The sequence below is a fragment of the Eretmochelys imbricata genome, chromosome 9 (genome assembly GCF_965152235.1).
Source record: "Eretmochelys imbricata isolate rEreImb1 chromosome 9, rEreImb1.hap1, whole genome shotgun sequence".
NCBI classification, from domain to species: domain Eukaryota; kingdom Metazoa; phylum Chordata; order Testudines; family Cheloniidae; genus Eretmochelys; species Eretmochelys imbricata.
This window is the reverse complement of record NC_135580.1, coordinates 5,327,835-5,470,039: the sequence shown is the minus strand read 5'-3', so window position 1 is coordinate 5,470,039 and position 142,205 is coordinate 5,327,835. Positions and strand designations below refer to the sequence as shown.

The 142,205-nt window shown below is 50.4% G+C and overlaps 4 protein-coding genes across 6 annotated transcripts; 3 read left to right on the top strand and 1 right to left on the bottom strand.

Moving 5' to 3' along the window:
- The first annotated feature begins 14,615 nt into the window (after positions 1 to 14,615).
- LOC144269728 (receptor-transporting protein 3-like) lies at positions 14,616 to 18,319 on the top strand. Its single transcript, XM_077825506.1, is given in 2 exon segments — positions 14,616 to 14,761; positions 17,767 to 18,319. Coding segments are annotated over 2 exon segments (699 nt in total).
- Positions 18,320 to 20,611: 2,292 nt separating this feature from the next.
- On the top strand, positions 20,612 to 23,314 carry LOC144270382 (receptor-transporting protein 3-like). The gene is given in 3 exon segments (XM_077826843.1): positions 20,612 to 20,757; positions 22,814 to 22,932; positions 22,935 to 23,314. Coding segments are annotated over 3 exon segments (645 nt in total).
- Positions 23,315 to 26,250: 2,936 nt separating this feature from the next.
- Positions 26,251 to 37,217, top strand: LOC144270516 (receptor-transporting protein 1-like). Of its 2 annotated transcripts, XR_013347169.1 has the most exons (3): positions 26,251 to 26,507; positions 30,187 to 31,883; positions 36,756 to 37,217. XR_013347169.1 is itself a non-coding variant. In XM_077827014.1 (2 exons), exons 1-2 carry the CDS (start codon positions 26,347 to 26,349, stop codon positions 30,728 to 30,730), a joined length of 705 nt encoding a protein of 234 aa, XP_077683140.1. In that variant the 5' UTR covers positions 26,251 to 26,346; the 3' UTR covers positions 30,731 to 32,644. The 2 variants fall into 2 exon arrangements, 1 of the variants encoding a protein (XP_077683140.1); XM_077827014.1 differs by lacking the exon at positions 36,756 to 37,217 and having other exon boundaries at positions 30,187 to 32,644.
- A 3,241-nt stretch (positions 37,218 to 40,458) lies between these two features.
- Positions 40,459 to 106,758, bottom strand: MASP1 (MBL associated serine protease 1). Of its 2 annotated transcripts, XM_077826291.1 has the most exons (15): positions 106,537 to 106,719; positions 89,898 to 90,075; positions 87,867 to 87,998; positions 86,819 to 87,015; positions 85,978 to 86,125; positions 84,250 to 84,368; positions 83,123 to 83,201; positions 68,750 to 68,887; positions 65,571 to 65,645; positions 51,081 to 51,215; positions 46,921 to 47,034; positions 46,221 to 46,406; positions 44,956 to 45,023; positions 42,304 to 42,403; positions 40,459 to 40,649 (listed from the first exon to the last, which is right to left on the bottom strand). In XM_077826291.1, the coding sequence occupies exons 1-15, from the start codon at positions 106,693 to 106,695 to the stop codon at positions 40,459 to 40,461; spliced, it is 2,019 nt and encodes a 672-aa protein (XP_077682417.1). In that variant the 5' UTR covers positions 106,696 to 106,719. The 2 variants fall into 2 exon arrangements, with proteins under 2 accessions (XP_077682417.1, XP_077682416.1); XM_077826290.1 differs by lacking the exons at positions 40,459 to 40,649; positions 42,304 to 42,403; positions 44,956 to 45,023; ... (1 more) ...; positions 46,921 to 47,034; positions 51,081 to 51,215 and adding an exon at positions 57,327 to 58,222 and having other exon boundaries at positions 106,537 to 106,758.
- Between the last annotated feature and the right edge of the window lie 35,447 nt (positions 106,759 to 142,205).

The following is a 142,205-nucleotide window of genomic DNA, read 5'->3' as shown; positions in this document are numbered from 1 at the left end:
CCCACTGCCGGTCTGCGGTCCCAGCTGCCGGCCCCACTCAGCCCACTGCCGGTCTGGGGTTCTGGCTGCCGGCCCCTTGCCAGCCAGGGTCCCAGCCACTGGCCCCGCTCAGCCCACGACCAAGCTGGGGTTCTGGCTGCCAGCCCCTTGCCAGCCAGGGTCCCGGCCGCTGGCCCCACTCAGCCCACGGCCGATCTGGGGTTCTGGCTGCTGGCCCCTTGCCAGCCCGGGTCCTGGCCTCAGGCCCCACTCAGCCTGCTGCCAGTTTAGGTGAACGGAACCCCGGGCTGGCAACGGGCTGAGTGGGCCGGCGGCGCAAGATCAACATTTTAATTTAATTTTAAATGAAGCTTCTTAAACATTTTGAAAACCTTGTTTACTTTACATACGACAATAGTTTAGTTATATAATATATAGACTTATACAGAGAGACCTTCTAAAAAATGTTAAAATGTATTACAGGCACGCAAAACCTTAAATTAAAGTGAATAAATGAAGACTTGGCACACCACTTCTGAAAGGTTGCCGACCCCTGTCCTAACCAGTTTCTCTCTCTCAAATTTCCCTCTGTCAGAAAGTCTTCTCCATCTTTCCCCCACTTGAGATCTTTGGCTGCCTTTCACTGAGCAAGCTTCAGGGCTATATTCAGTCTGCATTTCCTCCCTGTTGACTAGTTTTGCTTTCTCTAGTTTTGCTTTGAATTTGCTCTGGCATCTCGTTGTTCTGTGGCTTCCTTCCTTCCTTCCTAAGTACTGAGGAATCAGCCCTGCACGTGGCTGGATTGAACTGGCTCAGCAGTATCCTGTCCTGGAAATACACCAGCTTCCAGGGGTTGGAAAGGAAGCACGTCTCAGTGGGGTGTCCCCCAGGGAGGGAGCATCTCATTGGGGTGCTGCCGTTGAGGGAACAGCCAGATCCCTACTTTCCTAGAGGAGTCGCCGATGTTTGTCTTTGTGGGTATCGCTTTTAGGGTTTCCATACCAGCAATACACAGCTTTCTGTCCCCCCTTTACATCAGTTCCCCCTTTCCCCCCACTTCTGTTTTCCTTCTAAAACCTTAAGGATCCCTCGGCTGACATTTCATCTCTGCAGTTCAGTGAGTGTCTGGGCCTAATTCCCATCCCCTACCTCCTTTAGAGTTCAAATCCCACACAGTTTGGGGGAAGTGGATGGCTTACAGGGTTGGCAGAACCTTCCTCCATGGTCACAAATATGAATTTAGCCTAGCTTGGGGGTGAGCTGGTAGCTGTTCACTGCCCTATGTTACATGAGGCCGGCGTTCCTGTTCTGGCGTCTACATCCCAGTACCTTACCAAAGAGGACTGAAGATCTAGCTACTTAATGGGCCCCCTCTGGGCTCTTCACAGTCACTAACATACTCACCCTCCCGATGCCCCTGGGAGGCAGGGGGCGGGAACCAAGGCACAGAGAGACTAAGGGACTTGCCCAAGGTCACACAGGCATCAGTGGCAGAGCAGGGAATTGAGCCCAGGCCTCCTGCACCCCAGCCCAGTGCCATCACCACTCGACCAGCCTTCCTCTCAAGTACAGCTACGATTAGGGCAGCATGCAGAGTACAGACACTGCCCGCCCAGCCAGCGTGGGTGGAAATAGCAGTGTAGACGGGGAGGCACTGCATAAGTGGATAGAGTGCCCTACCTGCCTGAACGCCAGGGTATGTACCCTACCTAGCTCTCTACACGCCCAAGCCGTGCTTCTCATGTCTACGCTGCTATTTTTAGCAGCGTATTGTCCGGTGGTTGCCTCCCCTCTGCCGGAGCCTTTCCCCGCTACCGGAGCCTTTCACTGTGTCATGTAGCTACACGAATATGGCCTGCTCTCTACATCCCCACCATAAGTGTAGACATCGCTTCAAATGGAGACATAGCGGGGGGATCCTTGAAAACTGGATGTGAGGGGTAGCCAGGGGCAGAGGGTGTATGCAGGGAGCCTGCAGTTCATACCGCAGCCCCCGAGAGGATGGGCGGTGTGATCTGTTTGTCTGGGACAGGGAACAGAGAATGACTGGGTGCTGCAGGGCAGGAGGCGGGTCACTGAGAGAGAGAGGGAGCCGAAGGTGACCCGGAGAGGGGAAGATTGTTGGAGGCCGTGGGCTGCTCTACCCCGCAGCCAAGGGGAGGACAGATAAGAGAGAAGGAAGAGATGGTGGGGTGAGCTGAAGAAGAGAGGCCCAGCTCCACCCAGTCAGCTAGGAAGGCTGCCTCATTAATAGAGCTGAGGTTAGATTAACGTGGACGCTTGGTTTAAGCACAAACAGCTCCAGGGGGTGTGAATGAGGCAGGGGAGCTACACACTGGGCTGTGCCTGGTGTTTGCCGCCTTAAAAATCTCTTTATTCTGATGAGCAGCCATCAGGGAGGTGTTGGCGTGGCATCCTACCAACCAAGGCGCTGGTACTGCAGAGCACGCTTTTGTTTCCACAGTGACTGCCGGGAAGAGGCAGGGTGCCCGGGCAGGGCTGGTAGGTGTGTGTATGCATTGGACTAGAACGTCAGCACACTTTCAGCCTCAGGGGAGGTAATGGGAAAGTCCCCGTTAGTAATAGCAAATCAGAGACTTTAATAAAGGGAGCAGAGCCCAGCGATGACTCCGGAGTCTCAGAACTTGAGGAGTTGTGATCTGAGTATTGTTACCGTGATACAGTGAGGGCTGATTTCCATGACACCAGGTTTTCTAAGGCGGGGCGCATTTCACATTTGGGGCTAGAAAGAGATGCTGGTTTACTTTACATCTGCTACAGGCACATTTCTCATAATCGGTTTGGAGATGAGAGGGCATTCGGGACCAGCTAGCTACCCGAGGGGGAAAATAATAGACTTGATTACCAGGGCTCCTTCCTCCATGGCTGCAGCAGATGGTAGGAGGAAAAGCTATTCTGCTTGTACCACAATTGCTCCTGCTGAAGGGGCTGGTTTGTATGGGCACAAGGAAGAAAAGTTACAATGCACTCATGACAGGATAACTTCACAGATGTTTTACTACCATTCAAACTGGACTGAGATTTTTAGTCCATCCTAGAGGATTTGGGCACATCTGCCATTAAAATAAATGGAAGGTATGTGTCTAAATCCCCTAGCCTTCTCTGAAAATCTCAACCAGTAACGCTGAAGGAAGATGGGCAGGTACCATAACCAAGTGACCACATGCTCTGAGTGCTGGACCCCATGTCCTTATCCATCCTCTCCTCCCGTTAATGACACCAACTCACATCTGCATCCGACACAATGGGGCCCTGAGCCATAATCGGGGTTCCCAGGTGCACTGCTAACATAATAATAACAATAATAATAATATTAATTAACAACAACAATAATAATTAATAATGAATAATAATTAATAAATAATGTCGTGTATAAAGTTAGCCTGCAAGCACTCTGGGGCAGGGACTATGTCTTTGTTCAGCAGTGTCCAGCACACTATACAGCACCATATACACGTTATATAAATAAATACTAATGCTAATCTATGGCAGTCTAAAATCCTGTATGTGACTGATCAGTGAGAGAAATTCAAAGAACAGGTGACTGGTGCTTTAATGTTGCCAGTTTTCTCTTCTCATCCTTATGGGGTCGGGGCTTTCATTCCCCATGATGGGATCGCTTCATGGTTCACTAGGAGACCATTGGCCCATGATTCTGCTGCTGGGATCAGGGGTGGAAATTCATGTCCCGGGCTTGACCCTTGCTGAGTTGTGGGTTCTGCTCTGGGCACAGCTGAAGGCAGGCTCTGTTCCCTAGGAGAGTGGCTCTGTGTGGGGCTTCCACATAGACCATGGATAAACGGCCAGCACTCTCCCTTCTCCTCATGCAAATTACTATTAATATTCTTATTATTGTAACCTGGGACCCCCAGACCCCACATCCAAATGCCTTTGAGCTAGATAAACCCATCCACCTGCAAAGGCAAGCCCATTCAGTATCTGCTTCCCTGACATGTTCTCAGCATTAAAACTATGGCCTGGGTATTGCCTGGCTAAGCTCAGGCAGCTTGAGAGTGAGAGGTGACTAAAGTTCTCACCCAGACACAAGGAGTTTTAACTTCAAGAGAACATCAGTTTCCACTGTAGGAGGAAGAAGCGTCTGTCTAGGGCTCACAGCCCGGCTGCAAAGGTCACGGTGCTTTGCTTATCAGCCGTGGATCCAGTGGGTAAGCGCTCACTAAGGAAGACACAGCCCATCTTTGCACCCTGTTCACCATTTGGTAGTGGGGTCTGAGCTCCAATGGAAGAGTCCTCTGGGGGCTCGTGAAAATGACCTGTCACCTGCCCATCTGGTATTTTACACTCCACTGTCTGGGCCAAGTTCTCATCTCAGTGACACGGATGTCCCGATAACTCCAGAGTGATCCATGGAGTCTCTCCAGACTGCGGCGGGGGCCTCAGGGTGGGGTGGAAGATGGGAATGTCACCCTATGTCATTGTGAATTCAAGGAACAGGCTGAGCAGCGGGGGTGGGGTGGGAGGAGTGTGTGTGTTTTGTCTGGCCTTTAGTGGAAACAAAGGGAGAAAGAAAGCAGCCCACAAACGGCTCTGCCCCTGCTATAAACATGGAAAGTCTGTTTCAGTGCAGCTCCCTCCAAAAACAGCTCAGGAACTAGATGTAACCACATGAAAAGGCTCTGGTAGCAAATGAGTCAGAGCATGGAGAGCTGGCAGCAGCAGGTAATTGACACATGAGGGGTTAACAGCCTCTCCCTGAGCAGAGAAAACACTGCAGCTCCCTGCCCCTGCTATGGAGATTGCTAGGCTGATCGCTGGGCCAGGGAGACTGGGGTAGGCACAAGTGGAGCTGGTTACTGATCCCTACTGTGGTTAGCTTTTGCCCCATAGCAGTTGGGAAATGCCCTGAAGGAAGTAGTCTTGTACCGCTTCCCTCACCTTCACCTGGGAGATCCTCCAAAGAAGCCATACTTCTATGGCCCACAACAGCTCCCACGCTGCCAGATGCAGCAATTTAGTCTTCTCCCAGGCCTCCAACCCTCAAAACAAAATCTCCAACCTCCTTTTCTTTCCCCACAAGAACAGCATTTCCCAACATGGAGCTCTCAAGAGAGAGTCAGAGAGGGGAGGGGATGTAGGTGCCCCTGTATCATTCATTGGAGGTGGCTATAGCTATCCCAAAGCTGAGCATTAGGCAGGATTGGTCAGATAGTTTACTGGACAAATTCCTTCCACCAGTTGGAGTCAATAATTACTGGTTACAGTTTTTCCACTGAGGATTGTTAAATATTATTTGTTGTTGTGATGCATGGCTAGAAAGGGTTACACATCCTGCAAAATAAATAACCCTTAAAAGACACATGGGCAGATAATGTTTGTGTTTTTGTGTATCTACATATGTATGAGTAGGGTCAACAATTCTGATAATTCAGGGGTCAAAAGAAGATCCTAGCATTTAAATGAATTGTAAACGTGGGATATCTCGGTATTCATCTCTCTTTGAAATGTACTGGGAAATGGCCCACCTTGATTATCACAACAAAAGGTTTCTCTATGTATATAAATCTCCCCACTATATTTTCCACTGAATGCATCTGATGAAGTGAGCTGTAGCTCATGAAAGCTTATGCTCAAATAAATTTGTTATTCTCTAGGGTGCCACAAGTACTCATTTTCTTTTTGCGAATACAGACTAACACAGCTAATACACTGAAACCTGTACTGGGAATGGTGGAGGAAAAAGCATCATCTCTCTTTGAAATGTACTGTGAATGACGGAGGAAAAAGCAAATGGCCTTATGTTAATTCGTATAGCTAAGTACCCTGGCGATGGACCTCCTTCAAAATCATCCTAATTACCTTTTGTTCCCTGAGCAAATCCCAACTTGTCAAAGAGGACATGAAATTGTATAAAAGATCCTTGGGTCCTGATTCTGTCATCTCAGATCTGCTTAGACTTCCTCAGGGGAAGTTTGAGTCGGAAGACTGAGGTCCCAGTTATGCTGGTAGGCCTTGAATATGAGATTTGGACATTGGACTATAACCTATGAACTGAATTCTAAAGGAACACTTTGCAACTACAAAGCTCACCATCTCTGCTGTGAATCTGAACCTCAATGAATTGAACTCATGTCTGTATGTACATTGATCTTTTAACCGTACTCTCTTTTGTTTTTTTAATAAATTTTAGTTTAGTTAATAAGAACTGGCTGTAGCGTGTATTTGGGTAAGATCTGAAACATTTGTTCACCTGGGAGGTAACGTGTCCAATCATGTGGGATTGGGAGAACCTTTTCTTTTATATGATGAAATAAGATTTACAAAAATTTTCATCATATTTGACGTGGATATGATGGAGGCCTGAGGCTGGATCACTTTTAGGGAACTGTGTTATTTGGACGTCTGAATAACCAGTAAGGTAATAAAGAAGCTGTTTTATGCTGGCTTGGTGAATCTAAGTATTGGAATATCCACCAGCTTTTGGGGGTTTGGCTGCCCCATTCTTTGCAGTTCACCCTAATTGAGTGACCATAGCTGGCCCCCACTAGGACCCCGGTCACAGTGGCGTTGTTGTGTTTGGATACACATTATCACAGGTTAATTGGGTTTTTGGATCAGAACCACACACTTGTCAAAATTTAATTTTTATATTGGAGAGTTTAAGGGTTAAAAATCAGTTACAGTGAGTGGCCCATGACAGAAAAAGCCTGGAAGAATTGTGCTTACAGAGAGGGTTGTATTTTAAGCAAAAGACTGCAGAGCAGGAACTGAAAAATCTGTTAATTGCCGGTGATAAGGAAGCAGGCCCAGGGAAAATGCCTGCAGTGGGATTGTGGGAAACCAGCAGCTAGAACTTGAACAAAAGCAAAAAATAGCTGATATGGAAGGAGAAGCTGCTGAAAGAGAAGGCCTGTGTGTTAGAGGGCTTTCCTCAACCCTCCCGCTTCCCTGGTTCTTGTCACACAGAGAGCAAGCAGCAAAAGACCAGAAGTCTGAAGCAGAGACAATGCAATGTTTATTTGGATTAGTTTCCAAGCAAGCATATTTCGAAGCCCTTCACACCAGTCGGGCTTATCTCTATACGCCAATAGAGTCTGTTCCCCAATGTTCCCTTCCCAGCTTCGACGCCGCGGAGCATTTGCCCCACGTCCCCCTTCCCAGCTCTGAGTAAATTTAGACTGGAAATGAGAACAAGGTTTCTAACCAGCTGAAGAGTGAGGATTGGGACCAGCCCCCAGTGCGGGATGGGGACCACCTGGCTAGTTTGAAGACGGAGCTTGGTACATTTATGAATGGGATTATATAACAGGGCTGCCTGTGGTAGCCGGGTGCTGGACTCGATGATACAGGAGTGTGTCCAGTCCTGTGTCCCTAGATCTCTATGGTTCTGAGTCTGACTGAGATGCAGGGATTTCCCTGCACCCCCCTGAATTTCCCCAACCCTCCCCAGTTTTGTGAACTAGTTACATGCAGTGTTGCCAATTTAGTGATTGTTTGGAAATTTGAATTGAAATTGAAACATAAACACACTTTAAAAGCATATAAAGTGTATGAAAAAAATACGTGTATCTGAAAAAGTATAATAGATTTGAAAAGTATGAACATAGACTAGCTTCCTTATACAGCTGTTGTTTTTTATGACAATGTCAGTGCATTCATTTAGGTGATGTTGGCCAACCTAATAATTTCAAATGATGATGTGTAAGCAAAATCTAAATGAGTTCTCCCTGAAAAAGCACAAGAACAAATCCGCACAGACACACCCCTGGACCCCGACCTGGGGTATTCTATCTGCTACCCAAGATCCATAAACCTGGAAATCCTGGGCGCCCCATCATCTCAGGCATTGGCACCCTGACAGCAGGATTGTCTGGCTATGTAGACTCCCTCCTCAGGCCCTACGCTACCAGCACTCCCAGCCATCTTCGAGACACCACTGACTTCCTGAGGAAACTACAATCCATCGGTGATCTTCCTGAAAACACCATCCTGGCCACTATGGATGTAGTAGCCCTCTACACCAACATTCCACACAAAAGATGGACTACAAGCCGTCAGGAACAGTATCCCTGATAATGTCACGGCAAACCTGGTGGCTGAACTTTGTGACTTTGTCCTCACCCATAACTATTTCAAACTGGGGACAATGTATACCTTCAAATCAGTGGCACTGCTATGGGTACCCACATGGCCCCACAGTATGCCAACATTTTTATGGCGGACTTAGAACAACGCTTCCCCAGCTCTCATCCCCTAATGCCCCTACTCTACTTGCGCTATATTGATGACATCTTCATCATCTGGACCCATGGAAAAGAAGCCCTTGAGGAATTCCACGATGATTTCAACAATTTCCATCCCACCATCAACCTCAGCCTGGACCAGTCCACACAAGAAATCCACTTCCTGGACACTACAGTGCTAATAAGCGATGGTCACATAAACATCACCCTATACTGGAAACCTACTGACCGCTATTCCTACCTACATGCCTCCAGCTTTCATCCAGACCACACCACACGATCCATTGTCTACAGCCAAGCTCTACGATACAACTGCATTTGCTCCAACCCCTCAGACAAACACCTACAAGATCTCTATCAAGCGTTCTTACAACTATAATACCCACCTGCTGAAGTGAAGAACCAGATTGACAGAGCCAGAAGAGTACCCAGAAGTCACCTACTACGGGACAGGCCCAACAAAGAAAATAACAGAACGCCACTAGCCGTCACCTTCAGCCCCCAACTAAAACCTCTCCAACGCGTTATCAAGGATCTACAACCTATCCTGAAGGACGACCCACCACTCTCACAGATCTTGGGAGACAGGCCAGTCCTTGCCTACAAACAGCCCCCCAACCTGAAGCAAATACTCACCAGCAACCACACACCACACAACAGAACCACTAACCCAGGAACCTATCATAGAATCATAGAATCATAGAATATCAGGGTTGGAAGGGACCTCAGGAGGTCATCTAGTCCAACCCCCTGCTCAAAGCAGGACCAATCCCCAATTAAATCATCCCAGCCAGGGCTTTGTCAAGCCTGACCTTAAAAACTTCTAAGGAAGGAGATTCTACCACCTCCCTAGGTAATGCATTCCAGTGTTTCACCACCCTCCTAGTGAAAAAGTTTTTCCTAATATCCAACCTAAACCTCCCCCACTGCAACTTGAGACCATTACTCCTTGTCCTGTCCTCTTCTACCACTGAGAATAGTCTAGAACCATCCTCTCTGGAACCACCTCTCAGATAGTTGAAAGCAGCTATCAAATCCCCCCTCATTCTTCTCTTCTGCAGACTAAACAATCCCAGTTCCCTCAGCCTCTCCTCATAAGTCATGTGTTCCAGACCCCTAATCATTTTTGTTGCCCTTCGCTGGACTCTCTCCAATTTATCCACATCCTTCTTGTAGTGTGGGGCCCAAAACTGGACACAGTACTCCAGATGAGGCCTCACCAGTGTTGAATAGAGGGGAACGATCACGTCCCTCGATCTGCTTGCTATGCCCCTACTTATACATCCCAAAATGCCATTGGCCTTCTTGGCAACAAGGGCACACTGCTGACTCATATCCAGCTTCTCTATCCTTGCAACAAAGCCCATTGCCAACTGTGTCCACATATCTATTCAGGGGACACCATTATAGAGCCTAATCACATCAGCCACACTATCAGAGGCTCGTTCACCTGCACATCTACCAATGTGATAGATGCCATCATGTGCCAGCAATGCCCCTCTGCTATGTACATTGGCCAAACCAGACAGTCTCTACGTAAAAGAATAAATGGACACAAATCAGATGTCAAGAATTATAACATTCAAAAATCAGTAGGAGAACATGTCAATCACTCTGGTCACTCGATTACAGACCTAAAAGTGGCAATTCTTCAACAAAAAACTTCAAAAACAGACTCCAACGAGAGACTGCTGAATTTGAATTAATTTGCAAACTGGACACCATTAACTTAGGCTTGAATAAAGACTGGGAGTGGACGTGTCATTACACAAAGTAAAACTATTTCCCCATGTTTATTCCCACCCCCCCACACACTGTTCCTCACACATTCTTATCAACTGCTGGAAATGGCCCCCCTTGATTATCACTACAAAAGGTTTTTTTTTCTCTCCTGCTGGTAATAGCTCACCTTACCTGATCACTCTCGTTAAAGTGTTAAAGTGTATGGTAACACCCATTGTTTCATGTTCTCTGTATATAAAATCTCCCCCCTGTATCTTCCACTGCATGCATCCGATGAAGTGAGCTGTAGCTCACGAAAGCTTACGCTCCAATAAATTTGTTAGTCTCTAAGATGCCACAAGTCCTCCTTTTCTTACTACAGCTGAAATCACTGATAATCAGGACTAAGTGCTTAGACCTGCTGTGGGACAGTGTTTCTGTGGAAGAGATGGCCCTGCCTGCACTAACAGGTTCCCCCACTGAGAGCTCCGCTGAAATCACTGAGAGCTGGTGGAACTTCAAGAGACCAACTCGCAGAGGTCACAGTGGCAGGTGGCAGCAGAAGGTGACGGCACAGGGCCATTGGCGATGGAGTGAATGGTGGCACAACGAACAACAGTGGCCAGAGCGAACAGTGATCAGCTGGAGGAATGAGCAAGGTGCCTTCTTGCCCCCCACCTGGGAGATGAACTCATGTGAAAGCACCTCTGAACTCTGAGTCTCCACTGACCAAGGACAACACCGGTGAGTGTTAATGAGGCTGTTAAGAATGCTGGAGACACAACACAGTTCATGAGAACAAACATGGCTGGGGCATCCTACTTTCTATTTAAGCAAGAGATACTGCACGCTACAAACTGGAGGCCAATGTTAAGTGCATTGTCACTTGTTCATCCTGAAGTTGAACACTGGTTCCGAACAAGACCAACAAATGCTCACTGTCTTTCTGCAAGAAACTCAACTGACTGGGTAGAAGCATGTGGTGTAACAGTGAAAGACTCAACAGTTGAAAAAGTGAAGAACTCTCTGACCACATTCAAAAAATGTGTATACATGGCTGATCAATGCACCAATGCAAATGGGCATCAAGTATTGTCACTGTGTGAATAGAATTTTGTGCTCTGAAAGAAGTCACCTTCTGCCTGATCATGTGAATGAACTAATGAACATATCAATTGTTACAAATTACACCTGAGAGGACACGCACACAAGTGCTACGAATTACACCTGGTAGGACACGCACACTAATGCTGCGAATTATACCTGATAGGACACGCACAGTTCGAATCTAGGCTGAGGCACATAAACAAAGTCCACAACTGCAGAGTTCCCAAAAGACACTAAGTTTATTACGCTCGAGCGTAGTGCCCCCCTGAATACAGATTATACAAAGGTTATATACTTTTTAGCAAAGCATGTTGCCCTCGTGCATCGGAAACCTTAGCCAATAAACAAACCCTTGTCTTATCTACCACCTATCCCTGCTTGGTGCATTCCTCGTGCTATACCAGTATGTTAATTACACAGCATGGTCCTAAAGCCATGCATCAGTAACCTTTATTATCAGGATGGGAGGCCTCACATCAAGGCCAAGAGACAGGGAGTTAGAGACTGACAAAAACCAGATACTGGGAGTCAAGGCAGGTTGGAGACAAGGAGGAGGATTTTCACAGGGATTCAGTATCTAAGGATCACTCCTCCTGGTGTATGATGTGCTGGCATTTAAACAATGGTGGGCCCCAAACCAAAATGGAGTCACATGTGCTAACTTTTCCTTAACACAATGGAAGGAATGGAAGTACCGGACACATGAGAAGCCACCAAAAATGAACACATTGCAGTCAAGAAGTTCATTAACAGAGGGTGCAAAATTATAACAAGAAACCAAGAAGGATGTAGACTTCGTGCTTCATAGAAGTCTTGAGTCGCCAACTTTAATTTGTGTGATGATTTTAAAACATGAGTTAAATCTAATAAAATAGTCATGAAACATTTTTCAGTTTTACTATGGTGCCATACAGCCCCCTTCACCCTCACGGTCTCACCCCTCATTGGCCCTGACCCCCCCCTGTAAATTTGAACACCCCTGCTAATTTCAATTCCTGGGGAAAACACAGCTGAGATGTGAAGTCACAAGCAGTGGCAGATGTAGAGTTAGCGGGGCCCTGTGCGCAGCTTCATTTTTGCCCCCCGCACCCCGGGGACCCAGCCAAGAAAAAGAACATTCTCTCTTATCTCCCCTCCCCACCCATTTTTCATTCTTTTTTTCTTCATCCTCCTCCTATATTATAAGTAATAGGAAGTAAATGACAATAAAGTGAGGTACCTTGATTGGGGCAGGGGGTTGGGGTGCAGGAGGGAGTGCGGGGGTCAGGCTCTGGGAGGGAGTTTGGGTGCTGGGTGCAAGCTTTGGGCTGGGGCAGGGGGTTGGCATTTACCTTGGGGGGCACAGCTCCCAAAGCGACCGGCACACCCCTCTGGCAGTGGCTAGGTGGGGCGGGGGGGACACATGGGTCTCTGCACGCTGCTGCCCACAGGCATCACCCCGCAGCTCCCACTGGCTGCAGTTCCCAGCCAGTTCCCAGAACAGGGTTAGCTTTGTGAGCAGCTGCATCTTCCTTCCATAGCACTACCATAGGCTGTTAAGAGCTGGTTGAATAATAAAGGAAGAATTAATTCACAAAGACTCAGGCTGGTGGCAAATCTTCCCCCTAAATGATTATTCGAAGGGAAACGGCTCTTTGGATCAAATGGAAATTTTCATGAAAAACAGCTGGTTTTTCAAAAAACTTTGGGATTTTCCCCCAAAGCCCCAAACGGAAAATGTTTTGGTTTTTCGACATTCCCTCAAAATTTTTCATGGGGAGGGAGTTCCCGGCCAATGGGTGCTGCGGAGTCGGGGAGGGGGCAACACACGGAGACACACACACACATACACCCCCCCCCCCCGGGGCTGCAGGAACATGCCGGCTGCTTCCGGGAGCGGTGTGGAGGGAGGGAGGCAACGTGGGCAGGGAGCTGCCTCAGTTCTGCTGCTGGCCCATCTCTGCGCGCCCCTTGTGGGAAGGGGGACAGTGGGTCTCCGTAAGCTGTCTGAGGCAGGGACAGCGCATGGAGCTGCCTCCCCCGCCACTAGGGGTACGCAGAGACATTCCAGCAGCCGGCCGCTTCTGGGAGCAGCGTGGGGCCACCAGCCACAGAGCCCTGCTGCACCGCCAGCCGGGACTCAGGGGCAGGTTGTCAGATGAGATTTGTCCTGCATTTTGGGGGCCCCCCTGTCATTCGGGGACCCATGCCACTGCACGGTTTGTTACATGGTAAATCCGCTGCTGGTCACAAGTTGCAGTGGGGGAGGTTTAGGTTGGATATTAGGAAAATCTTTTTCACTAGGAGGGTGGTGAAACACTGGAATCCGTTACCTAGGGAGGTGGTGGAATCTCCTTCCTTAGAGGTTTTTAAGGTCAGGCTTGACAAAGCCCTGGCTGGGATGATTTAGTTGGGGTTGGTCCTGCTTTGAGCAGGGGGTGGGACTAGATGACCTCCTGAGGTCCCATCCAACCCTGATATTCTAGGATTCTAGGATTCTATGAAGAGTTTACAACCTAAGAAACAATTTGGCTCATGATGGCCATAACTGAGCTGGGGTAAGGCAATTCTCTCCTCTGTAACTAAATGAGGCATTGCTTTGTTTACTGCCTTGCTTTAAGCTGCCTTGGCTGGCTAGGAGATGGGCAAGATCAAAACTGTGGCATGGGGAGGAGAGGGGCTGGGGAACTGAACACGAGATGCAAACAACATTCTTATAAGAAACTTTGCAATGCATTTTTGGCGGGCATGGGACAAGATCCTAAGAAGCTGTGGGAGGAAGACTGTGGATATAGGGAGCGGAGGTCATAGGGGGAAGTGGTGAGAGATGGACCAAATGGCTAGTATTTGCCTATGGACACACACTATAAACCCTAGTTTGGGGTGAACAAATACATAGGAACTGGGTTAAAGCAAAATGAAAATAGCAAGGAATGCGGTGAATTGCGTTTCCTGAATCCTCCCCTGTGTGTTGTCTATTTATACCGCTTTGGAGCAGAGAACTGTCCTTGCTATATATTTGGGAGGCAGCCAGCTCCTTTGTGTGTATGTGGGGGAGGGGGGGTGAGAAACATCCTGATATTAGAAACATCCTGATACTAGCTTAATCATTATCATTTGAACTCCCCAAATGATAACACTCCCTAGGACACTTCCTAAGCACACCCAGACTTGCCGGAGTGCTGGGTTGGCATGGGAGATGCACAGAGACACTGACAGAGAGAGCCACCAGTGTGCACCACCACTAATTTACCGTCCTACAGGTGCAAAAACAGCAGGCTTCTTTGGGAGAGCTGCTCCGTATTGTGTTGTGGCCAAATTGTGCCCTGGCCAAATTGTGCCACGGAGTGCCAGCAGTGTGAGCAAAGTCATTCTGGGTGTGACTCAGCACAGGGACTTTGTCTGGAAGCAAAGGTCCACCTTTGCAAACACAAAACTTGGTTCTGTGCCATGGGGAAAGGAAAAACAACCCGCAAAGGTCTCTTCCCCCACCACAGCCGTGGAAGTCACAAGCCAGGAGACTTAAATATCAGTCCGGATCCCTTCAGCAGATCACGGTCACAGTCCAGAAACAAAACCAGCTCTAAAGGCAGATGAGTTGGGACCATGGAGATATGGCAGCAAATATTTTCTCAGAAGATTGGGCAGATGAAACCAGGAGACACATGGACTCTGAAGGCGGATTATAACCTTCAGTCCAACGACCGGGATCCTGGATGGAAGCAATTCCTGCAACAACATGCGTTTGCCAGGTGAGGGGTAGGTAGCTGGAGAACACGGTTAGCAAAGGGCTTTGTGAGCAGCTGCATCTTCCTTCTATAGCACTACCATAGGCTGTTAAGAGCTGGTTGAATAGTAAAGGAAGAATTAATTCACAAAGACTTGGGCTGGTGACAAATCTTCCCCCTAAATGATTATTCAAAGGGAAAAGGCTTTTTGGATCAAATGGAAATTTTCATGAAAAACAGCTGGTTTTTCAAAAAACTTTGGGGGTTTTCCCCCAAAGCCCCAAATGGAAAATGTTTTGGTTTTTCGACATTCCCTCAAAATTTTTCATGGGGAGGGAGGACAGGAGGAATCACTTATCGGCTCTAACAAAGAGATGTTTACTGACAAATTTTGTGGATTTTTTGCACTATTTTTGGTGACATTTTTGAACTTTCCAGCAAGCTCTATTCGCTAATATTCTTGTGAATACAGGCTCCAAGTTCCGTTTCCTGTGATAAGTGAGATCATATTATTCTATATTTGTCCATGTCTGCACAACTAGTGGGCATTTATCAAAATGTTTGCGAAACCCAGGAGTTGCACGAAATGTAGCAGCAGTGAATTGATTCATTGCCTGAAAATTCACACCTGAACTCCATCGTTTGTTATCCTCCGCTTTAGAAAGCTTGTCATCCAATCAGGGAGGAGAAGCAATACCATATGGCTCAGGTGACCAGTTAAAGAGCCAGCTTGGCAACAACGGAAGAAGCTGAAGGCTATTAGCCCAAAGCATTTGGTGAATCCTTACAAATAGCAAGCCCATGAACAAATGCAGGATCAGTTTATGAATGATTCACTAACCAGAAAATGACAGGTTTCAGAGTAACAGCCGTGTTAGTCTGTTTCCGCAAAAAGAAAAGGAGTACTTGTGGCACCTTAGAGACTAACCAATTTATTTGAGCATAAGCTTTCGTGAGCTACAGCTCACTTCGTGTAGCTCATGAAAGCTTATGCTCAAATAAATTGGTTAGTCTCTAAGGTGCCACAAGTACTCCTTTTCTTTTAACCAGAAAATAGGGCTCAATCATTGCAAATAATCTTAAGGAATAATTTGACCAGTTCTAACAATGTCTAGTTACCTGAATATTTGCAGTGTGACCATCATTGCAGTATCTGGGTGCTGGATTTTTATCATCATAATCTAGTGCTCTGGAGCATGCTAGACCCGTCACAGACCACAGAAAGCCATGGGCGGGGAGGGAGAAGCGGCTGGAAAGTACCAGCAGGGAGGGAGAAGGTGACAGAGGGGAGGGCTAAGAAGGGGCAGAGGAAGAGGGGGTGGGGAGAGACCAAGAGGTTGGCCTGGAAGGAGGGAGATGAGAAGGCCGAGGGGTAGAATGGGGTGAGTGAGGGCAGGCAATGCAGGGGTGGCAGCGGAGGGCTGGGTCATGCACATGGACGGGGCTGGAGGAACCAGTGAATTACACCCACCTCGACTCTTCTAGACATCGTCAGTGTCATCTCAAAATCTGACCCAGTGCCGCCGCCCACTCATTCTGCTGATTTTCATCCGCTGTGTTTATTTCCCCATCCCCAGGGCTTCAGGCCTGAAGCTTTATTGCTGCTGAATTATGCTGAGCTTGCTCTCCTCGTAGGTGCCTATGGAGCCACCAAGCCCAGACTGGGTCGGCTTTGCTGCTGGCGCTTTACTTCTCTAGCGTCACCTCTGTGTTCCTTGCCTGCATTTCCAGGCAGCGGGGCCCATCCTGGCTTGAGAAGGAGAGGAAGATTCTAAGGGTCAGCCTGGATCCATATAACAATGGAAAGATCAGCTGGAGCCAAGGGCTGGTTGCTGTGGGCAGGCAGCCGCCAAGGAGTGGCTTGCAGAAGGGATTCTGGGAGCAAATATGGATGCAGGAGCAGCTAAATCTATACCTCGTTCTACTGAACACTTGGATGATAGTTATATGTTACTTAGGTAGCACTATGGGGCTGTACAATACAACGAAAGTGAGATTCCTGCCCCAAAGAGCTTACAATCTCAATTAAGGAGGAGAAGGAGGACCCGGGAAAGGGAGAGAGGAGGGAGAGGACAGTATGAGCGTGTGGTCACTTAGGACGCTAACGCATGCGATGTACAGTTATTTGTATGGTGATAGGACCCAAAGGCCTCTGTCAGCTTGCACTCCCTTGGGCTAGGCACTCTCAGCCATATAGCAACGAATCTCTGCCCCTAGAAAGCTTAAACTCTCAATGGACGGGGCTAAAGGGGTTTTTATGACCACGACCATTATTATTTTTAAACCTCTGAGAGCTACAGCTCCAAAGCCTTCTTGAAGCAGTAGGTTTGGAGGAGGGGTGTGAAGGTGGCCAAGGGGAGCTGTGGTCTAAGACGCAGTGAGGGCATGACATGCAGGGGGGCTGGTAACGGACTGCTCTTTATTTCCTGGCCCTAGTCACCACACATGGGTCGCCGTTACAACAAGCTGTGTGTTGCGTCAGTATCCGATAGCTGCTGCTCCAGATCAGGAAGGAATTCTAGGAATCGGGGAAGCATGAGAGATGGCCTGGAGGTCACCAGAGCCCATAGCTATTTGAACGTCAAACATCTGTAGCCAAAACCAGGTCTCAATATCCATCATACAGAGGAGCAGAAGTGTATATATAAAGTCTGCTGCAGTTTCCACGGTATGCATCTGATGAAGTGAGCTGTAGCTCACGAAAGCTCATGCTCAAATAAATTGGTTCGTCTCTAAGGTGCCACAAGTACTCCTGTTCTTTTTGCATCCTGTTTAGAGTGGACTCATGCTGGAAACCGTCTGCAAGGCATAACGACGACAGCTGTATTGAACCTACTAACTCATAAACGGTGCTATACAATCCTCAGTGCTAGCAGATAGCGCTCCTACACCGCTCGATCGACCCCTCCCGTGTACAGTGCTCCAGAATCCCTCCTGCGGGACAGAGGCTGAGTTCTCAGATTAGCAGCTGCAGCTGGTTCAGGGCTTTGAATCTGGGGTAAGTTTTGTCTCCTGCTTTCTCCTGTTAGGTTTCAGTGTTCACAGTGCTGGCATATGTAGCACTCAGCTCAGGTGAACATTCTCTTCCACATGCACCTGGACCGGAAGCAGAGACGGGGCCAGGTGAAGATGAAAATCTTCAGACAGGAGTGCAAGAAGTGTCTCGTGCCGAAACTGGAACTGCCTGAATTCAGCCAGGAGAACATCGAGAGAGTCCTGGAGAACCTGATGCTGAAGATTCGCGGGAAATGCTACAGAGAGGCCATCAGTCCCAACAGCCTGTCCAAGAACATCGTGGAAACTCAGATAATGGGGCCACATGACAGCTCCCACTGTGAAGCCTGCCAGCTGGGCATCTGTTACGTGAAATATGAAGCCCAAGCACCAGCCAACACCTTCTTTAGGGCTGTTTCTCTTTTTCCACGCAGCTCTCCTGCCCATGAGGAATGGAGCGAAGCAGAGATGGGGAGCAGCCGCAACGTGGGGAGCAGCTGTGATGGGCGGCGCTGCTGTTGCTACATTTGTTGTTTGGTCATTTTTTTGGCTGTGCTCATTTTTGTTCTGCTTTATCTCAAAACCTAGTGGAAATTCGACACTCATACTTGTCCCTAATATAACTGAACTGTAATAACCTGAGTAATAATTGGGCTTGGAAAGATTACATTTTTTTCTGTAAATGTCAGTGAATGTCAATTTCCACCACACACACATAAACCAATACAAAAATATTTCCATCAGTAATTGAAATTTACCGATCGGCAAAGTAAGACAAATGTTGCTTGGGGCCTTGTTAGCATTTGATTTCAGGATATTTACTTGGTATATTTTGACAGGCAATGTTGACAGTTTGCGCTTTAACGGTTAAAAAGCGTTAATTTTTTGAATTGCAGCATTGTCTATCATGAAGTAATTATTGTCTGACCCCCCCACCCCCCGCCTGCCTCATAATTTCCCACAACTATGAAAATTTAAATCAATAAATGTTTGGGGGGGGAAAAGCCTAAGCCATTATGTTTTGCAGCTGTGAAAATTTACAGAGCTAAAAATAAAATAAAAAAAAATGCTTAAAAATAACCCTGGCTATTTCCTGCCAAAATTATATAAATAATCAAATTCTGCCAAGCCTAGTAATAATAGATAATGTACCTGTCTATGTAGGGCGGAATGCGTGCACTGGGCTGAGAGCTAGAAAAAATATTTTTATTGGCCAGCTGAGCAGATTTCCTCTAGGAGCCATTGAGGGATGGTATCTAAGGACCTCTAAGTGGCCTTTTTACGTGGTCATTTTTCAGAGTAGAACTGCCCTTTAATTATCGCATAATCTTTCCCAGGATCCAGCCCTGGAGAAGCCGAGCAATAGAACAGAAAGAGGTACGTCAGGCAAAAGACCTTTGAATTAGCTCACCTGATCCTCAGGAGTTCAAAGGAGCGTTTAGGGCTTCATTGATTCTTGAGCCGGCGGAACCCCTGCCCCTTGGGCATGATTTTCTAAGCTGCCTGAGGTTAAATATCTATGTGGCTGCAATCGAGTCGCGAGGAGTCTAGGTACCCTCCGTGGTGCCTGTAACTTCAGTGACTGTCGACACAACGTTTCCCACCCGCACTTGGGAGCTATTTCACAACTTCAGGCCTTTTGTCTGTCAGGCTGCTTGGCCCGGCCTTGAGCCCTTTCAATTCAACGAGGGTCTGATGCGTTCCCATGAAACGTCCTGGAAACCTCCCCGTCCCACGGGCCAGCTGGAAAGTCTGCTGCAACCCCCTGGCAAGTTCTCCTCCGCACCCTTTTCTTTAAAGGGCGGTGTTACAAGTGTAACCCCCAAGGAGACGACCTAGATTCCTGGGGCTCGGTCTGCTGGCAGCTCAGGGGGAGGTGCACTGTCCCTGGTAGGGAGGGGGAGCCACGGCAGACTCAGAGTCTGCCTGGCACCAATAGGGAGTGAGAAGCCCTTCCCAGGGAGCTCAGGAAAGGGGAGAGGCCATTTTTGAGGCAGTCTGGAGCCAGCCAGGGCAAGGGCAGGACTGGCTGTGTGGGGAGCTGGTGAGTCCCAGGCCTGCATGCAGGGTTCCCCCCTGAGTACTGGCCTCTAGGGACCTGACAGCAGATCCCTCCGCTGGGCTTTTCCCTCTCCACTGATGACTCCCAGTTTGTAGAGTTTTGCTCAGTGCCGGGTTTACAATGGTTCCAGTGGCTCCATGGAGCCGGGCCCATGCTCAGAAGGGGCCCCGGCCTGCTCCTCTTGCACTGCGCCCCAAGACCCCACATGTATAGCATGTGTCTGTCCCATCACGCTCCACCAAACGTTGATCCAGAGACCATCTGCCCCGGCTGCAAGTCCCTCCCCTTTCTCCCTGAAGCAGCACCCCCTGGTGGCAGCAACGTGGCAGCACCACCCTATGGAAAGGGAGATAGATGCCTGCCGGAGGGAGTCAGTGCGGCAAAGCCAGCTGGGATACAGCGGGACGCAGAGCCCTGTCCACGTGGGGAGCCCTGTCCCAATCTGCGGAGCCCTGTCCACGTGGGGTGGCTGTGTGTGTACGAGGGGGCGAGAAAGCTGCGGACTTCCAGCAGGGATGTGTGGTCCCCGGGCTGAATCTGGAGTTGATCCCTGTGGGCAGGGCAGTCCTGCAGACCGGCAGCAGGTCAGCTCCCCTTTCAGTTTCGTTTCTCACAAGCCCTGAACTTGGTTCCACACCTAGGGTCCTGAGTCTGTAGCAAGGAGGCAAAGGAGCCCGCCTGTGCGAGGCTGTTCCTCAGAGCGGGAGGGGAAGGTTGCAGACCGGGAGTCCCCCCATCCCCCCTTAAATAAGTCACATTCCTGGTTCAGACAGTAAATGCTGCTGCTCAAGAGAGGCTGTAAAGGGGAAGGTGAGAAGATGAAGGCCTGGCAGCGGATGTTTGATCAGAAGATGGCATGGGAGAAGCCAGACGACACCTGGTCTCTCACTGTGGAGGATAACCTCCGTCCTCGAAACCCAGAACGCGGATGGCGCCTATACCAGCAGAGAAAAGCATTTGCCAGGTGAGGGGGAGCAGACAAACTGGGCCGTGAATGAGGCGCAAAGGCATGGGTGATGCGGGAACCCCGCCTTTGGGGAGGCTAGCCCCCCGTTCCTGTCCCTTTCTCCTCCCTTGCCTGCCAGAGCCCTGAGCCCCCTCCCCGCCCACTGTGGCAGGAGGAGCCCCGGCCAAACCATCCTGAGCCCTGGCCACCAGCCCGAGCTGAGCCTCTGCCGGCTTTGGGGGAGATGGGGAGTGAGGACGGGGCCTTGGGGTGGAGCGTGGGTGATGCCACAGCCTGGGTTTAGGTCGTCTCCCCCGGCCTATCATACCAGCCGCCCATGCTCTAAGGTGAATTTCTCCCGGCATTAGTTTTAGTGGGGAGCGAAGCAGGGAGGGCAGGTGAGAGATTTGGGACTAGCTGCGATTGAACGATCGATTGGGCTAGTCCTTGTGTTCGCTGCACACACGTGTAAAAGGGATTTAGCTGTACGGCACCTAGCCATTAGTGTTGATGAGTCACCGTGAGGCCGCTAAATATCTGCCTCCTGTTAATTAGCATTTTCCACCACTGTCAAAGTCTGTAGAGCAGGAAATTGTGACTCCCCCCTCTCACGAGTGGAAATGATGTCGTGGTTAGAGCAAGACGGCGTATTTAAACAAATTCCCTTGAATTTCCATCCGTAGTTTAGCAAACAAGCAGAAAGCTGGCGGAAGCAGTGAATTTACTGTTGCAGGATATATGCAGCCTTCAATTTCATAACTGACCACAGAACAAAGACAGTCCTTGCCCCAAAGAGTTTACAGTCTAAGTATAAGACAAGAGACAACAGATGGATACAGACAGCATCAGGAAAAATTTAGCCAGTATTGGTCATTGTGATAGGCAGCAGTCAAGACAACCGTGCTCTGCTTGCTGGCTATGAAGAGAAGGAGAGAGGAAAACTGTGGAATAAATGATTCCAAATGAATTTTTTGCTCATCTCTCGTTATGGGCGAGAGACTGATCCACAGATGCAAACAAATTCTGATTGGAGGCTGCTCCTTAATGAGCCTGGACTTCAGCTGTAAATTGGAAGGTGCCTCAGTTCTAGGCTCAGTCCTGCTCGGAAGGGTTCGTTAGAAACCAGTTGGAAACTTGCAGGGGGTGCGCTGCATGAAATGTGACCCCCGGGCATGCTGAACCCATGTGGAGGAAGGGACTATTCTCCCCAGCGAAACCCGAGGCGGAACGGGGGCTGGGTTTTACTCTGATTGTTTAGTAAGTGGAGTCTTTGCCCATCTAGAACTAGGGGTGGAAACTTAATTGCATTGGAGCTTTCCTCTGGGGAAGTTCTTTGAGTTGGCAATGTTTGTAGAAAGGTCTGGATATTATGGGCAAAACTCCCATTGAGTCCAACTGGAGCCGGCTTTGAAACCCAATATGTTGAATTTGTAGGGTTTTCGACCGGACAGTCCGGTCAAAAAGGGGACCTGACAGTGTCTGGTCAGATCTACTGACCAGACACCCCAAATCCCGTTGCTGCGAGCAGGGGAGGCGGGGAGGCGCTGGGTCATCACCCTCTCCAGCCCCTGCTCAGCTGGTGCCACCTCCTCCCTTCATCGGGCAGCTGCAGCTCCCAGCCCCGGCTCCACAAGCGAGTCCCTCCTGATCTGGGGGGTGGGAGGGGAAGAGGAGTGGACGGAGGCAGGGCTTTGGGGGGGAATAAGTGGGGCAGGGGTGGGGCCTCAGGGGGAAGAGGCGGGGCAGGGGAGGCTCTGGCACGTCTGCTGGAGTGTTCAGTTATTAACTATTACCAAGCTGGCAACCCTATGAATTTGTCCAACACTTTGCTGCATGATCCTTCAGGGGGGCAGGTGAATGTGAGTGAATGCTGTTATGACTATGCCATACAGGGACTTGATCCTGCAGAGTGCTGAGCGCTGCTGGGAGGTGTTTGCATGGACAGCAACAGGGTTTGGGGGTGCTCAGCACCTTGCAGGATCAAGCCCAATGTCAGTGGATGAGTCTTTCTCAGCATTAAGTTTGGGGGCTGGCGTGGGCGGCGGGTTAAATGTCCTTTCCTTTCCCCCTGTAGGTTTCAGTGCTCAAGCTGTGCCCATCACTGGCCATCGGCTCAAGTGCTCATTCTCTTCCACATGCACCTGGACTGGAGCCAGGGCCAGGGCCAGGTAAAGATGAGGGTCTGTGGGCAGAAGTTAAGAAGTGCCATGGAGCGAAGTTTGAGACACCCACGTTCAGCCAGGAGAACATTGAGAGGATCCTGGACAACTTGGTGCTGAAGATCCGTGAGAAATGCTACCAAGAGTTCATCAAAAACCGTGATTTAGCTGGCCCCATAGTCGAAGAAGATGTGGAAGGGCCACATGACACGGCCCATTGTGAGGCATGTGCTCTGGGGATCTGTTATCTGTTTACCTACAGATTCGTTATCCCTGCTTCTCTGCCTGCAACTTCTCAGCCTGGCCAGCTGGCTTGGCGGGGAACAGACATAGAGAGCGACTGGAAGCTCTTGTGTTATATGTTACCATTTCTGGTTGCTTTGCTCATCCTTGCTGTGCTTTTTGGTGGGAAGTAGGAAATTCAGTGCTCAGAATGGTTCCCTAATATTATCCACATGGGTTGCTAATGCACCTTCCCTTTTTCACGGAGAAAAAAAAATCTGGCTCAAGCCGTTTGCCTGGGAAATCACCATATGCTTAATGTTACCATGAAATGCTCTAGAGAGACTGATAATGTCCATCTGTAATGCACCAGGCTAATAAACAGGGACTGTAAAAAAAACTGGCCTCCTCAAAAGCAGGAGGGCACATTATGCCCCCTCTTGTTGACACCTGTGCCCCCCTCTGTGGGTCTGATCCAGCGCCCAGTGGAATGAATGGAAAGACTCCCACTGACTCCAGTGGGCATTAGATCGGGCCCTGTGCCCCTGTCAGATACTCTCTATGCCTTGTACCCCCTGAGAGGGGAAGGGTAGGACCCCAGAGGGGGCTTTGCTGCCCCAGGGGAGGCTGGACTTGAGAGTAGCTGCTCTTGTGTGCAAGATGCATCCTGGATCATCTGCAGAACTGGAGGGCCACTCCCCGATCCCTTCTGGGGTGGCGGCAGGGGTAAACGCCAGGAGCCAGAGGAGCCATGTAGCTCCATTGGCTGCAGTGAAGCTATGCTGATTTCAGCAGCTGAGCATCTGGCCCGAGGAGTTAATCTATCCCCTGATAACTTGTCCCCTTCCACGGGAGTGGGGCTGATGTAGGCCTAGATTTGAGTAGAGTCCCCAGTGGAGGAGCTTGGCACTAAAGCAGGCCAGAAGCATGGACCATGTTCACAGGACAGCGAGTTTAGATCCTTAATTACAGCCCTCTTGGGCATTACATACCTGGGTGTTTGCATGGCAGGAAACGAGGGGTTGCTTATCAATCATTGGTCCCATCCTGCTTTGCAGCATGCTTTTCCTTCTCTCGAACAGAATCCTGGGCAGAGCCGTGGCCTGAAGATGAAGGAGTTTCTTGGCTTGGTTTATACGTAACACGGAAAAGGCAACTCCGTCTGCGTCGCTGTTGAAATACGGCCCCCGCTGAATTTTAGTGCGTCTGCAATAGAAGGGCCTGTTCTGGATACAGCAGTTCCTCCTCCTGCTTCCTGTATTTTCCATGTTAATAGACCAATACTTAGCTTTGGTATTTTGTCCTGATTGTATCAGTTCAATAAAGCATCACATTTAAATTGAAATATCAGTGGAAGCAGGGGAGCTTCCCTCTCTGCTGAAGTGTGGAGTGACCCCTACACCCTTTGGGGAGGCAGGCGTTCACCCAGCAATTGCCCTGGTGCACAGATCTATCCTAGTACCTTCATTAGCAGGGGCAGCACCCCAGGGTCATTGCAAACCGTAGCCATTCAGTGGGAGTGTAACAGAAATCCCAGATGCCTGAGAGGAAGCTCTATGTCCATCCAACACTCAAAGCCTCCACAATCCCTCCAGCCTCAGCGCCTCAGTCCCGGGTTCGGGCACACTCTGAGGTGCAGGGCAGGCTGACGGGGCCACACACCCTGGGCTTGCCCCGCCATCCCTCCCAGCTCTGGTTGGGCTGGGTTTGTCCAGCCAGCAGACGCCCTCTCCTGCAGCCTGGAATGGCAGACCCACTGCGACAGACGACTGTCACACCCACCCTCCAATCAGAGGAGAGCTAGTAGTGGGATGTAGGGGAAGGATGTCCTGGCAGCTCTCTAGCCAGCCAAGGCTGGGGGTGTCAGGAGATGCTTCTCCTGCTTGCCCGTCCTTTAGCCAGTCATGGCTCCGGGGGCAGGGTTGGCCTTCACAGCACTCCTGCTGATCTGGGGTGTGGGGACTCCACAGATCCGTGGCACATCTACACCGTAATGGCTAAAGTCTGGAACTAAAGCTATTCGCTTAACAGCACGCTAAGGTCTATTAACCTCTCAGCTACTGGAGAACAAGTGAAGGCTCCCCACTGTGCATAGCATGTGTCTGCCCCATCACGCGACACCAGCACAGGGAACCGTCATTCCCAGTATCTGCCCATAGGGCTGTATTCTCAATGCGTTAACCGCCTGATTACATTTGACCAGGCGTAAGTTCTTGACATAGCGACCACGATGGCTGTTGGTGGGATCACGATGCTTCCAAGGTTAGCTAGGAGTGTCTTGGTTTGATGGAGTAAGAGATATCAGCCCAGATAGTGCTCTGGGCTTGATACAACACGTGGGCATTCAGATGCAGAGCTGATGTAAGTGGAGGCAACTTATTGAGTTGAAGGAGGAGGAACCGCCAGAGGAGATGCTGAGGAACAAACACAGAACAAAGTTAGTAGCAGCAGCTCAGAACCAGAGGACTAAGTGACAGAATGGCCCAGTCCTGCAGGGCTGAGTGCTGGAGAAAGACTTCCCGGGAGGAGTTCTTGACCAGGGACTGGCTGACTGGTCCTGCTTCCATGGGTCTGTCCCATGTCTGTCCCATGTCAGCAGCCATGGGCAGTGAAGGAGCCCACCTTTAATCCAGATGTCATGACATTTGCATGCTGACACAATGACATGGGAAAAACCTAGGCCCTGGGTTGACGTCTGTGTCCCGTTTTCATTTCTGTCTGTCTCAGTATTCACATGGCCGCAGCTCAGCTGAATCTGAATGCCAATGTGGAAAACAAAGCCAATCCAGCTTTTTATTTGACAGGTTTCAGAGTAGCAGCCGTGTTCGTCTGTATTTGCAAAAAGAACAGGAGGACTTGTGGCACCTTAGAGACTAACCAATTTATTTGAGCATAAGCTTTCGTGAGCTACAGCTCACTTCATCGGATGCATTGTTGTGTGACTATTCACACACATCGTTTGGAGGCATTCACCCATCTCGGAAATACAGTCCTTATCATATACCCCAGGCAGAAACTGGAGAACCAGATTGGCTTTGGAAACAAAACTCCTTTCAGTTTCATTTCTCACACATACAGAAGTTATCCAGTATCTCTAGCAGGGAAGGAACTCAAATCCCCACCCTGCCGCTCAGCAGGTGATGAGATAGAAGTGGGAAGTAAACAATTGCAACTCCATTTGTAACTCAGCACACGTTAGAGTGTCCCCACACGAACATCAGGAGAGATGAAGAAGCTGAACATGGATTCCTGGAGAGAAATGTTTTATGAGAAGATAGAAGAGGTGAAGCCACAAGACAACTGGGACTTAAAGATGCAACAGAACCTTGATTACAATGACTTGGGACCTGGCTGGAAAAAATCACTGCAAGAACGTGCATTTGCCAGGTGAGGAGCAGCAGCTGATAGGGGCCGATACAGCAGCTGATACAACCGCCTCCTTAGTCATTGACAAATGATCTATTTTTTGTGAGGGATGCAGTGTGTGTATGGGGGCGTAGTAGCATCCGTGTAATGGCTTTAATTATGCCTTGGAATGAACTATGCCTTTAAATGCATCCCCCGCTTTCAAAAATGTTTCCTTTTTTTAGAGGCGTTTGCCGTTTCAGCCACCACACGCCCCTGCCTCCCCCCGCCCCCGGTTTCTGCAAAAGCTGCTGCTACTCCTCCTGTTTTAGAAGTGTAGTTTTTCGTTTGGGTTTTACAGTCTCTCTCTCTGACGCTACTTGAAAGTTGCTGGACACAGAGAGAGCACCAGGACAGCAACCCACGGCAGGGCTTAATTTGCAATGAAAGAGGCGCTGGGGCCCGGCCTCGGCGAGCCCCAGCACAGGTTAAGCACTGGCTGGGCGGTTGGAGAGCGGAGGCTGCCGGCCAGGCCCCCAGCTCTGAAGGCAGCGGTGTCGCGAGCAGCAGTGCAGAACAAGGATGGCCTGGCACGGTGTGTTGCCACCCAGACTTCTGTGCTGCTGCGGGCGATGGGGCTGCCTTCGGAGCTGGGTGGCTGGAGCGTGTGGCCGGGAGCCCCGCGGCGCAGGGGCTATGAATTGCCGAGCCTAGAAGCGCTGGGGCTCAACCGCAGCAAGGCCCGGCACAAATTAAGGACTGTCCCCAGGGCCTAGTGATGAGGCGCTCCTTCTAATGCTCCAGTAGTTATGGCACTATCGAAAGGTTTGGGGGACCCGGGTTCAAGCCCCTGCCTGGCTAAATAGGTCTGAGGATCTGGGCCTTAGTCACTCTGTGCCTCAGTTTCCCATCTGTAAAATGGGGGTGAGAGCATTGCCCTGCCTCACAGGGGTCTTGTGAGTGTAAATGCTTTAAAGCTTGTGAGGTGCCCAGTTACTATGGTGACGAGAGCCAGATAAGTACCATAGGCCAGTGGTTTTCAAACTTTTTTTCTGGTGACCCAGTTGAAGAAAATTGTTGATGCCTGTGACCCAGCGGAGCTGGGGATGAGGGGTTTGGGGTGTGGAAGGGCTCAGGGCTGGGGCAAAGGGTTGGAATGCAGCGGTGAGCGCTGCGGGATGGGGCTGGGGATGAGGGGTTTGGGGTGCAGGAGGGGACTCTGGATTTGGGGAGGGCTCAGGACTGGGGCAGAGGGTTGGGGTGTGGGAGGGGGTCAGGGCTCTGGGATGGGGGTGCAGGCTTCAGGCTGGGGTCGGGGATGATGGGTTTGGGGTGCAGGAAGAGGCTCCTGGTTCGGAGGGGGGCTCAGGGCTAGGGCAGGGGATTGGGGTGCAGGATGGGGCACGGACTTACTTCGGGCGGCTCCTGGTCAGCAGGGCAGCGGCCTAAGGCAGGCTTCCTGCCTGTCCTGGCACCGCGGTTTGAAAACCATTGCCTTAGACAGAAATCAATAATTCCAAACACAGTCAGGTCTGATTCCTACCTATGCAGCATTTAGCGCTGCTAGACACCATGGGCAGCACTGACTGACTGTCAAACCCTTGGTGCAATGTTGAAGTTATGGCTTAAACGCCTCCAAGACAAATACATTTCATAGAACCCGGCGGCAATTCTCTCGTCATATATAGCGAAACAAAGACCACCAGATCCTCGGCTGTTGTAAATCAGCGTAGTTCCTTTGGGTGTCCTGGAGCTAGGTCAATTTCCACCAGCTGAGGATTCGCTGATCAAGTAGATATGGTATGAATATGGATAGCTGTATATCCAGTTGGCTGGCAGTCAGGTCAGTACCGCCCCAAGGGTATGTATTGTTGTGAAAGCCTCTGGTACACTTAGTGCTGGTGGAAGGTGCTGGACTGACATCGATGGTGCCTGATACAAGGCGCTTCTTCGGTTTTACCTCATTATAAAAAGATTTGGGAGCAATGTGGTCTTGGGATGCATCAGGCGAGGTATTTCCAGTAGAGATAAGGAGGTTTTAGTACCGTTATACAAGGCACTGGTGAGACCTCACCTGGAATACTGTGTGCAGTTCTGGTCTCCCATGTTTAAGAAGGATGAATTCAAACTGGAACAGGTACAGAGAAGGGCTACTAGGATGATCCGAGGAATGGAAAACTTGTCTTATGAAAGGAGACTCAAGGAGCTTGGCTTGTTTAGCCTAACTAAAAGAAGGTTGAGGGGAGATATGATTGCTCTCTATAAATATATCAGAGGGATAAATACCAGAGAGGGAGAGGAAGTATTTAAGCTCAGTACCAATGTGGACACAAGAACAAATGGATATAAACTGGCCACCAGGAAGTTTAGACTTGAAATTAGATGAAGGTTTCTAACCATCAGAGGAGTGAAGTTTTGGAATAGCCTTCCAAGGGAAGCAGTGGGGGCAAAAGATCTATCTGGCTTTAAGATTAAACTTGATAAGTTTATGGAGGAGATGGTATGATGGGATAACATGGTTTTGGTAATTAAATCTTCATGGTAAATAGGCCTAATGGCCTGGGATGTGATGTTAGATGGGGTAGGATCTGAGTTACCCAGGAAAGAATTTTCTGTAGTATCTGGCTGGTGAATCTTGCCCATATGCTCAGGGTTTAGCTGATCCCCATATTTGGGGTCAGGAAGGAATTTTCCTCCAGGGCAGATTGGAAGAGGCCCTGGAGGTTTTTCGCCTTCCTCTGTAGCATGGGGCACGGGTCACTTGCTGGAGGATTCTCTGCTCATTGAAGTCTTTAAACCACGATTTGAGGACTTCAGTAGCTCAGACATAGGTGAGAGGTTTTTCGCAGGAGTGGGTGGGTGAAATTCTGTGGCCTGCGTTGTGCAGGAGGTCAGACTAGATGATCATAATGGTCCCTTCTGACATTAGTATCTATGAATCTATTTAGCTTAACAGAGAGAAGGCTAAGAGGTGACTTGATTACAGTCTATAACTATCTACATGGGGAACAAATATTTAATAATGGGCTTTCAATCTAGAAGAGAAAGGTCTAAGAGGACTCAATGGCTAGAAGTTGAAGCTAGAGAAATTCAGACTAGAAATAAGGTGTAAAATTTTAACACTGGGAGTAATTAACCATTGGAACAATTTACCAAGGGTCGTGGTGGATTCTTCCTCAGTGGCCATTTTAAAATCAGGACAGGATGTTTTTCTAAAAGCTCTGCTCTAGGAATTATTTTAGGGCAGTTCTCTGGCCTGAGTTACCCAGGAGGCCAGACGAGATGATCACAATGGTCCCTTTTGGCCTGAGAATCTATGAATCTGTAATTACACTGAAATGCGTTAAAAATAAGGCAAAGCAGTGGCGGACACAGCCGGTGAGCATTACACCTGCTTACACCAGATCCGAGGTTGGCCCCATGGCTTTGATTAGCCTTGAGTTTGGCAGCAGGCGCTGCTGGTTGGTTGCTGTAATGGGATCTACAAACCCCATACTGAGCTTAGGCAGGGTGGGGAGTGGACCTTCTCCTGTCTGCAGGCAAGCAGCTCGACCACACCTACAGGCAGCTGCTGGAGCTGCCAATCATGGAGACACTTTTTTGGGGCGTGGGGGAGGTAATAGTTGCCTATATAAGACAAACCCTCTAATATCAGGATGGTCCCGATAATAGTGGGACATCTGGTCACGCTATGCATGATATATCTCTTTCCTCTTTTTAGCTTCCAGTGCTCATGGTGCCAGCATTTCTGGGCATCAGTTCAAGTGGTTATTCTGTTCCACATGTACCGGGACCTGCACAGGAGAAAAGGTTGCGTGAAGATGAGAGTCTTTAGACAAGAATGTTATGAGTGCTCCAAGGGTAAGTTAGAAGAGCCAGATTTCAAGGAGGAAAGCGTCCAGAGGATCTTGGAGAACTTGGTCATCAGCATTAGGGAGAAATGCTATGGAGAGTACGTGGACCACACCCAGTTATCTGAGGTTACAGTGATAGGACAGCACTATGGACCACATCAGAGTGACCATTGTGAGGCTTGTCGGTTGGGAATACATCAGAGGCCCAAACGCTCAATGTATTATGGAAGACCCAAAGACACAGTGTACCATGGGACATCCAAAGACACAATGCCACCAGTTCAGCTCCCATCACACAATTTACCCCAAGACACGATTTGCTGTGGTTTCAAGTTTTACTGCGTTTTCTGTACTATTTGCATTTTGATTTTTATTTATATGAGCAGTTGGATACCACAGCTAGTCAAATAGTGGGGGTAACCCCCACCCCCCGATTCATGAATAATTGCAAATATAGTCAGCTAGTTTGGTTTGCTCTGATTGGTGCATTTGTATTACTTATTTTACCTGAGTGTGTAAATAATTGCTGGGTATTCAAGAACATTTTTGAAAGTCCCCAAAAACTTCATGAATTCTGGTGGGAGTGATTCTGCATCTGAAAATTCCAACCAGAACTACATCATTCATCCCTCTCTTTCCTCTCATTATTGTTCTCCGGTTTGAAAACTTCCAGTTGGCTAATCAAGGAGCAGAAACACTACCACCTGACTCAGGTGACCAACCACACACCAGGAGTAACAAATGGCTAAAACGAAGTTTGTGAACAGCCCCAGAGACTGAAATTATTTGTCTGGACTCTTTGGCAAATCCAAATAACCAACACGTTGGATCCATGAACCCAGAAAGGAGCTACTTTAATAATGAACACGATTTTTGACTACTAGTTCAGCTGGCTCTATCTGTTACCTTCCCGCTTTTTAAGGCATTTGACGTTGAAAACTGAACAACAGGAGAGAGACTGGATTTAGCAACTGAACTATTTGAGGAAAGATGGGCCAAAGGAGATGAGCTAATTCAAAAGAGAATCATAGCAATGTCATGCTGGAGGGGAAGTCAAGAGGTCATCTAGTCTACGGCCACCCCCTCCATACTAAGGCAGGATAAAGTAAACCTAGACCATCTTGGATAGATGTTTGTCTACCCTATTTTTAAAACTCTTCAGTGATGGAGATTCCACAGCCTCACTTGGTAACCTGTTTCAGTGCCCAGCTGTCCCTAAAGTTTTTCCTGATATCCAACCTAAATCACCATTGCTGCCAACAAAACCAATTACTTGTTGTCCTACCCTCGGTGAACATGGAGAACAACTGATCACCGTCCTCTTGCCTTTGACATAGTTAAAGAGAGTGATCACATCCGCCCTCAGCCTCCTCTTCTCTAGACTAAACATGCCCAAAATTGTGGATGCAACTTTTACAAAGATGATACGGACCCACAGTGCAACTCATAACACCGACGGCTTCGCTGCGATGCAGTCAATTACCTTCTGTATTGCTCACCCTTCTTTCCTCTTGTGCAGGAAATGAATTGTTCCATCAATAATTTTGTGTCTCTTTCAAAAAAAGTGAGTAACTGAAAAAGCCAAGGTGATGGGAAGCTCCGTTGCTGTCTCTTTAAACGCCATAATGCAGGTTGGGTAGTCACAAAGCCACATGTGTAATGTTGTGGTTAACAGTGAAGCAACTCTTCGGTTTGCCCTTGAGACAGGTTGTTCCTGTTGACTAATATATGCTGACTAGCATACTTACATTAGATGCTGGTAATACCACCCGCAATACATGTTCCAAGCCTTTAAGCTTCTATATATTATTAAGCATTAATACAGCAGTTATATAGCCCAGATTGGCCTGTAACTTTATTATGATCCTGTTCACTTATGCTAAGTGTCCCATAACACCTCTCATTAGCTGAAATTAACCCTGGCTTAAGTAGATGTGCAAACTATCGGGATCAGGACATGTGAGCATTGCCTCATAGCTAATGAGAGGGAGTTACCCTGACAAGCCTGTTTATCCTGGTACAGGCCTAAAGGGTGTCCTCATGCCCCTTAATACCTGGAATGCATGTGGTCAGAAGAACAAAAGATACACTATGGTACCAGGAACAAACAAGGTGAAAAGCTGATTAGTGATATCCAGTTTCAGGTGATGTACATACTAGCTTTCACTGGTAAATAAGTAGGGTATAAAAAGATGGCTTTAGGGATGTCACTTTGGGGCGCACACATGGCAAAGGGCTGCTCTGCGGAGACTGGCATCATATAGAACCTTTCTCTAGACCATCTTAATAAACCTGAGTGACATTGATGGTTTAGTCTCTTGAGTAGATTTCATAATGAACCAAAGGGTGGTGAAGCGACTGACTAGACAATTTACCCACAGTTCTAAGGCTTCTTTTGTGGCCTGGGTTCAGTGGTTCCACTCCCTTGGCTGAGGGGGGCGGGCATCGGCGCACCCATCACCAACTTCTTTACCAAACGAGGCAGGGGCTATCTAGCCTCATTCGCTTCTCAGGCCTGCTTCGTTCTCCGAGAACCACCTGTCTTGTGCACTGAAAGAAGCAGAGGTCCTGGGGAAAATATAGTGCCCGATCATGTAAATTACATTATCATAATTCATAGGCACAAGGGAGCTGAATTAAAGCTGCACGGGCGACCTTAGCGCTGGCATTTCCGGAGTTCAGGATGTTGCAATCAATGTTTTGAAGCTCCCGCTCTGGCCATCTCTCTTGTATCCCAAGTGCAGCGCTGACTCGGCTCAAGGAGGTGGGCATAGATAATCCTCGCTTGTAACCGTTCCTACAGGCAATCAGAGATGCTGCTGCATGGCCTTGCTTAGTGCAACTGTGCGGCGCTCCCACAACGCGCTCTTCTGGTGAGTTTCCTGCCCTCCCCCTGGCAGGCCCCCATTCCCACCCTCCCACCCCCCTGTTAGGCTGGGTCTGAAAGGTAATCTCTGTCCTGAACCCAGAGGAGAGAGGCATCAAGCAAAGTAAAAAAAAACGAGGAGTCCTTGTGGCACCTTAGAGACGAATACATTTATTTGGGCAGAAGCTTTCGTGGGCCAAACCTTAAAACTAAAGCTTATGCCTTAGTCTCTAAGGTGCCACAAGGACTCCTTGGTTTTTTTGCTTATACAGACTAACACGGCTGCCACTCTGAAACCTATCAACCAAAGTGTTGCCCTGAGCCTGTGCCTGCAGATGGCGCCCAGCACCCTTAGCCTGAGATTTTATTCCTCCCAGACAACACTTTAAACCACCCATTGCCTTTGGGTTACGACGGACTCAGGGACAGACTTAACCTAAAAACAGGAGGACTTGTGGCACCCTAGAGACTCACAAATGGATTTGAGCATAAGCTTTAGTGTGCTACATCTCACTTCATCGGATGCATTCACTTATGCTCAAATAAATGTGTTAGTCTCTAAGCTGCCACAAGCCCTCCTTTTCTTTTTGTGAATACAGACAAACACGACTGCTACTCTGAGACTTAACCTAGAGAAGCCTGGTTCAGTTAAATCTCCACCCGGGGTCTGTGCTGTTGAAGTGCAAGGCAATGAATGTTACTTCTCTCATCTCAGTTTTGCCCCTTCTGCCTAACTGACCCCTACCAACCAAAGCCAAATAGAAATTAGTAAAATCGAAACAAATGTTAACCCTATCCCTGAGTTTTTGCCCTGAAAAGGGAGAAGTGCCATAAAATCCACTTTGGACTTTGCTATTGCTATTGATGGTACTTGGAAAGTGATCGCATGCTGCGATGGTGGGCAGTAGTACAAAACTCAATTAGATAGCTAGATCCTCAGAAATATTCCTCGGGCCTTGCACAGAATCCAGCCTGAAGCAACCGAGTCTGCAGTTAGTCAAACATATGGCTGGCCTAATTTAAAGGCTACCGAAATCCCATCGGGGCAACCAGGGTAGAGTCCTGAGCTCCGTGCTCCTCTGTATTTTACCTACTAGCCAGCCAAGGTATTTGAAAATTTCTGCTGGACTCTTTCAGCTGTGAGAAAGTTACTGTGACTGAGAGTTAATTATCCTGCTTGCTTTATACTAAACCCAGTGCACACCGTTGGGCATTCAAACTAAGCTGAATTCTTCTGTGACTCTGTCTTTCAAGCCAAAGTGGCCTTTTGGCTGCTAAAAAGTGGCCAGGGACTTCCCACGATGCCTGTGTTTGTTGACGCTGTTTCTTAGCTATTGAGCGTCAAAAATACACATCCAGTGAAACATAACGGGCGAAAGTAACCCCTGATGAAAGGCCACTGGCGCCAATGATTTCAGCTATTCCACTGCAACCAAGAGCACAAGCCAGCTCCATGTTGGCAGTGGGGACTTTTCTGAGGTTTTTTGTTGGGGAGGAGCAGCTGTGTTCCTCGTTTCCATGAATAACGTGTTTCCCGTTGCGTTTGTGGGTGTGAATCGATGTCTCCTGAGCCCGTCCCGGTACACATGCACACTCACACAGACACTACACTCTCTCTCGCACATGGGCCGATTGTTCATGTATGTGCAGATGAGACAGAAATGAAATGACACACTAAGAGCTCTGACGTAGGCCCCTGGCACCTGAGGCCCCTCTGGCTTTAGGAGACTCCCCGGCGTTCCTCAGTGGAAGAAGGGGCTTGGAGCAGATGCTGATTTCAGCCACGCTCACCTTCCATCCCCTCCTTTGCTGCACCAGGCACAGAGGGTGACCAAACGCCCCCCACTTGTGCTCCAGTGTTCATTCCCACTGGCGGGGAAAGGCCAGGAAAGCCCCACTCCCCAGTCCAGAGGTTTGGCTGCTGGAACAATGTCTGGGAATAAACGGCTCGGGGGGCTAGGCCCGGCCAGCCCCCTCGCCCAGAACAATACCGGGTGCTGTGCCTCAGATTCTCCATTCCAGTCAATAGGAGAGGGACATCCACAGTCCCCAGGCAAAGCAGACAGCCCAGGGTTTTGCTCCAGCTCCGATGTCGTGGGGTTTGTGCTGCATCCCGTCCCCACCTTCTGAGGGGGCGGGGGGGGGGGCAGTTTGGTAATGACAGAATTGCTTAGCGCTAGCTGTGATGCCCCTTGTCTCCGCTTGGAACGCCCTGTCTGTTCCAAAGAAACACCCCGACTGTTGGCTTCCAGTGTGCACCAGCCTCGAGTCTAATCACACCGTGCCCAGTGGCATTCCTGGGATGGGTGCTATCAAAACGGACCGACCCTCATTTTCTTTGCTAAAAAAACGTTTCTTCAGATAAAAAGGAGATTTTAAAAAACCTCCTGTTGTTGTAGCTTCTCTGCCACAGACTCCTGGTGTGACCTTGGCATGTCACTTACTCTCTCTGGGGAAAGGATGAAGATCGTTGCTTTGTCCCACTCTTTGTCTAGACTGCAAGCTCTTCAGCACAGGGCCTGGCTCTTGCTACGTGTTTGGACAGTTCCCAGCACAAACTGGAATACAGATGATTCAATTCTGAACTCAGCGGCAACAGCGGAAACCTAATCAACCCTTGCAGTGGTTTTCTGTCTAATTTAATCGGTCTGTCTGTAGGCATTTTTAGGGCAGTATCTTTGTGCCATTGACTTCATCTGAGTAACTCTGGTTTTACCCTGGTGTCCATGAGATCAGAATCTGGCTCTAAGTCCTTCCAACTCCCCCTTTTAAGATTCAACTCCCTTTGGCAAATGTCCCAGGAAAGGAATTTGGTTTCTTTTGAAGTAAAGCTTTCATCCCCTCCTGCTCAAGAATCTCCCATAGTCATTCCCTTTCTTCTTCCTTGACTGAGTTTACACGATAATAGAGGTGGAGATCCAGAGCTGAATTTTGCAGCAGAGCCATGCCGTTACCCAGCTCCTCCGCTATGGTCGAGGAACACAGTTACAGCTTGTGTGTGTGTGCACCCAAGGGTCAGTTACTGCCCCGGGGATCAGCTGGCTATTCCCCCTAGGCCAGCAGCATGGCAGGGTGGGATAGCAAGCGCACACTCACGTTCTCCTCCTGAGGCTAGGTCTGGAGTAGCCCAGCGTAGTGCCCTGTATCCCAGCTTCTCTGGGCCAATATCTCTCTAGCAAGCAGGGGTGCCCCCCCGGCAGTTTCTGCGTGGTACTGACCCATTCTCCCTTCCTTGTCCTTGTTGTAGCAGGTCTGGAGGCTGTCACTGAGTGAGTCCAGTGGGCAGAACACAGGGGCCGGCCCGTGGTACGCACCGTGCGTAAGGAGCATACAGCTGTGGGTGCCTGACCCTTGTTGGTCACAGGGTCAGCGAGTGGACATGCTCCATCCCAGTGACCTTGTCCTCGTCTCTGGACGGAGCAGCCAGACTCTGCCTGCCTAGTGCTCTCCGCAGAATCAGCTGGCCTCTGGCTGCAGAACAGGTCTTGTGCCGCCAACAGGTCAAGAGGTGCCAGCAAAGCTGGCATCTGTCACTGCTTTTCCTTTTCTCTTCTGTGCCCTGTTTTCTAGCCCTGCAATGATCAGCTGCTGGGTGAGCACAGAGGGACCAAAGCCCAGGACAGCACCTCCGTGCATTTAATGAACAAAGGGAAGTGGGCCAGATGGGCTCCGTGTCTAGCATCAGTGATTAACTGCAGAGCTATCAAAGGAGAGAGGAAGAAACGTTTCTCGTAGCAGGTTTCAGAGTAACAGCCGTGTTAGTCTGTATTCGCAAAAAGAAAAGGAGTGGGTTTGTGGGGGCGGGATGGATTTGTGCTGGAAATGGCCCACCTTGATTATCATACACATTGTGAAGAGAGTGATCACTTTAGATAAGCTATTACCAGCAGGAGAGTGGGGTGGGGGGAGAGAAAACCTTTTGTAGTGATAAACACCCATTTTTTCATGGTTTGTATGTATAAGAACATCTTCTGTATTTTCCACAGTATGCATCCGATGAAGTGAGCTGTAGCTCACGAAAGCTTATGCTTAAATAAATTGGTTAGTCTCTAAGGTGCCACAAGTCCTCCTTTTCTTTCTTGTAGCAGCAATTCATCAGCTCTGGCTGGGTGAGAGCTGCCCTGGAGCTGTCGAAGTGCAGATCCTAGAGCCCAGTGGTTGATGCTACAGGAGCCAGACTTTCATTTTGCCCTTTCCTAAGAAAAAAAGTGTTCCCTTTCCTGTGGCCTCCAAACTAGGATTTTCAGGCCTGTGAAATACACTCTGTGGGGCTATAGGCCACCGGCTCTCCTCTGCCCTGGTGTGAATCTGAAGTGACTCCACTGAAATCAGTGCGTTTATTTCAGATCTGGACCAGTGTGTACCTCTGAATAAAATCTGGACTCCTTTTGCTAGAGATGAATCTGGATCAACACCCCAGGTCTGGCCCCCTGGATCCAGGCCTGTGTTTGGATCCCGTTTTTGCAGCTCGAACCTCTCTCAGCAGGCCGAATCCACCCAGCCTGAAATATGGCAAGGTTTGGGTGCAGATCTGGATTTTGAACACTCCTCAGGGTCCTCAGGAGCCTTTGCTGCAGGGATTTGGGGAGATATGGGGCCTGATTCTGCTCTTGGTCACCCCAGGGGAAAGCCAGTGCCAGTGAGATCAAAGTCAGGGCTGGGACATGTGGTGCCCGACTCAGAGCTCAGACTCAGATGCATCTCTCCCTGCATCACAGACCCGAGTGGAGTGTTGTAAAGGGGCGGGTGGGGGGTGAGTCTCACCTGGCTTGGGGTTTTGCCTGGCTGAGCTGGGATCTCTCACCCCACAACAGGTCACCCCATTCTTCCCTTCCACTGTCTTTTCTGGGAAGTGACCCAATAACCTTCTACCTGCAATTCCCCCCCAGCACCCACCCCGATATCTCCCCCATCCTGCCTTCTTCAGGGGAGAAAGACAGCCAGAAAGGTTGTATCACCAGGGTCTCCCAGAGGTCAATGTCCAGCCCACTCCCCATTCTATGGCAGAGAGCTGACCCCTCAACTCAAGACTTAGCAGGAAAGTAGAGGGACTGACTGGTTTTCAGCTAGTTTGATGTGAAATGTACTTTTCTGGGATGGTAGCTGCTTGCTACTTGCTCAGCCACATTGTTAATTTCTGTTATTCTCTCTGTTCGCAGCCTACGTGCAGCTACCTCCCGGCTGGCTGCCGAGTGCTTCTTTAAGGCTGTTTCAAGGTTCTAAATAATCGACCTGCAAGGCGTAAGCCAGAGTCATTTTTAACAAACCCTATTCACGTGCAATTGTAGAGACCTGCTTCCGATCTTCCTTCCTGAGCGATGCTAGAAGAGCAATAGCTAAACGGCCGCCCTTACGGTAGCTCAAAGGCAAGAGAGAATACGAGCCCAAGTATTACACAGGTTGCGTGGGAGTGCTGCACAAGGCACTGTGTTTCCTATATGTTGCATACATCTTCTGTGTGCATGATGTGTTTTTTGCACGTTACATGTTGCATCTTGCAAGGAGCATTGTGTGTTTGGGTTGCATGCTGTGGACTGAGTCGACCGGGTCTGGTGGACCTTTCAGACCGCGCAAATGAAGCCAGGAAAAGCAGATGTGGAAGCTGGCAGAGCTGACAGAGTGGCGAGCTTTATTATGCACATCGTCACCATTGCAGCCTTTTGGTACCTGACTGGTGAGCGTCCCCCAGCAGGAGCAATGGTGACCTAGGGCCTGTTCAAAGCCCACGGAAATGGGCGTCTGTCTATTGAGTTCAGTGGGCTTTGGATCAGTCCTGTGGGCACCGGTTGTCTCAGCCTCACCTTATTTTAAGAGGCTTTAATTAGAGTATCAGACATGGAACGCCTCAAGTGCAAATGCTAGATGCCACCAGCAGCCCTATGTGTTCCAGCAGGTCTGGGTCTGACCTGGCTGCTGCTCTGCTCAGGGGGAGTTTTGTTACTGATTTCGGGGGGGGGGGGGGGGACGGGACGACAGAATCAGGGCATAGATTTGGACCAAGTTCCGCTTGCTGTAAACCCCTCCTCACCTTTCCTTTGGTATGAATACTGGGTGTTGAAAGAATAACATTGTTTAACCTGTGGGTTACTAAGACGCAGCTGCCTACTAGAGACAACAAAGGCACTGGGAGAGGGAATGGAGAAGTCACACGGCGATCATTGGTTGTACGCTGAAGGAAGAACTTGAAACTTCCAAGGGTCCAGGACCCGTTGGTCTGGCAGATCCTGAATTCGGAGCGGCTGCATGTTTTGAAAGACATTCTTCTGCCTAGGTGAAATTCACCCCTGGGCAGAGCCGGACATGCCACCTAAGTCCCACTTATGACTTAAATGTGACATAGATCTTGTGCTGGCTTTACACAGAGGGGTGAATTTCAACCACTCTATTCCCAGAGGCAGAGAAGGAGTATCTTTCTCAGGCTTGTATCTGTAATTTTCACTCCATGCATCTGAAGAAGTGTTTTTTTTTACCCACGAAAGCTTATGCCCAAATAAATCTGTTAGTCTTTAAGGTGCCACCAGACTCCTCATTGTTTTTGTGGATACAGACTAACACGGCTGCCCCTCTGATACATCTTTCTCAGAGTTGATCCTGGAAATATTACTGGGTGTCGTACTTTGAATGCTCCCATTAGCATCACAGTCGAGAATACTTAAGTATTTGCAGCATTGGGCCCTTTGTTTGCATAGCATAGGCTACAATTAATTCGAAGCACTTTTACAAACATTCAATGGTCTAAAAAATAATGATTTGGTTTAAGGAGCAAAGTTTCCTTTGCCGTGTTTCATAACAGAGACGGTTTGTGAAACCCCATTTTTTTTTTAAAGTCTCATGGGTTTTGTAAAACCCCAAACTCTGGCGGGGCCTCCCCCAGTCTAAATCAGCAGTATTGATTATGGCATCAGGTTTATCCTGTGCTTTCCTGGTCAATGAAGTTACAATGGAATTGCAGAGTGGTCCGTCCGCGGCTCTTGGTGCCTGGAAACCAAGGGGAAATTGGCTTATCCCCGCAGGATTGGCTGCAGAGATGGGCTCAGGTCACAGGTCAGTTCAGGTGGGTGCAAGAATCCAGTCTAAGCCTTTCCTACCACTATATCCTGAGGGAATTTACACTCTGAGGCAGGCAAGGCATCTCCCTGAGGTGGCTTTTTTGGCAGAAATTGGAACAACCCATTGATGTGTCATCGACTTAATTGTCTGCTGCAGAACTGGCAAACTTGGTACTCCTCCCAGCTGTTCTCACCTAGCCAGGGTTGTGAGCAGGCCAGAGAATTCAATATTCCACCCCAGTGACCTGCTTAATCCAGGCCAAGCTCTTGGACACATTGGAATACACTCCATACCGATCATTCTGCCCGCATCCATCTCCCCAGGACACTGTGCCAATCAGCTGCCAGTGGTTATTCTGGTTGGTTAAGGTGACCATGGGCCCCCCTGAATCTCCGCTACAAGCATCTTTTCCTCCTGTGGGTAGAAGAGAAGGGTGGTCATTTCCGTGGCGCCCAAGGGACCCAAACGCGCCGCAGACTTTGCAAATTGCTACTCCAACTTTACAGACAGGGTTAGCCATGTGCCCCCACTAAAATGCAGCCACCTCTGAGTGGAGAATGTGGCAACTCTTTACCAGTGCACAGCAAGGCTGAGAAGTGATTTAAGATGGGAAGGGAGGAAGAATTCTGGACCTAGTTGAAACTAAAGGAGAACTAGAGGGAGGCAGAATGACCCAACCTAAAATTTGGCCAGGACACCAGAGTTAACACCCTGGAAAGTGATCATAGAATATCAGGGTTGGAAGGGACCTCAAGAGGTCATCTAGTCCAACCCCCTGCTCAAAGCAGGACCAATCCCCAATTTTTGCTCCAGATCCCTAAACGGCCTCCTCAAGGATTGGACTCACAACCCTGGGTTTAGCAGCCCAATGCTCAAACCACTGAGCTATCCCTCCCCCCAGCGTAGATCCTTTAGTGACCACATGTGGCCAGGACCTCGGTTTGATGTTTCCTGCAAAGCAGGGTGACCAGATGTCCCGAATTTATAGGGACAGTCCCAATATTTGGGGCTTTGTCTTATATAGACACTTATTACTTCCCACCACCGTCCCGATTTTTTACACTTGGTATCTGGTCACCCCAATCCAAAGACATCCAGCACAGGAGAAAAGATGGGTTAACTTCTCAAACTGGTTTCAAGGAGATGTGAAAACCAGATGTTAAGATGTCACCACATCTTATCAGGAAACCGGGCCTGGCATGGTATGGGCGAATCTATCTGTCCGGAACCAAACCGGAAGCTGCGTCCCCTTTGAATCCCCTGCAGTAGTTGTGCAGCGTGAACCTCTGTCCATAAGCCCATCCCCACTGCAGAATTTCCCGGAGTTCATGGCTGTAAGGCCAGACAGTGAGCATCCGTTCTGATGTCTCATCCAACGCAGGCCAGAGAAGCTCACCCAGGGATTCCTGACAACAGCCCAATAACTTTTGGTTGCATTAGATCAGAGATTTTCAAAGCGTGGGGCATGACCCTGTGGCGCGTGTAAGGACTGGACACGGCTGAGCTGAAGGGCCAGAGTCAGCAGCGGGATCTGTCTGGATGGGAAGCAGGAGGGGCTCTGTGGAGGCAGTCTTGGCTGCCAGGATCAGGCTCCCTCCCCCCACTGCTGCAGTCTCCCTCCTCTTCTGGGGAGGCAGACACAGACTCTGAGTGGGGGGCTGCAGGCTGCACCCTGGGAATACTGCCCTTTCCCTGAGAGACAGAGACCCCTGCTGGCCCCAGCCCTTCAGCACAGCCGCAGGGCACAGAGCCCCATCCACGTCCCCTAATGGATAGAGCCTGTTCGGGGGAAGCAGACAGGGCCATGCTGAAGGTCAGCACAAGGGCTGTGCATCTCTTCAATCCACCGTAAGCTCTGCTGGGCGGCGCGTAAGCCTCGTGCTGGCCTCTGCACAGGGTGACGTGCCCCTTGCCCCCTCTTCGGACGAGGAGTTGGTAAAGACCTGTGACCCCCTTAGAGTTCACCCCCTAGCCAGGTGTCTAACAGCATGAGGGTGAGACCTGCCCACTGGGGCGGATGGAAGGACACACTTGCACCAAAGCTGCTGTGGATAGAAGGGAGCTGCACCTTCTTTCTCTCCAGCGCAGATCATATCATCCGTCACCTTTTTCTGCAGCCTCGCATAGGCTTCCTGGCACAACGCATGGTCAGTGAGCGGGATCTCAATCTGCAAGACAGGAAAAACACTTCGTTACCAGGTGCCCATTGGCTCGCGGGGGCCCCTGCTGTATCTACGCAGGCTTGGAAGGATCTGATTTGTAGTGGTAAATGTCACTAAATGTCACACACCGCACCCTGTAGGCACACAAGCCGCACACACGCAAACCAACGGAAAAATATTTCCGTCGAGAGCAACTGAAATTCACACATTGCCCAAGTCAGAAGAATGCTGCTTAAGAACCTGTGAGCGTTTGAGTCAAGGCTAAAATGTTGACACCTGATGGTCACAGTTTGCATCGTAATGGTTTATAAAGCTTTAACTTTTTGAATCTCAGCCTCAACTGGCGAGAAACAATCGTCTAATCTCCACCTTTGCCTGAAGCCCCCATGATTTCTCACACCTGGGAATATTTAAATGACTAAAAATTAAAAAAAAAAGCGTATAAATAAACACCGATGTTATCCACTGAAACGATAAAAAAAGTTAAAATTGAGTTCTGCAAACACCTTGCCCGCCTTCTCTTTCTAATATGCTGGGACTGACACAGCTACAACTACATAAGCCCAAACATCCTTTAGTCTAGCAGTATCCTATTGCTTTATGTTATACACACCCTTGGCTGGGGGTTGGAAACAGGGATTGAACCTGGAACATCTGGACCCCCAAGTGAAAGTGTCTGCTGCTTGAGCCAAAGGAGCCTTCCCCCCGTACTCAACACTGCAGCAGGTTTCTTAATTGCTATGTGGCCGAGCCGCTGTCAGAGGGGGACAGACCACCACGACACGCCGGCGTGGAGCATACACCTGTAACCGTATCAGTTAACCTATAGAAATCGGAGATGGAGAAGACCCAGCTCCTTGCGTATAGTGAAAGCTTCCTTATCGTGTCCTACTTGAAGAGGGCAGGAGTGGGCGTTCACGCCGAATGCCTTCAGGCAAAGGGTCTAATCCTGCCCTCAGACACGTGTGTGCAGTTCCCATTCACACGCGTGTGTTTGACGACAGAGTCTGGCCCAAAGCACGATGGAACAGGGAGCAAACACAGCTTAGGACCAGGAAGGGACACGAGGACACAGCTGCTCTTACTAAGCAGAGGTGGTGGGGTGAAGAGGTGGACATGGGGCTCCTACTTGCCAGGGGGATGATTATGGGCTCTCCCTGTATTTGCCAAAAGGTGTAATCTACCTATTCTTGATTGTCTCCCGCGCTCTTCTTGACTTTGTAGGTTATGTCTACACTGCGATCCCAGGTGTGACTCCAGATCAGGTCGACGGACCCATGCTAGCTTTACCCTTGCTAGCCTGGTGAAGAATATCAGTGTAGCTGCAGCGGCGTAGGCTACAGCGTGGGCTGTGTGAGCATGCCAGAAACCCTGGGGACAGGCTCACATTGCTGAATTCAAACTGGAGTTATCTGTGGGACGTCCGAGGGCCCGTGTTACACAGGAGGTCTGACTAAGTGATGACAGGGGTTCCTTCAGGCCTTGAAATCGAATCAATGACTGCACTCAGACCTCCGACTGCAGTGGAGACATGCCGTTAAATTTTAAGCTCTTCAAGGCAAGGACCACATGTTCCTGTGTGTGTGGTGAGCCCTTGACCACATTGTGGGCACTATCATCATCCAGACAAATAATAATTATGCTCCGGGGCTAAACTGGCACCATGAGATCTGCCTGTAGGTCCCCCAGCACCTTCTGTTGGGGTTTGTCTGGGAAAAGGATAACTGGGAAAAGGACGAGCCATCTGGGCTGACCTGCAAACTAACATCACACTGAAGCAAGAGGTGAAACCTTGGTGAGGTCTGGTGGGGCTAGGGTTAGCAGAATATACCATGTTCCCATTGGATGCAGCGTTCATGGACAGCCTGTTGTAAAGGGAGAGAAAGCCAAGCCATTTGGATTCCATTAGCACAGCTGATATTACACATCTCCAGTTGATGCTGAAGGTTTGACCTGCTTCTCCTTTGGACTCTGCTGCTGGCAGCCTCGTCCGCAATCGATATATATCAAAGCCCCCGATGCCTTGTAGCCGAGTGAAGCGGTTGAGCAAAGCGCTCCTATTTGCTCATTGCTCAATGGTTGCATACGTGTCTGTTGGTTTCTCCCAGGTCACTGGCTGCATGCAGCGATTTTGGAGAAATGATGCTAGGCCCGAGTGGTGTGTTTACTCATGTTCAAGGCCCTGGTGGCTGTTTGATGGCAGCAATGTACACAACAGGCATGGAGTTTGGACCCACTCTGGCTTTAGACAGGTGCATTTTTCTGGGGAGTTTTCCAGGCAAGGCACTACCAGGATTCCAGCAGCCCTTGCTGGCTTTCCTGCTGTGTCTGTGGTGCTGCTCAGCTCCCAGCACGGGGCAAACCTGAACTCTCACTTGGCTACCGAGAAGGAGGCCAGCGCCAGCATCCTCATTTTACAGCTGCGGTAGCTGAGGCACAAAGAGGGGAAGTGACATGCCCAAGGTCACAGAGGAGGCCTGTGTCAGAGGCAGGACGCTGGACCCCACCCCTGTGCTCAGGCCCCTAGATCCTGCTATTCTCAGGTTAATAGTTCTCACCTCCATCAAGGCTTCAGGGCGTTTTTGCAAGAATTGCTTCCCCCATCCGCTGACAATGACCATGGCATCTGAAAGCAAAATCAAGAAGAGTTTGCTAGCAAAGAGATACTCGGGTGTGGGAAGAGGATTCTGCTATTAACTGGACCCTGCTGAACATGGCAGTGAATCAGTCTACGTGTTAAAAGAAAAGGAGGACTTGTGGCACCTTAGAGACTAACAAATTAAGTCCTCCTGTTCTTTTTGTGGATACAGACTAACACGGCTGCTACTCTGAAACCGGTCTATGTGTTAGCATCTTTCTAAGCCATTCCTTCACTACCCCAGAAGTGGCCTGTCTCCAGGCAACTGTTATCTCCCTTGAAGCAGATTTTGTACCCAACATGCCTGGTTTGTTGTACAAGAGGAGTCCAGGGCAGGCGTATAGATTCCTTTCATGCAGCCAGCTGCATCCGTAATTGCCCTTCCACTTAGCTGCTCTGATATTGGTCTGAGGCACTGATCCTAGCTTGTAAGTCCCCTCTTCTGAAACTAGGTGCTGTGAGGATCACAAGCAAAGCAGGTCTTGGGAGAGAAGGCTGCCTGGGGAGATGTGAGGCTCACACACACGGCGAGCGGTTCTTGAGAGAGTCTGTGTCTGACTGTCTCAGGCAGAGGAGATGCCTGCTGGACCAGTCCTCTGTCCCCTTTGCCTAGGGGATAAAGAACACAGCAGCCAGGAGAACCAGAGAGAGAGAAAAAACTCTGGGGGTTGGATCAAAGAATCACATGGGTCAGAGCTGGGCACCTCTAGGTCATTTAGTCAGTGCTGATCCCAAGTCAAGATTGTCCCTATCACATATTTGCTAGCACTTTGTCCAGTGACTGACATGAAGGACCATCCAAACCTTCCTTGGGGAGATAATGCCATCATCCCATAACAAACTCCTCACAGCTAGGCTGGCTGTCGTGAAAATCTTTCTAGCCTTTGGATCAGTTTTGCCCAGCGGCCTCCCACTAATAGCCCCTTGAGGCATCATAAGCACTTCCTCTCCACCCTCCTTGGGGTCTCTGTCTTGCACATATCTTCTGGTTACCGTATCCACCTTGGTCTGTGTTTAGCCCGGCAGTTGGGCTTTATGGCCTGCTCGCAGTGGGAGCTGCCAGCTGATTGGCACCTCTGCAAGATCAGTCCCTGAATCTCAAGAGCTGTAGCAAGTTTTGTTGCCTGTTTCGGAGCTGGCCCAGCACTGTCCCTGGGTGGGCGAGGAGAAAGAGCCAGCTCTTGCCTTGGTGGTGTGAACCATCAGGAAAGCAAATCGGCATCACGTAGTCATTCAGCACCGCCTGCTCAGACAGCTCCACCAGGCCTATGTCGTACTCAAAGGTGGCCGCCCTGTAGGAGGGGTGGATGATGATGTTCTTCGGCTGCAGCTGCTGCTCGGTGTCGTCTTGCTTTAGAGTCCGGTGTTTCCCTGTGAAGGAAGGAGGGCCAGGGAGAGGTGGCTACGTGCAGTTATGGGAGGCCATCACCCTACCCTCCCAAAGGGGCGTGAATTCCCATTAAAGTCATTTGGGGGCTTGGAGAAGCAAATAGCTCAGAGCAGGACACGTCCTAGCAAATTTGTGCCCGGCAGACATAATGTATCATCATGACACAGCTAGCTTGTGGGGCTCCCATGGCAGGGAACCCAGTTCAGCAGGAAGGGGCAGAGAGGAGCCACAGAGAACATCAGAGACTGTATATTGAAGGGTTCCTGGAGGAAGTGGTGAGCCAGTGTGTGAACCAAGGACACACACAGCAATTTCACAGGGGAATGGCATAAAGGGTGCTGGCCTGAGTCCACTTTGCCTTTAATTACCCAGGCCATGGGATCTTGGGAGAGCACCATACCTCTGCCCGCCTGGAGGGACTTGTAGTCAGTGATCTGTCTCTGCCCCATCGCCACCCCTTGAGCCAGTGTGCAGTGCTGATTGCTGGTCACTCACCCAGGATTATGCTGAATGATGAAGGGCTGACAGCATCCGAGCTGCGGAAAACTGGGTTCTCCAGTTCCAGTTCCTGGTGGAGGCAGTGAGCAGCAGTGACAATCCATTTGGTTCCTAGAACATAAAAGAGTCAGAACATCTGTCCAGTCCAGCCCAGTCCCCACGCACAGGATAGCTCACAACACCCACCCAGCCCAGTCCCCACGCACGGGATAGCTCACAACGCCCACCCAGCCCAGTCCCCACGCACGGGATAGCTCACAACGCCCACCCAGCCCAGTCCCCACGCACGGGATAGCTCACAACACCCACCCAGGCCAGTCCCCACGCACGGGATAGCTCACAACACCCACCCAGGCCAGTCCCCACGCACGGGATAGCTCACAACACTCACCCAGCCCAGTCCCCACGCACGGGATAGCTCACAACACCCACCCAGCCCAGTCCCCACGCACGGGATAGCTCACAACACCCACCCAGCCCAGTCCCCACGCACGGGATAGCTCACAACACCCACTCAGCCCAGTGCCCATGCATGGGATAGCTCACAACACCCACCCAGCCCAGTCCCCACGCACGGGATAGCTCACAACACCCACCCAGCCCAGTGCCCACGCATGGGATAGCTCACAACACCCACCCAGCCCAGTGCCCACACACGGGATAGCTCACAACACCCACCCAGCCCAGTCCCCACACATGGGATAGCTCACAACACCCACCCAGCCCAGTCCCCATGCACGGGATAGCTCACAACACCCACCCAGCTCAGTCCCCACACACGGGATAGCTCACAACACCCACCCAGCCCAGTGCCCACGCACGGGATAGCTCACAACACCCACCCAGCCCAGTGCCCACGCATGGGATAGCTCACAACACCCACCCAGCCCAGTTCCCACCAGTGTTCCCTCTATTTATGACAGGCCGTCTGCGCAAAAAATTTCTTCTGTGCAAATTTTTGTGCACGCGGTGTTTCGCCGTGCACGCAGGGTTTAGGATCTGTGTGTGCGCCCACACGCACAGCTTAGAGGGAACAGCGGTTCCCACCCACAGGATAGCTCACAACACCCACCCAGGCCAGTCCCCACGCACGGGATAGCTCACAATACCCACCCAGCCCAGTGCCCACGCACGGGATAGCTCACAACACCCACCCAGCCCAGTCCCCACGCACGGGATAGCTCACAACGCCCACCCAGCCCAGTCCCCACGCACGGGATAGCTCACAACACCCACCCAGCCCAGTCCCCACGCACGGGATAGCTCACAACACCCACCCAGCCCAGTCCCCACGCACGGGATAGCTCACAACGCCCACCCAGCCCAGTCCCCACACACGGGATAGTTCACAACACCCACTCAGCCCAGTCCCCACGCACGGGATAGCTCACAACACCCACCCAGCCCAGTGCCCACGCATGGGATAGCTCACAACACCCACCCAGCCCAGTGCCCACGCATGGGATAGCTCACAACACCCACCCAGCCCAGTGCCCATGCATGGGATAGCTCACAACACCCACCCAGCCCAGTGCCCACGCATGGGATAGCTCACAACACCCACCCAGCCCAGTTCCCACCAGTGTTCCCTCTATTTATGACAGGCCGTCTGCGCAAAAAATTTCTTCTGTGCAAATTTTTGTGCACGCGGTGTTTCGCCGTGCACGCAGGGTTTAGGATCTGTGTGTGCGCCCACACGCACAGCTTAGAGGGAACAGCGGTTCCCACCCACAGGATAGCTCACAACACCCGTCCAGCCCAGTTCCCATGCATGGGATAGTTCACAACACCCAACCTCCTCTCTAACAATAACCCTGCTTATAATGTACACGGCACCTTTTATCTAAGGGTCTGCAGGCCCTTTACACAGATCAGTTACATCTCTCAACACCTCTGCTCCATGGGGAGCACCATGCTGAGAAACCACTGGATGTCCTCCAGGCCATTGGCTGCTTTCAAAAGGTTTCTTGGTCCCCAGGGCTGGGCGGTTGTGGCATCTGAACTCCTTCCACTGGGGCGGGGGTGGTCATTCACACCTGTACGTGGGGTCTGCACTAGGGCCAGGCACCGCTTACGTCCAAATGGGACCAAGAAACCATGTGCTGGACTCTTGGTTGAACTGGGGCTCATGTGGGAGGTAGACCTTGTGCTGAATTTCACCCCATGTCCAGAGGGGCTGCTCCACAGTCCTGGGGCCCGGGGCTGAGCACAAGAGAGAGGCCGCCAAAGCCCACTGACCCTAAGGGGAGTCCCAGCTCTCAGGGCCTTTCAGGAGGGGAGCCCTGAGACCCACTACTGGCTGGTCAAAAGAAACCGATGGCAAGAAGGTGGCCAAAGAGCCACTGATCCATCAATACAACCCAGGAGTCATCGTTGCCCAGCAGGAGGCTCTCTCCTGTGCCCCACCGCGGTACCCACCAAACCCAGCCACCCCGCTCCTGTCGGTATTTCGTAGGGGGATGGTGAGTTCCTTGAGTCTTTGCAAGGAAACCAGCTGGCAGCACTATGTCATTGTGCTCCCCCACCACTGGGGACAGAGCCCACGCGTGAGCTCCAGGCAGGGTAAGCAGTAGGCCGAGATTTCTGCACAGAGGGGCTCAGTCCCCCTCCATGCGCAGGCCTTGGCATGCAAGAGCGCAAGGTCTGCACAGGGACTAGACATAGCGGACGTGGTCCGACACTTGGGCCTCCGCATGCTAATGCGGCTCGGAGGTGCTCTTTCCCCTCCTAGGCCTCCCCACTTTCAGGCGGTAGGAATGACTGTGCTACGCAGGATCGGGCTCTGCAGCATAGGTTTAAAGCAGAGCATATCTTTACTTAAAAAGTAGCATTTTTTTTACACAGTGCACAGTCAACCTGTGGAACTCCTTGCCAGAGGATGTTGTGAAGGCCAAGACTATAACAGGGTTCAAAAAAGAACTTGGTAAGTTCATGGAGGATAGGTCCATCAATGGCTATTGGCCAGAATGGGCAGGGATGGTGTCCCTAGCCTCTGTTTGCCAGAGGCTGGGAATGGGTGACAGGGGATGGATCACTTGATGATTCCCTGTTCTGTTCAGTCTCGCTTGGGCACCTGGCATTGGCCATTGTCGGAGGACAGGATACTGGGCTAGATGAACCTTTGGTCTGACCCAGTATGGCCGTTCTTATGTTCTTATGTCTCCTTTATAGCCAATTCCCCCAGCAGTGTGTGTGATCAGATACCAGGGGCATGGCTCTCTTAACAGTACTCTTGCCTAGTGGGCCAGTCACTGGTGGGTTCATGTCTTATGTGTGGACTCCAAACCACCCCCGTTTCTGATCCAGGGCAGCACGAGGGGGTCCCAGAGATGCCTTTTTGGAATAAGGTATTAAATTGTCCCCTCTCCTGGCTGCCTGGTTGGAAGTTAAAGTCGTGTTTCACCCACAGGAAAAAATTTGTGGGTGCTTAGCACCCACTGGCAGCCAGCTCCCCCTTTTGCCCCCCCAGTGCCTCCCGCCCACTTGCTGCCACACCACTCAGAACCTCCCCGCGCCTCCCAGCACCTATCGCCTGGCGTGATCAGCTGTTTCCTGGCGTGCTGGAGGCTCTGGGAGGGAGGGGGCGGAACTGGGTGGGAAAGAGGCGGGGCAGGGGCAGGGCAGGGCAGGAAGAGATGGGGCAGGATGGGGGCTGGGGGAAGGGATGGGGTGGGGATGGGGTCTGGGGCGGAGCGGGGGAGGGAAGAGGTGGGATGGGGGCAGGGGCTTGGGGGAAAGGGTCGGGTGGGGGCAGGGCCTGGGGTAGAGTGGGGGGTTGAGCACCCCCCGGGCCTGGAGGAAGCCGGCGTCTATGTCGTGTTTGAAGAGATCAGGGGAGAACCCTTGTGTCTGAGCTGAATTTTCTTCTCCTGGTAAAACAAACTCCACTCTTCAAGGCTGCATGGGGTCTATTGCACATAGTGATGGCTTCATAGCCCTCCACCGACACTGAGCAGTCAGTGTCTAACTCATGCAATGCACTCCAGGGTCTCTGGATAGCATTGTGTCAAACCAGATGTGATTCTACTCTGTGCCATACGAATCGCCAGTCAACCAGGGCTTGCTCATTTTCCTCCGAATTCTTCGAGCTGTTGAATCAGAGCGTTATCGCTCCAGTCATCAGCCCAGATGACGCCGAGTACCAAAGAGATTCTTACCTAGCAGAGAGCCTCCGCAGAAGGGCTGCGATCCCCTATACAGCATGGCGATCCACGGAGATACTCCTCGCTGGGCATAGCGTCCGTTGGAAATCCGAGCCAGCAAACTCCTGGAAAACTTTGGCTTCCCACACACTGAAACCGCAAGGAGTAAGGTCAGACGCAAGAGAGACATATGTGAAACCCCAACTGAGAAACCGAGTTTTCTAGCATAGATGGAAGCAAATCCCCAGATCCGTTGTTTACACTGGTTTTATTGGGAATTTGAGTAAAACCGGAGTAAAGATTGCGTCAGGACCCCAGGATTCGGCTTAGTCAGATGTTACTACAAGACATCAACAAGAAATCATCTCCTGTTGAATTCTAAACAGTTCCCAAGACCCCTTCCCCCTCAGTTCACCTCCCCCGCATCTGATGTCATTTCTCTAAATATATCCAGCGTAAGTGTGATGGAGTTACCTGAGAGTTACTGGATTATCACAGAGCAAAATAAGGCCCCTTGGCATCCCTGAGACGCAACCAATGGGGACCCCAGGCCTCCAGAGAGAAAAGGCTCATGGAGCAACTCACTTTGCAGCCCGTATTCCATAGATTTGGGTTTTTTTTAAAATGTAGCTGCACTTTGGGACAAGTCCTGAGTCCCTTGGCTGGGTTCTGATGCAGGCACGTTGCCAAGGAAGCCAATGGCAGTAGGTGGTGAGAGTTCCAGAGGTGACCGAGTGACTTAGAAGCACAAATAACACCGAAAGTCAAGGGGGCTTACACTCGTAAATCATTCAAAGTTTGTCTTACATGGCGTTGTACCCGGGACCTGTGGGACCCGGGCTTGTGGACTCGGTGTTTCCAAGACTGTGCTGGAGTGTCCACGCTGCACTGGAGACCTGGGTTTACAATGGCCGTACCTGGGTCTCACAGCCGTGCTAACGTGTCTCTATTGCACCATGCAGACCTTCTGCCTCAGGCCCGCAGCTCGGCCTACGTCTGCCCTGCAGCATGACCAGCCGAGGACCAGAGTCACAGCATGACTTGGGTTCTGACCCACCCCGCAGCTGGATCTAGGGCCTCGCTCCTGTGTGCTTGTTGACCTGAATCAGGCTGATTTGAGTGTGGACAGAGGAGCGGCTTGGGCTCAAACCAGAGGCCAGGCAGGACTTAGTGCGCAGTTTAGATACTCTGGAAAATCCCCCCTCGAATGAGCAAAACTGAGGCAGGACTTTAGGATCTGGCCCTCTTAAAAAAGCTCTTGAGTAGCTCTTGAAAGTCTTGGAGTCACTGTGGAGAGTTCTCTGAAAACATCCACTCCGTGTGCAGCGGCCGTCAAAAAAGCAAACAGAATGCTGGGAATCATTAAGAAAGGGATAGGTAATAAGACAGAAAATATCATGTTGCCTCTAGATAAATCCATGGTACGCCCACACCTTGAATAGTGCGTGCAGATGTGGCCGCCCCATCTCAAAAAAGGTATATTGCAATTGGAAAAGGGTCAGAAAAGGGCAACAACAATGATTAGGAGTATGGAAAAGCTTCCGTATGAGGCGAGATTAATAAGACTGCGACTTTTTAGCTTAGAAAAGAGATGATAAGGGGGGGATATGATAGAGGTCTATAAAATCATGACTGGTGTGGAGAAAGTAAATAAGGAAGTGTTGTTTACTCCTTCTCATAACACAAGAACTAGGGGTCACCCAATGAAATTAACAGGCAGCAGGTTTAAAACAAGCAAAAGGAAGTATTTCTTCACACAACGCCCAGTCAACCTGTGGAACTCTTTGCCAGAAGATGTTGTGAAGGCCAAGACCATAACAGGGTTAAAAAAATAATTAGATAAATTTATGGAGGATAGGTCCATCAATGGCTGTTCGCCAGGCTGGGCAGGGATGGTGTCCCTAGCCTCTGTTTGCCAGAGGCTGGGAATGGGCGACAGGGGATGGATCACTTGCTTATTACCTGTTCTGTTCATTCCCTCTGGGACACCTGGCCCTGGCCACTGTAGGAAGACAGGACACTGGGTTGGATGGACTTTTGTCTGACCCAGTGTGGCCGTTCTTATGTTCTTATAGCCTAGCCCATGCAGTGTCGCACTGATCATAAATCCTGTATGTGCATGATCCATGGTCTCCCATGGTATGACTCTGAAGCATGTACGTTAGTCTTTCTAAAGGAAGGTGTTGTTCACTGGCAATGATGGGATGGGACTCAAAGGCCTGTGTAGTGGGGTAGTCACCCCGCTCCGCCCCTGAAAGGGTTAAAAGCCAGCCCTTGGAGCGGGCTGGGACTGAAAGCCAAAAAGGAAAGGCTGAGAGGTGGCCAATCAGGGCCAGGCCGGGCCCTATAAAAGAGCTGCAGGGCCAGAAGGCACTTAGTCTCTCTCTAGCTTTGGAGTGAGAAGAACCTGGCTGCCTGGGAGCACAGGGTAGCTGAAGCAGACCAGTGCTAGGGAAGGGCAAGAGGAGCTGGGGAGCTCCAGCCTGGCAACTCCCCAGGCTGAGGCCTTGTTAAAGGCCTAAGGAGGTACTGGGGCTGCAGAGATACAGGCTGGGGAAAAGCAGAGGCAGCTGGTCCAACCCCCTTGCCAATGATGAGTGACCATTACAGACTGCAGTCTGCCCCAGGGAAAGGGGGCTAGATGATGACTGGCAGTAGCCACTGAGGTAAGGTGGGCATAGGGGGAGGGGGTTCCCCTGGGAGGGGAGACCCAGAGTGTGGGGGTGCTGCTGTGGGGCAGAACCCCTAGGAACGGGCACCAGGGTCTGGGAGGGACACGGGGAGCCAGAGGCAGGCAAGACACCGGCCAGCACGAGGCGCTCCGAGACTGGAAAGAGCTAATTCCTGGACTGACCAGCAGGAGGTGCCGTAGCGGTGAGTGCTCGATCTGCTACAGCCTGGCATTGGGGGGGCAGGAGGAGTGAACTGCACTCAAAGAATGAGCCATGCTGGAAGATGGACCAGCACTCCAAGAGCTAGGACTGGGGTGGTGGATTGGCACGGTGCATGCCAGCAGCTGGGGATGGGTCGGCATGGCATGAAAAGCTGTCAGACCACTTAGAAACTTTGAAAGCAGCCTTCTAGTTAGCCCCAGGTTTGATACTCTATAGTCCCTCTCTCTCCTTTATTAGAAGGATGTTTGCATGGAGGTATTTGCTTGTTTCATAAGCATTCCTCTGCTCCTTCCTCTCTGCCCGAAGACACCTCAAAGATGGTCTCAATGCAGAGGAGCGCGTTCCCTGTTTTGCAGTCCTCAGCAAGGAGAGGACACTTGGTCATTGGTAGGTTGAATCCCACTGATGCACACAGGGCTAAACTGATCATGGGTCAGGAAGGAATTCCCCACCCAGGGGCACGCTGGCAGGACCCAGGAGTGATGTTTCGCTTCTCTTTGGGAGCAGGGATTGTCTGCTGGGATCAAATAGGTGTATCCACATATGGCTAGTTGCCCGTGGCCCCAGGGGTTGGACGTTGGTAAGCCTCACCCTTCCCATTATTCCCCGTGCTTTGGTGCATTATTTTTGTGATTGGATTAAGAAGAGGAGAAAGCTCGTGGTGCAAGTGCATTGGGAGGGGATGCACATCAAGAAGAAGCCCTGAGGTTGTGGAAGTGGGAGGAGCACAACACTGCAGGGTGAATGCAGGGTGCAGGCCCATGAACTTCACTCAGGCGGCAGTCTCCTGGTTAGAACAGTGGATTGCCAGGACACGTGCTTTGTTCATACCAGGGCTTTATTTCCTTCCCGGTAAGAATGATACAGACAGTCCATACGCAGCGTTCGACAGCTGACAGAATAGAGTACAAAAAATATAATATCTTCTAACTACGTGGCGTAGTCGGGATTACAGGCCGTAGCATGTGTGTACCACAGACATGTTCCTTTGGTCTCCGGAGGATCTCGCTCCTCTTGCTGCTATCTGCATTGCTTAAATGATTGTGGGTCAAAGCCTGAGGGTCTAGTTCAGTGTTTGCTCACCCCATACCCAGGTAAAACTCCCCAGGTCTGAGTAAAAACAAGCCAGAATAGTAAGGTTCGGCCCAACAGAAGCTATATGCAGGTATCCATCAGAGCAGCTACCCTTCCGTGTTTTACTAACCGGCATCGCTATGTGAGTGTACGTGGGGGCTCACAAGTACACAGAGGAGAGAGTTTAAACACCTGGCGAGCTAGACATGTACAGAGTGTGGTTTTTTTGGTTTGTAAGAGCCGCTTTTGCTGTAAATAAACACTTTGCTTTAAGGAGGCATCTGGTCACTGGGTACCACCGTCACGCTCCATTGCAGGAGCTGAACGTAATGGGACTGTAGTCCCGACCCAGTCTGAGAGAGGGAGAATCGCGTGATTCCACCCTACACCAGCTGACGACTCGAGGCTTGAGGTTCAGGATGGGGGAGGCACTCAGAGAGACCAGGAGGGGTCAGCAGTGCCGTTTGCCCAGTAGCTGTGACATGCACCACACCAGAAACAAGTCTCCAGTGAACCTAGGGTTGACTTCTGCCCAAATCTGGGTCAGTTTTTGGAGTCATGCTGAAGGTATCCAAACTCAGGAGTTTTATGTGGCTTCAGTGTGCAACCAAGGGAAACATGGGAGATTTGGCTTTGGGAACCCTCCAACTCAAAGCAGAACTCACATGGGGCATACCCCACTGGAAATGAAGTGCAAGGAAATGATTGCAAATGCCTGCCAAGCCACACAGCCCTGGAAGAGAGGGAAGACTCTATTGCAGTGCGCGTGCGTCTAGCGTGGAAACTCCTTTGCCTGGCTTTATTCTGCTTTATACTCTGCCCATCTCGCTCTCAGAACAAGCTGGGTTTGCTAGCAAGAGGGATTCGTCCTCTCACCAGGCATTGATAGTGTTAAGCTCCAACGCACACGCTGCAAGTCACAGCATCACACACTCAGCGCGGACAATGGGGCCCCCTGGCCTCTAGAACAGGGAAAGGGTCATGCGTAGTAAGTGCCATGAAATGCACCCGGACTCTCCCCATCTGGGATGAAGCTCAGGCCATTGCTTGGCAGTCTGCGCTTTGTAGGGGGAAGACGGAAAAGCCTGGGTGTAGTGCAGTGCAGAGGTCTCTCAATCACTGAACCTCTGTGTGCTGTGCTTATAGGCTTCTCATGCCACAGGTGTAGTGGGCATAGCCTCATCATCGCTAAAGAACTGATGCTATCCTAGGAAAGGGAGCAAGGAAACCTCCACCCAGACCCCAGCCTAGGGCACCAATGGAAGGGAGCAGGATGGATTTCACACCCTTTGCTCCTGTGCGTCCACACTGAAAAGCCAGCTCCGAGTTTAGCAGCTGTGGCGTCTCAGCGCAGAAAAGATGGAGGCGGAAACAGCAGGGAAAGCATTCACCGTGTGGGCTCGATTTGGAGCTGATGGTGAACATCAATCCAGGGGTTGCTGAAGTCAGTAGAGTGACTCTGGATCTACACCAGTGTAAACGATATCAGGATCTGGCCTCAGAGGACAGAGCTGGGATATCTTGTTTCACTCTGAATTCTGGTCAGTGACCCCCGCCCCCAAATGCATGTCAGTTAAGGGCAGATTCTGGTGCCTTGACCTAGCCAGAAGCCCTGGTGGAACCATGGCCTTTATTCTGGACTGATGTTAGGACACCACTGACCGCCTGGTGCTGAAGGGAGCTTGGTTTGAAGATAAAGCAGGATAAAGAGATCAGCAAGAACCCCCTCCCCTGTTATCGCTATCAAGGAGGTGAGTTCTTTGTCTGGAGTCAGGGTGAGGGGCTTTGTGGGCCCTGTGTCACTTCAGCTGGGCTTTCCTGCCTCTCCCCACCCCGGGGGAATTTCAGAAGTGGGTGTAGTGCTGGTGGAATGTGCTGGCTTGACAGCCCTGGGTGCTGATGGCCTCTCTGCACAACGCGGGGTGCGGGTCAGGCAGCGGCAGGGCACGGCTTCCCCCATGAGGGTACATCAACCCTGACCTGAAGGAACCATCCCTCAGCAAGCGTGAGGGCGCAGGTCAGTCTCCACAGCCCCACCCAGTCCTTGGCCCCTCTGGGCAGATGCCGGCACAGGGGCCAGGTAGCCGCGGAGGTATCTTCTGGGTGACGTGGATGCCTGTCCCGCTAAGGAACCTGGCTGAGGTCCACCAGCTCACATCCCATGAGCCGCTGAGCGGACGTTTCCTACGACCGCACATGAAGGAACGTGATGCCAAGCAAACCTCGTGAAATAAGGCTGTAGGGGATTGAGTGTTGCAGAAGACCAGAGTCGTGCCTGCTAGCTGGGGCGAGCTCATCTCTTCAGCTCAGGATCCAGGAATGTCCACCTGTGTGAGGATCCCATCTTCTCCCCCACCCAGTCCACGTAGTTAGACACTTTAGTGTACACCCCGTACACTTGCTTGCTTCCGCACTCTTCTGGCCCACCCCATGAGACCAGGCCTTGGGCCACCCACCTCTGGGTCCTGGGGTCCTGAATGACGAAGGCTCCTCCGCTGTCTCCCAGGCAGGTGTCCTTCCCCCCTTCGTAATAGCCAGCACAGAACATATTCTCGGTCACGCTGTAGTTGCCCGAGCGGGACTCGTAGCTGGTCTTGCACTCGGCATGCAGTACCACCGGCAGCTTGACGTACTGCAGGATGTCGGACAGCGTCCTCATCCCCGAGCTGATGATCTCGTCCACGGTGATGTTGGGGTTGGAGATGCCCCAGCCAGCCACCAGGCCCAAGGTGTTGGGGTGAGGCCCTTCCAGCTCATGCTCAAACTGGGGCAGGCAGACTGGCATTACGTAGGCATCCATGGTCACCTTCTCCTTCAGCTTGACCAGGGCGATGTCATGGTTGTAGTTCTGGATGTCGAATCCCCCGTGCAGGATGATCTCCTCCACTGTCCGGTTGATGGCATCCTTCTTGTTCCTCACGTCATGTAGGCCCAGGTAGACTGTGACGTGTTCCTTGGACACTGGGATGATGGTGTTGTCCCGGCGCTGGGAGCGGAGGACGTGAGCCGCTGTTAGCACCCAGGAGTCAGAGAGGAGGGCCCCGCTGCCGAACCACTTGTCGTTGGGGACCCTGGACGTGTCCTCCACTACGATCAGGGCCTGCCAAGGGAAGAAGCCGGGCTCTGCGTTCCGCCCTCCAATGATGCGCTTGATTATCCCGGGGAGAGGGCGAACTGGCTGGCCACACACTGGTGAGAGAAAGGACAGGACAGTTAATCTAACGGGGCAAGCACTTCCACAGGAAACAGCAGAAAGGCGATTCTCCAGTAGATTATGCCAGTTTGGATTGGTCTCTTAAGAACCAAATACTCTTATTTCTGTCCCCAGGGGCCAATCCTTGTTCTCGTGGACATCTGTGCTGGAAAAGACCCAACCCCGTCTGCCTCTGCAGGTTTGGTTCCTACAATATATACACCAGGGCATGGAGCAGGCTGATCTTTAAATGACATGGGCACCCCAATTCCATGTCCTGAATGGGCCTTCTCTGTTATGTCTGGAAAATGGGTACATACATTTTTCAACCTTCTTTGAGTCCCTAAAGATAGTCACTCGCTCCATAGGTTGGTGGAATTGCTTGGGCTGGGAGGTACCCCCTAATGGAGTACCATGGTCCATTACTCTAGTGTTGTGGCAGGGGTGGTGGTGATAACCATAATTGCTTAGCCTTATTATGCTCCTGTTAATGTCAGTCAGGGCCTATATGGGCTGTCCCAGAGTCTGCTGAAGACGCTGGGTCTGCCCATTGATTTCAATGGGCTTTGGAGTTAGGGCCAGATTACTTCCATCACTAGGTCTGAGCAGTCCAGTAGACAGGGCACTGGAATGTGCCTCAGGAGACCTGGGTTCTAGTCCTACCGCTACCATTGATCTCCTGGGCAAGTCGCTTTGTGCCTCAGTTTCACCTCCCCCTATTTTTCTGTCTTGTCTATTTAGACAGTGAATTGGTGGCAGAGCCAGAATTAGAACCAGGTCTTCTGCCTATGTCTTTCCTCTAGGTCATCCTGCTTTCCCTTGGTGACTTCGGTCCTGTGTCATTGATGTATTTAATTAAATGAATTACCAATGCATGTGTTTTCTCTTGGATTTCTGATCACACATTGCCTTCCTACAGCACATCCTTCCTACAATGTGCCATATTATCAGCATTACTTAGGCGGAAAAGATAGGCCCATGGCATAATCTACCAGCAATGATGCATGCTGCCTAGCACCATCCATCATTGCACCTTTTGAAGCCCAGAATACCTTCATGGGGAAGGGGAAGGGGGGGGGGAGAGTTTGAACTCTCTCCGTCCCCCCCCCACCAACACACACACTGAAACAAGGCTGCAAGGGTCCCACTGCCAGTGCACCTCGCCCAGAATTGGAAGATCTTCGGTTCTAGCTTAGGCTGGCAACGAAACAGAACAAAAACAAGTTGCACCATCCCCACCCCACCCAGGAGCTGGGATGGAGGGATCCATGGAACTTGACCCCACCCCTGATTTTTTCCATCAGCGTGCTGTGCAAGTCAAGCTGGAATTCAATGCCTGTGTAGATGAAGTTGATCCCAAGACCCATGGTTCAGTTAATGGGATGGACTCCCTTATACCCAGTATCCTTTCTTCTGCCCCCATCATAGACCTGTGGCCATCTTCTCTCCCCACAAGAGACATCACTGCTTTTCTTGCAGCTCTCAAAGGAAAAGCATTCGGTTTCCTAATGCACTTTGTATATTACTGGGCTGATGCTGGAAGCACCTCAGAAACTGGGAGCTGAGCCCTATCTCACTGGCACCGGTTCTGCACTGATGTAACTCAGCTGATTTTGAAGAAGTTAGGCTCTGATCCAGCTAAGCCTGTGTGTAACCTTAAGTGTGCAAGGAGTCCGTTGACTTGAATCAGGCCTTGCTCCTGTGTCACTGAGAACAGCATCAGGCCTCAAGTCTTTATCAGTGGTCCATGTAGGTGGGTGTCATCCCACTTACGCTAAGGCCCCAAAATACCAGGCCCGGGTTACATGTCTTACATGTTCTAGATCTGCAGGGCTGACCCTTGTGTTTCAGTGACAAACTGGGTCGCAATTTAAGTGGCCATTCAAAACCAATGCTTTAATCGATGCTATTAACAAGACAGGTGCAAACTGATGCTAAACAAAGACCTGATCCAGCAAAATAAAAGAGAGGAAATAATAAATATTAACAACAAGAGACCCAAGGTTTGCTGATCTAGTGGATGGATGGGGGGAAATAATAGATATGATATATCTTGACTTAAGTGAAACTATAGTAAGGCTTTTGACAAAGTCCCAGATGACATTCTCATAGGCAAACTAGGGCGATGTGGTCTAGATGGATGTCCAAGTGGCTGAAAGACCATGACCAATGGTTCACCCTCAGACTGGAAGAACATACCTAGTGGAGTCCTGCAGGGGTCAGTCCTGGGTCTGGTCAATTGGCATTGGTCAATATTTTCATTGGTGACTTGGATAGTGGAATGGAGAGTGTGACTTTAAAATCTGCAGATGACACCAAGCTTGGGAGGGGTTGCAAGCACTTTGGAGGCCAGGATCAGACTTTAAAATGACACTGACAAATTGGAGAATTGGTCCGAAACCAGCCAAATGAAATCCAGTAAAGCAGAGTGCTACACTTAGAAAAGAAAACTCAAAGGCACAACTACAAAACAGGGAATAACTGGCTAGGTGGTAGCACTACGGAAAAGGATCTGGGGTACTATAGTGGATCACACACGGACTGAGTCCCCAGTGGGATGCAATCGCAAAAAGGGCTAAGGTCATTCTGGGGGGTATTAACAGGAGTGTAATTTGTCCCGCTCTATGCGGCACTGGTGAGGCCTCCATTGCAGGACTGCGTCCAGTTCTGGGCGCCACCCTTTAGAAAAGATGTGGACAAATTGGAGAGAGTCCAGAGGAGAGCAACAAATATGAGAAAGGGTTTAGAAACCCTGACCTGTGAGGGAAGGTTAAAAAAATGGGGCATGTTTAGTGTTGAGAAAAGACTGAGGCGGGACCTGATCACAGTCTCCAAATAAGCGAAGGGCTGGTCTGAAGAGGACGGGATCAATGGTTCTCCCTGGCCACTGAAGGCAAGACAAGAAGTACTGGGCTTAATCTGCAGCAAGGGAGATGTAGGTGAGATATTAGGAAAAGCTTTCTAACTCTAAGGGCAGTGAATCTCTGGAACAGGCTTCCAAGGGAGGTTGTGGAATCCCCGTCAGAGGAGGATTTTAAGAACAGGTGGGACCAACACCTGCTGGGGTTGGTGAAGGTTTACACGGTCCTGTCTCTGGACTAGCCGACCTCTCGAGGTCCCTTCCAGCATCACACGTCTGATTCCGCGGAAGCCTGACGTTCTTGTGCAATTTCGACTCCATCCTCGCTCATGTGACACCCCCATCCAGCCACTTCCTGCTCTCCGGGAAGCCGGTGGAGCCGCAGACTTGCAGGAGCGTAGCTGAACTCTAGCTCTCTCTCAGTGCACCCACTTGGGGTGGAAATGTTCTCACCGCTGGCTCAGCTCCTTGTCCCGAGGTCTGTTCGATACAAGGGTCCTTTAAGAAAACCCTGCTGCTAGGTCGGCTCTCTCCAGAGCACGGTGTCTGGAAGGTACACAGTGTTCTGGTGCATCTAGCACAGCTGTCTTCCCTTAATGACTCCTCTGGCAGTTATTCCTCTCCAGCCCCCACCACTTTTTTGGCTACCAAACAACCTTCCCCTTTGCCAGGCTCATGCAAGCAAATCAGTTTGGCTGCCAAGCGGCACAGTCTTGGCTTTAAGAGCTTGATCCATAGCCCACTGTAGTCAATAGGCCCCAAATCAGTCTGCCAAGAGCCCTAATATGCTACTCACAGGCCTGTGAATTATCCCCTTAACTGTTTATCCAGTTCATTTCACGCAGTTTGGGAAGGAAAGATGCCCGCTAGAGGAAGACAGTTGGCAATTCGATTTCTAGCCAGGCATTCCGAGGGAGGCTGGCGTGGAGTGGGGCAGAGTGGAGAAGATAAAGGAGAGCAACAGGACAGATCGTTGCGGTTCTGTCTGGTGCCTGGGAAAGTGGGTCACAGAGCAAGCCAGTGACAGATTCAGACACTCACAGACTTCAGTGAGGGGGGCCACATAAGTAGATGATTAGGTTGATTCACGGCTCACAGCCACATGCTCAATCCAGTAGACTGCTCTGCCTCTTTGGGAGAGGGCCCCAGCAATTCAGGAAGCACAATAACGCTGAGCCCCATAATACGGAGCAGGGACGGGAACAGCTTCATTCCTCTGTGCTGCCGATTTTGTTACGCCAGCGTGACACTGTTGTGTCTGAAATCTAGCACTGGGTGAAGCTTGACTTGAAAAGATGAAACCTCCCGGAAATACGTACGTGTGTGTAGGTGTAGGTGTGTATCTACAGCTACGTCTGTACATGCATGTGTGCACATAGGTGTAGGTACATGTAGAGGCATGGGTGTACATGTATGCGTGTATAAGCGTGTGTACGTGTATATGCACGTGTGTGTGCACGCGTGGCACATGCATGTGCGCACGTGTGTCCATGTACATTTACTTGTGTGTGTTTAGGTTCCCTGCCATGTCAAATACTGTCAGGAATATAAAATGCACCTAGCCAAACATTTCCTGTATCCCAGCTGTCGGGCTGCCGGGAAGCTGCCTTTCCTCCTAAGGCGATGGGATGCGTTTAGAGGAAGCTCTTCTAGCCAAATATTGATTCTAATAAAAATACATAAGAGACACGGAAAGCCCTGGACGTGCTCTTGCTATCGGCAGTTAGGGGGTGCAGAGCAGGGGCTGAGAATGGGGTTTAGTTGTGGTGGGCAACTGGCTTGAGCCAAAGGGGGAGAGGAATCTAACCACAGCTGAACTGCCGCAGATATTTGGACAGCTTTCTCCCCGCTGTCATGCTTCATTACCCCCGAGTCTCTCTGCGCTCCTGGCTGCCACCGGGGATCAGAAGCTGGAACACTGGAAGCGGCGCACAAAGGCTGCCTGTATTGATTCCCTAGCCCAACAGAAGCACCAAGGACTCAAGTCCAAATGTTTGTTACCATAGGCTCCCAGTCGTGTTATCTGGAGCCGGAGCACAATGGAGGGGGGCAAGGAGCAGCCAGAAAAGAGGAGGTTGCCATAGTCACAGCTTAGGGGGTTCTCATACCATCCTTTGGAGCATCTGGTACGGCCACTGGTAGAAACAGTTTACTGGACTAGATGGGCCACAGGGCTGAACAGGGCTGGCAATTCCCGTGTCCTTGGGCGTGGTTAAGAGAGAATAAATATGGAGCCACAATATCATTTATTCTCTGGCTTGGCCCCAACCCTGCAATCAAATCCATGCACCCCTCCAGAGATCTGTCCATGCAGATCCAAGTGCAGGATTGGGGTCCATAATTGTACTTAAAACACACACACACACACACACACAGTAATCAATCCTCTTCACTCTCCATTGGCCCTGAAACCCTTGAACATTGGGGGGTGGGGAGGCACATGTTCTGGCTAATTTTATCCTTTTCCATTTAACAATGTAAAAAGAAAAGTTTTATGAATGGGGCTGAAATTAACATGGTTGTTTGTTTCGCCACGATACTGTGGAGCGTAGCTCAGGGAGAGGAATGGCAATAGGACACCAGGCTCCATTTTCACCTCTAGGTCACAGGTCGGACCCTGGCTCAGCTGGTAGTGGGCAAAGTGAAGTCACCACCATCTGGCTGCGTTCCAGGATCTGAGGGATCCAAACATCCCAGGCAATGGTGGGTTCCAAATCCAGATGCCAAACCTCACTTTGCAGCTTGGGCTCTCTCTGGATTGAGCGGGTATGGTGTGTCGTTGAAACGTACTACACCTGGACTCTCTTGGTTAGGTGTGGTTTGCCAGCAAAGTCCCATGGTATTATGTCGAGCCCTCCCTGACAAGGAGAGGTTGCAAACACTTTGAACAGGGGTGTGTGGCTGCAATGGTCAGTTTCAGCGAATAACTGTGAATAACTTGGCCTTGAAATTCGCTGTCCACAAACACTCCTGCCAGCGCATCCCGACCCCACAAAGGCTCTTGGGATAAGACTGCTGAAGGTGTGTGGGATTCTTGAACGAGTCCCAGCAAATATTCCCAGAAACCATGTGCTGGGATTTGCCCAGCTCCAGGTCAGATCTAGGTGCATTGTGAGGAGCGGGAAAGGCGGGGAGGGTGTTTCTAAAGGGCAGACCGCTCTGCCCAGTGCTGCATCTGCTGTGAGCAGAGGGGAACGTTTCCCTTTTTCATGTCCACTGAGAGGTATCATTGCTGGCCTGCGGGGTCCCAGGAGATAGCAGCATGCACCATAGTGGGGGCATGTAAGGCAGGGCACGTTTGGCTGGAGTGTAACTGCAGCAAGCGGTATGCTTGCCAGAGACGAGTGAGCAGTGTGTGCAGATCAGAGGGAGGGCAGGAGTCGGGGTTCTCTCTTTTTCAAAGACAAAGCCGGCCAGTGAGCTGGAGAAGGAGTGAAGGTGGGAGAGGAACAGATACGGGCCTTTCCTCACCCATGAGCCAGCTAAGGTTTTGCTTCCTCTCTCTCTGGCTCAGACTCTAGGCTCTAATTGTTCCTAAAATACTGCAGCCTGGATGCGCATACACAGAGAGAACCTGCATTAACAGCCACTGGCCCGAGGCAATCAGCCACCTAAGCCACTGTCTGAGGTGGTCTGACTCCAGGCACGGTACCTAGGAGCCGCTGAGCCTAATTCCCTCCTCTGACAATGCCTCTCCCTGCCCCCTGGGGCCGGTCCCTTACCTGCTCAGCCTCAGTGTCCCCAGCTGTAAAGTGGGGCTAGTTCTCACCCGGGGCCTAGTGGGGACCAATCAGTAAATGTCTGTGGAGCACTGCGTGCTGTCGGAGTAGATCTCAGTGGGCACAGTATAGCACCCCCCAGAGGGGACGCTGTTGGGCCGTTATTTAAAGATCCGCCCCTGCTGGGTTTCTGATTTTTGCTGGGCTCTTGGGTGGCTGCTTGAGGCAGGTTCTAAGGTGCCGCACATCCTGGGCCAAATTCCACCAGTGCAATTGCGCTGACATCTCTAGTGGCCTCCAGGGCAGGATTTGGCCACCTGGCATTAGAGGTGGCCCTGAACCAGTCCGTTGGAGCTCAACTCCTGTGGACTTTGGAGCGTTCAGAATCCAGCCCCATCTCGGTGACACACGGCTGTTGCTCATTGCTCTGCCCTTTATAGCCACAAGACCCCTCATCCCCTGTGTATAGCGCTGCGGATACACCCTGTCCCTGCCTGCTGCTGAGGTGTTCCTAAGGTGACGTACCTGTGGATCACAGCCTGGGGCACCCCTGCATAGTGAAGGCATTGGGCTGCCCCAGCCATGGAGTGACGTCAGCGGATCTGTGCTGAACGGACCCCCACCTTCCCCAACGTGTACCCATTGCATCATGCTCGGTTACCCCTTGGAGAGCGAATGCCGGATTGGCTGACTCGTGGCATAAGCAACTCTGTTACGAGACGGCAGCTCGTTTGGTGGTGCACCATGCCAGAGCTCTCTAGGTACCTGGTCGACAAGACGGCAGCTTGGTCCCCAGCTCCTCGCTCTTCCACACCCCCTTAGCATCACAGATGTACGTGCCTGGAAGAGAGCACAACGTTAGCTGGGAGCATAGACGCGCCTGTTGCTTATCCGAATGCAGGGTTTGCACATGCAGCCGGTGCATGTACCGTTGGCTGTGGGTTAGCCACGCATGTTGACAGACAGCCTTTGGGGTGTTGCCATAAATATATTCTAGGGGCCATAGTCTATGCTGGGCTTGCGGAGGTGCCCTGAAGGTGGAATTTGGCTGCCTTGGAGCAGGGTACCTGTAGCAGAGCAGAGCTAGGGAAGGGCAAGAGGAGCTTGGGAGCTCCAGCCTGGCAACTCCCCAGGCTGAGGCCTTGTTCAAGGCCTCGGGAGGTACTGGGGCTGCAGAGGTGCAGCCTGGGGAGAGGCAGAGGCAGCTGGTCCAACCCCCTCACCAATGCTGAGTGGCCAGTACAGACTGCAGTCTGTCCCAGAGAAAGGGGGCTAGATGATGACTGGCAGTAGCCACTCAGGCAAGGTGGGCCTAGGGGGAAGGGGTTCCCTTGGAAAGGGAGACCCAGCTGCTGCGGGCAGAACCCCATGGTAAGGGGCACCGGGGTCTGGGAGGGACATGCGGGGGGGTGCTCGATCTGCTACAAACCTGTTGTCGCTGCAGACCGCTCCCCGTGAGAGGGGAGAGTAGCTGAGATGATACCTGGCTGTCGATGGAAGCAGAGCTCTGTCCGCTGTACAGTAAGGCTATTTCTAAACTGCAATCAAAGACCCAAGGCTGAAGCTGCGGCCAGCCCGGGGCAGCTGACTCCGGCTGGGGCGGTGGGGCTATCAGATTGCAGTGTAGAGGTTCAGGCTCCGGCTGGAGTCTGGGCTCTGGGTCCCTCCCTTGTGGGGCCTCGGAGCCCAGGAGGCACATGTAAACAGGGATCCATGGGTTCCTTTCTAAGGAAGCTGCTGAGGAGTGGGGTTGTGTAGGAAGAGGTGCCAGAGTGAAGCTGGAGGGAGACCGGGGCCTGCCAGGGCAGGGAGTGGCTGCTGGGAGTGAGCAGACTCCAGGCAGGGAAGGCCTGGGAGCTCCCAGTGGGATGACTGGGAGCACAGCCTTCACAGGGATTTGAGAACTCTGTTTGGGGAATTATTTTGTTAGTGTAAGAAATCCAGGCTCAAGGAGGGGTTTGGCTGAGCTAGAGATGCGTTTGTGTGCGGAGTTCTTAAAGGGCCCTGAAGAAAGGAAACAGAGGCAGAACGCCGCAGGTCCACCTCTGGCCATGAGGGGGAGCTCAGGAAGCAGCCGACCCTGTGACAATTTTATTGTTTCTAGGTGATTCCAGGGGCCTGACCTGGAGGGGTGCTAGGCTCCCCCAGCTCCCATTGACTTCATCTGGAGCACTGGCTCCTCAGATCTTCTGTAGATCAGGCCCTGTATCAAATCCATAGGACCAGGAGAGCAGCTAGTCTGGCCCTCCTGCATATCACAGGCCGTTACATTCCCCCCAGATCTCCTGACACTGAGCCCACTAACTTTAGTTAGGCTAAAGCATTTCAATCCACTGTTGTGAGGAAAAGCATAGTTCTTCAAACTGCTACCCCGGCAAGCATCCCCGCAGATGCGTGCGCCAGGCTGGGATCAGCCTGGCCTGAGTCACCAGTGTGGGCTGGTTCACACACTGCTGCAGCCCTGATTTAACTGAGTCAGTTTGGAAATCCGTTTAGTTCAATCGGTGCGATCCTCTCACATGCACACTCTGGGTTTGGCAGCGCAGTGCTTTATACTGATTGGCCTCAATGGACGGATGTTAAATCAGTAGGAGTGTCTCTGCATTTGAAACACACCAGGGTTCTGCACCGGTTTAGTGAAATTGGGGCAACTTTTGCACACAGACAAGCCTCATGTTCCCTCCGCTACACCCTGGCAGCCCTGCTGCCTTCTCGCTCCGCTCTGGGATACAGATGTGTGACTCCGTTTTCCACTGAGGGCACCATTGGGCTGTGCAATCGCAATTTAGTGAACACTTGTGTCGCGTAAAATCCAGCTCCTGGAACTGCACTGGTCCTGCAGGGCTAACAAGAGTGAACAGGCGTAAAGCTGTATTTCTGACGGAGCCACACCCAGGGGACAGGGCTGCCGAGTAACAAGGGGGCACTTTGCAGAGAACAACTGCACTTTAACTGCCTGTTCTGCCTTTAGCAACAAGATCAAATCTCAATCGCTCTTTCTGCCCCTGATTCCGCAGCACGCCATGGCCAGTTCGACCCTGCCATGGCAGAGAGTCAATCTGTGTAATATATCAGAGGGGCAGCCGTGTTAGTCTGTATCCACAAAAACAACGAGGAGTCCGGTGGCACCTTAAAGACTAACAGATTTATTTGGGCATAAGCTTTTGTGGGTAAAAAAAATCCACTTCTTCAGATGCATGGAATGAACATTACAGATACAGGCATAACTATATACTGGCACATGAAGAGAGGGGAGTCGCCTCACAAGTGGAGAACCAGTGCTGACAAGGCCAATTCCGTCCGGGTGGATGTGGTCCCCTCCCAATAATTGATGAGGAGGTGTCAAGACCAAAAGAGGGAAAATTGCTTCTGTAGTGAGCCCGCCTCTCCCAGTCCCTATTCAAGCCCAGATTAATGGTGTCAAGTTTGCAAATGAATTGTAGCTCTGCAGTTTCTCTTTGAAGTCTGTTTTGGAAGGTTTTTTTTGTTGAGGATGGCTACTTTTAAATCTGTTTTTGAATGTCCAGGGAGGTTTTCCCTGCAATTTTCCCTCTCTTGGTCTCGACACCGCCTCATCAATTATTGGGACGGGACCACATCCACCCTGACTGAATTGGCCTTGTCAGCACTGGTTCCCCACTTGTGAGGTGACTCCCTTCTCCATGTGTCAGTATATTTATGCCTGTATCTGTAATTTTCACTCCATGCATCTGATGAAGTGGGGTTTTTTACTCACGAAAGCTTATGCCCAATATATGTAATAGATACTTAGATACCCACTAGGTTATTATTTGCACAATCTTTGCAGATATATGCTTATTATTAACACTAGCCTACTGCACGTCGACTAGCCCAGCAAAGAGCATGCCGCACGCTCTCCCTGTTCAGAGCCCCACCCCCATTTGCGTGGCCACAGCCCCTTCCCCAGCGGCGGATGGCCTCACCGGTGATATTTGGGGCCATCTGATAGTAGGGTCGCCGGCAGGAGTACCGGACCCCTGACCGGTACGTGGTGAGATTGTTCCTTGTGGCGAAGGTGACGGACCCATGTTCCAGCTCCACCGGCACTTTGCAGTCCGCAACTAAAAGTCCACGAGGAAAGGAGATTTTAGTAGCATATGTACATATCCCGCCTTAGCAGGCTCTGTCCGCTGCCTCTGTCGGGTATGGCTCTAGGGCTGGGGGAGTTTGAAAGGGGTTTGTATATCAGCTCCCCCAGAGCTAGGTCGGCAGCAGCTGGGGATGCGTGCGCGTGAGATGGTTTTAACCCTTCAGGCACTGAGGAGAAGTATATCTGTCTTTAGTTCCTCGTCTTTCTCTTTCCTTCCAGCGGGCCCTCTCAGCCCTTTCCCACTGGACTCGCTCCTTCCTTCCCCATTGAAGTCCTGGCCCTGTCGAAGTCAATGGGAGTTTTGGCATTGATTTCAACAGGCCGTGATTTCACGCTTTAGCCTCACCACGCAATGCCTTGTACTATGCCCCAAACCAACTCTTCCCTTTGTGAGTCTGCCTACTCCATCCCTATGCAGGACAATGGTTTCCTGTGATAAACCGTAACTCCAGTCAGTCTGTGAGCAGAGATGACTCTGTCTTACCAAATCCAGTCCAGGTCACTGATGCAATGAACCAGCCAGTGTGTATGTTCACCTTTGTGTTGCACTGAATGGAACCAGGATTGCTCAGCTGTGTGTCATAGGCATTATACTGCTGATAGCTAAGGGAGATTCTCTTTTGGCTCCAGTGGTAGGGCCTGGCCTTTGGGATGAGGAGAATGTGAGTTCTAGCCCTGCTGTTGCTGTGAAAGTCTGAGCCATTGTGGTGTGCATTGTAACCAAAATCACTAGGCAGCTATGGATTTGTTACCATAAAATCCCTCGATATTATTGGTTAGGGAATGAATACTGCACAGGTGAGTAGGAGCTATCCGGTCAGATACGCATGTCAAAGCGGTTCTGATGGCTTCACGGGAACTCTGGGAATGGAGTGCGAAGGGTTCATGCCATTGCTGGACTGAGTACTGTATGGGGAACCTGGGCTGGGGTTGGGTTCTCAAAAGATTTGACCAGCTTTTAGACACTCAGTTATTACACTTTGCCTTGCTTCCTGGTGAGTGTTCATTCCCATCAGAGCCTGGGAAAGGCAGGCATTGGTGTAATCATGACCAGCCGGGCCCAGACAAGGGGGGATCCCATGATAAACACGTCAGGAGCTTTATCCGGCTACACAGTTGCTGGTAGACAAATACCTAGAATTGTCAGGCAGCAAATTAATCACTAGAAGGCGCAATGCAGCCCTAGGAACGTAACAGCCAGCACAAGAGCAAACTAATGATATAAACACAGGGGTGAGGCGTTCAAAGGGCAGGCCCTGCTCATACTAACCCTTACAACTGCCTTTTTCATAGGACAGACAGCCTGTGAAAAAGGCCACTTGATCTTTAAAGATTCTCTGGCAACTTGGTGCAGTAAGCAGGGTGTGCTGTGAATTCAGATCCTCTCAATGGGCTATTTATTATTTCAGCAGCACCTACTGCCACCTTAGCCTGCATTGTGCTTGGCACTGTACAAGCACAGGGTGAGAGACGCTGCCTGCCCCGATGAGCTTACAATCTGAATAGAAGATGGACAGACTTGGGGGGAGGTGAAGAGAGGCAGGAAACACCTGGTACAAAGTCATTCAGTAAGCCGGGTCAGAGACAGGAAGAGAACCCACGTGTCCTGGATCCCAGGCCAGTGCTCTGTCCATTGACTCACATGGCTGCTTGGATTGATGCTTTTGCTTAAACGTGGGCTTTTGTTGTTCCCCATCCCTCACTTTGTCTAGAGCTCAGCCCTGCAAACGCTACCGGAAACCAACAGAACTATTCCCCTAGCAAGCACCACACCAGCTAGGAAGTGTTTGAAGGATCAGAGACTTAGGTTTTGTCTCCATTGCAACCGTTAGCGCCGGTTACCACACTGAAGTTATGAGCTAGCTTAGGGTGAGTGAGAGCGGCCACGCTGCAAAAGAACACTGGAGCGACACAGTGCTATTGGGTCAGCCGCTGAGGAGTTGTGTTAACACCGGCTGTAGTCCCATGCCTACTGCATCATTCGATGGAGCAGCAGTAAGATTTGAGCTCCCACCACCCCTGAAATGTGTCAGCTAGCTCTGGTTTAAAGCCCCACTTAACTTAAGCTAGAGATTTGTGTGTGTGGATGGAGTCAGGGTAGCGGCAACACTCAAGTTATACCTTGAGCTAACACGCAGGTTAAGACAAGCCCTGCAAATTCTTCTACAAATTGAGAAGACTGCCCGTTCTTCTGGACAAGGACGTCATATTTGTCTCTGAGCTGCATAGCGCATTGTTGGCACTGTATAAATAATAATCAGCCGACGGGCTACATTTTTGATGGCGGGAGTGCTGAGTCACGCAACTGACGTCATAGGGGAAAAATGGATCTTCATGGTAAAACCGGACAAACCCTGCATCACTTCAAAACTTCCTCCCCTGCCGTTTTATTTTCTTGCAGCTTCCTGGCTGGGGCTTTGTCATGTTTTAAAGTGGCAACACATTTGGATTGGAAACGGAGGCTGCTGTCATGACTCTGGGGCTAATCAACGTCTGTGGTGACCTGCTGACCAGAAGCAGTAACTCCGGGGTGTTATAAGAAATCCCATGGGAAACGTATGCTGTTGTTGTTAATTATTATTATGTGTATTACGGTATCACCTGGGAACCCTAGTCATGAACCAGGGCCGCATCATCTCAAAAAAGATATACTGGCATTAGAAAAGGTTCAGAAAAGGGCAACTAAAATGATTAGGGGTTTGGAACGGGTCCCATCTGAGGAGAGATTAAAGAGGCTAGGACTTTTCAGCTTGGAAAAGAGGAGCCTAAGGGGGGATAGGATAGAGGTCTATAAAATCATGAGTGCTGTGGAGAAAGTGAATAAGGAAAAGTTATTTACTTGTTCCCATAAGAACTAGGGGCCACCAAATGAAATTAATGGGCAGCAGGTTTAAAACAAATAAAAGGAAGTTCTTTTTCACTCAGCGCACAGTCAACCTGTGGAACTCCTTGCCTGAGGAGGTTAGGAAGGCTAGGACTATAACGGGGTTTAAAAGAGAACTGGATAAATTCATGGAGGTTAAGTCCATTAATGGCTATTAGCCAGGATAAGTAAGGAATGGTGTCCCTAGCCTCTGTTTGTCAGAGGGTGGAGATGGATGGCAGGAGAGAGATCACTTGATCACTACCTGTTAGGTTCACTCCCTCTGGGGCACGTGGCACTGGCCACTGTCGGTAGACAGGATACTGGGCTGGGTGGACCTTTGGTCTGACCCAGTCTGGCCGTTCTTATGTTCTTATTGCACTAGGCCCTGTACACACAGAGAACAGCCTGTAGTTACTAAGCTGCACAGAACAGAACTTTCACAGGCTACTGCCAAACTGGCTACGAGAACCGTGGTGAGGTCACTAAGATCAGAGCTCTTTTATCTGGTGAGCCTCGGGTACCTGCCTAGGGGAGCCGAGGGCCCAGGCAGAAATGAGCACTGGCTCAGTCTTCCACACGATTGATTTTCGGTAGAGGCTCTGAGTTACAGGTGAGCAATGAGCCTCTTGGAAAAGAATTACCAGACAAAGAGGGGTAGGATGGTATTGTCCGAACATCCCTCTCCAGACAGACACACACTCTGCCTTCTTCCTCCGCTCTGCCTTTGCTCGGGGCACTGCTGGATGTCAAAGCCATCTGGGCTGAGACTACAGATTATGCTCTTTGTGACTGGAAAGCCCTAAAGCCCTAACCCAGACAGCCCTGGCCATTCAGGTGTCTGTATGCACAACATTATGGAGTTACCAGCGTGTATCAATCAATGCCCTCCACAAGTTATTAGCACTGGGCATGACGGTAATGCTGTCATGCCATTTCCAGGGCCTCTGCCTTCGACTGCCGGTACTTCCAGGCCTGTGCACACTCAGATGCACCAATCTCTGAGCCTTTGCTTCAAAACACTGCACAAGAGTTGAGTGGCACCCAAGCAGACTTGGTTATGAATCGTTGAGGGTGGGTTTGCAGTTGGAGAGAGACTGTGGTCTCTTGAGATGGACAGCAAAAGGGGAGGGTCAGGAATGGAGAGACAATGGTCTTCCAGAGGTGGCGGCAGCTTCTTCTGCTCCATCATCATGATCTTCCTCCGCCTTTCAGTCTCATGCTGCCCGCTGTGGGGAAAAGGCCTCCAGTTAGCAAGGTCTTTAAGCTGCCAGAGATGGGCCGGGTCACAGGCCTTCCTCGTGAACAATGGGCGGTGCGTAGTGGTGCTGGCAGCAATGGGCTGAGGATGTGGCCTTCTCAGGGCGTTGAAACCTGCAGACTCTACAGGCAGGATCTACTTCTCCTCTGCTCACCCCTCACAATGCCCGCTCCCACCCTCTGCTGCCACTGGATGAGAGCGTCGGTACAACCTGTGACCCAGTGGCCGTTTCTACTCTTCATAAGGATGACCTGACCTGATTCCTGGCCTTCCAAGGTGCCTGTGTTATGAAGAGAATTTGCACTGGATTATGGATGGAAAATGTCGCGCCTTATGACTTGTACAGAGAGGGTTTGCCTCAGGCCTGTCTTTGCAGGGAGGTGGTGCTGGGGCAGTATGGAGTGAAGTTAAACTCCAGGGTCCTGATTCTCAGTCATGCAAAGACCCCTTTTCACTCGCCTGGCACTACCCCTTTGGGGAGCTCTCTGAGGCTTCACAATAATGCTGATTCCAGGCCTTAAATATTACTGAGGTTTATGTCACAGTGTAGCCCCCAGGAACCTAAGAACAACCATGCTGGTCAGACCAAAGGTCCATCTAGCCCAGTATCCTGTCTTCTGACAGTGTCCAGTGCCAGGTGCTTCAGAGGAAATGAGCAGAACAGAACAATTTATTGAGTGAGCCATCCCCGGCCGTCCAATCCCACCTTCTGGCAGTCAGAGCTTTAGGGACACTCGGAGCATAAGGTTCCATCCCTGACTGTCTTGACTAATAGCCATTAATGGACCTATCCTCCATGAGCTTATCAATTCTTTTTTGAACCCACTAATACTTTTGGTCACAACATCCCCTGGCAATGAGTTCCACAGGCTGACTGGACATTGTGTGAAGGATACTTCCTTATGCTTGTTTTAAACCTGCTGCTTGTTAATTTCATTAGGTGACCCTTGGTTCTTAAGTTATGTGAAGGGGTAAGTAACACTTCCTTATTCAATTTCTCCACACCAGTCATGCTTTTATAGACCTCTATCATATCCCCTTAGTCGTCTCTTTTCTTAGCTAAACAGTCCCAGTCTCTTTAATCTCTCCTCATACAGAAGCTGTTCCATACCCTTAATCATTTGTGTTTCCCTTCACTGTATTTTTTCTAATTCTATTATATCTCTTTTGAGATTGGGTTGACCAGAACTGCACGCAATATTTAAGGTGTGGATGTTCCATGGGTTTATACAGTAGCATTATGATATTTTCTGTCCTATTATCGATCTCTTTCCTAATGGTTCCTAACATTCTTTCAGCAACCTAGCAGATGCAGAGTCCTGGGAACAGAGCAAAGGGGATGGGGCCACAGCAGGTATGTCCAGGTATGTGGGGCTCTCACAGATAGATTTGACCAGGACAGTGAATGTGGCCTGGGGCAAAGGTAGTTATGAATTCTGTAGCTTTCTTTCCATGGGGGTCTACTGCTGCTGGTCCCCACAGCAGGGAAGAGAAGATGGATCTGCTGGTCCTCCCATGTGGGGCAGATGAAGGGAAGCTACAGTAGAGGGAAGGAAGGCCATGGCATGGGCCACGACACCAGAGAGATGGAAACATTTGCAAAACTTCAGGAGGAGTCGCCTGATAAAATTGCTGATCAAGCCAAAATTTGCCAGGGTTCATTGGTGCTAATTTGTGTTTGAGTGTCTTCTGCCAGCTGCATGTTCTTGAGAGGACAGGAGGACCAGCAAGGATTGATGTGCCGTCAGGAAAAGTGGGCACTGGGAAGACTGGGGTGAACATGCTCCTACTGCTTCCCAGGGACTGCGTTCACGCCAGCATCGCTGATGCACCAGACGCTTGTCCTATCATAGATTCACAGATTCCAAAGCAGAAGGGACAGTTGTGATCTTCCCTCTAGTTCAACCTCCTGTCTGACACAGGCCAGAGAACTGCCCCAGCGTAATTCCTAGAGCAGAGCTTTTAGAAAAAACACCCAGATGTGATTTAAAAATGGCCAGTGATGGAGAATCCCCCCACGACTCTTGGCAAATGGTTCCAGGGGTTAGTTACTCTCACTGTTAAAATGTTATGCTTTATCCTGCCAAACCGCATCTTTCTAATGGTCACCCAGCTCCTTCCAGGGAACGTACAAATAGTTCTAGCAATACCTTCCCCTGCTCCGTGCTTTCGGGGTGGGGTGGGGTGGGGTGGGACACAGTCTTTACAGCAGCAGCTGGTGTTGGTGATGAAAAAATCAAGTCTAGTACTGGCAGGCACCAGAGAGACAGCCCTGGAGACTGGACAGGTCCAGCATGGGCAACGAGAGGGCTGGCTTCCCCCTGTTACCCCACCAGTGTCCTTGGACCCTGCCCCGAAGGGACCACCTTAAGTTTATACTCCCACGGCCCATCCAAACTTTGGCCTCTTTGCTGAGATTGAAGGCACGGGGGCCAGTCAGTGCCTGCCACAGTGACCCTGCATTGTGTGGGTACCTTGTCCCACTCAGACCCGGACTGCAAGTCCTTCCGTCCATTTGCCCTCCTTTCACTTCTCCCGCCCCCACTCCAGATCCTTGTTTTCTCCCGGCAATGCTCCGACCTGGGGAGAAGACACACAGTGCTTGGGGATGTGGGTTAGCCACTGACTGCAAACAGCCCACCTGTAGCTGATCTCTGCCTGTAATTCCTTCCATCCAGACCAGGCTGCACCACTGGCTGCTGGAGCTCGTGCACTGGGCGGGTTTGTACTGAGGCAGCTAGTCGTGGGCATGGCCAGTGCTACCCCCGGCTACACGGCTCTTTTTAAGCGCACAAGCTGGAGCAGAGCTAGCGTGGCCCGTCTCCGTGCGCTGGGGAGCACCCTCCCAGCTGCAGTGCAGACCTACGCTGAGGAGCAGATGATGTCATGCTCTGGGAGACCTCAGGGCCGTCCGGCACGTGTCCCCTGCCCTCCAGGGCTTTATGAACGGATTCAGTCCAAGCTGCTCAGAGAATGAACCACAAACCCGTGTCCGTTTGCATTTAAGCTACCACGTGATTCACCCTGCTGGGACTGGAGGGAGGAGCCCCACTCTCCGGTGCCTTGCCTGGGTCTGGATGGGACACAGGACTGTGTCCCCTGGTGACGGAGGTCCCTCCTCAGGCCCCATTTTCTGACACTGGCCCCTGGCCCCCGCTCTCAGCTGGGCCTGGTGCTGCAGCCACTCCCTGCTCTTGGGTCCCCAGCGTTCGCTCGTCCTGGGTACCAGCATCTCCACACTGCTAGATCCTCTCTTCCTGTTCTGGGTCAGCTCCTCCCTCTCTGCCTCCACAGCCTCACGCTCAGTATCTCCCTCGTGGCTGCTAGCCCCACTCCTCTCTCCACCGCCCGGCCCCTCTCTGCCTCAGGCCGGCCCTTCTCTTCGCCCATGTTTTATTTCAGGGCCCTGCTGCACTGTGCTCGACGCCTCCAGTCCCCATTTGCAGCTGCCCACCCCCTGCCAGGCCTGGCCTTCTCCTCGCCGGCCCCTCTCTTTCTTTCCCCCTCTCTGCGTCAGCTGCGAGCTCCTCCCCTCTGCTGCTTTTTGGGTGCTGCTGACTCTCAGACTGTTTCAGCGTCCGGCCCTGGGAGCCCCCACTCTGATCTCTCTCCTTCTGCAAGGTCTGGCTCCTGCCTGAGCCCAGCGTTCCTCCTCCCCAAGCCCTGCTCTCTATGGGCCTGAGCCAAGATTTCCAGCAACTTCAATGGACTTTGGCTGGCTCTGTGTATGTGGTCCCATAGCTCTCAAGAGCCCATCTTCATCCACTCTCTCCACTCATTCCCACCGCAGCCCATCACTTCCCCTGCCCATGCACTGTCACGACCACCTAGCCCTTCCCTTGCTTCTCTGCTCCTTTCCCTGGCTTGCTCTGGTTTTTTTCCCCTTTCTGTCCCCAAGAGCATGATAGCAGCCCTTGCCACAATTCCTTCCAGCCGGTGCTCTCTGGCCCTGGAGGTCTCTGCTAGATCTGGGATGGGTGGCAAGGAGATGGAGCCCTCAACATGGAGCCATGAGGCATCCAGTCGTGTCAGGGCTTTGGGCAGGCAAAAGCAGCTTAAAGAGACTTGTGATCACAGATTGCTTCCTTGTGGATTTATCTTGAAAGCACCTTTTAGTCCCAAAGAGCTGGGGGTGGGGGGTTGAAGTGCACTGGAACATGCTGGCCTAGCCTGGCTTTTTTTGCCCCATGCTATTTAGCTAGAGGGAGGAACGTTTCTTATTCATTACACTGGAACAGATCCCCAGATTTACCCAGAGAGACCAGGCAGCAAAGAGTTAAATTAAACCAACCGAACAAAACAAGCACAGACGAGGCTGCCAACCTGTGCAGAACGACTTTCATTGTAGTGGGGCGCAGGGCTGGGATGGAGTGGGAGGAGAGGCCCTGTCCATGAAGACCGCCAGGATGCAAGCTCCCTGGCCTGTGTTATGTCTCTCAGCAGCCTAGAGGGTTATTTGTTTTTCCGGCGGGGGCCTGAGCGTTTGAATTCGTTTCAGTTTTGTTTTTCTTTCCCTGTCCGGAGACCCAGTGGGAGTTAAGCGTGTGCCGGGCAGGAAGGGTTAACAGAGCACGGCACCATACCTACAGCGGCGATGGATTCCATTGTGTCCCATACAGATCAGGAAGGGTGACGGGGGTGGGGATGCCCCGCTGGAGCCCTAATGACTCCCTGACACGTCTCAGAGACACTGGCCACTCTAAGGGGTGCGGCTTGATGGCACCCAGGCTCATGCTGTTGCTTGGTCCAGCTCAGCTCCTCTCTCTGGCCTGTGGTCGGTTGTTTCTGCAGCTGCACCGAAAGCAGAGGAGAAAGGGGGAAGAGGAAAGCAGAGAGAGAGAAAGCAGAATCAGTGGCCGAGCAGAGAAAGTTCATGCAGGAAACACAGCCCAATAACACCAGAAATAGTTAATGCTACCCGGTAGCAATTCAGCAAGCGTGAAAGGCAGCTTGGGTTATACACACTGACTGGGCGCTGCACAGGGATCCATCTCTATTAAAGGTCGATAGGCACTGCAGTGCAATGGAACCCGCTTAAGGGGAAACCTGCCTTAGCGGAGTAACTGTCCTCTGTTGCTTCAGTGGGCTTTCTCATTTCACGCGTCCTCCTTGGCCTCACTGTGCTCAATTCTCCAGTGGGATGCAGCCCGCACCAGCGTGGCTGGCTCCTGATACAATGAAACTTGCCTCACCAGGCCCAAGTCAGTTCCCCCATCAATGTTTATTAGCGCTCATTCCAAAATCTATGTATTTACCGCCAAATGTTCTGGGGGGGGGGGAACTTTCATTTTTGTGCAACTTTTTCATCGATTATTTCTTTGGAGGGATTTTAATTGACAACAGCCCCTCCCCCCATTTTTTGACAGCCAAAACTGTCAGTTGGGGGCGGGGGGGTGTTTTCAATTTTTCAACGAAACCTCAACAAGATTTGGATGACAATTTCTCTTTGGTCCAAAAGCTGGTGGGGAAAACAGTCTGTGAGGAAAACCCCCCAACCAGTTCTAGTTTTTATTCAGTCTCCGTGCAAGCAGAACTCCAGTGAAATCTGTGGGAGACTGGTATAGGAATGGGGCAATTGGAACCTCAAGGTTTGATTGAATTAGGAGGATTCCTCTGTATTTTCCAGTAATAATTGTAATAATTGTGCCACGTGCTTCAAAGGCAATGTAGTAAGATATGACAATAGTTAGCAATTCTCGCAGCGTCACGCTTTCCAGCCTCAGCGAGATTTGCAAACCAAAATGTACCCTTACAAACACCACTGTGCAGCGGGCTCTGTAGGTGCCTGTTGTATTAGGGGGAGGGGTAGCTCAGGGGTTTGAGCATTGGCCTGCTAAACTCGGGGTTGTGAGTTCAATCCTTGAGGGGGCCATTTAGGGATCCGGGGCAAAAATTGGGGATTGGTCCTGCTTTGAGCAGGGGGTTGGACTAGATGACCTCCTGAGGTCCCTTCCAGCCCTGATAGTCTAGGATTCTATTTTCAAATAAAGATCCTGCCCGCAATGATATTTGCAAGGGGAGGTTGTGGATCAGGAAAACTCCAGCCAGCAGCACTTCTGGGTCCTCATCGCTGTCCCCGGTCCCACGCGTCACCAACACAAGAGAGGAATGAGATCCAAAATGTGCATCTGTAGCTCAGAGCAACTGCGTGGATTAGCAAGAGAGTGGAATCATAGGAGCCTATCCTGGATATACATGGGTGTGTGGAGAGAGAGTAGATGGGGGACAGGCAATGTTTCCTCACGGCTACGGAAGGGTCCAAGCCACAGGATTTGGATCCATTATTTCACATGGGTGTTTGGATTTATCAGCTGAAGGGGTCCCAAGACTCCAAAGATTGAATCAGGATCCAGGTCCGAGGTCCACCAAAGTTCAAAGGCTGGGAGTGAGCTTCCTGGGCTTGTATGGGATCAGAAGTGGACATCATAGCATCATAGGATATCAGGGTTGGAAGGGACCTCAGGAGGTCATCTAGTCCAACCCCTGCTCAAAGCAGGACCAATCCCCAACTAAATCATCCCAGCACGCCCAGCCTAGCCACAGGCTGGATGTACTGGAAAGCTTAGGACAGAGTCCACACCCACAAGATTGCAACTGTGATTTTGAAGCAAAAAAGCTCAGGTCAACCTTCAAAATGCAGGAGCCTTCTTTGAGCTGCACTACTTCCCAGAGCCTTCTGAAGCTCCTCCATCCATAACCAACAAAACCTACCTCGGTCCTCTGGTCAGCCACCAGAGTGTTTCTTCACACAATGCACAGTCAACCTGTGGAACTCTTTGCCAGAGGATGTTTTGAAGGCCAAGACTATAACAGGGTTCAAAAAAGAACTAGATAAATTCATGGATGATACGTCCATCAATGGCTATTAGCCAGGATGGGCAGGGATGGTGTCCCTAGCCTCTGTTCGCCAGAAGCTGGGAATGGATGGCAGGAGAGAGATCACTTGATCATTACCTGTTAGGTTCACTCCCTCTGGGGCACCTGGCACTGGCCAATGTCGGCAGACAGGATACTGGGCTAGATGGACCTTTGGTCTGACCCAGTGTGGCCATTCTTATGTTCTGTCCTCAAGTGTGTGCTTGGTCGATAGATGGTGATAGGGGCTAAGGGTCAAGGTTCAAAGAGTCCCACAAGGTTTTCAGGCCAGGCTGCCATTGCTCTCAGTGTGAGTAGAACATTGTGAAATGGCAGGAAAGGTAACCCCTTATCTCCTTTTACAGAACTCTTCAAGACGTCCTGGGTGGTCGTTGCCAAGTGAGGGAGACCGGCTGACTTCCCCCACCCTTCCCTCTGCTCTGCTCTGCTCTGGGATAGGTGGCAGCAAGTTCAATGCATTGGAGCATACAGGAAACTGTCAGTGTTTGAGGACCGGTACTTCGTTTTCGTAGAGGTGTTAAACTGGACGGTTCTGAATGTACTGCCCTGGAGGCTGAAGTCCTCCCTTTGTCACAGATCAACTCCAGCTTGGTGCATGCTTCCCCCACACTGCCCCATGTGCCTCCACGCTGACCGGGCCGGTGTGATGGGGTGTGCAAACCCTGTATCAGACTGGAAGGGATGGTGAAGTGGTTATGGGCTCACCCCACCCTGCCCGGACATACCTGCATGGCCTGTCAGGAGTGGTGTGAGAGCTCAGCAGGAGGCTACTCTGGGGCGAGGACAGACCTCAAGTCTCCAGCTCCCAAGGAGAGGCCTGATGGAAGGCAGGGGCTGCTCCCATGACCACAGAGTGTCCAGGCCCCATGAGAGGAGAGCCAGGCTATAAACAATCACCTCAAGACCCTTTCTGGTGGCCGAGCAGAGGACATTGAGATAGATTGTGGCCAGCCCAAGACTGCCTGAAGGAAGAGAGGCTGGGGGCTCGTCTGGGACTTGTTTGTTTCATTTTTTCTCTCTGCCTGTAACCTCGGTGGGGGTGAACTCCAGAGGAGCTCAGCCGGAGGGCTGGGTTTCCGTCTTTGGGCCGGTGATGTTAACATCCACGACCTGGACGATGAGAGCCCAAGAGAGGACGTGACCCTGGTGCACCCCAAAGGGGAGCTGCAGGGGGACCAGGCCCCTGACAGACCACCTAGAGGGGACAGAGGGGAGTTCACTCTCCATGCTGACACTGCCAACATTAGGGTGCTAGCTACTGCCTATTTGGGTGGTGTTTTTCTTAATGCACACACTTCTATGCTAGGAACTGGGTGGGGGACCAGTGGTGTGCCCTCTGCATGTGCAACGCATGCCCCAGGACTGGCTGTGCACTCCTGTCTGCTCCCCAAGTGTGCACAGAGGATGCTAGAAGAAAAAGGCGTTCTCCGCACAGCATAACCTCGCGTGCGCCGTAGGTGCAAGGTCGTGCTGCATGGAGGACACCATTTTGCATACAAGTGTAGAACTGCGCGCCTGCCTAAATATGCCACTGTATGCCACTGGGGTGGACTCTGCCAGTTCATTTAACACTGGCCACTGTCAGATGATAATGCCTTTCGGTTACTTCTGACCTGGGCTGGATCAGAACCGATGACCTTGAGGTCAAAGGCTCCTTACCCTGGCATTAATTTTTTAATCTTGAACATTTCACACAGCTGATCATTCGGAGGAACGTTACCGTTCCTTTCTAGCTTCAACTGCAGCACAAGAGTGAGCCTGGACTGCCAGCCTGGTACCACCCAGCGTTCTCAAACCCTGGGATGCAGCTATTCCTGTTCTGTAAGATCCAACTGTGGATGACATGAGAGCAGGGACATTTGGGTTTAAGCAATCTATACGTTCCTGACATGGACACCAGGAAGCTAATTCAAAAGGCAGACATTAGTGATGAGAGCCATAGCTGTGCATGCTGGAGAAAAGAAGTCAGTGGCTTGCAAGAAAAAATTGATTGTGATGAAGGTGTAAATAGTGCATTTCATTAGCTTGATTTCAGAGACAGGGGAACTGGGTCAGAAGACACAGAAGTGATCTGAGGCCTGGTCTACACTGCAAAGTTAGGTTGACATAAGTCGCCTTGTGCGGACCTATTTGTGCAAGAGTCTCCACTCAAATTTGTCTCTGGCTGACATAAGCGCCCCACGATGGTGATGAAGTAAAACTACTTCTTTGAACGGCGCTGACCCCAGCTTGGTGAGCACCTTACCAGCTCTCCCTTGTGTGCAAGCAGCCAGGATGCATGTGCACAGGCGATGTACTAACTTCGGCACTGTACACCGACGCAACTTGTGTCGACCAAAGTCTGTAGCGTAGATGTGGTCTGAGTCTTCACACATTCTTTCAAAGGGAACTTTTTTTTTTTGAGGTTTGCAAAAAATATTTGGCCAACTTTTCTAATTTGTTTGATTTGTCTCTGCATTGCCTCGTTCTGGGTAGAGACAGGACCACACCAAAGCCCTGGTTTTGGACACCCCCAAAACTGGCAAGAAATTCAGATCTGTATTCAGATTTTACAAACGGTCCTTATGTCTATAATGGGCAGAGTAACCACATCCATCCGCCCAGCTCCAGACATCCCCCAGACTTGGACAAGTCCAGATTCACACCAGAACTCGGCAGCTGGCTCCCTGCAGCAGTGAGTAGAAGTGAAGGAGCGGAATGATCACAACAAAGACTGTCTGCTGAGAGCGTGACCCAGATTTTGTGGATGAAAGAAGTTCTGAGAAGGTCTTAATCGGTACCTGAACCTTTCCATATCCCCCCACCCATTGCTAGTAGCTTTTGGGCTTGATCCAGCTCCCAGCAAAGTTAACTGGAGCCTTCCTACAGATGTCAACGGGCATTGGATCAGGCCCTTAATGACTGGCTGAAGATTTTCTCAGATGAGCCAGGCTAGGGCTTGCTTGGCCGTCTGAGACGTGAGAAGGTCAAACAGCTTGGAAATCCAATTACATTAGTAAGTCACTCAAGGAAAAAAATAAACAGCCAACCTGTGGCATTGGGCACAAACCCTCTTCCGTTTAGGAGAAAGAGCCAACCTGGTTTTGCAGAGGTATAATTAATAGCCACCCTGGCTGGTGAGGTGCCTCTGAGCAGCGGATTGCACTCTGTGAGCCTGGCATAGTAGTTCCATATACCGTTCAGTGGTCGGGGGGAGGGTTTCTTACTTTTGCAGATGGGGATCTTGTTGCTCCATGTTCCGTCCTTCAGACACTCGATCTGGAAGGAGTCGCTCTCCACGTTATCCTGGGCAGAAGGGACAAGCGAAAACCATTATCCATGCAGCCAAAGGACCTCCCCCTCCCACTGCAAAGACTCATCTTCCCAATGGCCTGACTGGGCCAGCTATCCACCGTAAAGAGACGTTGCTCACTGGGCAAGCCAGTAACAAAGAGAGTTTCCTCTTCATTAAGAACTCCTCTGTTTATTGAGTTTGAAAGAAAATTAGAAAACAAATGTGTTTCTTTCCAAATATGACGGCAGTGGGCGCAGTATTAGAACCTAGCCAGGAGGATGGAGCAGCCTATCATAGGGTATTAGTGTACTGGGACATAGGAGTGATGCTAGAGATGGATTATATAAAGAGAGAGGTCATTTTATGAAGCCTCAGGGATGGGGTAGGTAGAGCCGAGGATGGCTCAGTACTGATTCAGAGGTAAGAGTTCCACCTACTGATTCATCAGCATTTTCTTCAGTTACCAGCTACTCCGTGAAGGTCACCTACCAAAGGACCAGCCCTGCTTGGCTTGGGAGAGCGTAGCAGGAAATCACAGACAGAGCAGCACCCCAGGTGCCTCCGTCTCTTGGGGAGACGCCAAGCCTCGCGTCTGGCTTATTTGCAAGTAGTTAGTTTGCTGGCGTGGGCGAGAGGTTTAGCTGGTGGTTGGGGGACATGCTGTATTCTCTCTCCTCCCACTTCTTTAGTGGCTAGTTTGTGGCTCTAAGTGTATCGAGCCCTTGTGGATAGTTCTTGCTCCGGGAGAGTTGGATGAGCTTTTGTTTGATTAATTTCTCCAGAGCACGGCTGCAGCCTCCTTTGGCAGCGATGCCCATCCCGGGATAGTTTCAGAGCGTTTAGGGCTGAAGGGACCATCCGATCATCTAGCCTGACCTCCTGTGCTTTGGCTCATTACCATAGAACATTGTAGGCGTCCTTAAATACGGACATGCCTCTGGCTCGAATGCCAGACAGGTGGAGTGCCCCCCAGTGGCCCCAGGTTTCCTCTGGTGGAGGAGAGGAGAGAATCTGGCCCAGCGCCCCGAACGCTCACATCAAAGCCAGTGGCTCTGGTACCTTTAGCACGTTGTAGCCGGTGTTGCAGCTGATGACCACCTGGTCCTTAAAAGTGTACTTGGCCTGCGAGGGCTCGATTTTCCCGTTGATTGGCGGCTGCACCAGTGGACACGGGTTCCCTTTGAGGGGGGAGAGGGGAACAAAGAAAGACCATGCTGACCGACTGGCGAGGGTGTGTGAGGGTGGCGCCCCAACAAATGGAGGGTGCTCCGAATTCCAGGGCCCACAGCTGTTTATTAGGGTAATAGTTCCCACCAATTCTCACTGGGCCAGACCTGCAGGCAGAGGGGCATGTCACGGGGGGCACAGAGACTGTTGCTTCCTATGGGGTTGCCTTTGGAATCCCCCCCGAGGTGTCTTGCCTGCTTACTGGCCTGGCTATTTTCGAACATAGCTGTGTATTTTGGATGAAACGAGGACCGATGACTGCACACTTAGCATAGACATCCTGTTCCTCCCAGTGGCCTCAGGCCTGGCACTGCTGCTGTGAGTGGCAGGTACATCAAGGTGGTTTCCAAGTGGCAAAAATATTTGATAGCGAGGTCGGTCGGTCAGTGAGGTCGCCCCTGTAGCTAAGCTGATGCCCGGGGTGAGCTGGCGTGCTGTGCTGTGCCGGCAATGTGATTGGCCCACCGGGCACCAGGCTGTGACTGATCCATCCAGCTGGGAGGTCAGGGCAAGCCAATGGGGGAAGCAAGGAACCCAGCTGTGGGGTGGCGTGACACAAGCACTGATTAGGATGGGCTCAGTGACCTCTCCTGGGCAGCACCGTGCAGAAGAGGAGGGTTAGGGTGGGGGGTGAAGGCTGGGGAAGAGCTGGTGTTGGAGAAAGCCTGAGTCCCGGAGTGCAGGGAGCAGGGAATTCCCCAGCGGGAGCTGTGCAGCGAGACAGGCTTCGGCGCTGCCCAGCAAACACTTCCCCGCCGCTAGCCTAGCAGAGCTGCTGCCTTTGCAACCCCTCAGAGACACACCCAAGGTCAGGTCCCCCAGGGGGCCACCCCGTGCAAGGCTGCGCCCCTGGGTGGGGTGCCAGTAGCAGAAACTGACCCTGGCAACCTCTGGATCCAAAAGCATAAGCCTCTCCTAAGCTCAGACCACTACCTAGCTGTATTAGCCCAGGCTGCCGCCACCTGTTTCTGCGGGCCTGGGGGACAGAGTGCTGCGCGGAATGTGGACGGGTTACACCTACAGGCCAGCAGGCTGCTGCGTGCCAGTCCGGGCTGCGCTGCCGGGCAGGCTGCACACAGGCTTCAAACTGTTACCCAGGCCTGGCTCAGGACCGCTGTGGCAATGGCACAGAGCAGCATTATTAAGGGAGGGCACGCTGTGAAACTAAAAAGGCAGCCCATTTAGCCTGTAGAGTTAACCTGTGGAACTCGCTGCCACAGGATGTTAGTGAGTTAAATAAAGAGCTTGGTAAGGTCCAAAAAAGAGGGGGTGATGCTAGTCTGAATAGCAGTAGCATGTGCAGTGACCTTGACTAGTGAGGATCATGGGAGATCCCTGTCCCCATGTTTGAGGGCACAGCCATGCTCAGGGAGAAGTCCCCGTCCAAAGAACAGGATTGCTCAGTTAAATTAATTATGCAAAATCTATCCCATCTCTTGCCTGAAGTCTCTGGCCTTGGCCATTGTCAGAGACAGGATTCTAGACCAGGTGGAGCCTTGGTGTCTATGTGCAGGGTCCAGCCCCCTGTGCACGGTGAAGGGAAGAAGCCAGAGCAGTTACCGATTGCTGTGTAGGATAACTTCCACCCTTGGTTCTCTCCTGAGCTGTCGCTGTGGAACAGGATCTGAACGCTATTGCTTTGGGTTTCAAGACGTCCTGGGGATTTTTCCCCACAGAAAGGGCCAAACTCCTTCCGACCAGCTTTAATCTGCCAGAGCAACAAGAGGAGATGGTGCAGAGAGTTAGGATCCACTGGGGGCTCACTACGCACTGAGGCTGGTGCGTGGGTATCACTACACCCTGAGGCTGGCGCGTGGGTCTCTCTATGCCCTGAGGCCTTGCGAATATAAATATGTCTTAGACCCTCTGTGAAATGCTTTGGGGGAGGGGGACAAGGAGGGGCACCTCTCACTGGTCTCCAATGAATGTTTGCCCAAATCTCAAAGGCTTCTCAAGGTCACACACAAGCTGGGATCGCCATGAGATGCTCAGGACTGACCCAGCCATGGTGCTACGTGATAGCTCAGGAATGGGGTGCACTGGCAAAGCAAGGGGTGCAAGGAGGGCACCAGTGCTGGACTAGCAGGGGGTGCTGCAAATAGGGGGTGAGCTGGGGCTCTGTTCGTACTCGGAATGGCATGAGGAAGTTTGCCTGAGTAAAACCTGAGCAAATCTTCAGTGGTGGGCTTTTAGTTTTGCAGGCAGGGCTTAAATTCAGCTGGAGCTGTCCGGAGCGGAGCTGCTGTAAATATTCAGCCCTGCTGTAAGCAGGCTCTGCTCCCACTGGCTGTACTCACTTGGGCCTGGGTCGCGGGTGGTCCGATGAGCTAGGAGTTGAGGTAACGTGGGGGGAGTCATGCCCAGAGATCTCCCAGAGCTGGGGCCAGCCCAGCCAGCTCACCTTGATGTAATCGTAGGGGCAGGACACCTCCGGGTGGTCCTCAATGTCGAAGCTGTCTTCGAACTGCAGGCTGATGAGGAAGCCTTCCTCCAACTCGATGCGGTACAGGCAGTCGGAGCTCTTGGGATAGGGGCTGGGGAAGTCGGCGCTGGTGATCACCCCACTTCTCTGGGTGAAGAGGTTGCTGCTGCACTCCACTGAAAGGCACACGGGAACCCTGAGCAACCGGCCTCTCCGGGCTAGACCCTGGGTCCCGGAAGGAGCCCAGGGTTAAAGTCTGGCCTGCTGTCCCTGCGTTGTCTCCTATTCCTAGCCCTGGGCAATCTCCCCTCAGAACACCTCCACCTGACCGAGCTGACAGGGAACCTCTGGACCGGATCCTGATCTCACGCACACCCGCACCCACCAGGAGTGGGGCCACCGATGCCAGTGGAGTTATGCTGGTGTGAGCCAGAGGGGAATCGGGCCCAACGCTGCTGAGAGGACAAGTGCTGGCCGCAGGGGAGATCCACTGGGATCCGGGGAAGGACATCTCCATCCCCAGGCTGCTCAGCTGTTACAGCCCCCATTGCTGCTCCGACCCTCACCCATGCCCGGGGGGATTGGCTGGTGGATCTGTGTCATTGTGGATCCACTGGCCCTTCCCTGCCATAGCCCCCCGCAGGCTGCTCGGGTGCAGGGAGCCCCCTTACAGATGTGCTCAGAACAAGCATGCTGAGACCTTCCGGTGCAGGAATCTGCACCGGCCAGGCCTAATGCATTCTTTGGGCCAAGGTCAGTCTTTATTTTGGTGTCGCACAAGCCAAGAGCAGAGGTGAACCGGCCACACTGCCACAGTGGCCGACCGCACCCACTTGGGCACTCTGAGCAGAGAGTGCATGGCCGGCGTGCTCCCCAAGTCCCAGCTGGGGGGTGGGCAGGGAAAGCAGACACAGGCCAGGGAGGGCAGATTTGCCCTAAGGGCTAAAGATCCAAGTGTGGCAGAGAGCGCGGCATGATCTGTCCCAGCTGCCTGATGTCTCTGGCAGAGCCCGGAGCTGGGCCGTACCTTTGCAGGTCCTGTTGTCAGAGTGCAGGATGTAGCCAAATCGGCAGGAGCAGTAGTACCCCCCGATGTAATTGTGGCAGTTGTGGTCGCAGGCCAGCTCCTCATCGCTCTTTTCCAGGCATTCGTCCACATCTGCAGGGGAACAAGAGTTGAGCAGAGCCTTAGAAAGACAGGCATCAAGACAGGAGCACCCCCCACTCCTCCCGGCACTGCTCCTGAGGGGGCGTTTAGACACAGGCAACAAGGAGGAGCTAGGATGCACTCGGACCAAATGGCGACGAAGTTTTGGTCCATATTTCATGGCTCATCCGTAATGGGCTGAAGCAAAAGCCCACATCTGACCATCCCATGATGGGTTAACACGGGGCTGACTGGTGTGAGAAAAGGAGGAGCTGGCCTGCCATGGCAATCGGTACACCTGCCCCACTGCGTAGGGGGTGGGGGGCGTAGAGTTATGATCCTACAGCCTGACACACCCAACCGTCCAGCAGCAAGCGAGGGTTTTGTTTGCAATAGCAACTCACTGTCTATCAATGGAGTGCCCCCGCAGGGCAGGAATTCGACTGCTGGGACCGGGGCCCTAGGGCTGTGTTTTCTGTGCGTTACAAGGGTCATGCTTAGTCTGTTCCCTCCGTCTCCCAGTGCTCAGATCATTTTGTGTTGCCTTCTAAACACTTAGGGCCAGATTCTGTTCTCAGCTACACTGGCATCATTCTGGAGTAACTGCATGATGTCACCCTGGTGTAAGAATCCCTCAAAGCAGCAATAAATGGTAGATGGAACGGTTTCCCTTAAAAGTCCTCTCCACCTCACCAAAATGGCAGCTGAGATGCAAGGGTAGATTAAGGGGTCTGAAGCCTGGTCCCCAAAATTGAGGGCTGAGGGCAGGATAATCTCACTGGGGATTCCTTTGAGTATGAGAGGGAAAGGTGATGCTGGGCCAGTCTTGGAGTGTAGGAGCTGGGCTGGTATATCAGCCTGAAGCCCCGATTCCCAGAATCTGGGGGCACTTTGGGGAGTGACAGACACCGACCTGACAATCTGCAGTTACTCTGTGGCAACCTGCCTGGAACTTGGAGGGAGGAGTAGAGGTTGCAGTGGGGGAAGAGTTAGAAAGAGACACCAGCAAGTCAGTCTGTGTGCACGTGGCTGGAATGCTAGCTGCAGTTGGAGCATCTCTGTAAATAGTTCTCCTAATAAAGAGCCAGTTTAGGTTTAGAAACATGAAGTCCTCTCATGTTATTACCCAGCCCATGGTGCACGCAACAGACTTTGCCACTGCAGGGGTCAAGACTAAATCAGAAGAGGATAAATAAAAGAGAATGATGGAGAGCCAGGGTGGGAGGAGAGAGGACTTGCATGCTGTCCAGCAGGGGATCTCAAGCTTGTTCATAGTGTGCACTACATCTTAATACAGAGATTGTCTCCTGGACACCTCTCCTCTCATTGGCAAACTCCCAGACCACCTCACCTGCCATTCACAATGCCGTAACATCTCTACAGAAAGTGTTCTCATTGAAAGCAACACTAGGAAAAAATGTGAGTGTCTTTAACGGTCTTTGATGCAATTCAGTGGCTGGGAACAGGGAAGAGAAACCAGCACCATGTGCCCAGCCAACTCTCCACATGCCACCAGCAAGTGCCCTGCAGACTGCAGTTTGGGCAGCCTCTGCTGTGTGCTAACATGTCATGGCAGTGGGCATCACACATCCTTCTGTGCCCCCCTGAAAATGTCTCAATTTGCCAAGCACTCCTTTGGGATTGCTTGAGCTTCAGTGGAAGTCACCCCCGGCTCTGCTAATACTCAGCACTTTCCACGGTGACCATAGGCCCTGCACTGCTAACAGCTGATGGAAATTCTCTTTGTTCAAGAAGCAGGGGCCTGTGCGTTTGGAGCAGAAGGATCTGAACTCTACCCCTCTTGAGCCATGAAGTTCTGCATCATCCTCAGAGCCTTGGAGTCCTAAGGGGCTATAGGTTTGTAGCAGTATCATAGTGTACCTGCTACTTCACTGCAAAGGAGCTACTTACCCACTGCTGTGTAATGGGCGTCAAAGCCAGTGAAGCGCTCCTCATTGGAGAAGTCGGATCTGAACGTGAGGCCCATGTAAGAACTTGGAGACAAGACCACCTGCTGCCCGGGGGCCTGCTCTGTGTCTGTCGTCTCCCTGCCACAGAAAGTTGCCAAGACTTGGTCTTCAGCCTCAACCTATTAAAAGCCAAAGAAAGACTCCGTTAACACAAGGCATGGCTGGAGACGCACCAGTCTGCTCAGCTGCTCAGCCAGCGTGGTGCACGGTATTCACAATTGACACTCTACTCATAGGAAAGGGCTCAGGGCACCAAAGGCATCAACGAGGAGACTGACTTGGTGTGGAAGAGCTTCCAGTGAGGTCTCTAGCCAATCCTGTATTATGTCAAGTTAGATTTCTTCCTAAACCACCCATTTAATAGACACTAAGACCCAAAGGTCCCACCATGATCAGCCAGTGAGACGCCCCCTACACAGCACAAGCCACAGGACTTCACCCAGTAATTTCTGTAGTGAAGACAATTTTTCTCCCCGGCTGGGTAAGTAAACACCGCTGAACCCAGTAACGTGCAGTTGAACGTTGAGTAAGGCATCTCCAAGTGATGAAGACCAGATGAGCTTGGAAGCACTTCAACGCTGGCATCTTTGCAACAGCTCTTGGTAGCTTGCCCCACTGCCCAGGCCCATCTTGCAGCTACATAAAGTCGCCCTTCCTATTTAACTTACATTCTGTTTGCTGCAGCTTAGGCTGCGAGTCAAGTGCCATCTATCATGTGACCACTTGAAATGGTTCAGCAGGTTGTCTTAATTACCAGTGCTTAGGAACAGCTGAGGAATGACTCTCTCATGAGGTATGAAAAAAATAGTTTCCAGAGGGTTATGATTTTTATTTAAAAAGATATATCTGCATTTTAGCTGATAAAGAGCTAGCGAGAAATGTCAGATCGACGCTGCTGAAGACTGAAGCTTCCTCTTTAGCTGCACAGCGTTTGGATGAACTTCCATTCACCCCCAACCCTGCTAGTGTACCAGAGAACGGAGAGAGAGCCCACTCCCCACAAGCCATTTGATTCTAACCTCTCTGCGGAGCCTGACATCCGGATGCCACTTACACATTTATGCTGGAGGCACCTACTCACTTAGAAGCAGACAGAAAAACCAACACTCCCTTCTCGATGGTTGCCAAAGAGCCACCAGATTGAAAGGTGCCAGATTTACATCCCTAAAGACTGAAGTCTTCTGCTTAACCACCTACCAGGCCCTGTGCTGGCAAGGATGCTGCAGACTTCCCCCATTCGCTGTCCCACCCATAGAGATCATGGCCATGCATCTTTCATGATATCGTTGCAGCAAAAGCCAGCTGCCTGGGGTTAAGAAGAAGATTCCTCTATGCGAGGTTGTTCTATAAGTGTCCCTTATGGATGTTTGAAACCTCAGCTGGTACTGGCCACTCTCACGGACAGCATTAGCTGGGCCATTGATCTGATGCAATGTGGTAATTCCTCTGTCCCTAAGACGCAACATTGAAGCGACATAACGCGACATCAGCTTGACATACACATGCAAGGTCAGGGACACTGCTGTATGTTCTATTCCTGGACAGAAATCAAGGGGTTATTTCCGTGTCTTCCGAGCGAAAGCTTGTCTCTCTCACCCACAGCAGTTGACCCGCTAAAGATATTACCTCACCCAGCTGGTCAGGCAGAAAGAGACATCCAAAAGACCTGGTAATATCAGCTACACATAACAGCGAAAAGGGGAGGTGAGTCTGCTTTGGGAGAGTGGGGAATCAGGACAGACTGTGGAGGAGAGAATGTGAAGGTTAACTCAGAGCCCAGGTGTGCAATTTCTATTCACAGCTGTTTGCCTCTGGAAGGTTCCCCCCGCCCATCTCCTGCCTCCATGCTGACCAGCTCCACAGCCCCAGCCTCACCTTTCTCTGCACTTAGTTCTGGGAGCCTCTTCAGAACCCCAGGAGATGGCCAGTGACCGTGTAAACAGGCCGAGTAACAGGGCGACAAGGGAACTCCAATCAGCAAATTCGAGGAGGCCATCAAGGAGAGGGAGGCCCAGCATTTAGATTGTGTTAAAAAAAACAAACCACCCCAAACATTTCTACAGGCTTATTTTTAAAAATGGAATTGAGAAGCGTTTGTGGGATTGTTGGGACGTCCGTTCCCCGGCAGTGCTGGAGACCCAGTCACAACTGGTTTTGTCCTATGAAGGATATCCAGAAAGTGAAACTGACTAGGAACTGAAGTGAAACTGACCAGCCTAGTTTTATGTCTCAGCTGAGCAAAGTGTGATAAGTAACTGAACTGCATCAGGAGCCTGTGGAATTGCATTCACTTTGAACATCTGAAAGAGAGATTAGGAACAGGGGCAGGGAGATTTTTTAAATAATCAGATGGGACCAAGTACCCCACCACCACCCCAGCCCAGTCTCCAGTCTTTCTCCTCTGAATTAGCATGCCTGTGTTCTTGCATGCTAAACTCCTGGGACCTATGTGGTATGCACAGAGATGATTAGAACCGTCAGCAACAGGACAATGCTATTTCACAACGACTCCCGGGGTTTCGAAATTTGTTTTCATTAGGCATCAGAACAAAACCAAAATCCTTTGAACATTTTTCGCGAAATGGAATTGGGTCAGAATGGCACTTGTCCCCTCCCTCTCTGCTCAGAAATAAACCAAGAGCATTGGACCTCAAAACCATTCTAATGAAAAGATCATTGGAACCCATATGTCTCTCCAAAACATTTCAGCTTTGATGAAACAGCCTATTTCAGTGAAATTTCATTTAGCTGAATATGTTCAGCCAGCTCTATTTCATATATAAGTGATTATTACTGTTATTATTTATTCATAGTGTGGTAGCACATAGGCACCCCAGTCCTTGACCAGGACCCCACTGTGCAAGGTGCGGTACAAACACAGAACAGAAATGACCCGCCCTGCCTCGCAGAGCTGACAGCCTAAGTATACTGATGGATACAGGCAGAGAGAGGTGACCAAGGCCACAGTGCAACAATACTGGTCAATGTCAGAGGGAGTGATCTCAGTCCACCAGCTGCCTAACCGCCGAGAGGTTTGTTGTTGGTGTCGTGGCAAAGGAGAGATGACTCTTGTGTTCTGCTCTAGCTCTGCCTCTGATCTCGGGTAAATCGCTCTGTGACTCTTCGTCCCGCTCATAAAATGGAGCTAATTCCTGACTCCCAGTGGGACGGGGAGGCTAAATTCATTTATGTTTGCTAAAGGCACTGGGGTCAAGTTTTCTAATGCACCTGAAATGACTTCGGAGCCTGGGTTCCCAATTTCAAAAGGCTTAGATGCCCAAGTCCCACTGAAAGTCCTGCAGGTGACTTTTGAAAATGGAACTTTGGATGCTTTTGAAAATGTTCCCCTTTGTGATCTCTCCACGGAAGGAGGACAAATGAATCATTTTAAATGATTGTCAGTTCAGGATATCAGTAGGCTGGTATTGTTTAATACCCCGGGGATTCGCGTCTGAATAAGGTCTCCTACGCCTTTGCTGGAGTTCACTGGCGCTGGAGGTACATTTTCCATCTTGGGCAGACATCTGCGTGTGAGCTCTGCGGGAAGGGGCTAGCCACCCAGAGTACGTCCCTGGGATCTTGGCTGGGGTGGCTGCCCGTGCAGATCAGAGTGACACTGCTATTTTTAGCATGCTAGCTCCATCAGGCCGGTGGGAGTACGCGTACCCATGCTGGGAATGACGCTGCCAGACCCTCAGTGAAAACCAGCGTGGGTGCAGATTGCCTGCTGTACAGAGCAGAGAGAGACCCCACATAAATGCCGCTGCAGTCAGCCCATCTTGGTCCGTTGCTGTGGTGTTGTGTTGTCAGCTTGTCCCCTCCCTCGGCTCCTAGCTCCATGCTGGCCTGGGCATTGTAACCTCCTCCAGCTGCTGTTCGCAGCACCCTGCCTGCGTTCCTATGAGGAGATTTGAATAGGAAGAGCCCCCCTGCTTTCCCCCACTGGGGGAGGGGGTGGTGGAGGAATGTTGCTTTCCCAGCTTGTGCCAGCCCTGCTCCTTTTCATGCCAAGTGAATTCTATTAAGGGGAGGACTAAAGAAGCCGTCCCCCATTGCCAGAGGATGGATCAGCACTGCGGCTGCCCTGATCTTCCCATCTCCCTCCCTCTGGAGGGTTCTCTGGTCTTGGGGTTTGGAACGGCTGGCTCCCCATGTCCCACAGAGGAGAGGGCTCTGCATGCTGGTGGGTTTGGACGATCTGGACTGTCCTGGGAATGTGAGGATGGGCGGCCAAGTGACTGAGCTCCTGTTTCTGTTGGGATACGGATGGGGTCACAGGGGCCTGCACCAACAAAATGAAGGGGTCTGGGAGTGTGACAGGTGTGAGAGAGAGGCGAGTGAGTGTGTGAGGAGTGTGTGTGTGCGAGGGAGGGGAATGAGTGTGTGCGGCAATTGTGTGTGTGTGTATTTGCAGACATCAGGGGAATGGGCACGTGGGGGGTTGTGAGTTGGACAGGGCTGTGTTTGTACGAGTGAGGAGGGTGCGTGTGGAAACTGTGAGCATGACAGGCAGGAGCTTTCAAGGTGTTCCTAAAGCTCTCGCTAGCATGCAGAGCTGCAAAATCTTTCCTCCTCCCCTCGTGCCAGGCCTGCAACCCAGCACCTGGGGGAGGTGCCAGGCTCACAGTGGCGGCTGGGTGGCGAGCTTGGCCTGGCATCCGTTCCCCTGACAGCTCTGCCTGGCCATTTCTGTTGCCTCAAGGCAGCAGCAGCCCTGGGGACTCGTGCGATCCCCCTTCCTGGGCTGGAGGATTTCACTGTGGTGCTCCCTGGGCCCCAGCCTCACTTCTTGGAGCCCATGTCTAGCTCCTCCCCTCCAAATCCTGGGGTGCAGGGAGCCCCTGTGGCAGCCTGTCTCTTGGCTCACTGGGGATGTAGGCCCTCACGTACAGCCCACCCTTTCTGCCATGCAGTGGCACGGGTTCAGTTGGGCCAGAGCCCCCAGAGAAAGGGGGCAGCATTTGGACCACAACAGTTTTAGAATTCGGATTAAATGAAGGACAAATATGTAAAGGCGGAGCCGATCTACAACCCTGGCTCGATTTAACCCAGACTCCAGGCACAGACCCCCCTGCTCACAGCACCAGGGCACATATCGTATCACATTACGGTGAGCAGTTCTCTGCTGGCGTCGGGGTCCGACGGATCCAGTGCAAACGCCAGCTGCAGACAGGGCCAGCCGCACAAAGCAGAAAGCCATCTGTATGCTCCCTGTATGGTGCCTACACGGCAGAGGCAGCATATGGAGAATGCTAGCTCCTGGAAAAAGCTCCGGCTGGTACAAAATGCAGCAGCCCATCTGCTTGTGGACACAAGTCACTGCGAAGGCATCAGCTGGGCACTTTGCTCTCTGCTCTGCCTCACCAGGCCTCTGCCCCAGTACTCAGAGCCCTCTGTGGGATTGACCGTAGCTACCTGAGAGACACCACGCCCTCTGCAACTGTGATCTCCCACCACAGCTCCATTGGACTGGATCAACGAATCCGTCCACCAGCAGTGGGAGGGTCACAAGCGTCAGAGACAGGAACCTTCCCAGGAGTTGGACGTAGACTGGGGAACTCCCTCCCACAAGGAGATGAGAACAGCAGCTGAAATGTCAATTCAACACCTCCCCTCCCAACTGCCAGATTTAAACTGTGACTGAAGGTAGGTCTCCACCATTGGTTCTGAGCCCCAACTATCTTCAAAGCTTTGAGAGGTGTAGATCCGCTGTTCTGGTCCTGATGCAGTGGAGAACCTGTCCTTCAGATCTGACTTTCTGCTGAGACCGAGGGGGCTTGGGTCTCATGTCCCCACTTGGCCTCATCTCTAATAACAAGAATCATCTTTGGTAATGTTGTGAGGACCCCACGGAACGTGTGGCTTATTTCATTCCAGAAGGCCGTACATGGTAAAAGCAGAGAAGCTCTGCAGACACTACTGAGTGTCCCTTTCCAATCTGTCGGGATCTCCCCTCCTGCTGTCATGTTCCCAGAGGGCCTTCAGCCCTGCCCTAGGATTGCTCTGCCTAATGAGCCGTTTAGATACATTACAAGTGGTATGTTTTGCTCTCCTCTGTCCAATTAGTGCATTCTTGGGAGGGCAAAGGAAGCAGTGATGGCTGCATTTCTTGACTGCCTGCTTTGTGCTGTTTTCCTGCTGCAGATATTTCCAGTGCTGAGCGGAAAGACCAAATTCCATTTGGCGCTTACAAAATTCCATTAACTTGGGGATTTCAAAACAGATCTGCAAGGTGTCATTGCCCTGGTTATCCTTCCGCTGGTGCCGTACGAAGGGCAGGCTCTGTGCTCAACAAAACCGTTGTAGCTCTGGCTAAGTCAAAGGAGCTACGGTGATTGAAACCAGCAGACGATCTGGCCTTGAATATGAAATCTGAGGGAGCAGGGGCTGCATCTCCTGATTCAGTGTGTGCCCAAGGAGACCTCATTTTCTTTTGGACCCCGCAGCAATTGTCCAAGAAGAAAGGCCAGAGTAGACTTATAAATCATTACCCTCCTGATTGATCTGGGTGCAAATGGCTTTGAACTAAGGACGCGAGATTGACTGAATTGGAAAAGATAGTAAAGGGGCCAATGGCATTTGTTGTCCAACTTTTAAGAGGATTTAACATGCAATAGAGAGAATGTTACTGTTTTTTAAACCAGGATTAAGTTCAGCGTATTCTTGCAGTGAATTTCTCCACTGCAATTGATGTTTCCCGAAGGGACATATCTTCTCTAGTGAAAATGTTGACATAATGACCCCGGACAGGGAGACTCCAAACAAACAGCCGAGATTTAATTACCAGCCAGCTCTCTGGATGTAAATGATCTATGAAAAAGTATACAGTCCTCAGCAGCAGCAGCAAATATGAGCCAGGGAGTGTGACCTTTCTGTTTATTTTACTGCCAGAGGCCTGTCACCGCGCCATGTGCTGGAGGGGATGGAGTCCATCGCAGATAAAGCATCGCAGATACCTTCAGCGAGGACGCTGGTCTTTTCTACGAGCCTGGCTCTGCAGCTCTTACTCACGTTGAGTAGGTGGGACTCGTCCTGTGGGAAAATGCCATCGCCCAGAAGGGTTCCAGATTCTGGCTCGATGTTTGTGTCTCTGTCCATAGAAACCTAGAAATGTCGGGCTGGAAGGGAGCTCGAGAGGTCATCTGGTTTGGTCCTGGGCACTGAGGCAGGACCAAGCATACCTAGACCATCCCTGACAGGTTTTTGTCCAGCCCATTCCTGAAAACCTCCAATGATGGGGATTCTACAGCCTTCCTGGGTCACCTGTTTCAGGACTTACCTACCCTAAGAGTTAGGAAGCGTTTAGCTGCTGCTTAATGCGCTTGCTCACAGTTGTGATATCTCCTGCTCCTGCTTTGCCTGACTCCACGCTGACCCTCAGTTCCAATTCCTGGCTTCTGACTTTGGCACTGACCCTGGGCTCTCGCATCTGGCCTCTCACTCCAGCTCTGAGCCTGGGCTCTGACTTCTGACTCCTGCTCTAGCCACTGGGCATGACCACCCACATCCCAATCACTGACATAAGAACGGCCATATTGGATCAGACCAATAGTCCATCTAGCCCAGTATCCTGTCTTCTGACAGTGGCTGGTGCCAGGTGTTTCAGAGGGAATGAACAGAACAGGGCAACTATCAAGTGATCCATCCCCTGTCGTCCACTCCCAGCCTCTGGCAGTTGGAGGTTTAGGGACACCCAGAGCATGGGGCTGTGTGCCTGGCCATCTTGGCTAAGGGCCATTGATGGACCTATCTTCCATGAACTCATCTATTCTTTTTTGAACCCGCTTATGCTTTTGGTCTTCACAGCATCCCCTGGCAATGAGTTCCACAGATTAACTGTGGGTTGTGTGAAGAAATACTTCCTTATGTTTATTTTAAACCTGCTGCCTGTTAATTTCATTGGGTGACCCCTAGTTCCTGTGTTATGTGAAGGGGTAAATAACACTTCCCTGTTCACTTTTCTCCACACCAGTCATTATTTTATAGACCTCTGTCATATGACCCCTTAGTCATCTCTTTTCCAAGCTGACCAGTCCCAGTCTTATTAATCTCTCTCATATGGAAGCTGTTCCACACCCCCAAACATTGTTGTTGCCCTTCTCTGTATGTTGTGCAATTCTAATATATCTTTTCTGAGAGGGGGTGACCAGAACTGCATTCAGTATTCAAGGTGTGGGCATACCATGGATTTATACAGAGGCATTATGATATTTTCTGTCTTATTATCTGTCCCTTTCCTGTTGGTTCCTAAAACATTCTGTTTGTTTTTTTACCGGCCGCTGCACATTGAGTAGAGGTTTTCAGAGAACTCTCCCTGATGACTCCAAGGTCTCTTTCTTGACACTCATGCTGTTAAATCTGGAGTTTCCTGGTGAGCTGGCCAGGGATCACAGCTGTTCCACTAGCCCAGCAGGTGGGTTGAATGAAGATTCTAGGTGCATGTACATCTTATGGGCCACGTTTTCTAAATTGTCCTTGAAAATATGCGTGTGATTGTGCAAAGCCGGTACTTATAGGCACTTTAGCTTGCAAACGTGCACATACAAATTAGGCAGTTAGGGACAAATCCACCATTAATGTGGAAGGACACAATTCCATGTCACCAGCAGTTCATTTAGCCCAGTTTAGGAAATGTTCAAAAGTACTCTGGGTCTCCCCCTATATACAGACCCAGGTTCTCTGGACTGGCTGATCTGCGCTCGTTGCAAGCCCAGGCTGGCAGGAATGGAGAATGGGATGAGGGCAAAGATTTCCAAACCTGGAGCCAGTAATAAAGACAGAGCAACTCTGTCTTACCTTGGCTGCTAAGGGTCTCAAGGGGTCATTCTGGCAGGGAGGGATTAATCCGATGCAGTGGTGTCCTGGCCATCCTCTTGACTGTACACTTAAGCTGGTGACCTACGTGAGTAGGGGTGAGTGACACAGGACAGTGACTGTATGTCACTGGAGGATATTCCCAGGCTGTGGGAATTTCCACTATCTGGATTGGCCAGGAATATGGCCTTTTTGAATGTCATGAATCTGACCACACATTGCGATAAAGCTTCTCTAGGAATGTTTCATAGAATCATAGAATCATAGAATATCAGGGTTGGAAGGGACCCCTGAAGGTCATCTAGTCCAACCCCCTGCTCGAAGCAGGACCAATTCCCAGTTAAATCATCCCAGCCAGGGCTTTGTCAAGCCTGACCTTAAAAACTTCCAAGGAAGGAGATTCCACCACCTCCCTAGGCAACGCATTCCAGTGTTTCACCATCCTCTTAGTGAAAAAGTTTTTCCTAATATCCAATCTAAACCTCCCCCACTGCAACTTGAGGCCATTACTCCTCGTTCTGTCATCTGCTACCATTGAGAACAGTCTAGAGCCATCCTCTTTGGAACCCCCTTTCAGGTAGTTGAAAGCAGCTATCAAATCCCCCCTCATTCTTCTCTTCTGCAGGCTAAACAATCCCAGCTCCCTCAGCCTCTCCTCATAAGTCATGTGTTCTAGACCCCTAATCATTTTTGTTGCCCTTCGCTGGACTCTCTCCAATTTATCCACATCCTTCTTGTAGTGTGGGGCCCAAAACTGGACACAGTACTCCAGATGAGGCCTCACCAATGTCGAATAGAGGGGGACGATCACGTCCCTCGATCTGCTCGCTATGCCCCTACTTATACATCCCAAAATGCCATTGGCCTTCTTGGCAACAAGGGCACACTGCTGACTCATATCCAGCTTCTCGTCCACTGTCACCCCTAGGTCCTTTTCCGCAGAACTGCTGCCGAGCCATTCGGTCCCTAGTCTGTAGCGGTGCATTGGATTCTTCCGTCCTAAGTGCAGGACCCTGCACTTATCCTTATTGAACCTCATCAGATTTCTTTTGGCCCAATCCTCCAATTTGTCTAGGTCCTTCTGTATCCTATCCCTCCCCTCCAGCGTATCTACCACTCCTCCCAGTTTATTATCGTCCGCAAATTTGCTGAGAGTGCAATCCACACCATCCTCCAGATCATTTATGAAGATATTGAACAAAACCGGCCCCAGGACCGACCCCTGGGGCACTCCACTTGACACTGGCTGCCAACTAGACATGGAGCCATTGATCACTACCCGTTGAGCCCGACAATCTAGCCAGCTTTCTACCCACCCTATAGTGCATTCATCCAGCCCATACTTCCTTAACTTGCTGACAAGAATACTGTGGAATGTTGTCGATTACATCAATATCCAGTATATCCAGACGTTCCTTTGCAGTGGTCCAAGCACTGAGCGGAGGAATCCGTACATGGGACTCTCCAAACGCCATGCACAGCTCAGGGCCGGGGAAACAACCACTGATAAAGACAAATCTGCGGGGACCCTTTTATGGCAGCAAGTTGCAGTTCCATGGAAATGTGTACAGGACAGGGGCACTCACTGATGCTCTCAAGATGGCATCGTGTGGCTTGAGCGTAGCACAAGATGTATCCACTCTGCAGTGTTATACACACTTCTAAAACCATGCAACTGGGGCACCATTTGGCCTTTCCACAGTCCAGCCTGGCCTGTGATCTTGCAATATACTTCACTGCAGATATCTCTCAAGAGCAGGGTCTCCACCAGTTCCTTCCTCTTCTTATGGGCTAGGGATGGCAAACCCAGAGTCTGTAGCGCAGCGCCTCAAAGAGCATGAGGCTGACCCTTTGCAGCCCACACCCTGAATGCAGCTGCAGTCCTCAGGGGGATCACGTCAGTATCACAACACAATGACAGGTTTCAGAGTAACAGCCGTGTTAGTCTGTCTTCGCAAAAAGAACAGGAGGACTTGTGGCACCTTAGAGACTAACCAATTTATTTGAGCATGAGCTTTCATGAGCTACAGCTCACTTCATCGGATGCATACCGTGGAAACTGCAGAAGACATTATATACACACAGAGACCATGAAACAATACCTCTTCCCACCCCACTGTCCTGCTGGTAATAGCTTTATCTAAAGTGATCATCAAGTTGGGCCATTTCCAGCACAAATCCAGGTTTTCTCACCCTCCGCCCCCCCCACACAAACTCACTCTTCTGCTGGTAATAGCCCATCCAAAGTGACCACTCTCTTCACAATGTGTATGATAATCAAGGTGGGCCATTTCCAGCACAAATCCAGGTTCTCTCACTCCCTCACCCCCCTCCAAAAACCACCCACACAAACTCACTCTCCTGCTGGTAATAGCTTATCCAAAGTGACCACTCTCCCTACAATGTGCATGATAGTCAAGGTGGGCCATTTCCAGCACAAATCCAGGTTTTCTCACCCCCCCCCCCACCCCCATACACACACAAACTCACTCTCCTGCTGGTAATAGCTTATCTAAAGTGATCATCAAGTTGGGCCATTTCCAGCACAAATCCAGGTTTTCTCACCCTCCGACCCCCCCCACACAAACTCACTCTCCTGCTGGTAATAGCCCATCCAAAGTGACCACTCTCTTCACAATGTAAATACTGGCTTCTTTCACGATGCCCCCTATTGAGCAGCTTCCCTGATCCAATGTGACTAACCACCTCTGTTTTCTCCTCCAGCTGCTCCTAAAAGCTCCCTTCTTTGGCTTGGCCTTTCCTGGCTAATCAGCCTCTCCTGCCTCTGCAACTAGTTGTGAAAGCAAAATCTGCAGCCACTCAAGACACTGCTGATCTCAACAATGAAAAGTCTCCTGACTTTACCTTACAGTCACGCCCTCCCCTCTGTCGGTCAGTGTGACAGCACCACTCAGAAGTTCAGAGCTCCATTGTGTTGGGTGCTGCATGAACACACAGTATGGGCTTGTCTACACGGGGAAATTGATCAGAATAGCTCTCGCAGAATAAGTTTGGTGAGTGCACAAGTTATTCCCAATCCAGAGTGACTTTTATTCTGGAATAGAGTGTTCACATGGGGAGCAATTCCAGAATAGCTAGACAAGCCCTCCGAGACTCTCCTTGTCCTGTCTACATTTATACAAGATGCAACATGTGGGGGTTGCAAACTGAGCCCCTAATTCCAGAAAGCATTTAAGCACATGCTAAAATCTCACTGATATCAATGGGCCTTAAGTCCTAGCTTAAGTGATTTCCTGAATCAGTGCTGATGCAAAGACCGGGGAAGGAGGATGTGGGTTACATAGGCTCATGATGTGCAGAGTGCGATGCAATCGACTCATTCAAAGGGTTGACTTTTAATTATAATAAAGAAATTACCAGATTAAAATCAATGTCAGGAATGTCTAACCTCAGCCCTGATCCTGCTATTAAATCCGCTGGGCTGACTCCTATGACAGAGATCCCTGCTGAGGGCATAAAACTGCAGGAACACGGGGCCTTAGGCTGAAATTTTCAAATCCAGGTAGGGGCTTTTGGCAGAATCCCTCCCTCGAAAGGAATGGAAGTTGTGGGTCTAGATCCCCGAGTTAGATTTGAAAACCTCAGCCCAGCACAGTAAGCTCCTTGGGGATGAGGCTGTTTCTTCCCAATTTGCCCGTAAAGAGCCTCGAGGTGACATAAACAATGAATATCATTGACTCTCGTTCCAGTGAATCTCAAGCTGCCCTGCCTCCAGGTCTATTATCCTGAGCTGAGTGAAGCTGCTTGGTCTGGTTCGCAGGAGATCATGCCAACCTATTGTTATTTCGGAGTCACATCCCTGGGAGCTCCACTTTGATTTTCTGGGTCTGAGTGAGGTGAGAAATTCCACCGAAGTTGAGGCATTTCGCTTAGGGCTTGTCTACACTTACTGAGGGATCAATGTGCGGTGATTGATGCATCGGAGGTCGATTTAGCAGGTCACTCTCCCGTCGACTCCTTTACTCACTTCACCTGAACGAGAGGCGGAAGGGGAGTTGACGGGAGAGCGTCTCCCGTCAGTGTTGCCTAGTGTGGACCCCGCGGTAAGTAGATCTAAGTATATTGACTTCAGCTACATTATTCGCATAGCTGAAGTTGTGTAACTTAGATGGACCCCCCCCTCTGTAGTGTAGACAAGGCCTAAGTCTCAGGTGGAACTGCACAAAACCACCCCTGATCGGCACCGGTTCGCCTGGAACTGAGCCAGATTTTCCCAGGAGGACCACAATCCAATAATCGCATTCCCACTAAGTAGTACCTAGGCCTTACTCTAAAAAAAAGAACAGGAGTACTTGTGGCACCTTAGAGACTAACAAATTGATTTAGTCTGTAAGGTGCCACAAAGTACTCCTGTTCTTTTTGTGGATGCAGACTAACATGGCTGCTACTCTGAAACTAGGCCTCACTCTGTGATTAGTCCCAGTGTGGTGGAGGAAGCTGTCTGACTCGAATGCAGGGGGGGAAAGAGGCAGACCTGGGGCGGGAGAGTTTGGGACAGGACAGACCTGGGGTGAATCAGGATTTTGTAGGGCAAGAGGCTGTTGTCGGCCATTGCAGAAGCTGGAAGGCGTGCAGCGAACGAGGCTGGGGCCGGTTGGAAGAGAAGGGACAGATTCATGCTGAACGCTGTGCTGGAGAATTGGAGTCTGTCCCTGCCTCTGCCATAGAGTCCCTGTGTGATACTGGGCAAGTCACTTAAACCAGCCTTTTCACAGGTGGCCATAGCTGTGGGTTCCTCATTTTCTTGGTGCCTGACTTGAGAGGCTGGGGCCTGATTTATAGAAATGCTGGGCACTCACAGCTACAACTGAAGTCAATGCTGTGACCATATAAAGTGTGGTATAATGCTAAGTACTCTGAAAACTCAGGTCCTAGGGGACTCAAATCGGCCACCCCAAATTAGTGAAGACCTGTGACCTTAATGTCCCTGTGCACCACAGCTCCCCATTTGTAAAATGAGGATAATAGCACTGCCCTATCTCATAGGCAGGCTGGGAGAATAAACCCATTAATGTCTGTGAAGCACTTTGATATAAGCACCATGGAAAAACCCACAAGGAAATGAATTATTCTGTCTTCAGAGCAGAGTTGGATGGGGGCAGTAAGTAAGGGCTGGGGCCACCCACTGAACAATGAGGATAAAAGAAAAGAGAGAGTGAGCACCATCCATCCGGGCACTGATTAAGGCAGGGATCCTCTGGAAAGAATAGTACGTGCTCATACAATTAAAGATGGTTTCATAATGCATATGTACAAGGGGGAGGGGGAGGGGGCTGAATGAAGATTGCACAGGAGACTTTAATTCTGGTATCTCCTAGCTTCTGAGGGCTCGAGATTGCTCCCTTAACATTCCTGTCATGTTGTTGTGCGTGTGTGTAATTTCTTGTACTTTTCTCCTGGCCCCTCTGATACGGCTCCTTTCTAAGGTGGACAAGCCCAATCTATTCAATCTCTCTTTGTAGGAGGAATTCTTTGTGCCCTTGACTAGACTCATCACAATCCCCAAGTCTAATTTGCCAATTCCTTGCGAGGGAGCAAGTTCTTCCTTTATTGTTTTTATAACTATTGTTTTAAAATGCGGAATGGATTTAGAGCTCCGGAAAAGTTATTATTCACCTCTGACGAGCCAGTAAGGAAGCTGAGATTTGGACATGTTCTCTGATTGGCTCAGAGGTGATTCATCCTTTGCCCTGAATTCAGCAGCTGTCAATCAGGACCCATGTCGGCTAATATGACTCTCGGCCTCAGTTGTGTTGACCTCTGGGAAACAGAGGCACATGGCTGACGTACCACTTGACCTTTCCTCTTCCTGTCCCAAGCCAGGATTTTCTTCTGTGTTACAATGATGGTCACAATGGATTAGCCCAGGTGTTTGTGCAGTGGTGATGTTGTAGAGTGCCTTATTGACTGGTCCAAAATCCATCAAAATCAATGGAGAGTCTCCCGCTCAGTTCGATGGGCCTTTAGAGCATATGCCCCCTTCATAAAATCCACCGATATTAACAAAAGCTGGGGAGATGAACCGAGGCTGGAAATCTCCATAGATTCGCAAAGCCACTTGGACTCTCTCCTTACTTTGGCTCAGAACTTTGTAATTATTTCATCTAAATACATACGGATAGTTTTCAGGTCACCATCAAAACAGCCAGATGGATGTTTCTGAGCGTTTCACAGCAAGAATGTAATTCCCTGGCTGAGGCTTTGCAGGATAAATTTCAGCCTGGAGCAAATTTATACAGCTGAGATCTAAAGCCCTGTAAAAAATACCAGCCTCTTATGGAAACCCAGGAGCAAGAGGAGTTCTGCTGCCAAATGGCACCAGGTGCAAATAAAAGGGATTGTTATGATGAGAACATGAGGGTTGGGGGAGGGAGTGAAGGGTAATGCTTGGAACTGGGGAGGTTCCAATGAATTCTATCTTCAAGCTCACTGCTTTTTTGTAAAGTTATATATATATGTATGTGTCTGTGACCTTTGTTCTTGGAGGAAAGCCAGGAAAAGCAGAAAGGACTAATCAAATAGCAGCGAGCGCTGTTAGTAAGGGAAACAGTGCCTGCACAGTTCAAAAAACAACTAAAGCAGGAAAAATAAAATACAAATGTTTTTGTTTTGTTTTCTCAAAGCAGCAATCTAAATGAGCTGGAAACAAGAGATGGGGGCTAAGGCGTGAAATTCAGCTCCAGATCCATGCTCCTCCCATCTCAATGATCGGCGGGGTTTGGAACTGGACTCGTCTCTGCTGACAACCTTCGGTAATGGTAACGTATGTCCAGTCCTATAGGCCAGGGTCAGCACAGAAAGTGGGAGCTACCTACCAATGTTTTGCTTGTCTGTACTGGCTGCTCCAGTAGGTGGCGCTCCGTGGCAGCACTGATCTCTTTGCCCCAGGACGGTAGTAAGGAAATGCGGTGTGGCTGGAGATGCTATCTTTCAGAGGAGGTGTCAGCCCGAAATCTTGGATTGCTCAGGGTTGTTACAGCTCCCACAGAGGGATGTCAACCAGAAACTCCTACCTACCATGTGGATGACTGTAAAAGACAGCCTGGAAGTCTGGACCCAAACTTTAACAGCCAATCCCTGCTCCTGTAATGGACCAGACCAAACCTTTAGGTCTGACGACCTTTGGGAGAGTCTGGGACCAGATTCAAATGTAGTGGCTCAAGCCCATAGCTAGTGACTTGAACTGGATACAGTTTGAATCGGATACAGGACTCTTCTTCACTAGAGGGTAAGGCGGAGCCTGCAAGGATCATTTAGCTTTCAAGATGTGAGGCATGCCACATGAAAAAACCTTTCCAAATTAAAGGCATCTTCTATGCATGCTCCTGGCCTTGGCATCATGCCTTTATTATCTTTGCCACCTGCCATGATCCTGGCACATTTGCCACCACAGGTTCTCCTTAGGGAGCGTCACGGTGTGCTGGCATTTGGGTTCAGGTTCACACTCTGGGTCTAAGCCCTGTATCTGAACATCCTGCCTGTCCCTCTTCACAACATATTCGTTAATCCAATAAAGAACATCACCTGATCTGCCTTTGTCCCTTTTGCCATTGGCTGATAAGCGCCAACTCAGCTCCCTCTTAGTTTCCTACTTGGCAAGGCAACGCTTGTGCCCTGTGAATGAAAAAAGCTCCTCGCCCATGCTGCTGCTACACTAAGCTCTCCAACACGGCCAAGCTGCATGCCCTCCTGGCTCTTGGGTTGACACACTACAGCAACGGCACAGAGCCGTTTGGGCATCTCACCTTCACGTAGTCATATTCACAGAGGTAGGACGATTCCAGGTCAAAATGCATGAAGTAGAGCTTGATTCTAAATCCATCTGGCACAGAAATATTCCAAGTCACTTCCGAGTCACTGGGGTAGGAATCTGGGAAGTTAGGGGACTGGATCTCCCCAAACATGTCTGTTAACTCAATGGCAGCTGTACTACCAAATAGGAAGGCACAAAGGGACCAGGCCAAAAGGTACCTGCAAAACACACATGAAGATCAAATTAATGTTTCCACAGGCTGAAATCCACCGAGGACACAATCTACTTGGTTTGTGCCACGTTCCAGGGTGGTTCTACTTTGAAAAGTGCCTGGGACCAGTACACTACGGCTTCAGGATGGCAAGTGAGGAGGTTCTTTTCACCTTCCTCTGCAGCATGGGATGTGGTTCACTTGCCAAAATCACCGGGGCATGTCTCACTTAACAATTCCCTGCCAGGGCAGGGACCTTAGTGACACCTCGGTCTCTCCTGTTCCCTCCTGGTGGCATGCAGTTTAGTCTCCTGCGATAGTCCAACTGGCAGCCTGTGGGCCAGATCTGGCCCAGGGAATGATTCCATCCAGTCCCTGAACGTGTCTGCCCCCTCAGCAGACCTGCTCTACGAAAATGGCATCCCGGAGTGGCACGACCTCCCATGTACTGTATGCGCGAGGTCACGCCTCATGAAGGCCGCCATTTTGTAGAGCACATATTTCTGCATGTGGCCCACAACGCTGCCCTGCTCAAGTAGCATCCAGCCCATGGCACTGGAAAGGTTGACTTGCCCTTTGAGCTTAAGATAGGGGTAGCCGGGTGGGATTTAACAGTCTATGCTGGGCAGGAGGTGAGACAAGATGACCTGGTGGTACCTTCTGGCCTTGAACTCTATGAAACCAGGAATGGCTCCCCCATGGGGGGATTTCCTTAAGCAGATTGTAATGACTCCAAATGGGAATTTGGTGAGATACTGGGGCAAATAATCTGACTCTGATGAGAAATGTTTAGGATCGTTAATGAACACAAGTGGTCGGGACCTCATCTCACTCAGCCGATGGGCGCCCAAGCATCACAGTGTCCTCTGTCCCCATGTTGGGGGGCGGATGTCAGTGCTGACTCAAAGGATATAATAGGGAATCAAGTCTCTTTGAACGATATAGCACACAGGTGCAATCTACAGCTTAATATTTCCTATCTCTGCACACGGCCTCCTCACAAACCTAGGGTATCTAACACTTTCTGAGGAACAGACAGGGGGCAGCAAAGTATCCTGCTAACTAATGCTGCGTTGTTCAGGAAATGTTAATTTAATGGAAGAATAAACATGCGAAAATTTAATAAAATAATGGAGCTTTTAAAATAGGCTTAATGAAAGAATCAGGGGTATAACAGCTAAGTCTTATTATTGCTACTTACCCTCATCTCACTAAACTTGGATCACTGAGGGTTTGTAGACACTACCTACACTGCCGGGATGGGTTGTCTCATCAGCGTAGGTAATCCAAAGGCAGACACTAACTAGGTCAATGAAAGGATTCTGCCATTGACCTAGTGCTGTCTACACCAGGAGTTAGATCGACATAACTACGTCGCTCAGAGGTGTGGATTTCTCATGCCCTTGAGAGACGTAGCTAGGCCAATGTAAGTTCCCAGTGTAGACCAGTGCTGACTCTCCAAGTGTCTATATCTCCATAACTGCACTACAATAGACGTATTGTGTATGTTATGTAGGGAGAGGCTAAAGTTAAATTTTTATCCATTTCCCTCTTTTCTGTTTGTGAGTCTTCTTTCTTTCTTTCTCTTGGGAGTAGGTATTATCCCCATTTTACAGATGGGGAAACTGAGGCCCAGAGAGGTTAAGGCCCAGATCCTCAAAGGCAGGTAGGCTCCTAATTTCTACTGAAATCACTGGAAGTGAGCACCCATGTCTCAGGCTTTCTGTCCGGTTCTGGGCCTAGGTGACTTGCCCGAAGTCACAACAGAGTTTGGATTCTTCGCCTGTCTCAGGTCCCAGGAAATTAATGCTGATAATCCAGCCATCCTGATGTCCAGTCTTGTGTGTTTTTCCGGCACAAAAATCTAATATAATTGAGTATTTTTTTTTAACAAAACCCGTGAAAACAGGAGGTCTGCTTGGCATGAGACATTCAGCTTGAAGCTGACCAGAACCGAAGCAGTTTAGTTCCATTATCCAAGTGGATAAAGTGCAACAGTAAAGGGACCGTGTCAAAAGTCAAATCCATTAAAAATATTTTTTCAGTTTTAAAAACTAGACACTCAGGTTTTGACGTTCGGAAGCCATTAAGGCAGCAGAACTATTTATCCACAAAGCCTGGACAAATGTTTGCAAGATCAGCGTCGGAGTTAGCTATGCCAGTGAAGAAATTAAAATGGTATCTACGAATTCTTTTTAACCTGATGGAGCCCTTTTAAAAGCAGGGCCGTGGTTTTGTGTATCACAGGCACTTTCCTCAGGTTTTGCTGAGAAGCAGAGAAAGGTAACGAGAATTGAGACATTTGGATCGATTTTTCTCTCAACGCAAGTGAGTTTTAGCATACAACTTTTTGATGGCTTCTTTGAAACCACAAAAATGTGTGAAGGGAAAAATCTGTTTCTCTTCTGGTTGAAATACATTTGGGGGGGGGGGGCAGATCTGTAGCTGGTGTAAACCGTATAAGCCTCCTTGACTTTGATGGAGCTATGCGACTTTGCACCAGCTCAAGATTTGGCCTGTTATGTCTTTGCTTTGCTTGCTCGGTAACAGAGGAGGAAAAATAAGATCAAACTTCTCTGCCATGCCAGGAAAGTCTTATCCTCAGGAAAGGGAGAAAAGTGACTTTGGTGTGAACAGAGAAACAGAAACACGTACAGTATGTAACACCTCTGCTGAAACTCACACATTTCAGAATCCCAGCGAACCCTGTGTAAATACAGCACTCAGCGGCAATGATATCACGCGATTTCTTTGCAACCCAAAAAAGCCAGCCTGCATGGCGAGTCATAAGCTAGAATTCCTGGGGACTCTGGCACGCAATCCCAGCCCTGGCATGGAGTCGAGATGCGGGCAATGTTTTATTTGTTGCTTGCCTCACAGACTAAGCAATAAAAAAAAAGCAATCGTCAAAGTAAAGTATTTTCCAGAGGCAAATCCCCTCCCCAACCCTGCCCAAATAGCACGGGAATCCCCTTGTCAGTTTCCCAGATGGGTACTTACCTCATTTTGTTGCTGTTTGTGTTTTCTGATCTGCTTGCACTGAGGGTGTTTTTGGTATAGGCTGTCTTGTCCCAAACGCTCCTCTGTCTGCCTTATCTTTGTTCAATACAGATTTGTGTGTGTGTGTGTCTGGAGTTGTCTGGCATTCTCCATGCAGGTCACGCCTTCCTCTGCCTGCTACAGTTCTACACACACAAACCTGACTGTGCTGAAACTGTCCTCCACTCAGCCAGGCTGTTCTCACAGTCCCTCCTCTCACTCCACAGGGATGTCTCCTGGACTTCAACAAAAGCCATAGGGCTCAGCTAGGTTTTTGTCTCTAAATCTGCAAGGGTATGTGTGTGTGTGTTTGTGTTGTAAGTTTTTTTTCCAGGCTGCTGTGCCAGATGGCTAAAATTTGCTTCTCAACAGGGCGCGCTGCAGAGACACCAGCACAAGATGAGCTGGGAATGTATGAAACACAAAATTGTCCAACATAAATAACTGAAATTAGACTTGGGCCCGGGCGCTGGAATTCAGATATGGGTTTTTGGGACCAGATTTCAGCCTCTCCCCACCACAGCTCCAAAGTTCAGAGTTTGGGGTTCCACTCTGGTTTCAGAGAAAGATTCTAATCACGACAGTCAGATCTAGGCTCAGATCCAGGTTTCCAACCCCCGCAAAGCTCAGAAGGGGTTGGGTTCAGGATTGTCATTCTGGGGTTAACAGCAACATTCAGATCTGGGTTTGGTTCTGGATTTAGAGCCCCTTAAAGCTCAGGGATGCAGGCCTTTGATTCAGACACATCTCTAAAAGGAACAGCTAAAACCATGAATGCTTTCCTACCCTAAATAGATTCATTTCCCCCTTTCTCTGAACAAAAGGAGTGACTTGCCTGTAACACATACAGGGAACAAAATCTATATGGGGTGCAAACAAGGGGACCGTCAGCCAGGAATCAAAGGGAGCACCCACTCCTCTGCCAGATAAGATGCTCTTTGAGAGTTTCAGAGTAAAATTTTAATAGCTATTTGCCGATGTCTGCTTAATCCGGTTAATGTAAATCCTGCAGACACCCAGAGGCAGGCCTGGGTACATACGCAGCATGTTAAACACACACCCAGGCAAGGAAAGCAACCAGGCAGGGAAATGAAGATATGTTGGCACAACTTATTCTAAACAGCATGTTTCTAAAACCTTCCAGGACTTCACCAACTCTCTGATGCAGGGCTGGGGCTCTGCAATCAGAGGGGACCTGTTGATTTAAGACCTGTACTTCTGGAGGAAAGGCCTTCATCTTCTATAACTCATTGAGACCTCCAAGATCATTATAAATGAAAGAACGAAACTATTTCGCTCTGCTTTTGTCCATGTTTCCTGTCAGCAGTTGGTATGCTGTCAGTTTCACTGCTGCCCTCTGTTGTTTGTGTGGGACTCCTCTTCAGCCACAGGGGAAGAAATAACGTGTGTTTCTTTTAAAATAGGAAAATGTTATTGTAAAACCACAAAAACCCGGCTGGGGGCTCTGAGGGAGGAGCTGTCGCTGCTATTTACCTCCTAATGCCTGTTTATTTAGGAAGTTTTAACAGGTCATCATGACACAAGCACCAGGATTCTGTCTTTACTTAGAAACCCACCCAAACCCTCCCATCTTGCCGGATCCTAGAGCCAGGGCCCCTTAGCCCGAGCCCCGTGAGCCCAAGTCAGCGGTGTCTAACTGCAGTGTGGACCTATCCCTGAGTACGTTTCCCAGACCTGAAAAGGAGCTCTGTGGAAGCCTGCCAGCTTGTCTCTCTCACCAACAGAAGTTGGTCCAATAAAAGATATGACCTCACTATGAGCTGCAATACAGACCAGTGTGGAGGTTGAGTCACCACCTGCCCTTCAACCTGGGGTGCCTCATGATGCTTTGCTGCTGTAGCTTCCACCTGGGCCACTCACAACAGCCTGCCAGCAGGCAGGTCACCCCTTGAGTATCCGTGTATAGCTGCAGCCTGGAGCCAGCAACTCTGACCCCAGCAGCCTGTCAGCAACATGCCAGCCACATTCTCCCTTCCACCAGTCTTGGTTACTGCCTGCAGAGTGACCTCAACACACTCCCACTCCTGAATTTCCCCCAAAGCATGTGTTTTTTGCCTTCCTAGACAATTCAGATATTCATGATCTGCTGCCTCTGTAACGGGTGCTACTCTAACTGGAGTTCCCAAACAGTTCTCCTTAAACACAGCACTGGATTGGTTTAGGTTAAAAATAAAACAAGTTTATTGAACTGCAAAGAGGTAGGTTTTAAGTGAGTACAAGTACAAGATATTAATGTCAGCAATGGTTACAAGAAAAATCAAGATGAAACACTTCTTAGTAGCTAAAACTTAACAAGCTATATACTTGGTTCAAGGTAAAATCCTTATCACCAGTTCCCAGCAACATGGCTGGCCCCATTCTCAGGCCAGAATCTCCCCCCAGAGTCAAAGGGCTAGTACCTTTGTCTTCTTAGGTGAAAGAGAGATGAACTGGGGTGTTTTGCCCCTCACTTTTATAGTCCAGTCATCCTTTGAAATGCATTTTCCTGAGGGTTCCCTCAAATAAAGTTCATTCCAGCTGTGAGGAAGGAGACACGGAGTCTCATAGTGAAAGAGGTTCCATATTGTTTGCTAAAACGCAACTCGATCTGTTCCTGCCCCCCTTCCTTGCCAAAGAATGGCCATTGACAGGTGATTGCCAATCAACTTTGATGACACCTGGCTAGAGGTGTCAACTTGTCCTTTGTCTTTGAGAAGTATGTTTACCTCTTTCCCCAGACTTGTCTGGTAAACACACTTCAGTCATGATTTCAGCTTATGTTCATAACTCTTAATACACCTTTTGAACATACATTACATGACAATATTATGAGCAGTGTGTTGGTAGTTTTCAAATGATACCTCCCCAGGCATATTTTGTACAAGGATTTTTACAGGCGTGTGATCCACACTCCACCCACCTTGTCTCTGATCTCCTGGGATCAACATGGCTACAACAACACTGCACCCAACAAAAATTTTGGCAGGGATATTAACCCTGTTTCAGGGTTTAAGCCAATCTGTAACTGCTAGGGGTTAGGATGAGACCAAATGTCAGGGGCAAACTATCCTACGTCTGCCTACTGCGAGCTTTCTTGCACCTTCAGCATGGATAAGGCCTCAGCTGGAGTATTGTGACCAGTATGGGAAAGATGTGGAGAAACTGGAGAAAGTCCAGAGGAGAGCAAGAAAAAAAAAAAAGATTAACGGGGTCTAGAAAACATGATTTACGAGGAAAGATTGAAAAAAATGGGTTTGTTTAGTCTGCCAAACACAAGACCGAGGGGGGACATGGTAACAGTCTTCATGTACGTAAAAGGTTGTTACAAGGAGCAGGGTGATAAACTGTTTTCCTTAGCCACTGAGGACAGGAAAAGAAGCAATGGGCTTAAATTGCAGCAAGGGAGATTTAGGTTGGACATTAAGAAAAACTTCCTAACTATAAGGGTAGTTAAGCACTGGAACAAACGACCTAAGGAGGTTGTGGAATCTCTGTCAATGGAAGTTTTTAAGACCAGGTTAGACAAATGCCTGGTAGGGATGGTTTAAATAATACTTAGTCCTGCCCCTTCCAGTCCTACATTTCTATGATTCCTATGAATTATCTGGTGCTGGGCCCTGTCAGAAACAGGATATTAAGATAGATGGACCTCAGGTCTGGTCCAGTCAGACAATTCTTGTTTCTAATTTGGCCATTTTTTCTTAAATATCTTAGAAATACCAGAAATAAGGAGTCTTATTGTCCTTGTCTTGTTGGAGGACACAGATGTATTTTAGCAGCTGTCTCAGCCCTTAATGGCCTGGATGACTCTTTAATAGAGTTTTTTCCTAAGTGTTGATTGGACATTTGAGTTAAGTGACAGTAATAAAAAAGGAGCACTTGGAACAGCCTGAATATAAATCACTCCCTGTCTCAATCAGACCCTATTTCACTTCCTTGGCTCCTGGCATGTCATAATCCTACTAGTTTCCCAATCCTCCTTTGGGTCTGCTCAAATAAACAAGATAGGTGCATTTCTCGTGTAAAGAACCATGTAGATGCCTCCACACATAGTTTTTAAATCATCCAGGCCTTCATCACCCACTGTAAAGAAAAACAAAAATGCACAGGGCCAATTCCCACCACCCCATCCCTTTGCAGGTCTCCTTTTCCAATTGCTGTTTAAGCAACATGTCTGAGAGCAGAAGCTGCTCTTGAGATTCCTTCGGCAGCTCACATGCCTGCAAAAAGTTCCAAGCTGGATGCAAGCTTTTGAATTGACTCAGCTGTTCCACTGTAGAAAAGCCCGGATGACGCGTCACTCCTGTGTGTAGTTAAAAGCTCATTACCCCATGACTCCGGCCTGTGGTACTCGATTCATTAAAAGGGCACCGCAGTTTGCAGCTCCGAGTGCAAACTGTTGAGTAAATCCAGCTGTTCTTCACAGGCGTTTCTTTAACTTCTGGGGCCTGATTTCTCCCTCCCTGACAATGGTGTAAATTAGGTGCAACATCACTGTGGGCACTGGGCAAACCTGCTGCGAGAGGAGAACAAGGTCCTCCTAATAAGAAGAGCCTTAGGACAGATCCTCAGCTGACTTCAACCGACACCAGCTGCGGCCCTGCCCCTTTCCCTCTGCCTGTTCCCTGCTGCACCCTGGCAGGAAGGAGAGTGTGAGTGTTCTTCTGATTGTGTAGAGGGGAAAAATGAGTCACATGCCCTGATTGTTTAGACCCGGTGGGGAGAGGGTAATGTTAGGCACCACTGTTCTCGGCACGAAGAGAAGAGCACGAGTATTGTACCAGAGACATGCTTTTATTTGAACATGACGCAACTCAGCGACGGCTGCACCTGCCCTCCAGGATGGAAGGTGACCTCCAGACTTCTGCAGCCACCCCTGCGTCCTGACCCACCAACCACAGCTGCTCCACGCGCAGCACCTATGGTCATGAGGAGGCTCCTAACCGAGAGGCTGGCCCTCTGCAGATGCCATGAGGGTGCAGCCTGACTTTGGGTGAGTTCTGGGCAAGGTGTGGCCAGGCAGCCCCAGATGCTCTCCTAAGGAATGGCCTGGCCAAGGAGGCCCCTGGTGGCGCAGGTAGAGAGCTGTGGCCTAACGAGGCCACGGAACTGAAGTGTGCGAAACTTTCCTTATCCAGCCCCTGCACGAATCCCAAGTGCTGCTCATTTCCCTGCGTTGGTGCGGGCTCCGTAATAGACTCGTCGACGTCTGTATGTCCAGCAAATCTGGGCGTGGCTTCATGTCACCAGGGGGCTGATATCACTGAGGGGGCTGCCAAGTTCTGGAGTGGGGGTGGGGGGTTCCAGCTGAGCCACTCTCTGCCCCGCTGCTGTTCCGGGGCCTGGCTCCACACCCAGGAGATCCTGCTTTGCACCCCTAGTCCAATCAGGATGCCCCTGGGCCCCAGGAAGGGGCTGGCCCTGTCTGGGCTTCGCAGCTGGTGCAGAATATTAGCGTGATGTGCTCTCACCCAGCAGGTGGCCCATGGGTCAGACCAAGGCGGAGCAGATTGCAGCTGTCCATCCGGGTGGTGGCCAGCATGTGGATCTCCATGGGTAGGTGGCATTGGAGAGGGGAGGGTGCAGCTGCCCAGCCTTGGAGATGGGGGAAAGCCTTGCTGACCAGGGATGCCCTCTGCTTGTCTATGAGCAGTGAAGAGTTCAACGGGACCCTTGGGCATGGCCTGCCCTGGGCTGCGTGGGGTGAGTTCCCCTCTGCCTGCTGGCCTCATCATTTCTCCTTCTGGACTAAGCCTGACCTTGATGTTTTCCACCCTGGTGCCCCTTTCCCCTGGCACTCACACAGCGCCACCCGTGCTCCTGGAGCCACAGGGCAGGGTCATCGGCGCATTGCCCAGCGGAGCTCTTGATCTCTCCCAGCCGCGGCCCGGAGCTCCCTGCAAGACGGCGCTCGGGAGGGGCCTCTGCATGTCACAGCCCTTGGAGGAGGGAGCGAAGCCAGCCCATGTGACTCCCGAGGCACTGGGACCCCTAGCACCGATCCTGCCTGCACGCGGCACTGATCAAACTCCCAAAGCCCTGGCCCGGCACATCCTGGGCTCACTGCAAAACCGCCTCGGGTGCTGTCGCTTCGCTGGTGGGTCCAAAGTCCTGGTCAGGATTCCGAACGGGCCTCGTCGTGAACAGCGTCAAAGGTGGCCGGCAGATCTAACAATACTCGCATGAGCATTCGACCGCCATCCACAGCCCTCCGTCAGGATGACCAGCACAGCCTCCGTGTTGTGACCCCGGAGAGCACAAGTAGCCTGGGTGAGTGTCATGGGGGCAGGATTCCAGCTCTAGCCTCCTTTTCTTGTATTATGAGAGCGAGGAAGGGTGGCCTAGTGATCAGAGCGCCAGAGTAGGAATTGGGTTCAAGTCCTTGCTCTGTCCCAGGCTTCCTGGGTGAGCTGGGGCAGGTCACAAAGGCCTTGTCTTCACGGCTAACAGCTGCGTCTTTCGTACGCGAGCGCGCAAAACCACGGGGAAGACAAATGCAGCATTGGTGGGCGAATAGCGTGGCCTTTGCCCCATTCACCTTGCGGCCGAACGAACGGGGCCCGCCGCCTGTGAGTGTTTACCTCAGGCATGCGTTTCCCTGGGGTAAAACGGCACCTTTTCCAGCAGCACAGACAAGGCCGGCGTCTCGCCGTAGCGTGGGGAGAGCCCCCGACCTCGCAGGCGGGTATGAGGCTACACACGTTGCCGACTGCGAGGTGCTCGGGTACCCTGGGAAAGGGGGCCAGAGTAGTGTGGTAGGCAGAGACACCCGAACTGCCTTCTCGGCACGAGTCTCTCTTTATACAGCCCCTGTCACGCTGGGATTCAAGCCCCCAGCGCTGTCTAGCCTGCCCCTTTCACCGGGCTGTTCAGGTAGGAAAAGCAAGCTCTCGTGTTTGCTGCCATCTCTTCTGACTGTCTGCAGACGAGGGGCCAGGGACGTCACCTGTTTTCTCTCTGTTTGTAACTTGTCTTTGTCACTGTGGTGGGTGCTAGGCCCTCGCTGCTTTTAAAAATACCAGGAACAAGAACAGCGGGCGATTGACATGAGGCAGTGAACTTTTTGTGGAGGTGCAAGGGCTTCTTTTGCCCACTAGATGGCACTTTAATCTCTCTTTAGCAGAGCCAGGGTGTCCTCACCTCCCTACGCACCAGGAAAGCGAGCCTCTCACCCTGACCCGTCCCGCCTCAGGGCTGCTCCGGGTGCCCCCATTTCATGTGCTTTCTAATCGGACTGTGAAAACATTCTCAGGGCCAAACCTCACCACTGTCACCCCGCCTTGGTCTGGGCTCTGGTCGGATTTCCCAGGCTGAGCAGAGATGAGGCTGGTCGGTGTGTGGATGGGAGAGCCGTAGGGAAAACGGTGGGGCTGGTGAACTATGCCCCGGCATGGGGCTAGGGATGTGGTGGTGCTGGACTTGTTTCTTGCTGGGGCAATGTAAATCTGAGGGTCACAGCACCTGAGGCTGTTGGGTCAGAGTGGGGGTGTTCGTGGAGCTGCATTTCCGTGCGAGTCGTTACATTCTGTCTCCCTTGGTTCCCCTGTGGCCTCAGCTGGAATGCGCACCCTTCACGTCCAGTCCTTAACTGTTGCGCAGCATTACGGGCAGCTGTTCACAGCTGCCACTTTCCACCCCAGAGGTGGCTGCATTCCCATGATGGGCCTAATGATTCTTACATGGGTGTTTTGTAAAGCAGTTTGGGATCCTTGGGGGTGAAAGGTAGCATTCATTACCATCCGGATGGGTTGGATTGTACCCTTGCTGACATAAGAGCCTGGGGTTACCTGCTCAATGGGGAACTTTTGAGCTCAGATAGGCTTTACCAAGTCAAGAGCAAAACACCTCAAGCTCTGTAAAAAACCACAAACCTTTAGCAGTGAAAACACAGGGCTCTCTCCAGGGACTGCAAATCCTCATAGCTCAGTGGGCGGAAGGCAATTGTAACCCTTGACTTATTCTAGCCAGTAGGAGGGCTGTAGCACATATGTAAACATGCCCAGGCCAGCATCATAGAGCTGCTGCAATTACACACCGCGCCTTGCCCTGAAGACACCAGTGGCATAACTCAGTGTCACGGCTCCCCACGCCGTGACAGCTTCGCCTTGCAGGAGGAATTCAGATAGGTAAGGACGACAGATGGCGCGGTAAAAACTGCAGGGCACTACTGCACCTTTAAAGCCTGGAACATCCTGTGTGGCAGAATTCAACAGGGCACCCCTGTGGGAAGCTTGCGTTGAGCCTGCCCTGGGCTTAGTGCTGGCTGCTTCAGAAATCCCTCCACAGCTCTCCATTAATTCACACAGCAATGATCAAAATCCGCTCCAGCTCTTTGCCCTGCTCTTGGCCTTCTGAGCCTGGGGAGAGTCTAGCCCAGCCCCTGGGTTCATGCCCTGTGCCCTGTTAGCTGGGCAGAGAACATGATGAACCCTAAAAGGAGAACTATTTGCAGAATCAGTATAATTACGCACTGAGACATCACAAGGAGCCACTCAGTCTGGTAACCTGCGTCTGACCGTGTTGCATTGGAAAGCCCACATCTCAACTGAGCAATAGTGGAGCATAGGTGAAATTTCTTCCTGACCCCAGCTTATGCCCTGAAGCATGAGGATCGATCTGCCTGGTCGCGTTTATTCTCGTGAATGTAATGACAGAGGCTTTTCTCAGTCACAGATGTGATTGAAATGTACTGTGTGAACTGTCTCACTTTCTAATATTGTTTGCAGTGCTGTTGTAGCCGTGTTGGTCCCAGGATATGAGAGAGACAAGGCGGGTGAGGAAACATCTTTTACTGGACCAACTTCTGTTGGCAAAAGAGACAAGCTTGCAAGCTCCACGGAGCTCTTCCGGCCTGAAGAACAGCTAAAGCTGTTTCCTCTCCCACCTGGTCTCTCTCACTTTCTAATGGTGGATGTTAGGCAGCCGCCAGGGGTCGGATTGCTGAGTGCTGTGATGTGAGGCCGAAATGCTCTCTCTGATGAAGATGCCAAGGCAGTGGGTAGCGCCTGGATGGGTTTTTGCTTGGTGCAAAGGGCCCCATGAGTCATTCCGCCAGGGGGACTCATCAGCCTGGAATTTTAAAGAAGGACTGATTGCTAGGGACTCGCGAGATGCATGCGCCCCTCCCATAACCTCGCAACCCACCGAGACAACTACTCAGCCCTGCACCTCCCATGCAAATAGCCCCAGGACGAGATGCTACCCAGTGCCCTTTAAACCAGTGACGCTTTGAGGCAACACACAGCATTGATTAGACGGCCCCTGTTTCATATCTTGCTAACAGTCCACAAGACCCCAGGAGTTATTCCTAACACATCTAGGCTTAGTTTGGCCGTAAAAGATCGTTAGCTCTGTCAGGCTACGGGTGTAAATCTGCAATCCTTCCTTTCCCCCTCGCAGCTCGTTTGCCCCACTCTGGTCTTTCTCAGTCAGCAGGGAAGGGACATCACAGCAGACACATTTGCCTTTGGAACTGGCAGAGGGCAGTCAGGAGTGAGCCAGGCGGAAAACCCAGCGGGCATTGTTCACCTAGCTTCAGCACTGTGGAGACAGGCCTGGCCATGCCTGCTAGTTCATCAGCGTGAGCTTGTGGAGTGGCTGGGATGGGGCGGGGCCGCCTGAAAGGAAGCCTTGGAAAAGTGTTGTGTCATGTTTTGATAAAGCAGAGGATCACATGTGGCGCCTTCACATGGGTGACTATGTCTCCCTTTGGCAGCTGACCCCCGAGATTCCGTCAGCCTGCCACTGAGCACAGAGGACCCCTTCCTTTGTGCCAATATTTAAGCCAGGTGTTATCCCTCTTCTGGAAGGATGATGATAACAAGCAGGTCTTACCATCGGAGAGGACCCCAGCTACGGGCCTTATCCTGTCCAGATTTAAATCCTTTCACGTCCATGGGATTTTTCGAGAGGATGGAGATCTGGCCATATTTCTGTAGATTGGGCGAAGCGTCGCTGAGGTTGTGGGCACCGCCCTCTGTTTAAAACAGCTGGAGCAGACAAGGCACCCCCTAAAACAAAGGCATATGGGAGGAGGAATTCGCCCAGAAATTTGAATTATGTGGGAGGAGCGCTTTGACAAGACATTGCAAGAGAAGGAGGAGCTAGCAAACAGAGAGACAGAGAACGAGACAGACACAACCTGGACAAGCATGGTGTGTGGTCCTGGGAGAAGCCCAGAGAGGGGGCTTCTGGTGGTGGTGCTATGAGCAAGGAAACTGTCTCCTGTTGTTTGGTTCCTCCTGTGTTCAGGGAAATGGAACTTCATACGGTCCTTGTAAATAAACAAGATAGCAATGAAGAAAATACCTCATTCCGTTGTCAATTTCTCCTCCAAGGTGGAACAACCTGCAACAGCTGGAGTTTGGCAAACTGCTCAGGTCAGCTGGGGTAAGAATAGACACATAAACTGTATGTACATCTGCGCTTTCTCAATCCCTTCCTTGCCAGGAGTATAGGGGGAGTTCCTTAGCCAGACCTGCACCATCTAGCAGGGCTCTGATTTTGCAGACATGAGAAGCCCAGTGAAGGAAAGAGGCAATTTCAAACCCTCCAAACTCTTTCTAAATGAGTGCTTTGATAAAATACCCTCTGCAGCAAAACCGTGTTGGTAGGGGGCCCGGCATGGAGCTTTTCTCACCTATGCGTGTCATAGGCCTTGCACTGGTAAGAGTCGAAAGGGATTCTCCTTCACCACAAATGGCAGCAACCTGTGATTTGGAGCAGGGGGAGCTGAATTATTCCCGCTGCCATGGTGCAATTCCCTGTGGCTGTGGAGGCAGCAGACACACCGAATGCTAGGTCCTGGGGGCCAAAGATTTGTTATGGTTTGTACCTACTGAGAAGAATCTTAATGAAGCTAATTCCGGGGTGGAAGGTGGTAGCGGCTTAACAGCGCAATGCCACATGATGGTTTAGGCCAGGAAGTGAACAAGAGGATGGCATCCAGGGAGCAAGGAGGCAGCCACCTCTTAGTTAAGTTTGGTCAAATACCTGGCTAACGCCCCTGTCTTTCTACACTACATGCCATCAGAGTATCTCATAGTCTTCAATGTACTAGCAACCCCATTGTACAGAGGGGAAACTGAGGCACGGACTGGCTATGTGATTTGCCCCAGGTCACACAGGAAGTCTTTAGCAGAGCAGGGAATTGAACCCAGGTCACCTAAGTCATAGGCTAGTGTTGTAACCACTAGGCAATCCTGGGTTGTGACACACGACTTCCCTCTCTCTCCTCTAATGCAACACATAGGGCAGGCTCAAAGCTTCCCACCCAGCTCCTTTCTCTTCCCTGCCATGCACTGAGATGAATGGTGCCTCGTCTGCGTTGAAAGTGTATTACCGTGGAGTGCTGGGCTTGGCTGGGGGCCAGAGCGAGACGCCCCCCTCCCTGCTCAGCCCCATCCCCGCCCACGTCTACATCCCTTTAAAGGGAAGCGCCAAGAGCCTTAATACTTTAAGACAAGCCCAAATCATAACGATTTCCCGCAGCTGAGGAGCCGTGAAATTGCGGCAGTGGAAGAGCGTGGCGTGACCGATGCAATTACTCGGGTGTCAGGGGATGATAGCAAAGCCGCAGCATTTGCAAGGGACCGACTTCCGGCTGCAGACCATGCTGATGCTAGTCAAACCCCTCTCTCTGTTTAGATCAACAGTTTGTTTGCCCTGCCTTTCCTTTGGCTAAGCCAGGGGCTTCAAGGGGACTGGTTCAGCCTCCCACCACAGGAGGGCTTGCCATTCTGAAGCTGCCCGTATGCATAACTAACGCCACCTGTGTCCTCGCTCGGGCCTGAACCCTCGACCTTCAGGACGGAAAGAACAGGCCTCTGCTGATGCTTGACTTGAAGGAGTAACTCGTGTCGCTGGTGGCTGTAGCAGACTTTTATCCTCGAAGGGCAGCCACCAGAGAGGGACAAAGACGCCCATTCTCCGACTGTGAGTCGTGCCGCGGAGGCTTAGAGAGACGTCTTGGAGGCTGGGCAGCGAACAGACGAGGGACCCCTCCCATCTCGTCCATGTGCAGTGGCATGGCTGCTAACAGCCTGAGCTGCTACACCCTTGACTGGACCCCCAAGGGAAGTGCTGGGAGCCCCACTCATTGGGACATTTGAAACGTAACTGGGCGAGGCCCTGGAGAACACATGGCAGAAATCCCTCCTGGAACATGGAGAGGTTGGGCTGGGCTGGGCGGGTCTTTACTCTGCAGGACTGGGGACCACACCGTCGCAGTGGGGGGCATGCTGCAAAGCGACCTTTGATCCATCTCTGGGTCTGTGATACATGGCTGCTTGGGGGAGCTGTCTGATGGCTCCAGATGGGGAGAGGTGCTGGGAAAACGACACAGGTAAAGATTACGATCTAGCTGTCATGTTTGGCTCTTAGAAGCAGGATGGAAGACATTGATCCCCATTGAAATCAACAGGGTTCCCGCGACGCTGGGTGGGTCTGTGTGGCTTTCACACTGGCCTGAGTGGCTCATTTGCTGTTAGCCCTCAAGCACCTGGGAACTGGTCACAAGCCTGCTCCGACAGGACTGGGGCTGGAGCAGGCCCTTGTGGTTTTGATGGGCAGCGTATAAAACAGCTGGTGTCATTTCCGAATGGCGTAAGCACCTCTGAGCAAAGTGGCCTGTATGGAAAGAGACATAAAGGGGGCCGGGCACATGCCGAACTGTCACCGTGACATGTGGCTTCAGATTCAGGAGATGGAACGTGGAGGCAAACTCCCGGCACCTGAATGGTTCAGTGTTCAATCAGCCCTGCCTTTGACTCCCCCTCTGGAGACGTGAGCATCACCGTCAGCAGGAGAAGTTACTCTTAACTGAGACCGGGAAGGAGAGCCCCGCTGCTACAGCGACAGTCGTGCCCTCCACATGTGCAGGACCTTCCATTCCGAAGCGCTTCACAAGCCCGACTTGGAGGAATCACGTCCCGCTCGCTTCTGAAACGCTGCCCCCTCTGGGGTGGAACGGGGATGCTGTTGAAGTGCAATGCAACGCGGCAGCGTAAGACAGGAAGTTAATAAGAAGACTGTGTCCTGTTGAAACTGCAGGGGGAGAATGGAGCTCAGCGAAGTCACTAGCACGAGCCCGGTGTCCGCCAGCACCAGCATACCCCAGTGCCCTGGGGTTAGGAATGGCCACACCTGGGCAGGACCGTGGCTTCCTGTCTCACCTGAGCGGCTGCCCCTTGGAGAGCACAGCCCAGTTCCTTCGCCGCATGCCGAGGCCCTGGCTTGGCTGATTTGGAGAGCTGCCGAGTCAGGGATGGGAGACCCTCTGTGGGTTCGGTTCTCACTGTTCAGGCATGTGCCCAAAGCATCTCCAGCCTAGAGATTCGGCTGGGTCCCTTGTAAGCGCTTTACTCCTCCCTAATGCACCAGGACCCCCTGCCCGCCAAGACCCGTAATCAGCAGGGACCTTCCTCGCCACAAGCTCCCGCCAGTTGAGCTGCAGGAGTAATCCCATTAGCTGTGCCCAGGTAGCAGGAGCTTTGCCTCACTGGGGCCAGCCACAAGGGGGCGATAAGATCACACACCGCTTAGCAGCATTCATGCAGACATCAGCAGGGATTGAACCCGGTTCTTCCATCCCCTCGGAGCTGAAACCAGCCGCCCGGAGGAGACACAATAGCGCCTGCTGAGGAAGGGCTCAGAGGCATTGACGCAAGCTGACGCGACTGTGGCTTTGACGGAAGGACCCCACACCCAACGCTCTCCTGCCATGTCTGTTCCCTTCCTGGGCAGAAGCTCAGCAGAGGCTTGTGAAAGCCGATGTGTTTTCAAAGCGGATCTGCCGTCGGCGGGACTTAACGAGCTTCACGGCCTTGCATATGCCAGCATTCGCGTCAGCAGCACAAACTCAAGAGTCATGGAACTTTCAAAGAGGGGACCACAAAGCCAGTCAGTGCGGGCCGGGCCTGGGAGATGGCCTGGGTTTTGAAGCCAGGGATTGAAGCCAGTAGTATTTATTTCCCCATTTTGCCCGTCACTCATCTTCCCCTTCCCAGGAGGAGCCAGCCCGTGGCAGGGGGTGTCAATTACAACTCAAGAACTAACGAGTTCTGCTAATTTCCTCCTAGTCACTAAGCCAAATTCTAGCAAAGCCGTAAAACAATCCTGACTCCCTGGCTTGTTCGTTACCTGTTGGAAGATGATTAGTAGCAGGGCACATGGAAGTCACATGTCCAATCCGAGACCATATTGCCAATCCAGGGGAGATCACGTGTCCCCTGTCATGTGACACACCCGTCACCTCTGAAGTGAGGGGAGAGGTTCAGATCCATCCATTCATATAATCAGAGGGCTGGCCCGGACCCCAGAGTACATGAGTCTCATTATCTCCATTTACAGGTGCTGAAACATCTCCAGCTCTTCAGACACTCCTGTCTACTGCCTTTGCTTGTGTAGCAGCTGCAGGACAGTGGGTCGCCCCATACCCTGGGGAATCAGGCGCCAGGGCAGGAGGTTCCTGGCAGTTCGTGTCTCGCTCAGGTTCCTGCTGTCTCTGTGAAGCACTTGCTGGTCTCCTCACTGGCATTCTCAGCAGAGACGCCACGGTTGCAGCTGGCCAGGCAGCCTTTGACGGGGAGGATGGTCCAGGGGTCCTAGTGCTTGAGAGATTGGGGCGTCACCCCTGGCTCTGCTGCAGATTTTGTGTGAGACCCTGGATAAGCCACCAAGAGCCAGGCAGCTAGAGGGGTTTTCCAAAATACCAGTCTGCACCTTTAGGTGAAAATCTGGCCCTAGTTCTCTCTGTGCCTCTGAGCCCCAGCTGTACCATGGGGATGGGAGCCCTGGCCTGCCTGCTGGGGGGTTGTGAGGATAAATACGTTAAGGATTGTGAGGTGCTGAGGTCATGGGGGCCGTGTATGTACCTTAGATAGACAGACTGCACCCCCTGGATCAAAAGGCCTGGTCCCTTTAGAACAGGGATGAGGCACATGGATGGGGGAAAATTCCCAGTTCTGCCAGTCACCGGGCAACCTTTCCTGTCTCGCTGGGCCTCCTGGTCCCCGATTTGAAATAACAGTGCTCACCCTGCTGTGAGATCTGTGGCCCAAACAGCCTGGTTAAGGGCTAAGAATCTCTGTTCCAGCTTCAAATTCTTCATGTACAAACTCTTACGATGCATCATAACCCTTCCCTGGAGCTACTCTTCCTAATCTGCCTCCCCAGGCTGCTCTGACCCCACCCCTCCTCAGCCTGTGCCCGGAAACATTCTTAGCAGCTTCCTCCAGTCTCACTCTTTTAAATTTCCTTTTTTCGAATGTCAAACTTTCTTCCAGTCCTGTCTTCAGAGTGTTTCTCATGTGCACTTTATTTGCTCTTTACTACAGATCCTTAGGCACCAAATTGGCCAAGATTTAGTCAGCGAGGAGAGCAGAGAATCAGTGAGTTGTATGTATTAGTGCCTTTCACAGTCAAGGTCTCCCAAAGCACTTTACTCAGTAATGAGTTAGATTCTGGTAATGCAGCGAGTGCATTGATGCAAAGGCAACGGCCCTAGCTCTGGATGGTAGAACCTGTTTTACTAACAGAGGGAATGTTCTATCTATCTGCTCATATGGCTTTCCGCCCCAGAGTGCCTGGTACTCACCCATGGCCTTGGGAGGTAGGGCAGTGCCAGTTTGCAGATGGGAAACTGAGGCAGAGAGAGTCAAAGACCCAGATCTATAACCCTATAACCCTAACCCATACCCAGCAATGCCCCTCTGCCATGTACATTGGCCAAACTGGACAGTCTCTATGCAAAAGAATAAATGGACACAAATCTGACATCAGGAATTATAACATTCAAAAACCAGTAGGAGAACACTTCAATCTCCCTGGTCCCTCAATAACACACCTAAAAGTAGCAATTCTTCAACAAAAAACCCATCAAAAACAGACTCCAACGTGAAACTGTAGAACTGGAATTAATTTGCAAACTGGACACCATCACATTAGGCCTGAATAAAGACTGGGAGTGGACAGGTCATTACAAAGACTAATTTCCCCCTACTGTTACTCACACCTTCTTGTCAACTGTCGGAAATGGGCCACTCTCATTACCACTTCAAAAGTTATTTTTCCTCCCTTGGTATCCTACTGTTAATTGAATTGTCTCATTAGACTGACCTCACACTTGGTAAGGCAATGCGCATCTTTTTATGTATTTTCCACTCCATGCATCTGATGAAGTGGTTTCTAGCCCATGAAAGCTTATGCCCAAATAAATTTGTTAGTCTCTAAGGTGCCACAAGGACTCCTTGTTGTTTAAGTTCCTAATGTCCATTGAAATAAAAATCTAAGTGCCTCTGTGGATCTGATTGCAATGGAAGTTGAAAGCCTGAATATCTTTGAGGATGTGGGCCTAAATTACTGGCAAGAGGTCACTCAGAAATTTTGTAGCTTAGATGGGAATAGAACCTGGGTCCCTTACAAGTTAAGTAGCCCTGGCCCCTTATCTAGTAGGGAACCCTTCTATATCAAAAGGGAGGCTAGTTGAGTGGACCTACTGGCTTATCAGTGCTTACCACATGCAGTTAGCCCACCACCAGGGATGGATAGGAGGGACCTAGGCTGAGCATCTCTGCAGGTCAGCACCCACAATGCACTGCACTGTAGCAGCAGAACTAGCTAAGAACCCACAGTGGAGTTCCCATCATTTCCTGGCTCAAATAGGGATATATTTAGCTAAGCTCCCAAACCCATGTTGCTAACTGGGGACACATTAGGGCACTGTCCTGAGATGCAGGAGAGCTTGATTTATTTCCCAGCTCTGCCATCAAGTCCTTGTGTGGCCGGAGACAAGTCACTTAACTTCAGCTTACCTCAGTTTCCCTCTCTGTCACATGGGGATAACAGCACTGCCCTAGCTCTGAGTGGTGCTCTGAGGATAAACCCATTAGTGCATGGGAGATGCTCAGATAGGGTGGTGATGGAGCCAGGAAAAAGCCTATAAATAAAAATGAATTGAGAAAAATCTTTAATCAGTTTTTGAATAAAATGCGTTTTCCAGAACAGACTCCTTATAATGCTGTGAGCGGAAGCAGGTAGCTAGAGAGTAACACACCCCACAGCTGGTCTGGTACCCTGGTCCTCAGAGGTACAAGAAACTCCCCCAGTTTAATTGAACTGAATCCATTTAACCCTTTGAGACCATAAGAACGGCTATACTGGGTCAGACATATGGTCCATCTAGCCCAGTATCCTGTCTGCTGACAGTGGCCAGTGCCAGAATTGGGCAGTGTACAGAACAGGGAAATACTGAAAAGATTCACACCTGTCTTCCCCTCCCAGCTTCTGTGTCAGATGTTTAGGGTTGCATCCCTGAGCACCTTAGCTAATCGCCATGATTGATGCACCTATCCTCCATGAACTTATCGAGTTCTTTTTTGAACCCAGTTATACTTTTGGCCATCACAACATCCCATGGCAATGAGTTCCGCAGGTTAACTGTGTGTTGCATGGGAAAAGTACTTCCTCTGGTTTGTATTAAACCTCCTGCCTATTCATTTCATCAGGTGACCCCTGTTTTTTGTATTGTGGGAAAGAATAAATAACACTTCTCTATTCACTTTTTCCACACCATTCATAATGTATAGATCTCTATCATATCCCCCCTTAGTCATCTCTTTCCTACGCTGAACATCCCTCATGCTTTTAGTCTTTCCTCACATGGAAGCTGTTCCATACCCTCAATCATCTTTGTTACCTTTCTCTGAACCTTTTTCAGTTCATATATATGGAGTGACCAGAACTGCACCATGGATTTATATTGTGGCATTATGATATTTTCTATTTTATTATCTATCTCTTTTCTAATGGTTCCTAATGGTCTGTTTGCTTTTTTGACAGCCGTTGTGCAGTGAGCTGAAGTTTCTAGAGCACGATCCACAATAACTCCAAGATCTCTTTCTTGAATGTTAACAGCTAATTTAGACCCCATCCTTATATATGCGTAGTTGGGATTATGTTTTCCAGTGTGCATTACTTTGCACTTACCAGTGTTGAATGTCACCTGCCATTTTGTTGCCCCATCATCCAGTTCTGTGTGGGTAACTCTTCGCAGTCTGCTTTGGACTGAACTATCTTAAATCATTTTGCATCACCGGGAAATTTGCCACCTCAGTGTTCACCCTCTTTTCAGCTCATTTATGAACATACTGACCAGCACAAGACCCGCTCTCCATTGTGAAAACTGGTTATTTATTCCTCCCAATTGTTTCCTATCTTTTAACCAGTGACTGAGCCACCAGAGGTCCTTCCTTGTTCTCCCAGGACTGCTTACTTTGCTTAAGAGCCTCTAGTGAGCCTTTCACTGACTTTCCCCCTGAAGCAAAATACAAAGCCATGAAAGCTCCAGGCATCGAGGGAATAGACGGGCAAAGAGTGGGATAGGAAACGAATGAATAAAAGTCAGGGACTGTACATGAACTGGATGCCGTTCATTTTTGTCCAAGGAAGCATCGTGTATTATTCCATACCTGACAGCAAATGGCCATTCCTTGTATACGTCATGCAGGACTTTTCGCCTGCTTGCTGCTGACTATGATCGATAAGCCATCAGCTCCTTTCTCGTTAATAACCCATTAAACGATCGCCAACCGCCTGTCATTGGAACTTGAGGCGAAACATTATGAACTACAGCCAACCCACACCATGTTCTGGGGGGAAAAGTTGTGTTATGGATTACAGAACCAATGGCAGGCGCGTTGGGTTGATATTAAGGACCTTTCTGCATTGATTAAATCTAGTAGCAGGTAATTATTTATTGTATAGTCCCCGATGTGACACGGTGCAGTATTTACAATCTCATTCAAGCCACAAGGCTTGTTGTGTCTAACCCCTCCAAAATAAAAAGCATGACATATAAATGAAACCGAAGATTAACAGTGCATTTCAGAGGCAGAGAAAAACAACAAGCTTGAAGGCAATCTAGTGGCTTATAGTAATAGATGATGCTCCAGGTTTTATTCAGGGTGAGCGATGTTTTCCCTCATCTTTCAGGAGTGAATTCTCAGTGGCACATTCCATCATAACAGATCAATACTTTGTGTTTATACAGCAGCTTTCATCTCAAAGTGATTTATACAGAAATCATTTCACCCATCCCTGAAATGCAGACGCTTCTGGGGCAGAGCACAACAACACATGGCAGCACAGCACAGCACCTTTTAAGAGAGGAAGGGAAGAAGAAAGCAGTGTCTGATGGAAAGTGAAGGGGGATGGGATGGGATCCCCGGGGTGCATCCTGGGACTGTGGGACTGCTGTGCCCCCTGAACTCTCTCCAGCCTGGGTTGTCTCTCACAATGCCTTGCTAGTGACCAGCAGCAAACCCCTCCAGGTGCTGTTATCACCCAGCACAACTGCATGTGGAGACCCCATGCCCAGCTAGATTGCATGAATGCTCCCAGATTCACTCATGAATCACCCAGAGAAAGGCACCAGAGCCAAAGCCCCCCAGCTCTCAGCACTGTACCTCAGGAATATGCAGTCTTGCACTGCTCAAGATGGGCAGTGCAGATTTATTAATTGGTTCACCACTTCGTCAATGGAAAGTGGACATACAAACTCACTGGTAAAGATAAAGAGTTAAACAAATTTATTGACTTCAAAAGATAGATTTTAAGTGTTATTAAGTGATAGGCCAAAAGGTCAGAGTTAGTTACCAACAGAAATAAAATATAACCACGCAGTCTAAACTCTGAACCCTATTAGACTGGGCAACAGCTAGACTAAGCAGTTTTTCTCACCCTACTGGATATTGCAGTTCATAGTACACAGGTTTCACCCTTGAAATCTGGGCCAGTCCCCTCAGTTGAAGTCTTCAGAGTGTCCTTGTTGTTTGCAGCATAGGTGGGTGAAGGAGAAAGGCACAGCATGGGCCCCCTGTGTTCAGTTTTATACCCTCTGTCCCATGTGCTTGGGGAGCACAAGTCCAGGCCTGTCTGTGGGCATTGTTGAGTCTTCAGGCAAGGTTGAGCAATTCCCCTGGTGTGGCTCATGCAGGTGAGTCATAGCATTGTAGCTCCCTTGCTGGACAATGGCTGTTGATGGGTTGACACCCTGCCTGGGCGTTGGTGACTTTCCTTGCTGTTGCCTCTGGGGAGCTAATATCTGGCTGATTCCCCAACTTACAGCATGTTTCAGTGACAACCATACAACACACTTCTCATAACTTTATATGCATCAATGATACACATCTATGGAGAGAGAAATGACTTTCAACAGATCATAACCTTTCTCGTGGTACCTTACAAGGCATGCTTTATATGTAAGACCACAATTGTATAAAAATGAAGAATATGGGGGTTACAGGACGCTCCCCCAAGGTATAGAATGTCACAGGGGAATTTTAGGAAGACGACGGTGGATGCCTGAACTGAAATGTAATCAGGGCACTGGGCTAGTCTCACCTTTGTCTTTGGGACTAGAAAGGTTAAGACTTCAGCTGCACAGCTCAGACAAATGAGAGCCCAGCTGCCCCCTGGGCCTGTGCAGAGCTCATTACAGGATTGTGACTATAGTGTGAATGGTGAAATTCCCCCCGGTCAGTTTCATTTTCAGCCCCTAGCCCATTTCTGTAAGGTTAAGGATTTCTTGTAGTGTTAAGGAACTGTGTGGAGGCTGCCTACCAGCAATCAGGGGGTTAAGTCCCTCCCCAGATCTCACTCAGCTATGCAGGGTGGGGTAACGAGGCAGGGCTGCAGTCCCAAGGCCCAATCAGAGGGGGAACCCAGGAAGTTCTATATAAACAGCTACCTGGAGGGCAAAGGGGTTTGAGAGATCTCTGGGGGAGTGTGGGCTGTTCTGTCTTCCGTTGTGCTGTACGATGATGCTAGTTACAAGCTGGGAACATAGAGTGTTGTAAGGGAAAAAGCCTCATGTCTTCTCTGTCTTCCTTTGTGTCCCACCCCACACTCTTCTCTTGGTATTAGGTTTGCATCTGAGTGGGGGGAATTCAGATTTCAAAGACAACTGTAAACTGGCATTGCTAACTTTGCGGTGCTTGGCTTTGCTGCCTTAATGTTCTTTTAATGTAGATCTGTGTGTGCGATGTATACTTACAGCCCCTACCACAGTGGGGTATCTAGAGACTACTGTAATAATATAATAATTCATAAAGAAATCAAAATACATAGGCAACAGCTAGCTAATATACCCAGAAGAGATACAGAGATCTTATACTAGGCTATTGACCATGTATTTTTGTCACTGTTGTGTTGGTTACTCAAATGAGGATCTGAAGATTAATTAAGAAGTGAAGATTTTTAAAAAGGAGAGGAGAGAAGGGGATGGTGCATAGGAAACAGGCTTTGGATCCATTTTTCCACTGTCTGCCTGCCATTTCTCAGTGGGAGTCATGGGAAAGGTTGTGTTACCTGGACCTGTCTGGGATGTTAGCAGTGCTCAGAGAGTGAATGCACTAGGGTTGCCTTGTCCAGTGTAGTTTGGGTTGGTCCGTGGCAGCTCCAAGGCTTGGTGGCATTCAGGAAAGAATGAGACCTTGATAAGGCCAATGAGAACAGCCAGGGAGAACTGAAAAAATACAGAACGGTACATAGAAACTTTCCTGCTTCAGGGCCTAAGGCAACCACTTACTAATGGGGGTCAGGAAGAAACTCACCCCATGGACAGGTTATTCCAGAACTGTCTAGTAGGGGGTTTCTTGCACCTTCCCCTGAAGCAGCTGATGCCGGTCATTCTTAGAGAGAGGTTATTGGACCGGATGGGTGTCTGCTACTGTGTTAACTGCACCTCCTGGACTCTGAGTGCGCCCCCGCTAGGTCTCAGGCCTTGGCGATCACTTCTTTCTTGAGGTGGAAACACAGGCTTCTTCCACTCTCAGACCAGGTGGTGGGTGGCAGTCCCCTGTGTATCAACCGTGAGCACCAGAGCAGGTCTGCCCTGGGCCCAGGCCCTGCAGTTCCTTTCCTTCTGGGTCAAAGACAGCTGTACTTAGCGACCAAGCTGCTTCCTTAAACCAAAGGATCACGAACGCATCCCTCCTTCTTCCCTAAGGCTCACCATGCCCTGGGGCTGGGAGGCCCAGGCTGTCTGTCTAGACAGCTGCTCACAAGGGAAACTGACCACCCTCTTCACCCCCTCTGAGTGCCTTTTTAACTCTTTAGTCTTCTTTTGCCCCCTAGTTCCCAGCCCAGCTTTCCAGCATGCTGGAGACAAGATCCAGCATCTTTGAAGCTATCAGCAAGACCCCCCCAACCCTATTTTTCTTGTGTGTATGTGGGTATTCTGGGAAGCCATTGTGTTGCCTTCCTATACAGTTCCCATGGCATACAAGCATTACAGGCGTATAACAAATATTCCACTAAGCTCAATCCAAGTTAGAACAATGCATACCCACAGGAAAGCCTTAGAACCCCATATACTGACCTGGTCTTATACAGAGCCCATACCAATATTGCTTATCAATACTCATGAATTAAGATATAGCCATTCCTAAGCCTCGCGCATTTCAGCTCCGCTTCCGGCGCAATGGGCCACGGCTCTGATCCAGTCTGGCAGCGCCTCGTTTCGTTCCGAAGGTCTCTGTTGTTCTGCTTTGTCTCTGGGTAATTTCATTTGCCAAGGGTTTAAACGCCAGCCCCCGATCGAGTCCTGCCTTTCATCTTCCATTCCCTCTTCAATTAATATTGATGCGGTGTTTATCTTTAATTAATATTCATGATGATAAAGAAATTACATCCATTCTCTTTTAATTACATCCTTCTTTGGTAAACAACTTAGTGCAATTAAAGAGCTTCCAGTGTGTTAAAAAACAAATAAACTTCCCCTCTCCGCCCCCGAAGCAACCCCTCCCCCCCCACCCCGGTGCCCCCTGGGACTGATGACATGTCTTTAGGACCTGTCAGTGCTGTTTTATCTTGCTGTCTTCTTGCCATATATGCGGAGAGATGGAGGTCTGTAATGCCAGGCTAGGCTCGAAGGATATTAAAGACACAAGGGGCAGATTCTAATCTCCATGAGACTGGACTGAATTGTGAGTAACCCCACTTACTTCAACAAAGTTGCTCTAGAATGGGGGGGAAAGGCGGGTCTTCTAGTTATTGCGTTTCACTGGGACTTGTGAACTCGGGGTTCAGGTCCAGCTCTGCCACAGATTCTCTGTGTGGCTTTGGACACGTCACTTGTTCGCTCGCTCTGTGCCTCGGTTTCCCCATGGAGCTCATAATACGTCCTTTGTCCTGTCTTCTTATATCGTAAGCTCTTTGGGGCCAGGGCTCTGCCTTGCTTCGTATTTGTACAGTCCCTAGCCCATTGGCAGCTCTGCAATGCAATGAATAAGAATGAGGTAACTAAGATGAAAATGGTTTCAGAGTAGTGGCCATGTTAGTCTGTATTCGCAAAAAGAAAAGGAGTACTTGTGGCACCTTAGAGACGAACCAATTTATTTGAGCATAAGCTTTTGTGAGCTACAGCTCACTTCATCCGATGTAAATTTCTTGTAAATTTCTTCAGCAAAGTCAGTGAGTTGTGCTGGTTATTTACATGAACAACCAGATCACACAGAGCCCTCCGTATAGGTTTGCCATCATGACTGTGTCTAGGAGACACGTGGCCACCTACCTACAGACCCCACAGTTGTCCCTGGGGATTGAACCTGGGTCCTTCTGCTCAAATACATAAGTCCCTGCCACTGGAGGACTCCTCAAACTGCAAGTGAGTGGTAGGCTGTTATAGTTACTGGGGTCAGCCACTAGAGGGCGACACGACTTGTAGGTTCTCATGTGACACGGGTACAGGAAATTGAGCAGTCAGTGCTAGCAGATCCAGTTGCAGAATGGGACCTAATACAGGGTTAGGCCAAGATCTTAGTGACTCGTGATTTTGGGTGGTCCAGCTTGAGCCACTTTAAGGGGTGTGGTTTTCAGAAAGTGCTGCAGATCTGCCTTATGAAAATCAGAGCCCTCTGAGGTGTCCCAAGTGGGGACCTGAAAGTTGAAGCACCCCAAGTGACTAGTCAGTTTGCAAACCTTGACCTTAATTTATTATATTTTTAAGCTCTCTTTTCAGGAACTTTTGGACATCAGAGAGGAAGGATGGCCCAGGGTTAGGCACCAGTTTAGGACTGGGGTTCAGTTCTCTTCTCTGCCACAGTTTTCCTGTGTGACCTTGGGCAAGTCTCTTAGTCTTGGCGCCTTAGTTTCCCATCAGTGCAAGGGGGATAAGAGTTGGGCACTGTCCAACTTTATAAGTGTGTTCAGAGGACATAAATACATTGAAATGAGTGACTAGTGGTGTGAGATCTAGTGATGAAAAGCTGTATGTAAGAGCTAGGTGGTATTATTGTGTGTCCTCTTAAAACCTGGTAGCCCCTCCATGGGAACTGCCATCCTTTAGGAGTTTGTTTTTAACAGCAAGGCTCCTTGGCGGAAAGTCTGTTAAGCGATTTTAGTGAAAAACTAATTTTGTTTTTCTGTTCTAATTCTCGTAGGTCACCGAGTCGACCAACAGGCTGGTCATTTTCATCTTGTAAAACAGACATTTTTGCATTTCCCATCAGGGTAAAATAAATCTCCTTGTCTGGGGCCTGATTTTTGAATCTCCTGGCCTGCTTTAATTACAGTCCTCCTGCCTCTACATGTGTGTGAGGAAACCGGTAAAAATTTAAACCACTCTGGGTGATGGGGGCGTCCAGGGGGCTCACTGAAAAATTCAAAAGAGAATCTGTAGAGAAGAGATTGGTGCATAAATAAAGGATGAAGCTGCTGCTATGGCAGACAGATATTTCTCTAGTGCTGTTCGCAGGAGTTAATGCTTTCATTGCTCATCCTCTGCTGCAGCTCCTGGTGATGTGTGAGTGGAAGATTTTTATTCCAGTAGCACGCTGAGGGCCCACGGGAGATCAGGGCCCCCATTCGGGTAGGTGCGCTACAAACACCTAACCAGAGACAGACTCTGCCCCAAAGAGCTTCCCATCTAAATAGACAAGCCAGCCAAAGGGTGGAAGGAGAAACAGAGCAGAAGAGTGATTTGTCCACAGAGTGGCTAGAGCCGGGCTTAGAACACAGGACTCCTGACTTTGCCTTGGCAGCTTTCTGGTCATGCCAGTGGGCTTTGGGTCCGGCCCCTCTTGTGGGGCTGCAGCTCACTGACTTTCAGCTCCGCTTAGCGGAACGACTGCTCCCCATGAAGCCCGCGTTCCTGCTACGGGTACCTGAGCCCTTTGGCAACAGTCAGGGAGGGGCTCTCCCAGCTCCGCCGCTCCAAACTGCCGGATTCATCAGTGCTGTCTTTGCACCTTGTATGCGGGGAAAGTGACCAGAGTGGAACATGAAGTCCTCAATGTTTGCACTGGGAGATTCCTTCAGTCTCCTCCTCTTTGTTCTCCAGGCCTCAGGGTTCGGTCCAAAACCCAAGGGAGGCTAGTACCATTCCTGGTGTGCCTGGGGTGTGTGTGCAAGAGAGAAGGGCTGCAGAGTAACAGGAGGCCTTCCATCGTCCCCGGGGCCAGGGAGCTCTGTCTCTAGCACTGCTGACTAGAGTCTCTTCAGCTCTAGCAAGTGAATCATAGAAGGTTAGGGTTGGAAGGGACCTCAGGAGGTCATCTAGTCCAACCCCCTGCTTGGAGCAGGACCAATCCCCAATTTTTGCCCCAGATCCCTAAATGGCCCCCTCAGGGATTGAACTCACAACCCTGGGTTTAGCAGGCCAATACTCAAACCACTGAGCTATCCCTCCCCCCAAATTGGTCCCACTTGACCAATTAGAGCTCTGGTTTTGTAAGGTCTCCCTTCACGGGTAGGTGGATGTTGCAATGGATGGACCACTGCTTTGGTTAAGCAGTGACTTCCTCTTCCTCCATGCTACCCTGTTCTCTGTCTACAATACTGCTCATTTCCAGTTGCCCAAGTGGCTCAGACAGAGCCATGGGGCGCGCTGCAGCTGGATGCCCAGGAAGGACGATACCCCCCTGGATGCTGGAGTTCCTCTTTGCGATGGTTCCAGAGCAGAATGCAGGCTGCACAGACTTTAGTATTCCGGCTGCTGGCTGCTGGGGGAATCAGGTCTCATTACCTTCGCCTGAGAGAGAAACACTTTCTGAGCTCTGGGTGATTATAGCACATTCATTCGAGTGACAGACATGAGCAGGGGCACGGTTGGGAGCACGGTGCAAGAAATAGGAGAGTGAGATCCTGACGCACTCAGACTCTCCCTGCTTCAAAGCGAAGACAGGAGAGGGAAGAGGACGGAATCCTGATCTGGGTTCAAACTCTCTCCTTTTCCCAGCATGTCGGACTCAGGCGATGGATAGACTTTGTGCTAGCCCTCTGCACAGAGGTTAATTTCACCCCTTAGCCCCAGAGGTGTCAGAACATGCGGCTGCTATTAAGCCTCTGGAACCCTTTCTGTCAATAGGAGATTGGGTCTGCCTGGGTTCACCTAAGACAAAGGGAACCGGAGAGCGTTTCTCTCTTTATCAGATATTGGCAACAAGAAGAAAGCCAAGGAAAGTGTGGGCCCCTTACTGAATGAGGGAGGCAACCTAGTGACAGAGGATGTGGAAAAAGCTAATGTACTCAGTGCTTTTTTTGCCTCTGTCTTCACGAACAAGGTCAGCTCCCAGACTGCTGCGCTGGGCAACACAGCATGGGGAGTAGGTGGCCAGCCCTCTGTGGAGAAAGAAGTGGTTAGGGACTATTTAGAAAAGCTGGACATGTACAAGTCCATGGGGCCGGATGCGTTGCACCCGAGAGTGCTAAAGGAGTTGGCGGATGTGATTGCAGAGCCATTGGCCATTATCTTTGAAAACTCATGGCGATCCGGGGAAGACCCGGACGACTGGAAAAAGGCTAATGTAGTGCCCATCTTTAAAAAAGGGAAGAAGGAGGATCCTGGGAACTACAGGCCAGTCAGCCTCACCTCAGTCCCCGGAAAAATCATGGAGCAGGTCCTCAAGGAATCAATCCTGAAGCACTTACATGAGAGGAGAGTGATCAGGAACAGTCAGCATGGATTCACCAAGGGAAGGTCATGCCTGACTAATCTAATCGCCTTCTATGATGAGATTACTGGTTCTGTGGCTGAAGGGAAAGCAGTGGATGTATTGTTTCTTGACTTTAGCAAAGCTTTTGACACGGTCTCCCACAGTATTCTTGTCAGCAAGTTAAAGAAGTACGGGCTGGATGAATGCACTATAAGGTGGATGGAAAGTTGGTTAGATTGTCGGGCTCAACGGGTAGTGATCAATGGCTCCATGTCTAGTTGGCAGCCGGTATCAAGTGGAGTGCCCCAAGGGTCGGTCCTGGGGCCAGTTTTGTTCAATATCTTCATAAATGATCTGGAGGATGGTGTGGATTGCACTCTCAGCAAATTTGCGGATGATACTAAACTAGGAGGAGTGGTAGATATGGTGGCAGGTAGGGATAGGATACAGAGGGACCTAGACAAATTGGAGGATTGGGCCAAAAGAAATCTGATGAGGTTCAACAAGGATAAGTGCAGGGTCCTGCACTTAGGACGGAAGAACCCAATGCACCGCTACAGACTAGGGACCGAATGGCTAGGCAGCAGTTCTGCGGAAGAGGACCTAGGGGTGACAGTGGACGAGAAGCTGGATATGAGCCAGCAGTGTGCCCTTGTTGCCAAGAAGGCCAATGGCATTTTGGGATGTATAAGTAGGGGCATTGCCAGCAGATCGAGGGACGTGATCGTTCCCCTCTATTCGACATTGGTGAGGCCTCATCTGGAGTACTGTGTCCAGTTTTGGGCCCCACACTACAAGAAAGATGTGGGAAAATTGGAGAGAGTCCAACGAAGGGCAACAAAAATGATTAGGGGACTGGAACACATGACTTATGAGGAGAGGCTGAGGGAACTGGGATTGTTTAGTCTGCAGAAGAGAAGAATGAGGGGGGATTTGATAGCTGCTTTCAACTACCTGAGAGGTGGTTCCAAAGAGGATGGTTCTAGACTATTCGCAGTGGTAGAAGATGGCAGAACAAGGAGTAATGGTCTCAAGTTGCAGTGGGGGAGGTTTAGGTTGGATATTAGGAAAAACTTTTTTACTAGGAGGGTGGTGAAACACTGGAATGCGTTACCTAGGGAGGTGGTAGAATCTCCTTCCTTAGAAGTTTTTAAGGTCAGGCTTGACAAAGCCCTGGCTGGGATGATTTAATTGGGGATCGGTCCTGCTTTGAGCAGGGGGTTGGACTAGGTGACCTCCTGAGGTCCCTTCCAACCCTGATATTCTATGATTCTATTCTATGATTCTATGTAGAAGTGGATCCAGCTCAAAGCCAGTCCCTAGGTAAGATTGTGAGGCCGCTCAAAAAGACAGGTGAGATGGGCAGTCACTTTCCTCCATAGCTGAAAATCAAACCATCACTTGAGCACAAAAGCAAGGCAGCCGCTGGCGTAACACCAGCCAGTGAGTTCTCCCTCCCTTCTTGGATAGCCAGCCGCTTCAGCAGAGGAAAGTATACCATCAGGACGCTATGGCACGCCATGCCGAAAAGTGTTCTCCCACAGCTATTGAGAACTGCTCGGTCACTCATTAAAATGTGATGTTTCCTTTCGGTGTCTTTGTGGAATGGTCTCCCCGTGTGGAATAGCTTTGGGGGAGAGAGGAACGGGAAAGCTTTGCTAGTGGAAGCTTTATTTAGAAGGGGCGTGTGAATCCACTGCCATGCACAACCTTAAAAAGCAAGGAAACGCAAGTTGCGGGAAGCCTGATTACCACACCCTTCCAGCCACATGGCACTGCCCGGGCAGACCCCACGCCTTCCCACTGCTTCCAGTTGATGAGGAAACACCCAAGGTGTTACTCCCCTTAGTAGAAACCCAAGACCTTACCTGCCACCTCAGCAAGAGGCGCAAACGTGTTCGTGCACAAGTGAAGGGTGTGGTGTGTGCTTGTGTACTCAAGGTTACCTTTGCAATCCTCATACAGACCAAGCCATGCCAGTCCCAGTGTTAAGGGAAAAACAGAAGCCTGCCTTAATGTAGAAATGATCACAGTGATACTTCCCCATTGGTCTGTATCCTTCTGTTGTCTCTTAGATTGCAAGCTCTTTGGAGCAGGGACTGTCTTTTTGTTCTTTGTACAGTGCCTAGCACAATGGGCCATGACTAGGGCTCAAGCTGCTACGATCATACAAATGGTAGTAATAAAAGCTCTATGATAACCGTGTTACATTCAACGTACAGTGCTATTGACGGTGCATCGAATAATTACTATTCAAGTCCACTAGGGAACCTTTTGCAAACGTATGTTAAAGTCCTGCATTATTCAGTCGACAGTACGGCATTCCCATCTCCCTACCGTGTTATCCAGATGCTAATCGCTGTTTATCACATCAGGAGTCCTCTGGGTTTTTTTTTACACTGTCTGCAGCTCTGTGGTGGTTTTCAGAAACTGTGTCCTTTTTTTAAGATTATCAGCCACACCAAACATTACTTTGCCACCAGCCCAGTGAGACTTACAAGGGAAAGACAGATGCCCGGCTGGGCGTTTGCTTGTAGAAGAAGCAAAACGAAAAGGATTAGTGCTGAATGATTTGGTGCGAAAGGGCCTTTTCTGGGAATGAAGATGTGTGGACGTGTTTTCTGCTCAGTGACACCAAAAATAAAAACAACAAGGAGTCCGGTGGCCCCTTAAAGACTAACAGATTTATTTGAGCATAAGCTTTCGTGGGTAAAAACCTCACGTCTACCCACGAAAGCTTATGCTCAAATAAATCTGTTAGTCTTTAAGGGGCCACCGGACTCCTTGTTGTTTTTGTGGATACAGACTAACATGGCTACCCCTTGATACTTGACCCCAAAAATAAAGGAGTAGAGAAAGTATTAGTGTCTATGTGTAGGGGATGGAAAGTCACAATGCTCCTGATCAGTGACATGCAGTGAGAGAATTTTCCTGTGCCATGAGGCGTGATGAATTCTCTCCTTTCTTTTTTAAGCACAGGTAGGCCTGTGTGTTGCTATGCTACCTTGGCCCGCGAGGTTGATACGGTTAAAAAGCAAAGCAGCACTGGGAATGATCCGTGCATGGACGGAAGGCCAATGCAATGGTGTAGCTGGAGTTCTTCTTTCTCCATTGATGCTGAACCAAAGCTTGAAGCAGCATCCTGAGCTGCTTTCAGCCAAAATATAAACCTGCCGTGTGGTGACCAGAGTTCCCCTGGTGCTTTTTGTACAAGTTAGAGAGTTAGCCCCAGTGTCCAAGTGGAATAATTACATTCGCCCTAGCTAAGATTACTCTGCAGTTTTAACTGGTTACAGGATTCTGCTCTTTCTCTCCTAAACTGTTGCACTCTGTTGCTGTGTGCTGTTAAACGTCTTTTGTGCTGCACCCCAGAGGTGGCTGCTCGTCAGCCATCAATGAATGATTCCTGTCTCATACAGTGGGTCACATAGCTAAAGCAGTTTGCAGTCCTGCTGGATGAACTGCCCTATGCAAATCGAAGGAAAGAAAAATCACACCCTCAAAGGCATCGGACCAGGGTAACTGCACAGAGTTGGCAAATCTGAACAGAACACACTTTCGTGATTCTCAGTCTTCACCAAAAAAAGGCAGCTGAAGGGAAGCAAGTGTGACCTGAATAATAAATAATCATAATAAACAGTGCTGATGATTGTACAGACAGAGCCACCCTCAACGCCAGCCTAAATGCGTAGGGAGTGCTAGAATAAGAGGAACTCGGTAAGGGATTTTTTTAACCAGAAATGATGAGCTGGATCCAGGAATCATGAGGTAAGGTTTCCCGGCATGGGCTATACAGGAGATCAGCCTGGTCTCTTCAGAATCTAGGCAACAAACAGGTTAAAGTACAGTGCAGACGCTACATCAAAGTGGATAAACTGTTCAGAACGGGCAATTTACTCCTCAGATTTCCCCCTTTTTGGTGCACGAGCAGGTCTCGATTTTTCTGAATTCTTCACCACTCCTATTTATTCAGAAGGGGCCTGATCAAAGCCCAGCGAGGTCAGAGGGAGCCTCTGGCCTGACTTCTTGGGGCGTTGGTTGCACTCTGTTTGGAATGATTGTTTGCTACCTACCATTACTAAGGGTGTTTGGGAGATGAGGATTCTTTCTATTGCCCCAAGCCCAGGGAAAGGACCTGTTGGCTGGAGTGAAAGGGCAGGTGAATAGCCAAGAAATACAGATACAGGTGTATAAAAACAAGACGTGGCAAGAAATCTCGAGGTCCATTGATTCTGTAATATCCTGGGACATCCCCTTTAGATTCCTGACCAGGACTTGGAACAACCAAAGGAGGGGCTGTGCACCCAGGGAATGCATCCTAGATTTCACACTGAGTCCAGGGCATGCTAGAATGGGCTTCTAGGAACTTGGGTCCAACTGCTCATGCTCACAGCACAGACGTGATTAATAAGGTTCCTGGTTCTGTACCTTACTGCCATGTCTGTAGGCCAGACTGTGCTTTGTTCCACTCTGGTGAGGCAAATCAGACTTAAATCTGGCCAGCCTCTTGTACAGGGAAATCTCTGGGAGCTCAAGGGTCAGCATCGGGGCTGGGGGGGAAGGGTGTCATGTCAGGACCAGAAAGGGCGTGTGGCCAGAACATTCTGCACTCCATTGAACCCCAGCAGCCAGAATCGCCCGCTGGGGGCTTCTGCAGCCAAGTGAAACTTAGAGCAGCCCTGAAGCTGCTCTACCTTCAGCTGGAGGCTGAATGGGCACTTGACAGCCCCAGGATTAAGGGAGTTACTGGTGGTATCACCCTCTCCTCTTGGCTCGCTCTGAGGATTAAAGCTCTCTATGAGTTAATTTAAGGAGCTGCCTTGCAGTAACTGGGGACAGAACCGCTCCACCATCCTGAATCCTGCTGACTGAAGCTGTACCAACAACAAGAGGCTGGATGGGGCTCTGGGGGCTGCAGGCATGTTGGGAGAAAGTTTGGGCTGCTGCAAGGTGCCATGGGCAGAAGAGAGTCGAGCTGGAGTGGCAGTTTTCATGAATGTGGGTAATTGCTTTTGTAATTCCCTGTTCAGAGTGGGGGGCAGTGGGTTGTGCAGAGCTAGCCAGACACTGGGGCAGCACATTTCGGAGAGATGTAAGAATTGCCTGTCACCACGGTGCCGTTCCTCACTAGAGGTCACCGACAGCTGCTCCCCCTCGGCTGTGATTAAGGTGCACATTTAGCTAGTGAATCTGTAAAGGTACTTAGTTGATGTGAAACCGGCTAGTGCAGAACTGGGGACGGGGGAATGTAAAGGAGTCTCCTCATCCCCAGGGAGCAACCTGTGGGCAGGTAAAGGGGCTTCTTCCAAATTATCCCTATGCCCCATTTAAAATCAAGATGCTTCTTAAACTCTCTAGGCAGCTAATTAGATGGGAACCCCCAGAGTACTTAGGGTTGCAGTGGAGTCCCCAGCACTGACCATTTTAAAATCAAGATTGGAGAATTTTCTAGAAGATCTGCTCCAGGCATTATTGTGG

Excerpts from the sequence above, each read along its gene's own strand:
- LOC144270516 (XM_077827014.1), top strand. The coding sequence starts at position 26,347 with ATGAAGAAGCTGAACATGGATTCCTGGAGAGAAATGTTTTATGAGAAG. Across the intron at positions 26,508-30,186 it reads CAAGAACGTGCATTTGCCAG|CTTCCAGTGCTCATGGTGCC; the intron begins GTGAGGAGCAGC and ends TCCTCTTTTTAG.
- MASP1 (XM_077826290.1), bottom strand. The coding sequence starts at position 106,695 with ATGTTTGGGGAGATCCAGTCCCCTAACTTCCCAGATTCCTACCCCAGT. Across the intron at positions 87,016-87,866 it reads TGACAACAGGACCTGCAAAG|TGGAGTGCAGCAGCAACCTC; the intron begins GTACGGCCCAGC and ends TGTGCCTTTCAG. Across the intron at positions 65,646-68,749 it reads GATGGCCCCAAATATCACCG|GCACGTACATCTGTGATGCT; the intron begins GTGAGGCCATCC and ends GCTCTCTTCCAG.